Source organism: Tachysurus vachellii, chromosome 25 (genome assembly GCF_030014155.1).
Source record: "Tachysurus vachellii isolate PV-2020 chromosome 25, HZAU_Pvac_v1, whole genome shotgun sequence".
NCBI classification, from domain to species: domain Eukaryota; kingdom Metazoa; phylum Chordata; class Actinopteri; order Siluriformes; family Bagridae; genus Tachysurus; species Tachysurus vachellii.
In genome coordinates, this window is record NC_083484.1 from 5089715 (window position 1) to 5233893 (window position 144179).

The 144179-nt window shown below is 36.3% G+C and overlaps 1 protein-coding gene across 8 annotated transcripts; it reads right to left on the reverse strand.

The window, feature by feature from the left end:
* Positions 1-42308: 42308 nt before the first annotated feature.
* On the reverse strand, positions 42309-91977 carry eya1 (EYA transcriptional coactivator and phosphatase 1). 8 transcript variants are annotated; one of them, XM_060861973.1, is made up of 18 exons: positions 91661-91977; positions 84486-84613; positions 83496-83561; positions 81362-81439; positions 79273-79339; positions 78103-78242; positions 76180-76293; positions 72204-72286; positions 70323-70509; positions 68761-68903; positions 68242-68325; positions 62260-62349; positions 49310-49368; positions 48963-49123; positions 48651-48765; positions 48333-48454; positions 47554-47654; positions 42309-44396 (listed from the first exon to the last, which is right to left on the reverse strand). In XM_060861973.1, exons 2-18 carry the CDS (start codon positions 84607-84609, stop codon positions 44316-44318), a joined length of 1815 nt encoding a protein of 604 aa, XP_060717956.1. In that variant the 5' UTR covers positions 84610-84613; positions 91661-91977; the 3' UTR covers positions 42309-44315. The 8 variants fall into 8 exon arrangements, with proteins under 8 accessions (XP_060717956.1, XP_060717963.1, XP_060717955.1 ...); XM_060861980.1 differs by having other exon boundaries at positions 78103-78239; positions 91661-91810; XM_060861972.1 differs by lacking the exon at positions 91661-91977 and adding an exon at positions 85722-85937.
* Positions 91978-144179: the final 52202 nt, after the last annotated feature.

Consider the following 144179-nt stretch of genomic DNA (forward strand, 5'->3'; position numbering starts at 1 on the left):
AAGCACGAGCATGAAAATATACAAAACAAACCAAAGCGTACTGTTGTTTTAGTGCATTTAAATGGCAAACAAACGCCTCACAGACCTGCTGTGGGATTGGGGAGAGTTTAATACGCACACGCACATACAAGCACACACACACACACACACACACAATCTCTATACTTTCACCTCCTGCGACAGTTACACTCATTATCAGGAAATCTTTTTTGTGCTTTCATCAGTTGACTTTGTTATAAAATATACATTGCACATATCCTATATATCCATCTTTAAAAGGCATTTTATACACATTTCCTCTATTACTAGGTGTTACAGTTCATGTAAAAATTGCAATGTGTTGTATTTTTCATCATGATATTGTTAAATAAGAATCAGTGTGAGAGTAAAGACTCATGACCTATGAAAGTAAGAAAGTAAAACTCATGACCTATGACCTTTCTGCTATCTTTGTCAACTTTTTAGGCCATTTTAGTGACTTAATATCAAAATAAGGGAATCAAATCAAGTGAGTTTCTGAGCAGATGTTAACAACTGTCTTTTAGAGATCATATACCAAGGCAGTGTTCCCAACTACCAAACTCTGAGCATAATTGTTCCTAAAAAACAATCATCTATCAACACTGTTTCTAACAACCAATCACTAATCAGCATTGTTCCTAACAACCAATCACTGATCAGCATTGTTCCTTATAATGAGTCACTGATCAGAATTCCAGAATTCTGAACAACAGTAATAAAAGTGAGTTACCTCTATAACAAACTATTCACTATGACAGCTTCAAGCTTTATAAAAATTATAGCATTTTATACCATTTTCTGGAGCATTAATATCTAAATAATTTGTGGTGCCACAATTGAAAAAGTAATTTCCGTAATGAATATAATACATTTCTATTCTCATTAAATTCCATTCTTAAGTGGCTTCAGATGACCTTCCTTTGTCTGTAAAACAATTTGTTATTCAAAAAGACCATGACGAATCACTGAATATGCAAATGAGTCTGTGATGTCATCTGCTGATGTTGAGCATGTATTAGTTAGTTAGGGGTAATATGAAGTATGTGGAATAACTATTGTGATTTATTCACTAATGTAAAAGCGATAAACTATTAGGTTCATCAACAAACGAATAATATTTTGTTAAAAGTTAAAAATTGAATGAAGAAAAATCTCATGTGCTGTATGCCAGCAGCCTATCATTAGCCGAGTGAGTGAACAAGCATTAATTGATGCAGACGTGTAAACGCAGCTACACATGGAAGCACTTACAGCATTAGAGACCTCCTGGCTGCTGCATCCATGTGTACATGTGTGTGTGTGTGTGTGTGTGTGTCTGTGATTGAAATGGAGTCTGTCTTTTATCAGTCCCCATTTAAATGGACAGCATTTGTGCTGCTCCTGTTAATTTGTGTGAGTGTAGGGCAGCAGGTGGGACTTGCTGTCTCGTCTTAATCACATGACAACAGAGTTTCCACACCTGGACATTGGACATACACACACACACACACACACACACACACACACACACTGATGACATCTGTTGCTTTTCTGCTTTTGGTCCTGTCCAGCACACATATTTGTTCAGTCTTGTGTTCAGTCATTTGCCATTAAATTCTAAAATCAGACTGGCCAAAAGTCTAGATGTTGATCTAATTTAATCTCTACCTGATTTAATCTGTTATCACTGCACAGTCATTAAACAATAAAATAAACATACAAAAAAACATCTCACAGTGTGACTGAATGCTCTAATGGATTAGTAGATGTGTATTGTTGTCATACGTGGTGAGGTGCTGTTTGGACAAATTCATTTAACATTTTAAGGAAGGAATCTTAGCTGTCTGTGCTTTGTAAGAGTTTATCAGAACAGGAAAGTCTTTAGGACAGAAGAGATTACAGTTTTCTGGTTTCTCAGCATAATGAGAGAGAGAGAGAGAGAGAGAGAGAGAGAGAGAGAGAGAGAGAGAGAGAGAGAGAGAAGAACAAGGTTGTTGAAGGAATGTCTGTTTATTGTGGCTGTAATATTTGTGAGAACAGGAAGTAATGTCTCTCATATGTTCCACAGCATTAAATCTAAAACTATAAACTGTTAAAATTCACAACCTTTCATATGTTAATAAATTAAACATTATAATCATTGGCAAATCTCTGTGATATTAGTGGAATAACACACTCCAGACCATGTTGTTTTATGAAAAAAATACACTTCAGGGGGTAATATCATTCTGTTTAAGTGTTGCCTCATTACGCCTCTCCAGTGTGCATTATTTTGGTATAACTGCAAGCATTTTTTTGGATGTTTGTTACTCGTTATATAATAGTCATTTTATTTTACTTTTATGGAAGGTCAGATGTTTTCTGACAATAAAGAGTTGGATGGTGAGGTAATGAATGTTCATAGCTGCTATAATGTACTTTTAGATGTTCCATAGCATTAAAACTAATAATAAACTGACACAAAATGTGTAATTGCTGGCAAATTGATCTGATATGAGAAGAATGGAACACCTCAGGACATGATGTTACAGATTATCCTAAGAACTTCATGTCACAGTGTGTTATATTTCTTACAATCTTGACAATCGAGTCAATCGTGTCCTCAGTAAAGTCTAAGCTGGTGGTTGTTTCTAGTGATATACCATAGTTATATCACTGAGCTCTAACTGTACTGATGTAAAATACAAAAAGCCCTAGCCTGGGGTAATTGCTAAGTAGTGAACACTACAGGAGGCCTAAATGAAATCCAATTTGAGGCTGTTAAAAAGTGCCTTGTCTTTCCATCTTTGTCTCGTCTGGCTGAACAGACAGTTGATTTGTGCTCGACTGGATGGAGGCTCACAGGAAAAACACAGAATCCCACAATCTTTAGGGGTCAGTGACACAGAGGCCCCACAATTATTTACATAATTATTTAGGGTTTCAGATGTCAAGAAAGGCAGAGTGACACTGTGTACTGTAGGAGAGAGAGAGAAAGAAAGGAGAGAAATAGAGACAGGAAGAAAGAGTTAGAGACAGAAATATATTTATAGAAAGGGATAAAGTGTTGGAGATGGTGGAAGATACAGGAAGAGAGAAAGAAATATCTAGAAAAGAGATGTAGAGAGAGAGAGAGAGAGAGAGAGAGAGAGAGAGAGAGGAAAATGAAGGTAGACTGAGAGACTGAGATTGACAGACAGAGTAAAAGGGAAACGAGATGGCTGGAGAGAGACAGAAGAGTGCAGTGTGTGTGTGTGTGTGTGTGTGTGTGTGTGTGTGTGTGTGTGTGTGCTTTGCACTGTATGAGCACTCTCTCTTTCTGAGGCACCGTCATCTACCTAACGATTTCTTTATTTTTGCAGGAAAAGCGAATCATCAGGGGAACAGCTCCGCTTCCTCTGCAGACCCGTCGCCCTGCCGTCTGCACCTCCACCTTCAGGGAGCGCGGCTCTCCTTTCATCCCTCCACCCTTTCATCCTCCACGCCATCAATATCATTCCTGCAGACCCTTGAGACCTCAGAGGCCTTACGGAGAAAAACAAACCACACCGCATTTCTGCTCGGACTTGCACACCACACACGCAACACACATTATGACTTTCAGCTACATGTGCATGAGATATGAAATTACACCAAGATGCTTACATGTTTGTGTGTGTGTGTGTTTTCTGGACTTAATATTTGTGTTTCATACTAAACAACATTGAACTACAACTGCTGTGTTCTTTCATTTACATCTTTTTCCTTTTTCTTCTTGTCATTTCCTAATATAACTAGTATACTTTATAACAGTTCATGTAGTATACATTACTATACCATACTATTCTATAGTATACCATACTGTTAGTGTTCACAGTTCATACAGTACAGTATAGTAGCAGACGTAGTGAAAATGAAGCATAGTACAAAGTTTTCACAGAACCATGTCATTACTACTACATGATCATGTCACAATGTACTATACTATACTATTCTATATCATTCTATACTAAAGAATATTTTAGAGAATCAGAGAATTTTAGAGATGATTTCAGACAAAGGTTCTTCATTATATACTGCACTACACAGCATATATAATCATATACTAAACATGTCTGTTGTATGTACTGTACTATACTGTACTCTACTATACTTTAAGAATAATTGGTCAAGTGTTTTGTCTGTAAATATTACATGAGCTATAATAAGTCATACAATACACATATACTATACTATACTATACTATACTATACTATACTATACTATACTATACTATGTATAGTAGCAGATGCAGGGCTACTAAAAGCATAGTGCACAACACTTCCATAGAAATAGAATGACAAAAGGAGAAAACTGCCTTCACCAGCTGTGTTTCTCTTATTTAGATATTGGGCTTCTGAGGGGTTGAAATCTATATACTAAGTATAGTATCTGGACTTTTCTTGTTATTTCATATCGTTCTTTGGCTCCTGCTTGCATTCAGATGCACTTTTAGTTTCTATTGTCTTTCAACAGCAGGAACAATCTGTGTGCATCATTACTGGTGATATTACATTAGTTGTAAAAACCGTTTGCATGCAATAGTGGAGAGAGGAAAAGCAGTAAAAGCCCAACATTCCCCTCTTTAACTGAACACAGTCCATCTCTGAAACCATAAAATGCCACTATTCTCACAGAGACTCCATTAATGTCTCGTTCTAAATTGACTGTTAAGCTTATAAATAGTACTCATCTGCAATTTAGAAAATGTATGGAAAATATGTAGGTTTGCTTCTTTGATGCCCAAAGTTATCACACGCAATACACGATTATCCATATTTGCTGTTTAGCGCACTCCATGCATGAATGCATAATAGATTTAGACACATTTTGCTGGAGGGCATGTGTGAACAGTCTCAGCTGGCACATTCAGTACGTGTGTGTGTATATGTGTGTGTGTGTGTGTGTGTGTGTGTGTGTGTGTGTGTGTGTGTGTGTGTGTGTAAGATGTTGAAATGACACTGAAAAATTGGAGAATTTTGAGGGGTAGCACAGCAACAAGGCCATAGAGCAAAGCAAAATGTGATTTTTTTTTCCCTCCCTGAGCAGCACATAATCAGAAACAGCCTCCAATCATGAAACACAAGTTGAGCTCAACCTACATCAATCTGTTTTTTTTTTTTTTTTTTTTTGCCCCTTTTCTTCTTTCTGAGTGCAACTGATTGTTCCAGATGGAAATTATGATCATATACATACAAATATTGCAGGACTCAATCTCTCAATCAATCTCTCAGGTGAACTCAAAAGTGTACAGTACACTGAGCTACCAGTTTATTACTTACAGCCATCTAGGACCTACTTCTACAGTACTTCAAGTTATTTCAGTTATTTCAAATAACTTCAAATAGTTATAAAGCACAGATTTTGTTTAGACCCTCGATTTTTATTACTTCTGTTAATCTACACTTCTAGATTAATCAGACAAAATATGCCCAATATATTCACCACTTTGAGAAAGATAGCTAGCTAGATAGATAGATTGACTCTAGACAGCCTAGATTTCCTAGATATATAGATTCTTTAGAGAAACACAATAGGTATATTAAGCCATCTCATCATATTCTGACCAGGGATACTGGATCTCTCTCTTCAAGAAATCACAACACTTTTTAGACCTTTAGATTTCATAGACATCCAGACTACCTAGACACCCAGATTGACCATGGAATGCTTAGACTAACTAGCAGACTTCATTCACTAGACACCTAATGTCTTAGATAGCTTATCTACATCACTTTCGGTACGCCTACTGTAGATTTCCATCAGCTACTGCAATTTCAGGCTCTCCACACACCATATGATTCATAGACCCTTAGCCTCTCTAAAGCTTTCATAGATTACTTTCAGAAAGCCAACATTTCCTATGCCTCTAGACTTTCATACTTTCCATGAAGTTTGTATTTTACAGAACTCTAGTTTCCCAAGAATACATACAGTAGATTCCTAAAAACCTCCCAAACCCGATTATCCACCACTTCCAGAATGATAAGACTTTCTAGTTGTCCAGATTCCTCAGACATCTTCAGTCCTGCCTTAGCCATCCATATTTTTTTTCACTTCCAAGAAGCTTTCTTTTTTGGCTATCTTGACTTTTACCATGTTCATAAAGTCCAACATTTAGATTTCCATTAGGCCAAGAAACCCTAGATTTCCTATACTGTATATCATGATATTCTAGACCATCACTTGCAGGAAAGCTATATTTTCCAACCTCTTTATATCCCTAACCCCTTGAGCCTTTTGATATATTTCCTGTACTTTAATATTCCTAATTTTCCTGGAACCTAGAATCTAGTTATCCAGCACTTTCTGAATGCAGAAATTTTCTAATCACCCAGAATCCTGAGACCTTTGGATTCTATAGATTCCCAGATTTTTAGCACTTTCAGAAAGACTAGTTTTGTTGGCCCTATATATGATTTCAATAGTGTTATATTTTAGTGGTCTAGATCATATGTAACACCATTACATACTGTATTTACACCATTACACCATTAGAGGTTTTCCAACAAAACTAAACCCTCATGTTGTTGCTGGAGTATTTTATAAAATTTAACGTCATCTTTTTTGAAAATGAGAAGCTGTAAACAGATATAGTGATGCAGCAAATTTCACCATAGGGGGCTGGACAATTATCATTAAAACTAAATAAAATTAACCAAGTATTTATAGAAGATGATTGGAAAAATAACTTTGGAAGCGAACCTTGACCCCAGGGCTCCCTGTCTAAACAATAAAACCTTGAGTGTGATTGGTTTAGGAGCTGGTCTTTTTGATTGTGCGTAGTTTGCAGAGCACGTTTGGCCACAGAGCTACAAGTGTTCTGGCTAAAATCATCCAGAAATCACCGCTCTGTTCTGACACTCGAAAGCTTTTTCCTTTGTCTGATTACTGCAATATGACACAAACCATCGTTGTAATCATCGTAAATCTCAACAAACCTCGTTCAGACGACTCAGACATGGTGCATGGCAGCTCTGACGTTTAGCGTTAGCTCAGGATGGGGCTGCCTGTGTCTGGGTGTGTAATCTAAACATGAAAAGATACATTTTATACATGGTAATCATGCTGAAACAAGAAATGAGAGAAATTATATTTAAAGAAAAGCGTCTGATGCCTTAATGCTAATCACAGGGTTGGAGCCTTTCATGCGACATCAGTAAAGCTGCTGATTGTCCTTCTTTCAAGGTGCTCTGTAATTTCCTATATGAGTCTCAAATTAAGATGAAAGGATGTTTAAATCCATTGCATGTCATTTGTCAAAGAGTTTAGAGAAGGGAGTTTAGAGTGAAATCTTTGTCGACGTTGGTGTTAAAATCCTATTCAGTTCACTTTGATCAGCAATTTGGATCACTTCTATTTATTTGTATGAATGTCATACAAATACTGCAGCTATAATAGCACAGCAACCTTACATTATTATGTTATTGAATTAGCAACAAGTTAATATGTTTGTCTGATGATTTAGCTAAACCAAATGCTAAGTCTAGTTAATTCACTTAAAGTAAAAGTTGCTACTTTCTGTTTTTTTTTGTCAACCTTTTTATGCAAGCAAGTCATTATGCAGTGTTTGAGGTTTAGTTAATTGTATGATAAAATTGTCTTCACTTGGAAACATATACTACTTACTATCTCCTTATGTGCATTCCATCCATTTACCTTATGTACAGTACTCTCTGGTACATTATACAGGTACAGAATCGAATACAGTAGGCACTGAATCAATTGCAATAGTTAATGAATTGAATGCAACAGGAATTGAATCAAATTAATGATGTGCCGAATCAAATGCAGAAGACACTGAATCAGGTGCTGATTGAAATGTAGGATGTACTCAGTCGAATACAGGAGGTACTGAATCAAATGCAGTAGGTACTGAATCAAATGCAATAGTAGTGAATCAAGTGTAGTACACTTTGAGTCGACTGCATTTGATGCAGTAGGTATTGAATTAAATGCAGTAGGTAGTGAATCAAGTGTAGTACACTCTGAGTCGACTGCAGAAGATACTGTATCTAAGGCAGAAGGTTTTGGCACTGTATGTTTTAAGGACGCAGCCCATGCGTCCTGTAAATTTGGTTATGGTCAATTAAAAGAAGCCACTCCCATCAGAATAGAACTGTTTCATCATAGAATAAATATGATAAGTTAGGAGAGCTTGATTCTTGAGTTTTTGTAAAAATGTTATAAATCTGTTTCTTGCAGTTTCCTTCACTGAGTAACTGACCTTTCCACCACGGCTGCTGTGTTCTACACCATTTAACGTCGTCCTTTTGAAATGCTGTAAACAGTCACTATGGCGAACAGAAAACTGCCATATTGGATTTTATTGTGAAATACTGTTACACACAACAGTTAAACATATAAATTTCATATAAGGTTGTATTGGCAGGTGGGAGGTGGCTCTGATTTAATCCGGGCTTTATTTCATCTGGGCCAGCCGTGTTATTGTTACGGGATTCCCCGAGTCCCTTGTCTCCGGATTCTCTGTCACATTCTGTCATGCCAGGCTGCAGTGCCAGCTGGAGTGGTGTGTGTGTGTTTTTATGTGTGTGTGTGTGTGTGTGTGTGTGTGTGTGTGTGTGTGTGTGTGTGTGTGTGTGTGTAGAATAAAGGCTACACTCCAGATGAGCTCCCACAGCAAGACTCTTATTATCCAAGCAGCTCCACAGTTAATTTAAAGGATTAGGGACATTATGAATCACCTGTTGATTTTATGCATCTATCTATCTATCTATCTATCTATCTATCTATCTATCTATCTATCTATCTATCTATCTATCTATCTATCTACCTATCTATCTATTCAATTAATTATTATTACTATTATGATGCTGAGAAACAGAGATAGTTTACTGTATTTTGTTTCCCTTTTTTGTTTGCCATATGGGAACAGTGTTAATTGGAATGAGGAAGGTCGAGCAAGGCTTCTGTGTTCTGTGTGTGTGTGTGTGTGTGTGTGTGCGTGTGTGTGTGTGTGGACATGCACTGTTGGTTTCTGCAGCACTTAAGTGTGTGTGAACAGAAAATTCCCACCTGTGCTTATTTAGAGGCAAGTGGGAGCTGCTAGAAGAGTTATAACCCATTTCAGTGTTATATAAAAAGAAAAGAATAGCTACAAATTTCTACAAGCAATTACTGACTCTAAGAATTTTTATAGAAAGAGTCATGCAATTCTTGTAATTATTAAACACAGTCAGAATGTATAAAACAATGTTATGTGAATGAGCCAGCTTTGTGGTTTGTGTCAGAGATGCTCCTATTTGGTCAATCATCTTGAACTGTCTGTCCTGTCTCTATAATGTATATGAGCAACTATATTTAATAATAATAATAATAATAATAATAATAATAATAATAATAATAATAATAATAATACATATTCATGCTGGAGGATCAAACATGGGGAGGAGTACAATGCAATTCTTTAACATATCACTTGTCTAATATCCCTCAGAGAAGCTGGGAAATTTATCCACATAACTATATTTTTCCCTGTTGATCTACCATTCCAGCTAATTTACTCACCATCTAATTTAAATTATCATTATCCTTTATGAATTTATATCTTTATGTGTTAAATGTGTTGGTTTTGACTATTTTTTGCTTTTCGACAGAATATTCCAGGTGGCATCCTAAATAAATATAGCTAATTAACGTTAAATACATACTTCTCTAATGCTAGCTAAATCAAAGATGCACTAATAGATTTGATTTCTTGTTAAGGAACTCTTTAGTTACCATGACAGAAAGTGACAGTGTCATATCCAGGGTCTTTTAGTTAATACTCTGGAGTCAGATTTACATATTAATTGGCTTATCTGATATTTTTAATCAGCAGATAGTTTTGAGTGATAACAGATACTAGCATACTGCAATTTTAACTAAAACACAAAATGTTTCAGGTTTGACTGTACATTTTAGGAGTTGATTCATAGCAAACACTCATTCTTATGTGTGTAGATATGTTAGAAATAATCCTTGGTTAAAATGCCAAGGCTCAACTGAAATCTTGCTTATTAGCGAGGTAGAAACATTGTTAGCTATGTGACTCGGTAAACAGTTGTGTTCTGTAAGTCACTCACTCATTTTCTACCGCTTATCCGAACTAGTATCAGGTCACGAGGAGCCTGTGCCTATCTCAGGCATCATCGGGCATCAAGGCAGGATACACCCTGGACGGAGTGCCAACCCATCGCAGGGCACACACACACTCTCATTCACTCACGCAATCACACACTACGGACAATTTTCCAGAGATGCCAATCAACCTGCCATGCATGTCTTTGGACCGGGGGGAAACCAGAGTACCCGGAGGAAACCCCCGAGGCACGGGGAGAACATGCAAACTCCACACACACAAGGCGGAGGTGGGAATCGAACCCCCAACCCTGGAGGTGTGAGGAAAACGTGCTAACCACTAAGCCACCGTGCCCCCCCTTGTTCTGTAAGTAAAGAGTAGAAGTTACGATTAGTTGAAAATTGCTTTTCTTGAATGGACAAGGACTTCTAAAGGATGCTGCTACTTAGACCAGATAACAGTCAATCATAAAGTGAGTGATATAAACTTTTCCAATGATTATGATATTTGAATCGTTTCCAATTTCCTGATTAGGCAACACGGCCATAGCAATATGTCACCACTGTCCTAATTAGGCTATTTTTTATTTCTAAATTGTTTTTCCACTGAACAGTAATGCTTATATGCTAGTTGAAATGCTAAATATGTCCAAAAGTCATTTTGATTGTGCCAGATTTGATGTAGTCTGTAATTATAAACTGAAGTTAAACTTGTTTTCAAATACCTTCGGGTAATATACAGAGCGAATCAGCGCTGATGAGTATTTATTTATGTGCAAAAACCACTGTAGCCATGAGTCAAGAAAAATGCCTTCCATAAAATCTGTAACTGGCAGACGAAAGTATACACAATGTGAAATACAGAGAGAGAGAGAGAGAGAGAGAGAGAGAGAGAGAGAGAGAGAGAGAGAAACTAAATAACTCTCTAATAAACTTCCAGTATGCAGACTAAGAAATGAAGTACTTCTGTCTGCAAGAAAAGCTCAAGTAAGGAAAAAAAATTAATGGTTATTTGTTCAGTCGTTTTTAAGATCCGGAGACGGAGAACATGAAGAGGACATGGCTTTTATGCGAGCTGACTTGGACTGCTCGAGGCTTTTTGAAGTGACGCCAGCGTGTTTTTGGAAAAAGAGAGAGAGCGAGGGAATGATGAATGTGTTCAGGGAATTCCTGCGTCTCGCCAGGTCTGCTTGTCTCCCGCTGAACCGCATCATTTCTTGTGGCCTTGTTACTGAAGCCGTGGTGTGAAGAAAGAGAGAGAGAGAGAGAGAGAGAGAGAGAGAGAGAGAGAAGAAAATGAATAGATTTAACTCTTAGTTTTTCTTTTTTTGGCTCACGTTTGTGAAATTTTTATGTCCCTGGCTCTGTTTTTCAAACAAAATCATTTTTTAAAAATCATATTTATATTTATGACTTTGCAATATGACAATTTGATACTGATATCACAAAGAAAGGAATTTTTATGTAAGTATTACTTTTTTTAATCCATATTAGATCATAGGCTCTTAGGTTCTAACCCCGATCACATGCTTTTTTCACTTTCTTCACTTTCTTCATGGTTTTTTTTTAAATATTTTTTAAAAATTAAAATTTCAATGTTGTGTTGTTAAAATTGTGTGATTTTAAAAGTGCCTTCTAATACTGTGACCTGCTACCTTTCTATTACTCTACTACATTCTTCAGAAGCTCTGACAATAAACATCAGCTGCGAGGCAAATCTTAGGTTTGGGTTTATTCGCTCAATTCTATAATAACAGGAAATATAACTTCAAGCGAGAGAAAAAATAGAGCTTAGTAAAGGAAATGTATAATGCCGCTATGTATAACGTAACAGGACATAACTATAATAAGAATAGAATAAAGGGATAAAAATATGAGGATATTGTATAGATAAATAAATAAATAAATAAATAAATAAATAAATAAAGTAATTGTTGGAGGTTTGCTGTGGTGTAAGAGGAATAAAAGTCAGACCATAGCATCATTGATTGTTTTCCTGTAGCAGCATGCTCCATTATGTTTTATTCCTTACTTATTCTCCATGAATATTTACATTAGAGATATTTTTTGAGTGTGAAATAAAGTTTTAGTTTAAAAAAAAATAAGAAATGTAATTAAACTTAAATTACCTTTAAGTAACCTTAACTTTAGTAGTGTCTTTCCATTCCTTTCATCTATTGTTCATCTAGCCCCACTTGTACACACACACACACACACACACACACCTGTCATTACTGAGACAAATGTGATTTTAAAATCAATGTTACATTCGCAATTCTGTAAAACACAAAAAGAAGACCTGGGGCAATGGGACAGAACCTTGCTAAGTAGTGAACACTGCAGCAAGGTTAAAATCAAGAGAAAGAGAAAATAACCATAAACCATTTTCCATCCCTCAGAGTGTGTGTGGGGAGTTTGTGGGGAAAAAAAACAAGCATGCTGCGCTGAAACAACACTTATTCCGAGCCATGCATGCCAAAACACACAGCAGAGGCCCGAAACGTGCACAAGGGAGGCTCGCTAATCTCAACACACCCGCCAATCACCAAACATAACAACCATCTGCCATAAAAATCATTGTGCTATCACTGTCTCTGGAGAAAATACTTCATATTTTAAAACTGTAGCATTTGATTTGTGCCATTTAAATTGTATTTATGAGGCGATGTATTTCTTCTTTACCTGAGAGCTTTGTTAGTAGCTAGCTAGTTAGAAACCAGATGATATATGTACACTGATGAAAGAAGAGAAAATGAAACAATAAAAGTTAGACTGTGTTTAAAAGTTGTTTTTATTTAAGTTTTTTTTTTTACTTTTCATAGTTTGATACTCAGCCAATAATAAAGTATAAACTTAAACAAGTTTCTAATTAGTAGAATGAATTAGGTAGAGCGAGCGTGATCGATTCTTACAGTGTTCATTTAAAATCATTACATTATCAAATATTGTGAGGCTGTTGGTCCTGATGAGAACTAGTTTTTTAAAATGAATGCAATTGAAACGTGTGTTAGAAACAGTGCAGTGTTAATGTGACTGTTGCTGAATACCAGCAACCTGGGCTTGTTCCTAAATTTGAGAGAATGTGTGGAGTTATAATGGAGTTATAAAACACATGATCAAGTTAGGTTGGATGTACAGAAAAATAGATAGATAGATAGATAGATAGATAGATAGATAGATAGATAGATAGATAGATAGATATTACAAGGATATTGGGACCTGTTGAGTAGGCAACAGTGTGAATAGTATATATATTATCTCTCGCTCACTTCACTCATGTGGCACAAATGTACAAATTTAGATTAGAACAATTTAACAAGCTTTATTTTTTTTCAGTGTTGCTATAAAATGAACAAATTTAAAATGAAATAATTAATGAAGTACTTCATATTTCAGAAACATATTTGGTACACTGTGCTGAAGATTAATATTAGTTTAATATAGACACTTTTTTCATCTGTACTGTACATGACAACAGACCAACTACCAGTAATCACGTAGCTAGCGGACAAGTTGATGTGTAGCTGTGTAGTCAGTTCACTCTGCAGCCATCTTGGCAACACAATACAGAAGAAAATGCTCCAATTAACTTGAGTAGGAAAATAATATAAATCTGACAAAAACAATTATGTAAATAATTGCACATGCTGCACATTTAGGAACATGATTTTTACGTAATGATAACAAGATGATTGGCTTTTTTTTTAACTCTCCCAATATTGTTTTAACAGATTTGGTCATTTTTCCATTTTCCAACCAACAGCTGTAATTCTGGGTCAGTGTAAACCACATACTTCGTCCAAGACATACTTCGTCCACATACTTCGTTCCTAAGTCAAAATGTTTTCTGTGTTTGGCCAGTTAGCAGGACATCAAGCCCCTTGGTCAGTATGTATAATTTGGAGAAAATTAGGGTCTGTTTCTTTTAATAGCCATATGTTTCAGTTGGTTGAATCTGAATGTGATTAGAGGAAATAATTGGCCTTACAGTGAAGCTGTATTTTTAGCACAATTGGTGGTGGAAGTTCTCAGATAATTATCGAGAGTTTCGAAATTTTTGCGACTTTTTGACTTTTGACAGTATTGTGTCTCACAACACAGTCACATTACAGAAAAGCCTTTCTTTTATTTCTCTTTCTGCGCTGCTAGACTCATCAGTTATCTTCTCCAGTCTCCAGAGCGTCTACTCTACCTTTCACTGTTTATTTAAACCAAGAAAAAACTCACACATAAAAATACATCTTTCATCTCCAAATAAATCTGACGAGTTAAAAAAAATGCTATATGAGCTGCCACCGTATGCTTCTCCGTGAGCTGAATGGCAATAACATTTAATCCAATTGCAAGAAAACCTTCTTAGCAGATGTACGATGTAATATGAAAGTTATCTGCCCACTCACCATGGCTCAGTCCATTATTTTCCCACCTCCTGCTATTCTTTATGGCTTCAACAGGTATTAAAGGAGGAGAGAAGCTATTTTCTTTTCATTACTTATTTCCCTTGGGGAGATGAGTGACTTCTGTCCAACAAATTCTGCACAGGCCAAGATTTTTTTTTTTCAATTAAAGATCCATCCGAGCAGCTGGATCTGGCATTAGCTGAGTTCACGGCGATCACACAGCCGCTTCGAACAATATATGGTTGTGTATTTGTCTGACGAAGCCATTCTTTAAAGAAGTCTCTAAAAAATGCAGAATATTTCAGGTTCATGTGTATCCATCATGAAGCATGGAGACGGAAGGACACAAAACATAAATAGTTAGTAGTTATATGAAAATGACTGGGAAATTTTAGTGTTATATGGAGCCATCTTATAATGTAAGAATGGAAATATTCATTGGGGAAAACATGTGTGTTGCCTCACATCTCATGCCTTGAGTGTGCATGTTCTCCTCATGCAGTAGGGGCTTCCTCAGGGTTCTCCAGCTTCCTCCCCAGTCCAAAGACATGCATTGTAGGATGATTGGCAATGAGTGTGTAATTGTGCTCTGCGATGGACTCGCACCCAATCCAGGATGTTCCTCTCCTTGTGCCCTGGGATAGACACCAGGTTCCCTATGACTCTGTCGATATAGGATAAGTGCAACAGAAGATGGATGGATGGATGGATGGATGGATGAATAAATAAATGTATGGATGGATTTTTGAGATTTCAGGACCTCCAGGCTTAAGACATTCCATAACATGGCATCAATGAGTAGATTATATTAAAATCATTGCACAATTAACTGTTTTATTCCTTATAATGCACATCAACTGCAAACATTTAACACACATTTTATCCTTTTATACTCTATTTACAATTATTGTTGTGGAGCATCTGTGAAACAAATTAGTTTTGTATAACACAGTATAGCAGCAATAAACAGTCTTTTACTCAGTAGTCACTGACACTGCATAAAGCCAAATCCTCTGTCCTGATTTTCTGATGCATGAAAATATTGCTAATGTGAAAGCTATCATATAATAATGTGTAAGCAACTTGACCTGTATTGTGAAAGCAAATGTGTGTGTTTAAGCAAAAAACACTTTAGATTAAAAATTCTACATTTTTCTTTTTTAAATAATAGCAAACGTATCAAAACTTTTCTAGTATTCCCAAGGTTGGCAAGGTCACCATTTCTCACCCAAAATTGGGATTACTTTAGAACAAGGTTTCAATTTGGAGAAAATGAATACATGGTTATTTTTTCATTCATTCATTTTCTACCGCTTATCCGAACTACCTCGGGTCACGGGGAGCCTGTGCCTATCTCAGGCGTCATCGGGCATCAAGGCAGGATACACCCTGGACGGAGTGCCAACCCATCGCAGGGCACACACACACTCTCACTCACTCATGCAATCACACACTACGGACAATTTTCCAGAGATGCCAATCAACCTACCATGCATGTCTTTGGACCGGGGGAGGAAACCGGAGTACCCGGAGGAAACCCCCGAGGCACGGGGAGAACATGCAAACTCCACACACACAAGGCGGAGGTGGGAATCGAACCCCCAACCCTGGAGGTGTGAGGCGAACGTGCTAACCACTAAGCCACCGTGCACCCTTACATGGTTATTTATTTAGGTTATATCCAGTCCACCGATGCAAGGATCTTGCTTATATTCTATTCTATGAATAGAATAAGATTCTATGAATTCTAGACTTAAAGTAGTAGAAATGCAAACAGGACTATGGAGGAAATAACGGCTGCACCAGATGTTGATTAAGAAAAACAAAAAACTATTGTGGATATGCATACACACAACAGTGACTTCATTTTCCATGCAAGGACTGAGAAAAAGAAGAAATACTTATCGCTTCATTTCCAATGGCTTATATCTTTTTGGACAAGTTTCAGGTGCAGATTTTGAAATGTTGTCAAGCTGGAAATTTTGTTGAGACAAGGCAACCCGTATTTATCCTGATTAGTAGCTGGCTAGCTAACCCACTGATGCTTAGCTCATGTTCGGTGTTTGTCTGAAACATACGTTTTACTTTTTCACCCTAAACAGACCATCAGAAAATTAGATAATTTTTGAAAAACAAAAACTTTTTTTACATTAAAAATTGACATTCATTCAATCATCAAGATGGACCAGAGATTAGGTTTGCATTTTTAGTCATTTGTTAGGTCCATGCGATCTGTGACACTTTAAGGAAATTCTAATGAAACACACCTACACAGCCTACAAACATGGCCGCTTCAGACTACGCACCCCAAAATCTACCTGCATTAACCTGACTACTGAACGCACACCAGTTCACACGTATTCTCCTTCACAGAACGTTTGAGAAGTAAATATTTAGCTTGATGCAGTTTGCATCTGACTTTACCAAGCCTTGGGCACAGTGTTATATCTTCTGTTGTTATTTATTTATTCATTTTTCCAGCCTGTTTTTTTGACTGCTGTGTTTAGCGTTTTTTAATTTACCCTGTTTGACCTTTACCTGTGTTTTTAAAGTTACTCTGCTTCACGTTTTGGAATCGTCTGCTTCGTCAAGCTGAACTGCAACCGGATCTGTCTCAGCCTTCATTTCCAGGCACCAATGAGTTTAGTACTAGTGCGAATAACTTCAGTACTCTAGTACATTAGAGTCACATTATTTACTTCCTACAAGCCTTTCATTATCATATAATTATTACAACTGTTTATATAAAACCTCTAGCAGCTATAACCACTTTTAAATAACAATTACCACAGCATTAATCACTGAATTGATAGCATCGCTGCAGATATCTTGTTCATATATTCTAAAGTGAAATTCTCAAGATTTGAGTCCTTGAAGATTCTTGTAGGTGGCAAATAGACCATGTGACACTGTGATGTCATTTTCAAGATGATAAAGTGCACATATATAGATATATAGGTTTGGAAAATGGCCTGTGGAGGAACAGATCAATTAAAAGGATTGTGGGTTTGTAAAAGGAGAGGCTAGGGGTGGGGGTGGATTTGTAAAATGGATGTCCTCCAAGAAAGCGTGAATAATTTATCCCGAAACTCTATCACTGAGATGTGTATCAGTTTTCATCATAAAGCTTGGTGACAGGGGGAGGAAAAAAGAATACATCAGTTTGTGTGTGTGTGTGTGTGTGTGTGTGTGTGTGTGTGTATGGGTGTGTGTATGGGTGTGAGTATGGGTGTGTGTGTGTGTGTAACAAGCCTGAAAAGGAGACAAGCACACACACACACACACACACACACACACACACACAAGAAAATAGATAAATTAATTCAGCGTCAAGGCTGAAAGAGTCTGAGGAATGACAGCATATGGCTGGTCACCTCTGTCCAGGGAACAGACGGTGCACACACACACACACACACACACACACACACACACACACACACACACACACACACACACACACACACACACAGGGTTTTCCCTTCAACAGTGTTCTTGTAAATGCAGCTCTACCAATAAAATATCCTCACAATGTCAGAACTTTTCAGGTTTTATTATTATTGGACCGTTTTATGTCCTCTCATAGGAAAATAAAACCAAATCCACAAACACACCACCATATGCACAATTTACACAAACACACTTCTAGCTCTATTGGAGATTTACTTGAACTCATCAGTAAATCTGTTCTGTAGCCCTTTCTGTGATTTTCCAGTAAAATGTCCCTCAAGGGTCAGAATGGTCTTTTTTTCCCCCTGAAAATATCAACCACACGTTACTAATTCTATCTTTGTGGGATATTTCCAGGAACTTGTTTTACTGTAGCTAAAAATGAGGTGAGATGCTCACACCTGTCTCGACCCCTAACCTTAACCTCAGTAAGCAAAAAAAGGGCCTGGAGTCATTTTCTTTCTTTTTTTAAGTAGTTTTCCTCATGGGAACCAGGCGAATGTCCGCACAAGGTCAAAATGTCAGACTTCCTTATCATTATGGGGTCATTTGGTCCTCATAAAGAGATAAAAACTGTCTCTCTCTCTCACACACACACACACACACACACACAAGCCCATGTATCACAGTACTCTCTGTACAATATGTTGTGCCTTTCTAAATTTCCCCACAATCTCAGATACTCACAGAGACTAAATCCAAGTAAACACACATTAATCAAGAGAAACATACACATGCACATCATTCACAGCGATCTTCATTTAATTATGTAGCAAAATACTACTGCGGCTATACAATGACCCAACAATGTCACACCTTTTCAGGTGTCCGGGTAGTAGGAACACTTTATGTCAAGGGATAAGAAAATAAAATGCTCACTTACACACACACACACACACACACACACACACAAACACTGGGATTTTAATAATGTATCAGTATGCCGATATGTTACAATTTTGTAATTAAAAAGTACCACTAATTTTTAAATCCTAACACAATAAAGTAAACAAGTAAATAGTGTATTAATGAAAGTAATAAACTGCATGCATAAATTTTATTTTAAGTTTAATGGCTTTTCCTCATGAGGACCGACTCAAACTATCAATATTATCATGTATATCTGTCATCACAGGAACATTTGGTCCCCAAAAAATGTTAAACATACACACACACACACACACACAGTATCACTGTCCTGTCTGGGCCTCCTCCGAGAGGCAGCAGGAGAGAAAAGAGGAGTGGGCGGTTGTAGAGTTTCATTCTCGTGCTGGCACAGCGTCACGCGCCATTTTAAACAAAATATCGTTTCGGAGTTGAGAGAGAATCCGCTGTGAAGCAGCGTCTGAGCCTGTAATGCTCTTTACAGGTTCTGATCGTCCATGAAGCAGAAATGTAACAACTGTAGACCTGTACAGAGGCATTATTTACTTTGTTTTGTTGTATTTTTTTTGGGGAAATCTGATCAGGAAGAGACAGATGTATAGAATAACGCTGAATGTTAAGGCACAACAAATAAAAATGGAAAAGTTTCATTTCCTATCCTGAGCGATGGTGTTCTTGAGCATTGAAATACTTTCTTTTTGTTTATTTTCTATTCAGTACAAGTACATGAATTTGTTCAGTACAATTATCTTAAGGTCTTTATCAGCAATCATTTGAAGACTTTAACAGGAAGGAGTTAGTGTTGGGTCCATGGTGAACATGAGCTTGTGCTGACCCATTAGATCCTTAGGAGCTCTCAGTGGCACTATTATAAACTGATGTAATGAATTAAATTTGAATTTGAATTTGAATATATCATTATATTTGTAATAAAATACAAATATTTTATTAGACAGAAGATTTTCAGTCTATATGGTGCTGTTCAGATGCACTTATACAAAGGAAACATTCCTGATCAGAGATCATTAATAATTTATGATTTATCATTTAGTTTTTATCATTTCAAACTTGAAATGTTGAATGAAGTAAAGCACAGTTGGTGTGCGGTTTTATATTGTTTATATCGACACTGTATACATTTCTAGAGAATAAAATAAAGTGCTGAATAAAATGTGTCCAAATAGGCGAGTCCAAACTTTTGAACTTTGCTGTGTATATAAAACATATATAATTTTTTCTGTGAGCAAGCCCAGGCATATTATGTGTGTTTGTGTGTGTGTGTGTGTGTGTGTGTGTGTGTGTGTGTGTGTGTGTGTGTGTGTGCCTCCAGACGTTCTCCTCTGATTTTTTAAGAGAGTTGTTGAGATTTTGAACATGAAGTCTTCCATCTGTTGGTGTCTAATTGTTTCTGAGTTCAGTTTGCAGCCAAAATCACGACAACCATCATTTCCATCTGTTGGCGGAGTGAACTTCGCTCCTGTGCACTTCCTCCCTCTTGCCTCTCTCCCTCTCTCTCTCTCTCTCTCTCTCTCTCTCTCTCTTTCTCTACCTTTTGAACTTGCTGCCAAAGAGCAGTGCTCCCAACGGAAGGTGAGATTTTTTTTTTCCGTTTAGACTGAATGTCTCATTTGAGGCCCAGAATTAAAAATACCAGCTTGTTTGCATCCAGCAGGAGATTTTAGAGGAAGTTATTCAATCCCTGCCTGACTCAGTTCAAGTTTAGACAAGAGCACGATACGTCTTTATGGAGATTTTCATTGGTTTTAATAGCCCTGCTTTTTGTTATTTATGCTAAGCACAGTGAAAATGAACGCTGCTCCACATTTCTGAAGTAAAGTCCTTGTTTCATAAATTTTACATTTCTTTGCTGCAGAGTTATGAAAGAGTTATGCAAGTGCAGGAGCTGCCTTACAGGCTCCCCATTGTACAATGTAGAAAAGAAATCTAAAGATACTTCATTTTCTTACAGATAGTTCATACCAAAGTTCCTGTGATCACTTACATTATTGCAGCTGTACACAGTCATTCCATCGCTTCACTCTTTTCTTTCTCTCTTTCTAGACGTTAATAAGACAACATTATGGCTAGTGACAAACCACAAAGCACAAAGCTGTCTGTCTTATTGTACATTTAATTTATGCGAGCATCTGCTACAGTCCCTGTTACTATAGAAACAATAGACATACAATAAACAATAAATATAAACCAAGCACATTGGTATTAAATCTGCAATTTGAGAATTCAACATCGCTGTGCTATTAACAAGCAAGGGTTTTTTCAAGCAAAATGATTACGGTGTAATTAAAGTCATCATTTTACAACCTAAGTAAAATAAAATATAAAGAATAAATAAAATAAAAAAATACCATCACATAAGCAGCTTTGCGAATGGCTGATTAAATTGAACTTAAGCCCCACCCAAGCTGACCCCAGGATGCCTGTCGCTCAGCACAATGAGGACGTGCATAAACACACCGAGCCTCTCGTTTTCATCCCGGAACTTAGACATTAAAAAAAAAAAAGACAAAGTTCAGACCACCTGACTCAGGCTTGCCCTCACCTTTACCTTTATTAAAGATGCAAGAAATGTTCCAACTATCAGAGCCTCGGGGGCTAAAGAGTGAATGCTGTGTCTGAGAAACCACAAAAATGCCAGGCTTATTTCCGAAATGTGCCACCTTCACCTCATGAGGAAAATTTGATAACTTGTAGAGCTTTGGCTCAGTTTGTGTAGCCCGGAGTCACAAGGCCATTGTTCCCTTTCTTCTTTTGAAGCCTGGGAAGAAGAGAAGAATATCAAAGTGTTGGAGGCTGACAAAGCTTTGAACACGTAGGTGCTGGCCTGAAGACAAAGAGAGCAAGACAGAGAGAGAGAGAGAGAGAGAGAGAGAGAGAGAGAGAGATAGGGAGAGAAAGTGTATGTGGGTTTTTCCTGCGTCATGCCGGCCCTCAGCATTTCTCCAGTTTCAGGCCCGGGCTTGTTTTTTTTTTTTTGCAGGTTGTGTGAACGCTGTGCTCTTAAAAATGAAAAGAAGAAAAAGAAGAAAAAAACACACAACCCGCAACAGGACAAGAAGTTTGACAAGTAAGCCTCCATTTACACTCCGTCAGGAAGTGAATGAAATGACGCGAGTCGAAGTTTCTGGCTCGTTGCAGCACGATGCTTTGACTGAAATCGCACTTTTTCACTTTCTCTCACTTTGCATCATTTCTAATCTGTGTCTCATATTTACATGATACATCAACAGAATATTCAGGTTTCTCTCTTTCACTTCTGGAAAGTCTAAATCTGAATCACTGAAGAATATTACAGAAAGAACCCACAGTTATAATCACTGATGGGCCCCAGTACACAAACTTTCCAGAGAAACAGAAAGCCCAGAATAAACATATTAAATATATACTTTATTTTTCACTACTCTTTTATGTTATGTCCTTTTTCTGCTGTGTTACAAACAAGCACACAATATCACAACCCTACACATCCTTTATCAGCATCTTGTGTTCTATAATTTCTTGCCTGTGTTTCAAATATACACAATACTCAGCATCCTCACAAACATACACATATACAGTATGTATAAGAAACTGCTTTTGATAAAAAGGAGTCAGTCAGACATGACCACAATTAAGCTGCGTTCACACTGCAGGTCTTAATGCTCAATTCGGATATTTTGTTCAGATCTGATTTTTTTGTTTGGCTGTTCACATTACCTTTTAAAATGTGGCCTATATCAGATACCAGTGTGAACTGTTTGCTGTTTCGAACTGACCCGCATGCGCAAACAAACGATAACAATGACGTCACATGCAGCACGCCGTTGCGCTAAAGTTGGCGAGGTTATGGAGGAAGTAAGCGTTTTCGCTTTTCTTTCTAAATGTTTGTGTAATGGCAGCACAGGGACGCAGTGTTTTGCAAATTTTCGGATGTCGAGGGCAACTTTTGATTATTTGATCCATTTTGCAGGCATAGTCACGTTTGTGTGCTTACTCCCCGGAGCATAATTGTGACGAATGTCGATGTAGATTGACATAAAAGTCGCATCAAATGAAAACTGCGGCCACATTGGAAAAAATCAGATTTGGGTCTGATTCAGGCCCGCATATGGAAGTGGTCTGAATCTGATTTGAAAAAATCAGATCTGGGCTAGATTTGAGTGTTCACACTACTCCTGAAAAAGTCTGACCTGGTCACTTGACCCCAAAAAAATCAGATTTGGGCCACTTTTACCTGCAGTGTGAATGTGGCCTAATAGTATTTTATCAATCGGATAGCAGACATGGCTACTAGATAGATAGATAGATAGATAGATAGATAGATAGATAGATAGATAGATAGATAGATAGATAGATAGATAGTCTCCCAGGCCACTTTAATAGAAACACATGTACCCTTTGTTCACGCATGCATTTATCCAATCATGTACTGTAGATGGCCTGACAGGATTTTCCCTTTTATCTTGATGCTCCCCGGATTTTTTTTGACTGTTATATGTGAAAATACCAAGAGATAAAAATACATCTGTTTCTGAAATACTCAAACTAACCCGTCTGGCATCAATTATTAAACTATAGTTAAACTCAAAGGATCCATGAATGAGCAGAGTTACAGGTGTTTCTATTAAAGTGGCTAGAGAGTGTAGCACGATAGAAGAATACATTAGATAGATAGATAGATAGATAGATAGATAGATAGATAGATAGATAGATAGATAGATAGATAGGTTAGGATTAGGTTTTTTATGACTTTGTTCATATTGTTTGGATAAACAGACAAAGAGACTGAGAGACAGATATACAGACATACAGACAAAGAGACAGGCAGACAGTGAGACAGACAGTGAATGCTCTTCAGTTTTTGTATCCGGAGGAAATGTAAAACCCTTAAAGAAGTCTTTAGAAGAAACCTTACCCACACTAAGATCTCCATGTAGCTCGATTGATGGACAGAAAGACAGATTTATGTTTTATTACTGTACAATTGAGATGAGGTAATGAACCTAAATTAAAGGATTGGAGTAACCTTGTAGGATTAAAACTGTAATAATAGTAACATAGAAAATATAGAAGATATAAAGACTCGATGTTCAGAAAGCAATGCTCTATCAGAATAAACTAAAACTCCATTCCCTTCTCGCCAGAGCTGTTCACTCTTATAGCCTGAGGCCTTTTCAAGTCAGAGAGAAAGGTGAGAGGAAGTGTGTGTGTGTGTGTGTGTGTGTGTGTGTGTGTGTGTGTGTGTTCAGGCTCCATGACAACAGCAGCCAGGTCCCATCCTCTTTCTCTAATTGTCTTTGACCTCGTAACTTGATCTGCACTCTCGAGGCAGGAGGCTTTTCTTCTCACACAGCAATCACTCCTGAATTTGTCCCCTACATCTCCTCTAAAAAAAAAAAAAAAGAAAAGAAAGAAAAAAAAGAAATCAACCGCCTCTGTGACTAAGCCTTACATGACAAAGTAGTAAAGAAATTTAATTTTCTTAAATAAATATAACAAAAATAATATCAATTTCAAAATCACAGGAAGTTCAGATCAAGCTGAGGTTGATGTTAAAATTGTGTGTGACTTTCTGTATAATCTACAGCTATACGATCTTTCACTTGCCACTTCACTCACTATTCCTTTGGAGTGTTTAGCTGGAGCTTCTTCATTATCATTTCCACTCCAATCTTTTCTGTTATATTTTGCAATCCATGGTTACTATTGTGTGATAGAATCCTAACAATTACCTACAAAATGGACTTCATATATTAAATTCATTTAACTGCCATAAGATCATTTTTTCAGTTTGTAAGCTGCACATTTATATGCTCAGGCTCTGCTAGCAAAGCCATTAGAAAGCTAGTTTAACTAGCTAGATTTTCCTGTAGCAAGAGGCCAGCATTGCTCATTTTTAATTAAAGCGACCTGTAGTTAGCTGACTGACTAGCTGCTATGATATACAGTTTTAGTTTTAGTTTATTTATATATATATATATATATATATATATATATATATATATATATATATATATATATATATATATATATATATATATTATTTTAGCTTAGTTCCTTAGTTGAAAACCAGCTAAATGATTGTGTGTAATGAGATAAGTACAAACTGTTTACAGGAATAAATGTTTGCATAACTAACATAGATCATGGCTAAGGCTAAATTTACATTTAAATTTAAGCTACAGTTCTGTCTGTTTTAGATTTAGTTTAGATTTCAAACACTATTGTGGAATTCACTCAAACAAATCCCTGTTCTCCCTTCCTGACTTATACGGGAACATATGGAATCAAATCCCAGCATTTCATAGGCAGTTACCAGGTTTAGCTTATTACATTTTAAACATAGCCTTTAATACATTGCACACGAAAAGCAGGACATATTTTGTACTTATGGTTAGTTATAACTCTAAAATATAGTGTCAGGTGACATGTTTTAATCACTGGAATGTTCTAGAACAGCTAAAAATATATTCACCCCAATATGAATACAATTTTAAAATGAAACAAATAAATAGTAGGGGTTTGTGTTTTTTGGAGATTTTTTAAGTTTCTACTTGAATCTAGACGTTTGGGACGAATAAGATATTTTTCCTGTCATACTTTAATACGATTATGAAGTTTGTGAGACAAAGCCAGTGTAAACCTCAGCTAGTAGGTTGTGGATCAAAATGTTGCTTAACTGAGATCCAGATATTTCTGCCCAACGCAATCCGTACACTGTGCTGGGGTTCCCAAAAAATGAAATAAAATTTTGCCATTTTTTAAAAGATCATGTTTCATTATTGTCATTATTATTATTATTATTATTATTATTATTATTATTATTATTATTATTATTATTATTATTAAAGAAAATCTGCTTTGAGAAAAATAAGAAATGCAGATTGAAGGGTTTTGATCCAGAATTAAAACATATTGTCTTTTGACCCAGCTTCCTAATCCCGATTGCGTGTCTAGTGAACTTTTCTGATCTTTCTGGAATGTTACAAACCAAAGAATAAAATCTGATAACATGTTATTAGATGGCTATTGCTGTCAAGTGTAAACAACAGTTCCTTGATTGTGGAAAAAAGATCTCTAAAGATCTCCAGCTTGCTCAGTGAGATTAGATGGAAAGCTTTCCAGAATGTTCCACATCTGGTTGAAATGAATTATGAACTCGAGTGATGTAGCTGAGGAACTGTAGAAATTCAGAAGTTATAACGTTTATTATTGCAGAACATAATAGTTATAACGGACATACGGTGTAAGTCACGCCCACTTCCTGTTGAAAACTGTATAGAGATATAAATATTAGTATCTTAAGCGTGAAACATATACAAATTCAATCACATAATCACATTTTGTCTGAAATAAGTGCTTATTAAAAATAGCTGGTGTTTGTTTATGTCAATTAGAATGGCGATGTTAGAAATCAGAAAAGCCAGCTAGTGCGATAGGATAAAATCTTGCTAAGCAGAGAACGCTACAGGACAGTTAATCTGACAGGGTGAGGAATTTTTCACAGTGTTTAGAAGGGTAAAATTAAATCCTCATCACAATCTTTCTCTCTCTTTTCTCCCACCACCCTCTCCCTTTCTTTCTCTCTCCTCCCCTCTCTTTCACTCCAGCATGTACCTACCCATTGAGAGTAATTACAGTGTTGGCTAGAAAACAAAAAGAGCTTTGATGGATGACATGGCAGGTGGAATGGGATTAACATTTTTTAAATCTCATTCCTCAGTGCTTCTAGTTGATTTATTTATTTATTCATTCATCCATTTCATTTTTTTCTTGTTTGGGGTGGTCACTTCATGCTAAAAATCAGAGGCTGTAGAGTCAGAAGTCAATCGGTCGAGTTCATAAGCAATGCGGCTTGTATTTGAGCTAAATTATTATTAGCAAGACTTTTGAAAAACAACAATTTTATTGTGTTATTAATTCATCATGTGTTACTTTGACACACCACTGTTTAGCTCTTTGTAGGAATCAGACTCTCATTTTTTATTTATTTCTAAAAAAAGTGTAATTTGGGTAACTCTACAGCAACATGAACACTAATAATCAATAAAACTTCTTTAAAAAGAAATTTAATTCTTTGAAATGACCAACAACGGTGTTGGTGGTTCCAAAACAACGAACAAACAAAAAAAGTTAAAAATTAAGTCAGTACTAATAAGAGTTTTTTTTTTTTCTAAATGCTGCAAATGTTAATGAAATATAAATGAAATCTCTGACTTCCATGACCCACAAAATAAAACACATTTGTTAAAGCTCCTTACCAAAACATCACTATGCATGTGCTTTGTGTGTGAAATTTTCACGTGTAGTTTTCGGACACTTTATATGTACTGCTTTATAAGTATTGTATGCTTTTTTTTATTATTTTGTGTGATTTTTCCTAATTTGATTTGTTTATTTATTTATTTATTTTTATTTTTTTTTCTATGATTCATATATATATATATATATATATATATATATATATATATATATATATATATATATATATATATATATATATATATATATAATGTGTGTTTTTATTTTATCACATGAAAAATGAATCAGGCGAGAAAAACAACACTATATATAAATAAAAAAACATGAGCCTTTTTCATTGATATTGAGTCTTTTTCAAGCCCATATTATTTTTGTGTTGTTCCTGCTTTCAGAACATAACAGTTAACATAGGATTATTCTGTAAAAGCTGTATTTACCCTCCCATAACTCGAGTATTTAAATTATTTCTCAAGCCACTAATTATTTTACTTTTTGGTCCTAGGACTTGAGTTTACAATAATAGCAGTAGCACATGAATACAGTAGATTTGATGCTCTACTCTTTAGACTGCTCCTATTGTTTTGACTCATGTTTTGAAGAGTAAATATGAGAATGCTGAAATCTTCTTGTATTAGTGGTTTATTAATGATGAAACAGTTGCAGTGGATTAGCCTTCTGTTGACATCTTTGTTCCTCTGCTTTAAGGCATTTTTAATGCTTCCTGTCACACAGGGATATTAAGGCTGAATCTCTTTTCTCTCTAAAGGCAACAGCAGCTGCTTCACTCCTGAATAATTTGATTTTGTGTTTTATGGCTGAAGAGAAAAGCCTCCTTTTTGTCTGCGAGCTGGGCTTTCGGGCGCTGCGCTGAGAGACTTTACATGACATTAACACATTTTTAGAAAGCATTACCATTCGGCAGAGATTTGTCTAGACAAAGGCATGGTTTATTTGGATTTAAGGCTTCATTTCCTCTACCTCCCTGTCTCTCCATCTTTTCTCATTGTCCATCCGTTTATCCACCCACCCAGGCAGTGAAACTCCACAATAGCTGGCTGGCTGACAGGTAAGAGGATTTCAATTAGTTTACACACCCGGGGAAGAAGAAAAAAAAAATGTGATAAACGAGTGCAATTAGTCTCTGTCATGTCTTCCCTCTCCGTTCACTAAATCACAGCTACGTTCTTTTCTCTGACGCCGAGAGCACATTACATCACTCCGTCTTTACGAGGTTTTATGAGATTGAGGCCTCTTTGGAAAAGAGTTAAAAGCTAGAAAAACGGATTGAAGACTCCAAAATTCTCTTCCATTATGTGGCAGAAGCCATTACGAGGTTAAAATACAGCGTTAAAATGCAAAAGCCGGCTTCTTAGAAACTATGATTTAATGCTTTAAAGTGTTTTTGCAACTTCATAAGAACTTTGCCTCACACGCATACATAAACACTGATTAGCTTTTAGAGGTTTTAGAAATGACTCAGTCCTCTCTTTTGACATGCGAGACATTAGAGTCTTATGAAGGAAATAATGTGTGTACATAAATAGGGGACACAGTGCTTAGTGTCTCTCACCTCCAGGGTTGGGGATTAATTCCTGTTCTCTCTCAGGGATTTTCAGGGGTTTCCTCTGGGGTCACTGTTTCCTCCCCAGTCCAAAAACATGCATTGTAGAATGATTGTCCATAGTGTGTGTGTGTGTGTGTGTGTGTGTGTGTGTGTGTGTGTGTGTGTGTCTGTACTGCATGGTTATTAACTTAACCTTCTTAACTGTACCAACTAATAGCACATTTTCACACACCTATTCACACACTAGAGACAATTTAGAGATGCCAATCAGAATACAATGCATGTCTTTGGACTGGGAAGGAAACAGGAGAACCCTGAGGAAACCTCTGCAACACTGTGTGTATACCATGGTGCTGAGGATGGAATCAAACCCCCTTCATTGGAGATGCAAGTTAAGCCAATAATCCGCCATGCTTTATATGATTATGATTCACTGAAAAGGATTCATGCAATTCAGTCTATATATCACAATTATAAGCTCAAGCACAAAAATAATATCAGGTTTGGCAAAAAGTAGATTCTGTGCTAGATACACTGACATGTAGTGATGGAGCAGGTCATGTATTCAATACACTTGCATCAATAACTGGATTGTATTTATTGCTAATAAAGACATGTATCAGACTCACTAAATAGACTGAAGCTAAAAAAAAGCATGTTTCCAGGTCATGCTGGAGTTATACACTGTAATTTAATTAGTGTGTGTGAGTATGTGAGTGTGTGGTGAATGTTTTCAATATAGGCATGTTTGATTCTTTGCCAGGGTGTAAAACAACGTGTTTGTTGTCAGACTTTTAAAACAGCAGGGAGCCACAAATGTACCCTGATTACTCCACCATACACACACACACACACACACACACAGCACAAGTGCATATGTTCCTGGCTGGTGTTTTGAAATAGCTCGGGATTTACAGTGACATTACTCAAACACAAAGTGTGTGAAAGTCCAAACAACCAAGAACACAAAAAGCCTAAAAGTACTGTGTTTTCTGGTCAAGAAAAATGCTGTTGCCAGAGAGATAAATACAAATCACATGTTGCAAAATACAAATCTGTGTCAGATTGTAGCACAGTGATGTTGAATTCTTGAATCTGATTGGTCAAATGGTGGGGATTAGGTTTCTGTTACAAGACAAATCCCAGGTTTAGAGGTACTTATGGATTAATAGTAATTACCATTACCATTAATAGTAATTTATCATTTTATTTTATTGTCATAGGCCTGAATACTAGTAAGAGATGTCCCAAAATAAAGGCTTTTTTTCACACAAATGTTTCTAACTTCAAAGTACATGGAGATATCAAACCCGTTTCTGCTCTCTGAGACGCCTCTGAAGCCGTCTTCTTCAACCACTAAAATTCTGTTTAAGGTTATCCCAACAGAGAAACAGTACAAACACGTCTCAAACTTAAAGCTAGCAGTGTCCCCACTTATTTTATAACAAACTTGCGGCCAGAAAACAATCAATTTGTTTATACTGATCGAAAATGTCTGATTAGCAGATTTCAAGTCTCTATCAATGAAGATATTGATACTGGGAGGAAATTTAGCAAGAAAAGCACACAGACAATGTATTTATGATCAGTGTCAGCACAGAAAGATGGACAATTTATGCAGAGACATTTTATGGGTCATTTAATTAATCTGATAGCTCAGGTGAAGTTTGTTAGATGACCTATTGATAAGTAACCTATACAGATGTATGGAAACTTACCCAGAAATCAATACAATTTGATAGTTTGGTCTTTTGATTTCAGAAACAAACATGGTGGACAGTGCTGTGTGTAAATTTGTAAGCAACCTGAGCAATAAAACGATAAAAGACTTTGAAAGAATTTCAAAATATATAATTTAATTCGCTACTTTCAAACTACAAATTTACTGTCCTAGCTACTTCACAAGCTATATTTTTATTGGGTATCTACTGTATGTTTACATTTAAATCAAATTTTTAAGGTAATACAGAGACACACATTCAAAAAAAAACTAATATTTCTATAAATAAACAATTTGCTTCGTGCACGTTTTAACTTCCAATAAGAGTAGTGAAACAGTACACTTGTGAACACGGTGCTTTTAAATATAACATTAGCATTGCACTAGCTAGGAGTTAGCATGGACTCCATGGCCCCCAACAGAAAGCACAGTTTAGAAAAAAAAAAAAAGAAAATATTATACACCAGCAAATATCACTGGCATGTTAAGACAGGGTAATAAGTTTTACTTCCTTTTCTGTTTGTGTGTGAAGAGGTGAGTGGAGGAGATGATGATGCATAGTTTGGTGTGATCCTATTTCTTAATTTCCTGCATTGGCTCTCTCTCTCTCTCTCTCTCTCTCTCTCTCTCTCTCTCTCTCTCTCTCTCTGTCTCTCTACTTGTCAACTTGTCAGATGTTGGATGGCAGCTAGACACACTCATTTTATGTGGAAATGGAAAGATGGGGATTTTTGGCATCATGCTCTTACAACGTGCTGTAAAGAGAGTGACAGACAGACAATCTCTCTCTCTCTCTCTCTCTCTCTCTCTCTCTCTCTCTCTCTCTCTCTCTCTCTTTCTCTTGTGACATGGTGCACTATCATACCATTAGAAGATGGATAAATTCTGCACATGGTCAGCCACAATACTCATATTTATTGTGCCATTCAGCCATAATTAATTGGTTGATACTAACAGCCTAAAGTGTACCAAGAATACAATCCCCACACCATTACACCACCTCCACCAGTCTGCACTGTTACCATACGGCAGGTTGGTTCAACGGATTCATACTGTAGCATCAAAAACTCTATACACTGTTGTGTGTCTATAAAATCTCAGAAGATCAGCAGTTACAGAAGCAGAACTTTTTGGACCATCCCATCTGACACCAACAATCATGCTACAATTCTGACGAAACTTCATGTCCCGTATTTGCATGTTCTTATACATTTCACTGCAGCCAAATGTTTGGCTGATTAGAGAATTACATGAATGAGTAGATGTATACAGCTGTTCTTAATAAAGAGCTCAGTTACTGTGTGTTGCTCATATTTATAATCATATCTTTCTTTGAAAACAGCCTGTAGAATAGCATACTTGTACTTCCAGGTCGACTCTGTTCAAGCTGAAACATACTGCAGTAGGCATAGGTTTATATTTGAAAAAAAATTAATGTACCAAAAAAAGACTGCATTTTTAGTTTTAGTGTGTACCAAGAAAATCAAAAAGTAAATAAAAAAGAATGAAAACTCATAAAATTTATAATACACATTCTGTTTCATTTTTTTTTCTCTGAGACTTTTAGCACTCACAACTTATTAAACTTACAATTATTTGTATCCCTTTCATGTTGATGTAAAATTAAACAATCGGTGTAAGGAAAATGACTAGCTCCACGTCTCCTGTGTATTTGGGCATAACCGGAGATAAATCACTAACAATAAATAAAAATAATATTTACCATTACCTCTAACTGTCTCAAGTGGAAAATAACTGTATCAATTAATAAGTCATTAGACTGCCATAAAGCGTCAAGGGTAGGTTATAGCATTTCAAACTAATGACTGGTATGAATTATAGACTGACATTGCACACGTCGCACACTCCCCGTAGCCTAAAGTGATTAAAAATGCATGGCTGCTATTCTGTGTCCCTTGTCCCCTGTGACCTCTGACCTGGCGTTGACTCTCGCCAGCTTCCTGTTCTTCTTAACCAGGCTAAGTGCACCATGCCAGACTGTATACAATGTATTTCAAGGCTTTCAGGAGAAGGATGGAGAAACAGAGGGAGGAAGGGTAAAGAGAAGAGGAGGGAGAAGTCGGATTGTGGTTTCCGGCTTCGTTTCATTCCCAGCTCCTGTCCGAGGGCAGGTACACAAAGCCTCTGTTCACGTCGTTCAGGCAGCCGAGGCTAGATGAAACGAGTCGGCTGATGGCTAACAGATCTGCCGTCCAGCACTGCCGCTCGTACCCCCCCCCCCCCCCCTTACCTTTTTCACATCACAACACAGCGTTTGTTTACACTCTATCGAAGTCTTTTTAGCGTTTTTGGCAGCTCTCCACACTGCTGAATGCTATATTCCCAGACCAGAAATGTCACTTACCACCTTTCTTTTCTCCATCCGCTAGTTTAAAGCCTTTGTAATCCCTTGGCTGGGGGAAGGGGGTAGGTGGGGGTGGGAGAGCTCAAATACTTTTTTTTTTTTTTGGAAGACCATTTCCACTTCCATCCAACTGGAACGGGACATTAACATTCCAACAAAAAGAGAGGCAGACTGAGAGACAGACACAGAGAGAGAATTCTTATGAAAATAAACTCACGAGTCTATGGACTCTGACAGCATGGCTGATTTTGGAGATAATAACTCGGCGAAGTGGGACAGGTGTGCTTCACCCGCTCCTTCTGCAAGGGCATGGGAAACATATCATCCTATTGAAGTGTGCACTACTTTAGAGTGAGTAAGGGGAGTCTATCAACTGGCTGTCCGGTCTGACTACATCCTTCCCAGACGTATCAGACGACATGATCTGGCCAGCTCCCATAATGCTAGTCTTGATGTATAACAATACTCAAAGTGAAAGAGTCAGTGGAATAAAAGAAAAAGGTGATGGAAAAGAATAAGGACAGGGGAAATGTCCCGATAAGAAGGGTGAGAAAAAAGAAGCAGAAGTGAGAAAGAAAAGAAAAAGTCTTGACTTATTGAGTAGAAACAAGCCGAGGTGGACTCGAGCGATGTTTTATTAACCGGACGACGTCAAGTTTATTAAACTGGTGGAGAAGCAGGAACCGGGGCCAGCTGAGCAAAGCCTTAACGAGTCATAACGGGAGAAATTCAGACCAATTAACACCAGGCAGGGAGGTCCGAACTCAAATTAAGTCCCACGAGGAGCAGAAAATCACGTCTCATAAGCTCAGAGCTGCCAAAAAAACGAGCCCTGGACGACTATATAACATATAACTCACTGCCACTCACTGCTCAGGACTCTTGTCGAGTGCGTCGTGTGACCACAGACGCAGGTGGAGGTTTTGCGGGAACAGAAAAAAAAACATGGAAAGGCGATCCAGTTGGCCCTCTCTGACTTTTGAGTAATAACTGACATCATAACGACGTCGGCTCTTGAGCTCCTGTTGTAAAATTCTCATTTTATATTTACACAGCAAAAGGGTTTGGAAATAACGTCCCCAAAAAAGAGGGTCACTTGGGCTCTGTATACTGGGTTTCCTCTCAGGATTGTAAAGCCGTTCAAACCTAGAGGTGTGATAATGTGATAAATTACCGATTTGATAAACGGCCAACACAGATTTTAGTGCATTGCTCCCCGTTCCCATAGTCGAGGTGAAATGCCTTCAAATTGAGCCACAGCAAATAAAAGTTTAGTGATTCAGTGAGGGAAACTTTTAGAACATTGTTTAAAAGAAGCTCATTAAATTTCAATTTATTTGTATAGCGCTTTTAACAATTGACATTTTCTAAGAGCAGCTTTACAGAATATAAACATAAAAGAAAAGGTGTCCGATGAGAGAGAGAGAGAGAGAGAGAGAGAGAGAGAGAGAGAGAGAGAGTCAAAAATGGACTACAAGGCTACTCCAAAAAGCTACTCAATGCTAATATGCTTGTCAGAGATGTATCACTCTGGGGGGAAAAAGGGATAGCTAAAAGATAGTTAAAGAAATAACAATAATCTCATAATCTTTTGTAATCATAATCTAACAGAGAGAAAGATTAAACAACTTCAAATAAAGTTTCAACAATGAAGCTACTGTAAGAAGCTAAATGTTGTAGAGGAAATTGGCTAGCTAACTAAGTAGTTGTTTGAGTAACCTTCAAGTGGAAATACAGGAATACACAAGATGGGATGCCAGTACTTCGAAGGGCATCTCACACACAAACACACACACACACACACACACACACACAGAGAGAGAGAGAGAGCGATCCCATTCATCTCGGTTCACTACTTGGCATAAACACGCGTCCTTTGTGATCAGGTAACAAGCGCTCAGCTCTGAGTGAAGGTGTGAAAGGACAAATGTGTCTCGATGTGTCCTGGACAACAACAAAGCAAGTGCTTTTTTGGAAAATTGTGCTAATCATTAACACACCTTGCCACTAGGCTAATACATAAAGGTCACTGTCAGATCATATGATCAACACTTAAACAGTGCATGATATCATACATGCACATGAAATTCATGCAGATGCGGTCATAATGTCATATGTGAAATCTGTGCGTCTTGACATCTGATCACCTGGGACACGTGATTACAAAGTACTGTATGAACAAAGTCACGTTCACTCCTACATAGTTCCTCCAAGATTTAACGATTTTAGATATAGAAAGTAACTGCGTTTGTGTCTTTATTACTAGGAATTTTAAAAAAATAATTGCTATATGACCAATTCACAAAGTGTTCTGGCAAAAAAAAAGCACCAAAAATGACCCAAGTTGCATGGCAAAAAAAGATACCCTGTAAGAAACCCAATGGACCCTGGGACAGACACTGAAACCCTTATTAACATTCAACCATGAAAGACATTGAAATTTGCGTTATCTGAGAAAAATATAGCACCTTAGCGTGTTTATTCTGTAAGTTCCATCTAATTTAGAAATGTTTCCATTGCATCCTCGCTTCACATCTCGGTGTATTGACTCTATCAGCTTCCCAGCTGTCTAATATGAAACTCTTACAGCTGTGTATGAAGAAGACAGAGCTAGATCCTCACACCTTCAGCCCAGACCAGTTCCAGTTCCAGTTCAATACATTTGCCAGATAACCATTCCACGGTTTCACGCCTTTAACAGGTTTAACACAGACGTCATAAATTCACATCATAAACTCCATGTAGTCCTGAAGATGTATGTGGTATAATATGATATATTAATGGACCAGAGTTAGAATCATCACAGGCTGTAAATAGAGAAGTTAAACTGCAGGCGTCTCCTTCAGTCTCTCGACCGGTGTGAGTGTTAAATTCTCATGATCTTGACATAACAGCGTCCATTAAGCCTTCTGTTCTGTTCTGCTTAAACGATTATACCTGTACGCTGGTGGAACGTTAATCGACTTATCAGACATTTTCTATCATTATAAACAAATGAATGATTTTATCAGTGCAAGTCTGATATAAAATGTGTCAGGACACTTTGGTCTTTCAGTGTGAGAAGTTTTTACTTCACAGAAGTTTAGTGGTTGAAGATAACGCCTTCTAATCTTACATGCTAATGATTAAGAAACACTTGAGGCTTCTCAGAGAGCAGAAACTTTGTGCAGTGTCTACTTTTATATGAGCTTCATATTAATGACCACTGTAGAGTGGGACATGAGAGACATTCACTGCTGTACATGGACACAACCAAACAGTTCTCAGGGGAAAAGACAAAGTTAAGTGAAACATGGCATGAAATAATAATAATAATTTAATTATTATTATTATCATCATTTAACTGGGGGCACGGTGGCTTAGTGGTTAGCACGTTCGCCTCACACCTCCAGGGTTTGGGGGTTCGATTCCCGCCTCCGCCTTGTGTGTGTGGAGTTTACATGTTCTCCCCGTGCCTCAGGGGTTTCCTCCGGGTACTCCGGTTTCCTCCCCCGGTCCAAAGACATGCATGGTAGGTTGATTGGCATCTCTGGAAAAATTGTCCGTAGTGTGTGATTGCGTGAGTGAATGAGAATGTGTGTGTGCCCTGCGATGGGTTGGCACTCCGTCCAGGGTGTATCCTGCCTTGATGCCCGATGACGCCTGAGATAGACACAGGCTCCCCGTGACCCCGTGGTAGTTCGGATAAGCGGTAGAAAATGAGAGAGAGAGACTTTGTTTATGCAGTATCTTCTTACAAAAGGGAATATTATCTAACATTAGCTAACTAGCATTGTTTGTGGATCCTAGCTAGCTTTGGACTATCTTTTTTGAGAATCTTCTTATTCTTATTCTTATTCTTAATCTTCTATATATCTTCCTAGTTCGGATAAGCGGTAGAAAATGAATGAATGAATGAATATTATCATTTAGATTTTTTTTTTAATTCACTCAAAGCTGAATGAAAGAGTAAATATAATCTGACGTATTTGGGTTTGTTTATTTATTTATTTATTTATTAGGAGCCATATTTTTAAATAGGTTGAAAACCAAACCTACACCATGAGTGGGTGAAAACGTCTTGTGCCAAAGATGGTCAAACTGGTTCAAACTGGAGACAGGACACCTGTGGTAGCTCAAGTCACCACTCTTTTCAAGCATGTTCAGCTGAAAAGCATGTCAGAATGCATAACTTTCAGGCCGGATCTGCACATGCAATGATTTTCCAAAACTTGACCTTCCCATTTTCTGTGAAATCAATCAGAACTACTACAACATCACTTACATGACATTTATCCAGAAATCTTATCCTACCTGAATAATGCTATTGCCATTTACTTCCCATAGAGAAGGTAGTGTTATTAGTTTAGAGCATTCAGGAAGGAAAACTCCTATTAATAGCCACTGTTCATGTAAAGTAACTCAGGCAGGTCATGGACTTTGTGATATGTGTGTAATATAATCTTCACTGCTGCACAAATCCGCATGAAATCGCTGTCTGGACCCGAACAGTAAATCATCAAGCCGGTTCTTTTTTATTTTGCAATTCTCTTTCATGGGCCACAGACAGAGACTGAGCGTATGGCATGTTGATCAAACCCACAGACAGACAGGGTTAATACAAGCAAATCCATAATCACAGTCCAAACAGAGCAGCAAAGGTCAAAAAACCTGGACAGCTGAAGAGTGGGAGAACATGAGTCACAGGAATACATGTGAGGATGTAATCACAGCACTGAGGACACTAATAATTATATTATTATGCTATTATAATAATTATATTATAACCACCATCACCTCCAGGTTGCTCATTAGGGGAAATTGTTATATAATTGTTATATATAGTAAACTTTTAAACATTTTTTAACATTGTCCATACTTGTAAATCTGCTTTGAGGCTATGACAATTGTGAAAAGCTCTATACAAATAAATTAAATGGAATTGAATTGAATTAATAATCACACCTCCTTGTATGAAGATGTCAGTAAACAAGACTAGGATGCAGTGAGTACTGCTAAAAGATGATATATAAGTAATAAAGATGAGTAACTGACCACCATTGTACTTGATAAATCAAATGCGTCGACTGAAGTCCCAATGAACAGAGCGTTTTTCTTTTATTAGCCATTACATACAGAAAACTAAAATGCCACTAAAAAAGAAACTTAGAACATTTAAGACCCACAGGGTTCTGCCTTCATTCAAAGCTCAAGCTTACTACAACAATGCAGTAACACTGGTTTTACCAAACCAAATTACTGTATTTTAGCAATGTGAGAGAATAAGGCTGCTAACAAAAAAATTTTTATCTAGATTTGTTGAAGCTTAAACATTATAAACTACAGCTTTTCAAGATCAGGCTCCTCCAAGTCAACCAAGATTTCCTCTATCAATGCTAAGAGTTTAGGCATTCCGTTTAAGCTTCCAGTCATCTAATCACCTGTTCTTTTAACTACTGTAGCTACCGTTAGCTATTCCCTAAATCACTACATTTAATATTAATAATTTTGATAATCTCACAGATTCTGTTTAACCTCTATGTTTAAGAATTATTTCAAGACTCATTTAAAATGTGCTCAGGTAATTAAAAAGAGGTTAGGACAATGCTGCGGAAAATTATGTTATTACCTAAAGTAGCTCATATGAAATCAAGTAGCATGATATCATGTTAGGCATATTTTAATATGTCTCTGTGTTTTTAATCATTAGCGTTTATATTTTAACAAAGAAAATATTTCTTGTTTGAAGTTTTAGGAAATTTCTATATTTATTTATTATTATTTACATATACATTACAGGGAGGCAAAATACTTTTCTTCACATATCCCAACCTTGGAGATTGGGGTCAGAGCACAGGGTCAGGCATGATACAGTGCCCTTGGACCAGTGAAGGTTAAGGGCCTTGCTCAGCGGCCCAACAGTGGTAGCTTGGCAATGCTGGGGCTTGAACTCCCATCAACAACCCAGATGATTAACCACTCAAGCCAACACTGCCCCATAATCTGTCTATGTACAGAATGTATAGCGGGTACACAACTTTACAACCATTTTAGAAAAGAAAGTGTATCAGCCCTACATGTTATCTATATGTTATATTTATACTGTTTTGACTGTATTTCATAAAAAAATATGATGTAATTGTGAAGCAAACAAATTTTATTTGGACAAATTTTGTTTGCCGCTTCATATGACGTACATGCTACTTAATTAAACCTGCAATCCTTCTTTACAAGCCCAATTCAATCTAACTCATTCCAAACTATTTGACTTTTAAGAGCAGCAATCTTCTTCTGCTAATTATGGCAACTCATGAAATTTTAATAGCACCACCTGCAGTACTGGAGGTACAACACTGTGTACCAGTACAATGGAGCTCCAGTCAGCCAGCAGAAAGTTAATGGACATACATGACGTTCACACCCAGTAAACAAATTTCTAACCTTTAAGTTTGTTTTGTCTTTAGGTAGCGATTACAGACGTTGTCTCCGCATTACCTACACCGATGTCCACTCTCGAACTCTACAATAATGTCAACATATAACATTCATCCAATCAGCTTCACTGAGGTAACAGTCAAGCAAAGGAAAGTGTAAGAGGATGTGTTGAAAACGTTTGTCTTTTAGCTATTCGGAAGTGGGAAAGTACATCGTAAGGTCTTTCTTCTGTTCAATTCCAACCATAACAGTCTGAGCGGCTTCTCCTGGCAGACTAAATCTGAAAATATAATTGATGTTATTAAAGAATGAAAAGGTCAAAACAAAATTCCACTGCTACAGAAAAAACCCTTTCTTCCTTAGCCAGTCTACTCCATGACCGCCTCATAAAATAAATACAATCAGGCTCATAAATAATTCTTGTGTGTTATTTAAACGAACGCGGGCAAAGTGGGGTTTTAGCATTTTTAGAAATACACAAGAAGCTCAGGGGTCTGTACTGAAAAACTTGGCCACAGCGTAAAGAGAAATTTCAATTAGCAGCATAGTTGGCTTTCAAACCTCCCTAAAAATAACAAAAAATTCCAAACCGGCGTCCGGAAAAAGAGAGCACTGCTAATGGGAGGCGCCATTTTCGACATCAAAACATATCAAATTTAATGTGACAATTTATGAACCAATTTTTCATCATTCACATAAACTTAAACTAATAGAAGGGGCTAATCTGGACCTGTGCGTAGGTTCATGTAGTATGTATATTTCTGTCTTTTTATTGTATATAGTGTTTTTGAGGTGTTTATTTTAACGGATTTTATCAGTTCAGCCAAAAATTATTCCTTTTTTCTTCACTTCTAACGCAATCAGTCAGACAAAACATTGCTGTCGAAGGTTTGCTTCTTTAGTTGTATCTAAAATTATTAGGGGAAACTAAAAAAACTAAGAAAAGCTTGTTATTTATTTACTGTAGATAAAGGACACTGAATCTTTGTCGTTGCTTATCAGCCCTAAAATGTCACAAGAAGTAATCACTCCATTTGCACCAATTTAAATTTGTTGTTATAATGTTCATACAGTCTTGCTCATAGTCTTTGCCTTGTGTCCATAGTTTATGGCTTATTTTTGGTCATTTGTTTGCACTTAAAAATTGCAATAGAATAAATAATCTACACTTACATACACATTGGCCTACTGTACATTAGGTGTGAGAATAAAAAACAATAATTGAAAGAAATTAAATAAAGAAAGACAAATTTGGAAGCATTTTCTTATTTTATGTAATAAAGAACCTTGTACTATTATGGAAAAAAAACAATAACTGGCAATGTAGATGAACAAACCGACTACAAGCAAACGATTTTGAGATCTTTCCAGAGACTGAATCTTGAGGTCAGAAAAGCATACAAAAGATATTATCTGTGTGAAGGACGAGTTATTAAAGATGTAACAAAAGTAATATACATTTGGTTTAACGTAAAAAAAATAATAAAACTAAACATGGATGTGGTAGCCTAGTGGTTACGGTGTTGGGCTACCAAGAAGCTTCCTCTGAGCAAGGCCCTTAACCTTCATTAGCTCAGTTTTATAAAATCAGATAAATTTTAAGTTGCTCTGAATAAGGGAATCAGCCAAAAGTTTACTGTGTTTTGGTTTGATGTTTAATTCATGCTGAACAATTTGTTTTAGATTCACAAAAATAAATAAGTAAGTAAATAAATAAATAAATAAATAAATCACTGGCGCTTTTTGTGCATAAAATGAAAATTTAAGAACAAAAATAAAACAAGCGATAGTGAAGCTGCTTGTGCACTATGACTGTAGCAGTGATTGCTCCAAAAGAAAAAAAAAAGTTGTTTTTTCTTACTCTGGCAAAGAACTATTTTTCAACATGCCATAAATCTCCTCATATTGGCTCACTAGCAAGACTAATTTTTCACTGCCACTCCGTCCTCCGTGTTGGTTTTTCTCGCTTGCCGCCCAGCTTGTGACCTGATTGGCACTTGGCCTCTCTGTGCATTTCTGAAAAGTTCTTTTTCTGACCAAATCTTAACCCGCAGCAGCACTTTTAAAAAGAGGAAATGTGTGAAAACAGCCTGAGTGACAATGCTGATTGTTCAGCTATTATAACAAGCTTTAGACCATCATCAGCTGGAGCTGGAGCTTCTCTCAGAAATTTTATCAGAGTGTTTCAGTGATTATTATATTATAATATTATATACGATTATATTAATTAACTCATACTACTGAAACACAACTACTAAAATAGTTTAGTATTGTTCCTAGAGGAGCAGCTTACACAAAGATGTATGGTGAACAACAGCACATACATTTAAAAAGCGATAAAAAAAAAAATCCTTTCTGTAAGAATTTTTGGAAAGAATTTCCAGTGTCAGGAGTGACTCAAAGCAAGATTAAACCGCTAACGTGAGTTCAGTTTTGTCTTAATTTCAAATCTGAAAGAAAGAAAGAAAGAAAGAAAGAAAGAAAGAAAGAAAGAAAGAAAGAAAGAATGAAAGAAAGACAGGCTGGTGTGGGAACAGCTGTTTATATCTCCTATAGCATAAGTGATAACAGAAATGAAAATTTTCTTTGAATTTGACGTGTTATTTATTTTACACTGTTTTTTCTGAAAATGTGCCACAGGTTATTTTTTTAAACATTATCTCTATTTAAACTTAATCTCTATTCAGGATTTTTTTAATTATTTACATCACACATTTCATTAGATTCACCCTTGTTTATTTTTCTATGAATGCAAACCACAATGTTTTATTCATAACTTATTAAAATTATTAAAAGATACTTAAAGAACAATGCAGAATGTGCTTTAGGGAAAAAAGAGCCATCAGGGGACTCAGGGAACAAGGTGGGGGACATTAGGGACAGGGTGCTAACACATCAATGGACACGATCACGCAGGACAATTTAGAGATTTCAATCTGCCTACAATGCATGCCTTTGGACTAGAGGAGGAAACTGGAGAACCCAGAGGAAAGCATGGAAACACACACACACACACACACACACACAGTGTAGTCAGGACTCAGACGTCTGAGGCAGACGTTCTTACCAATAAGCCATCATGTTGTAATCAACCGTCCAATATATAAAGCGTTATCTCTGTACACCAGAACAGAATCGATCCCTCACACGAGAAATAAATGCTCACACAGGACGGTGTGTGTGTACCAGTTCACAAATCAATGTTTTTATTAATTTAAACACAATCAAATAATAATGTCAAAAAAAAAACTTCTGTACATATCTCTTTTTTTTTCAGACACAACAAATGTTTGCGTGTTCACGACGAGGCCCACGTCAATGTTTTTCCAGTTTGCATTATGATTGCAATATTTATTATTTTTAAAAAAGCTTACTGTATAAAACATCTCCCATCTAACATGACCATGAACTAGCAGCAATATGTGTTACCCTGGGGGAAGGGAGGAAGGAAGGAGCATAGTGAATGGGCAGATTTGATGTAGGAGATGGGGCAGGAAATGAAGGGGGCTGGGTTAAGTCAGTGTTGGTGGTGTTAAAGGCAAGGTGGAGTTATGGGGTAGAATAAACGGGCCGATTTTATATAAGGGATGAATTTGGGTATTATGGGAAAAGTAGCATATATTAGATTAGGAGCATGGTTAGAGGGGTAGGAATGGGGTAATAAGGGCAGTAGAACACTTCACCTGCAGGAATGAAGCAACACTGACGATGGAGAAGAAACCCGGTCAGAAACTCACACAGATTCAATTCCTGCTAAGGAAATTCACAGTCGGTAGCGCATGTGTGTTCTTGACCCCCATTTGCGTCTTTGTGTGTGTGTCTTTGTGTGTGTGTGTGTGTGTGTGTGTGTGTGTGTGTGTGTAGTGGCTTTCATACAGTCCTTAGAGCTTTAAAGTTTCCCAAGTCCACAGTCTTATTTATCTTAGCACTATGAAGATTTTCTACAGCGACATTTCCAAAAAAAAAAACGAAAAAAATGAAAAAGACTACTTCATACAAAAATTACACATAATGTACAAGAGTTTCTGCTTTTAGTGCCAGTACAAAAGATAACAAAACCTTGAAATATTGTGGAGTTTGAGGTCTATCTGCTTTTTAAACTTTAAACAGAAAGGAGTCAGTGGTGAGCGTACAGGCGCTCGACTCTTAAACTTGACATTCGTTTCGATTATTACTTTGTTTAATCCCATAAATACATTTTTTTAACAAAATGCTACAGAAGTTCTGTAAATTAATACAGAAGCTTTGACTAGCAAGGGAGGAAAAGTGAAATAAGATCATCAATAAATCCGTAAACAAAATACGAAATCATTGACACTTGACATCCATGCTTTTGGTCATGATGAAAATTCTCAAGAAATCGATCAAATCTACACTTTAAACCATTAAGCAACACTTGTAGGCCCCTGCACACGTTTTTTTTGTGCACACCTGCCTTAGTGTACTTCCATGAAAAAAGCACTGAATAGCATGAATGAAAGCAAAACAGGAAGGAATAGTCCAGTGATTAAAAATATACACACACACAAAAACCACCGTATTCTGTACACGTTTGATTGTCTGAGCAAATTCAGATAAAGTTTTTTTTTTTTCTTTTCCTTAAATTATTAGAAAATCCGCTTGATTCTTTCTCCATAAACGTCTTCTTGGAGTCAGAGTACTTTTCATGGTGAGAATTGGCGACACTAAAACAGAAAGGCAACAAGTGTCTCGCAGGGCAGCAGCGGAAGCGCTCAACAAAGTCTCTGATTATAAATTAGTGTAGGACATCCGGCGCAGTGGTTTCAAGCAAACCAGAGAAATGAGTAGAAGGGAAATCACGCTGGATCTCAGTGGGATCGGAGTCTCGCTAAGAGCCAAAAGCGACGTCGATAGCTCTGGTTTCCTCACAGGTGTGAACCCTTGCAGTTTTTTTGTAGGAAAAAAAATCCATAACACATTCGGCCGGCTTTTTCAGAAACAAGCCAAGTCAATTCACAGTAACCTGCAGCTGCAGAGCTGAAAAAACTCGCAGTCCTCCGTTCGACCGCTCCACCGAGGCCCGAGGTTTAGGGTTAAGACGAGGCGCGGGGCAGATTTGCGCTTTAACCTGTGTGTTAACATGTGTTTCACACCATTAATTGTGTTAACGGTCTGTTGTCGGTCCGTGCTGAGTAGAAATGGAGAGTTGAGGATGTCACAGTGCTACAAATACTCCAAATCCAGCGCATGATGAAGAGCCATGAGGTCCGAATGACTGGAGATCCTCCAGTAGGGCATGTTGTGCTGGAGAGAGAGAGAGAGAGAGAGAGAGAGAAAGAGAGAGAGAGAGAGAGCACTAATGAGTACATTTTACATTCTGTTAAATATCATCCAGTGCTGAGATTTCATCCAACTCTGATTGTCAGTTTTGACAATCATCAATAATGTGCTTGTTAGAAACTGTTACCATAGTAACAACTTAGAGACTGGGATTTCACCATTGAAATAAAGCTTGTTGAATTGATTGAAATCAGATTGTACGTCGGTTCCAGGTGATTGAATTGGGGGAACATTAACATTAATTTTCTTACATGCAACATGAAGTCCTGAATAAAATCAAACGCTGAACTCACACCTGAGCTGAGAAACAAACCCGAATCAAACACTGGTGTTTTATAACTGACACTGACACCCCTGTTCTACCTTGTATGATTGAGTCACCTAAATTTAAAAACTATAGTTGGATTTGCACACAACTTTACAAAAGTATAAGAAATTCTGTGTTTAAATGTGTGCATGTGAATATTTAGTAAATGTAGGAATGTAGCAGTGGGGGCACGGTGGCTTAGTGGTTAGCACGTTCGCCTCACACCTCCAGGGTTGGGGGTTCGATTCCCGCCTCCGCCTTGTGTGTGTGGAGTTTGCATGTTCTCACCGTGCCTCGGAGGTTTCCTCCGGGTACTCCGGTTTCCTCCCCCGGCCCAAAGACATGCATGGTAGGTTGATTGGCATCTCTGGAAAAATTGTCCGTAGTGTGTGAGGGTGTGAGTGAATGAGAGTGTGTGTGTGCCCTGCGATGGGTTGGCACTCCGTCCAGGGTGTATCCTGCCTTGATGCCCGATGACGCCTGAGATAGGCACAGGCTCCCCGTGACCCGAAATAGTTCGGATAAGCGGTAGAAAATGAGTGAGTGAGTGAGTAATGTAGCAAAATTATATGCATGTGGAGTATTGGTGGCTCAAGTGGTTAAGTGTATTGGAGGATCAGGGTTCAAGCCCCAGCACTGCAAATCTGCCACTGTTGGGCCCTTGAGCAAGGCCCTTAATGCTCTTTGCTCCAGGGTGCTGTATCATGGCTGACCCTGTGCTCTGACACCAACCTCCAAAGTTGCGATATGTAAAGAAAGAATTTCACTGTGCTGTAATGTATATGTGGTAAAATAAAGGCTTCTGTTTGAAAGGAATACTCTTACATCTTACTGCTGCATGTTAAACTCTTTTATTTCATACAATAAACTAACTATTATAATAACTTTATTCACTTTAATAAAGTAAATAAAGGTTTGTAGTGCACCGGAATAGAGAAACCATTTCTAGAACTTTCTTATTGCTTCAAGAAATGTTCTAGCTAGCAATAATTAGCACAAACTTTTCCAAAATGTCTTTCCCATTTTTTTCACCACATAAAAGTGTTGGCATTTAATTACTTGACATTTTTACGTCCATTAAATGGGTGAAGTTAGTAAATAATAGTTCATTAGAAAGCTAGGAATACTTAGCAAACATCGAATAATGGAAAAGATCACTTTTTGTTAGGCTGGCTCTATTTTTTCAGCAACTAGCATTTTGTTTTTCTCAGTAGGAGCTACGGAAAAACATTGTTGTGATGTTAATAGTTTGAATAATATAGCAACTATGAAAAATGTAAAAGTTTACAGATTGAAAAAAAATAAGCATTATTTAACCAAGTATTTCAAATGTTGAGCTTCACTCAAACAGACAGATTTGATGTTTGAATTTGAAAAGTTATGGTGCAACAAAAAAATAATAATAAATATATAAATAAATAAATGTCTTTTTTGCGCTCTTACACTTATGTGCATTCCCTTTCAAAAACTTTAATCACCTTATTAGTAAAGTTACAAAGAGACCACATTTGGTGCTCTCTCTCTCTCTCTCTCTCTCTCTCTCTCTCTCATTCTTTTTTTTTTTTTTTTTTAAAAAAAGCTCTACTGGGAAAATAAGTATGAATGCACTGTAAGGCCCAAACTTCCCTGAACACAACATTGCGAATGAGGCTTTGTTCTCTGGGAGACTCTGGGAGAAATATGAGTCTGCGAGAATGAAAGAAGCTTGTCAGGAGTCTTCTGTGCTTCCATTACTCCCTCTTATCAACGCTACAGCTTCTCTCAGGCATATGTTCCGCTTAGAGGAGCTTGCGCTGACCCTTAAAAGACTCTTTTTCTTTTCTTTTTTTCTTTCCCTTTTTTTGTTTCGTAAATTGTCTTCTGCTTTTAAGTTTTAAAAGCTATAGATGTTATCTGTTCTTCACCTCATTGGAATATTAACCAGATGGGGGATTGTTTTTGTGGACTCTTTAAGGGATAAAAGAGGAGAGAAATAAGGTCAAAACTGTCTTGTCTGTTATCTAAAACAATGGCAAATGAAGAGCGAATCATTGGCAGTGTTTAACCACAGGTGTACAGGTTGGTCATTAAACTCTTATGAGAGATGCCGTGTCAACATCCACGTTCTTCGCATCTCGAATTGACAACATGCAACAAAATACTTTCCAGGATATAATACAGAAGTGTGTCACGTCCTGGATCTGTTTCGTATCTGTCAGGGAAATGTGTTTGTTCCCTCAGGTAATAAATTAGCTAATGAATATCTTCATCTTTTGCGGTCGATGGTTAGAGCATTGAGTTTACATGGAAAAAGTTGGCAGAAGCTCAGCACACAAAGGGCTTTTAGACAGTCAGCAGGTAACATAAATCCTTCAAATCCTCCTTTGAACAGCGCAGATGAGAGCAACTACAAGACCCGGCTGCTACTGCGCCGTGTCGTACAACACATCAAAAGGCTTTGGCAGCCAAGCCGTTCCCTCATCTTCAACCCACAGAAGAAAAACATCCCACATTTCATCAAACAAAGATGTAAGCTTCTTAAACGCGTGCTCTGTTTATGCGCAGCTCTCTCGATCATGCCTGAAAGGACTTGTCTAGCGTTACATGCATTCATGCTGCTTCGGCTCAGCTCAGCAATGTATAATTATGCCATCTCGCCCCCTTTTTACACTTGAGCTGTCAGTGCTGATTCAATTGTGGAAGCTATTTTCTCATTGCGCCAATGGGCTTTTTGGGAATAAATGGACAAAAGTGAAGGGGGGGTGGGGGTTGTGCAGGGGAGTGGGATGAGATGAGATGAGTCAGGCAGGGTCGAGGGAAGGGTTTCTCATTTACCTTTTTGGAGCTCTGCTCCTCTTCTACTCCGTCTCCCACCACCACGTAAACAACTTTCCTCCCGAATCTCTGAATTACTCGCTCGAAGCAGCTCTCTTTGCCTGCGGAGAACAGAAACAGGTTTAGTGCTTCCAAACGCGTCCAAGAGCCAGCCTTTTGTGAGAGCTCTCTAAATACGCAATAAGTTACACAAAATTACCCAGTGTAAACACTTAGCCGTAGCTTGGGGGATTCGATAAGATCAATGCCCAGATAAAAGCGGCCTGAAAAGCATTAAGTGTGTCTTTCTCCTCCCTAAACCTGGGACAAATGGAGTTTAACGAGCTAAATCAGCCTCACATGCTAATGCCAGAGTTTTAGGGAGGCATGCAGCCCGCAACCAGAACCGTCTCTGTGTGTGCAGTGATGGCCTGAAAAAGCCATGGACTCCATGCTTAGAGTTTATTTTGCATTTGAAGAAGCGGAGGCAGGAGTGGAGGGGGCGAGGGGGCAAAAATGTTCGTGTGGAATGACATAAATTTGCCGAAGTGGTTTCATATGCAGGCCTGAAAAAAAAAAAAAAAAAAAGAGAGGCCCAGCTCAGGCCCAGCTCCAAGAAAATGATCCTAGCCTGATTAGGCCTTTTCCTTAGAAACCAACATCAAACCTCTTGTGTGTCCGCCCCCTTCTGCAGCCTAAACCAATCATGTGCAATGCGTCTCCTGATGTCTACACATAACAACATAATATCCTGATTGTTCTGCCCACAGGAAGCCGCAGGTAGAGGAGCTATCACTCACCTATTTTTGTAGCGCTATAAATATTCTCGATTGGAAAAACTATTCCCAGTCCGTAGAGCAGCACTTTCGCGAGGGCAGGGATGAGCTGTGTTGTGGTCACTAAGATGTTCACACAATTTGACCTGGAATTGCAGTAAAAAGAACAGATAGAATGATTTTTTTTGGACTTTGTTTGAAACGACTTGTTAATCTCGTCACCATGATTGACTCTTTAAAATATGTGCCAAATTCCCAAGTTTTGGAACATACAATATAGACTCCAGGACTATTCTGTAATTTTTAGATTCATGGATCTGCTCTCTAAATAATTTTCCTTACCTTGAGTGGATTAATGTTAGTGCTTTCAGTGCCAGTGTTAACCAGGAATCTGTCAAAGCTTCAATTTCTGCTCGCAGTTGCAGCCAGGCCTCCCTTTTGGCTGGACCCAACAGTCCTGAAAACCAACAGAAAGACTTGTTTGAGTTGGCTCGTTTTTGCAAACAACTCCAGAAATTTCAAAATTTAGCCCCAACCCAAGTTGTAGGCTTGGTGGAAAAACCTCAGAGTGTTTTTGTTGACACACATTTCCATTCCCCTTTTCCCTCCTTCCAACCCAGCAATTTGCCTGAGCGTTTTTTATTGCGGAATTACCTCCGACGTTGTTTTTGTAGGTGGTGTAAATTTCTTTTACTCGTCTGTAGCGGAAGGCCAGCTTTCTCATCCAGTCCACTCCTCCTCTCACACCGGTCGCCAAACACAGGTTGGCACTGGTGGCGGCGGCATGGAAGCCGTCCGTGCTGAAGTTATATGTGCTAAAAAACAGCGAACGAGAAAGAGATTAGATTCAGACTGTAGTGGTAACTTTCCAACTTGCACCAAATGTACTTGATGAGTCTTGGTGTATGAAGTGTCAAGTACTAAAGAATTGGATGTGTATGAACAAGATTTTCAAGGACAAGCTATATAAATGTCGTATTTGAACACCATGCTAGCTTTACCTCAAATCCTGTCCGTTGTCGTCAGAGGAAACGTCGTCAATGTGGACTTGATCACACTCCTGTAGATAAAAAAAAAAACAGAGGACAATCCGAATTAAAGTAGGCCGATTTGATTAATGGCTTACACGTGTGAAACTGGGTGCGATTTGGCAGCTCGGATCCATGTGAAGTGAGTAATGTCAACAACTGTGGAATTCCCATTTTTGAAACCTAGAGCTCAGGGCGGAAAGCAGAAATCATGGCCTGAAACCACTTCCAGGCTCGAACAGGCCCCCACCTGGTCGATCTTAATAAAAATAAACACAATCAACAGGGGACCGAGGGTGTAGCCACTTGGGCACTAGTACTAGAGGGAAGAGCTTAATGCTTTTTCATCTATTGCTAGATAAACATCAGCTGGGTTGAGATCGCTGATGCTTCAAAAACACTTAGAGATTTGTTTGTTTGCCATATATCTGTTTGTAGAATTCTTTTTGGCTGGCTGAGTTAACAAGCTTTAAAAAGCAGTCATATATAAGTTACTCAGGATTTTGAGGTTCTTAATTAACTTTAATGATGCAATGGGGTGTCTTTTCATTTCTGATAAAAAGGATCCTGCATAATTTATGAAATTATACAAAAAAAAACTGTGTTGAGACTTCATTAGAAATTAATCAATTTATTCAATCTATTTAATAATAAAAAAAGCTTTGCGGATTTTCTAAAACTTTTTAATATGCATGGCCTCCTTTGAAAAACAGTCATGCCTTTAAAAAATCACTAATTCAGCAACATGATCTAAGCTAACCAGCTTCCTAGAGGATTAACAACAGACTAAATAGGGAAAATAGTGGTTTGTGACATGGGCACATGATTAAGTTGATGTTAAATGAGCAAATTAAACTGAAAATATTCAAAATATTAAGTTATAAAACCAAGCTGCATCTTTTTTTATTTTAGTAATAAACATTTAACATGTCTGGTTATTTTTCAGTCCCTTTATTGTCCGCAGCAAAAACGCTTGCTTCGTTGAAGGCCAATGCCTAAATGAAGAGGTATCTTGCAGGATAACGAGCGCATCCGTGCTCCTTTCGTTTTCTTGGAGAGGCCGGCAAGTTCCTCAGCTCCAAAATGACACTAACGCAAACCAGACTTTCTGTTAAATGTAACATACTAGAAAAATTGAACCTGATGCTAACCGCCAATGAAATTATGACCTCTGATTGCTGCCGAGCCACACACCAGCATGGCCCAAGGCGTGTTTCTGCAGAGTGCAGACTGAAAATCTGTTATTAGTTTTCCATTTATAGGCGTCCCCAAACCCCCTGCTCAACCCCACCACCTCCACCACCACCAACCCACCCAACTCCTCGACTCTTCCACTTGGAAGAGTTGTGAATGTTTGGGAGTTCTGCCTTTAAGTTAGCATCCAACATATTTTAGATGGGTTGGAACAACCGGATTGCAACATTCAGATGCATTAGAGGATGAAAACAGAGACGCTAAAATAAATCCAAGAGCTAAATTGAGGCCAGGCTAACTTTTATATTCTTGTTCAATGTTTGATAATTACCTCTTTGAGTGATCAGCTGAATGTGAAGAACAGTTTTTTGCTGTTTGGTTGGAGATTTGTAAATTTCTTTTTTCTTTTTTTTTGAAAACATTCCTTTCAGATGTTCAATTAAGTTGCATCTGTTAAGACACCAAAGAACACATGAACAAAAGGACTTCCTTGTTTTAACTCGATCCAAACCTGGCCAAATGCTGACGTTACTGCATTCCTGACTAATGCTAGAGCAGTCTAAGGGTAAAAGGGGCTTTAGACCGTAAACCTTTTTTATTTTACTGGTTCCCCTCTGAACAAATTTTTCATCTCCCTGGATTTGTGGGGGGGCGATGTGTGGAGAAACTCGAACCAGCTGTTCTTTAACAGAATTAAAATCTTGACCCCGAGAACCTTTGCTCTAATGCAGCCCTTCTCTCCCGGCGAGGCTCCAGATCCAAAGAGGAAAAGACTTTGACCCAGTGGCCTTCTGCTCCTCTCTAGGGTTCTGTGGACTCAGATAAGGGGAGGAGGCATGGTAGATGGAGGGAGCGAGGTAGTGACAGAGGGAGGGGTGACCTCACATGGAGATTTTAATGCATTATGGGTGCAGAAGATGGACTGCCTAGGAGAGCTGCTCAAGCTCTTTGTGTAATCTGTTTTAGAAAGGGATCCTTAATACTCACAAAGTACCAATTTGTCACTGGGAGAAACAGCAGTGTTGGACAGGCTAAAATCATTACAAGGATAAAAAGAAAAAAGTATAGTCCTTGGTTACATGTAGCAAAAAAGTGCTAGAATATCCAAGTAGCATGATGGTAGGTTGAAATCAGGATTCATCTCATGATAAAACTAGCAATTGTGTTAATACAAAGTCGACTAGTCGATATCCGAAATGCCAGCTAGCTCAAACACAATCTTATTTTGATAACATTCACTTCCACTGAGCAATCTGAACGAGTGTCAATAAAATACATTTCATCTATCAGCCGATGTCACTGCAGGCTTACACAGCCTGAGTTTATTTATTTTGCCTCTACCACAATTAAATGTTGCATTGCCGACTGCCAGACCTCCACGAAAAGAAAAAAGAAGGGGAGGAAAATAAAAAAGCAAAGAACGCTGCAACCTCCGACAATCACCACACACAGCAGGATTTCCCATAAACTACTTGACTGCTGAGCGTCTTACAGAAACTCACGAGACTCATTATTGGTCCTTCTTAAGCACTCGTAAACACTGTTAAGCCTAAATGAGCAGGAATGGATGAGCGGTAAGTGCTTTAACAGGCCGTGGTGCACATTTAGTACTGAAGCAGAGGCACAGGAATTCTGGACACACACACATACACACACATACACACACACACACACACACACACACTTGTTAACATTTTAATAATACTTCAGAGCATAGCCAGTTGTCGGGGGATGTACACTTGGATCATTCCTGTGATACTGTCATGTGATAAACAAGAAAAATAAAACTATGGCTATAACTGAAAAAATAAATAAATAAATAAATAATCTTCCTGTCTTTTAAGCAATTGCATAACAGTCTTGAAATATTTCTGTCAATAATATAACAAATTACCTTCTATCACATTTGTAGCTAGCTGTTTAGCATAGCCATTAAATTGGAACTGGCTTCTGCCAAGACTAGCATGTTATTCTTTTATTTTATTCTGTATTTTGGAATTTGTTCAAAAAATAAGAGTCATTGAGTTTAAAGCTACAGAATGATATATATATATATATATATATATATATATATATATATATATATATATATATATATATATATATATATACAAGATACTAGATATTCACTTCTTACTCAAGGAATATATGAAGCTAACTTTGAAGCTAGCTAGCTAGTTAGATACTGAGGTGATTTGTTGGGTTTGGGTTGTTATTTACCACAGTTTTTTGTCTATTTGTTTACACAGTTGTTATTTACAAGATGCATAGTGATTTGTATAAGGTAAAAAAAATATTTACTTTCAATCTACTTTAGTAACGATATATCTAATTTGAAAGAGTGTTGTTAATTTTTCTAATACAGGTTCAGCAGGAAGTTCAATTACCCACAAAATATATCTATACACTTAGCTGAGATTATGATTCATTATATATGGTTCTATTAAAAATAGCAAGCTTGTAAGAAAATAGGAAATCCTGTAAATAGTTACTTTGCTACACTGTGTGAACATGAATACCCTCACTGGTTTCTTTATATTGCACACCAGCTAACTCTAAACAGCTAATCATGCTGTAACAGCTTTGTGATGCCTAAAACCACGCAGATGCAGATCAAGAGTTATTAAGACATTAAGATGATTATTAGCTTATTATTCATGTTTAAACAGAATGGTACAAAAAACATCTAACGAGCAGCAGCTCGGTTGTTAATCAGAGAGGTAAGATAGTAAAGTTAGCATCAAAGAACCGTGCATGCTGAGATACTAGAATTCCTGTCCTTCCTCCTGCGAGCTGACAGGAAAGTTAACATGGAAGTACTGTGCATTCTGAGATGCTTCTCTGCTCACCGTGTTTGTAAAGAGTGATTATTTGAGAAATAAATTTTGAGTTAGTTGGTGTTAGGTATAGGTTTAATTATGCTCCAGAATTAAATCTAAAGAGCTTTGTGTCAGTTATAAATTCTACCATGCTGCCCCTGTGTCTCATTTTATGTCTTTAGCCACCAAAAGAGAAGACATTTTAGAGTAAACCGCACGTATGTAGAAAAATCTAAAAATCTCATCAAGATGGTGAGATAGCAAAGGCAATAAAAGTGCAAATTGAATCGCTGCTCTTGCTGTGTCCTCGACTCTTCCTTTGCTGAGCAGCAATCTTCACATACCCTACAATCACCCCTAACTCACTCCACATGTTCCTACTGTAGACTGTACAGAGATCCTCGTCTACGCTCCATACATAATTACTTCCTAAGCAAACAATTTGTCTTACTGTTTAATTCATCACATTTTCCCCTCATCTTGTTAATTTTCAAGCGTCCATCTGACAAGGCCTTGTCCTAACAGCCAGAGATGACAGAATGAAAAATCGCACACTTTAAACACAGGACCTCAAACAAAACTAAAACATAAGCACCTAAAAAAATCACCTCCTCACTGTTTCTCACCCAGAGAGTGTTTTTTTTTTCTTCTTCTTCTTTCAGTTCACTGTCTGAAAAAGCTTTTTTACTTTCAGAGTGGCTATCAGAGGCTCCTTTGTTCCTCTGTCGTCTGTCATTAAGCAATCAGGCCGATTCTTCCTGTTGGCCAGAGGAAGGACTTTTGCTACTGACGGCTCAGTGGAGAGCTGCAGTATGTCAAAAAAGAAGAAAATGATTATTTCAAACTACAAAAACCTGGCTTTTCCCTCTCGTCCTAGAAACATCCGTATTGCATTACTCTAGCTGGCTTGCCTCCATTTTTCCTTGTTTTTTTCTTCCCCACACAGGAGGAAAAGGACCCAAACCAGACGAGAGTCTTAGTCGAGGACGATGATGCTTATGCCTTATATAAACACAACGGCACATGCCACTCGTGACACGTATCTTTATTTCTTTAATTGTACATTTAGGTTGTTTTTCCTTATCTGATGGGAATTTAGTTTGGCTCAGAGCACCAAGAGATATTTAGTTATTCGGTTTACAATGATGATGAATTGGAATCTGATTCAATGATTCTCTAGATTCAGATTCACCTCTATCAAAAAGATACAGCAGGTGTGCTTAATCTATTTTTACTGTATCTATATATTTTTGTTTGTATTCATATATATGTGTGTGTGTGTGTGTGTGTGTGTGTGTGTGTGCCCATGCGTGTGTGTGTTATGTGTATTTTCTGCAGATTATGTCTATATTTCTTCCTCTGACTGGGATTTATGTTTGCACTCTTTACCTGAAGAGTCAAGTTTCCGGTTCTGTGATTCATTTCAGTGACATGAGTCAGGAAATCATATCGTGTTCCCTGTATTTATAAAGATTCTGATTCTGAATCCAATATGCTTTATATTTCTAGTTTCTAATTATAACTGTTGAAATCCTTACTGGATTTTCCCTGCATAACTGGGATTCATAATGAGAGCATGAAGAAGTATTTCAATATGTTATATACTGATTCTGATTCAAAATCACTGATGCAGAATGCCTCATTTTATTTGTATTTGATTGACATGATTTTTTTTAATTGTGCTCCAAATTAATTCCAAACTTTTTTTTTGTCTTTATTTACTCCTGACTCAAATGATTCACAACTGAACTTGATTCTTTTACCGATTCAGAATTTAATCTTGATTCAGATCCTGATATATTCCTCTTGTAACTCATTATGACAGACTCAATTTCACAGTTATGATTCTGGTTGTCTCTACAATGTATTGTGTACGTATTTGTTACACAAATTTCGATTTCTATTTAGTCTGAATTTCTAAAGTTTGATTCTGATTCCTCTTCAAATTCTATCTGTTCTCTCAGACTCAGGTGAGCGAGCTAAGTAACAAAAGCACAGTGTGAGCGATTACGGCCATCATCACGGCATTCCTCTGAGTCTACAAGCTCGGCCCATGTGAAAAAGCCCGAGCCACGGTTCGCAGGTTCTCAATGCCGCTACTCCATTCGCAAAGTCTGTCATCTCTAAGGGGGGGTCGTGACCCCGAAATTTAGCTTTAGCAACCCATCACCCCACCTACCCTGACTGCTGATGGGGCAAGATGAGAGAGAAAAAGAAAGAGAGAGAGAGAGAGAGAGAGAGAGAGAGCTTACCTGTGGGTCAGATAGAGGATATAAAGAACAAAGGAAGTTCTTCAGACCCACTTCATTCCAATCCACAATTCATGCTTGAATAGTCACGGAATTTAAACACACACCAGCACAAATACACAAAACAACTCAGTGGAAACGCAGGTATCATGATATTGACTGTTTTTTGCACGTTAAATATGGAGGAAAAACCCTCAGTCAGGACAAAGTGGAAACGCAGAAATTTATCATAGAGTTGGTTATAAAAGAATTTTGCTAAGAGTAGCAAGAGAACATGCTGTAAAAGAAGGAGTAAAAAAACACGACCTTGAAATAAACATGAACAACTCTCCTCTAAATCCAATATTAGAGCTTTTATTAACTTTTTAAATTACTTCCACAATAAGAACATATTAATTATTATATCATTTCTTGCAAATAAGCTGTCCTTTCTTATTGCCATCATTTGGCATGGAGTTGTTAGTAATGCTATGTTTTCCTGTCAACCCTGTAGTGTTATCCATCTGTGATGATGTGGTACGGGTAGTGTGTGTGTGTCTCTGTGTGTGTGTGTGTGTGTGTGTGTGTGTGTGTGGAGGAGGGGGACATGTTGAGAGAAGATAGACAGGGCTGCCTTTTGAAGGCTCTACTTTCTCTCTTTAGTTCTTCCAACAGACCCATGAGGGCTGCCGTGTCTAGACACAAAAAAACACACATTAAAATCCGCAGAGTCAAATCCAGCGCCTAAACACACACACACACACACACACACACACATCCACACACACACACACACACACACACACACGCACACGCACACACACACGCACACACACTCTGAGTGCAGGGAAAGTTATGATAATGACTTATTTCACTTTCAAAAGAGTTGCTCCTCTATTTTGATAAGCTTGGAGGAGTTTGTGGAATTATAGGGGAACGTTAGGATGCAGAGCAGGTCATGAAGAGGTTCGGCAAAACCATAGAAATGCATTTACCGGTTCAGACGCTCAGAAGCTTGACCCACAAAATAGAGAGAAGCACTTCAAAAATGTAAAAAGAAACTAAATAATTCATAATTATCAATATGGAAATAATAATAAGCATTCTTAGCATTAAATAATAAACCAAAAATCCAAAAAAGTGTCTGTTTTTAACAATGTGTGAGAAATACCTCAGAGGAATGTGTTCAGTTAAATAATAATAATAATAATAATAATAATAATAATAATAATAATAATAATAATAAAGCAAGAATCAAATAATAAACCTTTTTAACACCTTTTATTGATGTTGATAAGTTGCCTGTATTCAGTTTTAATCCATTAAACTAATGAATGTAAGTAACCCAAGTGAAAGTAATAATAATAATAATAATAATAATAACAATAATAATAATAATAATAATAATAATAATAATAATAATAATAATAATAAAGTGCTTCATTTCTACTACAGTAACAATCAACCCATTTGAAATGTTCTTTATCTGAACTGCTGTGTTAAGCTAAAAAAGTCATAGCTTTGCCATGTCATCACGCTCTTCCCTAGTGTGTGTGTGTGTGTGTGTGTGTGTGTGTGTGTGTGTGTGTGTGTGTGTGTGTGTGTGTGTGTGTGTGTTTAATTTAAACCCTGCCCAGCTCAGGCAGGGAACTCTGTTCTACAGGCGGTCTCAGAGAGCAAGAAAGGCAAAATAGATGCAGACTAAACTCAAAACCACACACACAAACACACACGCACACACACACAAGGAGACACGCAGACACCCAAAGTGGAATGCTTTTATCTCAGCACACACTCACTTCACTCTCGGTAGACCACGGGACACGTTATGAAGAAGCAAGATTGCGTTAGAAAAATGCACAGGTTTGTGTAAGTATCTAAAAGGTGATCGATGATCGATACTCCAGAAAACACACAAATATGCAACTCAGTTTGTAACTCATTGTTTCACAGGTTTCTTTCTTGTAAATTATATTATTGTCTAATTGTTTAAATATCCCAGTTTTAGGCACAGTTTTTAATTACACCTCCTGACCTTATATTACTTTTAAATAACTCTTTCAGCAGTTTTAAAATAATTATTAGACCACAATGACTCCTGTAGTGTTGTTCATGTATTTGTCGGGTTTGGTCTTGATATATCTATTTCCTCCAAACATCTTTCTTCAAGAATAAAATACAGAATATTGTACATCCAATCAATAAACAGATCACGTTGCTGATGAGTGTTTTATGGATTCATCCTGTCTTTGTAAAATATTAATAATTAAGTGGCCAAAAAAAGGATCCATTTCTCTGCACACTTTATTATCTTATGGCTTATAGAGTGACATCAATATGCTGAGGGATTATGTTGATTCAGTGACCTGTGTGAGTGTGTGTGTGTGTGTGTGTGTGTGTGTGTGTGTGTGTGTGTGTGTGTGTAACTGATACACACTGACCAGCTCGGTATGCTCTCTTTCTTTTTATTTCTTTTCTCTGCATCTTTACTTTAGCAATAGATAGACATATAAATACACACAGACACACACTTTTGTAAGGAAGTCTCACACACTCACACGCATAGAGGCAACCGTCAACAGTCTATCTATCTTTCTATCTGTCTATCTGTCAGACTATCTCCCTTTATTTTTACGGAGTGTCTCTGCATTTCACCAAACCAGGCAAGCTTAAAAGAGCTTTCCAAAAAAGTGTCATATTAGCAAAGAAAGACTACCCGCTTATGTCTCCATACAACATTGTACAATTTCTCATTTATTCCTCGTATTTATTTCCGTTACAGCTAACCTTTTGCACTTTTATACAAAACTTGTCTCACCCATAACGATCCATAACTATTATAGATAATACACAGATTATAATATTCACTGATTTAATCTATAATGTCAGTAAAACTATTCTAAAAGCTATTCTGCTCCTGAAATCATGACTTAAATTTTTACTGAAGGGTCGACATTTTGTTCGTATCAAAATAATTTATACCAGAAACTATTTCCACCACTCAGTGTTAACAAAACATACTGCAACTTCTTAAAAGTCATAAAAGTCCATTAGTTCTGGAATATTATATTCCTCTGCAGCATATCCTTAATGCTTTGGGTATTCTGAGTAATACACACTTTTGTGTGTGTGTGCGCGTGTGTGTGAGTACAGTATGTGTGTGTGTGTGTGTGGTAGCAGTGGGGTTTCCCTTTATGGCTCTGACTAAATTAGATATAGCATACGCATTTGGACAGAGCCATAAATACAGACCTGCTGTGGTGTTGTTTACACTAAAGGAGTGTGTTCACTTGTGTTTAGTCGAAGCCTGTAAATATGGAACCGACCCACCAAAGACATGCAGTGCTCACCGCAAAAGAACATCGTCATTCAAATAGGGTCGAATTTTATTTATTAATTTTATTTTTTTTAGAAAATATCACTCATTTTACTCTGTTTTGGAGAAACTGCCCTCATGCTGTTCTAGTTTTTAAGAGAACCATCCTTGGCTTTAGACCTGTCAGAATGAGCTGTAATAATTCCCTCGTTGAGATAAAGCAGAGCGACGGAACTATGCGACATTCGAACCCATTTTTTATACGAGGCTCCATTGCTCGAGCTGCCAATTCATCCGCGGGCACATGAAACAGAAATCACAATACGGGACAGATGTTAAAGCCACATTGAAGCTTTTTGTCACAGCCTCATTTTCGTACTTCTCAGAAAACGGCACGGCCGTGTCTATTAAACTAAAGCGCAGTTTGCTCGATCCGATGTGGCCGAACATGCTGGAATATTTAACAGCCAATTGCTGCCCATTAACTTTGATCGCACGACTGTGACTCGGCTGTCTCGGGCAGCACAAACATTTTCTTTCTGTCCGCTCGTTTTTTTTTCCCTCCTCGTCCGAAAAGGTCGGTGACTAATGAAACTTGGCAGCTCACTTCACACTTAAGTATCAAACAAAACATTTCCTCTCTTGCAGGGTCAGACGCGAGCAGGACGTGAAGGAAAAGCTTGTGGGTCAGCGGTGTTGGATTAGAGAGAGAGAGAGAGAGAGAGAGAGAGAGCTGGGCTTTGGTTAGGTTGGGTTTGTGCAAGTCTTGAATGAGAAATAAGAAATGACATTTTGAATAAGAAGTGGCCATTGTGTGATGTGTTAATAGTCGCTTTAATTATGTGCTAAAGGCCAACCAGAAAGAACAGGGGTAACAAATTTCAAAATTTCCTGGTTCCTCCAATTCCTAAGAGTACATCATTTAACATTAAATAAACTTAAATTTTATTGTTGTAGTTAAATTTGTAATACACTGTTCACATGTTGGGGGGCACGGTGGCTTAGTGGTTAGCACGTTTGCCTCACACCTCCAGGGTTGGGGGTTCGATTCCCGCCTCTGCCTTGTGTGTGTGGAGTTTGCATGTTTTCCCCGTGCCTCGGGGGTTTCCTCCGGGTACTCCGGTTTCCTCCCCCGGTCCAAAGACATGCATGGTAGGTTGATTGGCATCTCTGAAAAATTGTCCGTAGTGTTTGATTGTGTGAGTGAATGAGAGTGTGTGTGTGTGTGTGTGTGCCCTGCGATGGGATGGCACTCCGTCCAGGGTGTATCCTGCCTTGATGCCCAATGACGCCTGAGATAGGCACAGGCTCCCCGTGACCCAAGATCACTTTTGTTAATGTTTAAAAAATGTTTATATTTATGTTAATACTTTTTTATTTTTTACCATTTTATTCAACATAAAGGACTGACATTTAGTTTTGCTGTACCCTGTGCATTAACAATAAAGAATCTATCATTAGCTAGCTAGCTAACATAATGCTACATCCCAACACAGTCATATGTCCAGCTTGTTTGTTTTCGAGGTATTCACAACTTTATTTGGTTGGGAAGGTTTTAAATTATTATATATTTACATAATAAACACAACATGGCTGGTTGTCCACTTTGTATAGCAATCATTGCTAAGTATATTGACTGCAATTTTAGTCATACAGAATATTTTCTTAGTAATCAAGTAAGAACTCATTGAAAACATGATAATTTTTGCAGATTTGTCTTGTTTATGTGGTCACTGTGCCCTTTCATTGTCCAAACAGTTGTATCTCATTAGTCTTAGTCATTGTCTTCATTACTTATAGCTTATAATCAGTGTCCAAATTTCCAAGTTGCCTAGAAACAATCGTATTGTGTCTTGAACAACCTGAACGACAAGACGTTGGTTTAGCTTTCCATGTTGAAGCACCAAAAAAATCCCTCACTAGCAGTGTCTAATATGCCTGCTACGTAGCTTAAGTTATCTAAGTGTTTCTGTGAGAGTCTGACTGACTCGAAGGACAAATTTTGAAGTTTTTGTAGCTTAAAAAAAATGATGTAATCGCTAAAAAAGTCTAAAAATACCTAGACGTAAGCTAACACTCTTACCATGCAACCAATTGAAGGCAAATTTGACCCAGCCAGTCGAGGTTTTACCCCTCACTGGGTAAAGCAGACAGACACCCGTGCAGTAATTGCCCCTGGGGGCAGATTTTACACTGATCTGCATGAACCAGAAGAATGGGGGTCGCCCCAAACCATGACCAAGAGGAGTGAATAGCATCACAGCATGACACATAGACACTCCGAGTACATAGAGAAACACTAGACACTGACAAATTGCCCTGGGTGGAGGGGGGAGGGGCAAAAAGGGGCAAAAGTGGTCTTGGTGTGGATTGAACAGAGAGACTGACAGGACATGTAAAATTCATCATGTCCCTCGGGCTCTGAGGTCATACATCACGGCTGTGGAACTTTTCTGCCATTAAACGCTTGTTGCTGCTAAGCTTCATAATGGAACTTGAACACTATGTTGTGACTTATCTCGTATGTGTGTTCATAATGAGTCGTACCCTTAATGTAACATATACAGTCTGTTGTGACTTATCTTCAATCTCGGGATTGAGCTTTACATGTTATGATAAGCAAAGTACGCTAAGATTAGCGCAGAATTAGGGGGAGTTTTGAGAGGCAGGAAACACAAGCTGCCATTTTACTCTCCCTGGACTGAACTCACTCATAAAGTGACATACACATAGGTTTGCCAGGGTTTACACCAAACTGAGCGAGCTTTGGAACAAGGTTGTGGTAGACAAGATCTTCTTTTAAAGTAAAAAGCCTAAGCTAAACAACATAAAACTATATTTACACTCTTCTGTTAGAGACTGGCAGTAGTTTTATGCTATTTAGCCACAGGTCCTTTTAGCACTGGGCAACAAGAGTCACCCGTTTTCCCTTGAAATTAAGTCAAATGAGTTGCTTTAGACTAACACTAAGTCATAATATAACAACTTTTACTTCCAGACTAGGCATCAAGAAAACATGCTGAGGGAATGTTTTGCTTAGAAGGCAACAACATTTACTTTCTCTCACAGAAAGTCAGCGTAGGTGGTTCTGTTCTATTATTTCTTTTACCAAGTTAAAGCAAATTTCATCTAAACAAGCTAAAAGAATATCCAAACACAACTACATTTCCTTCAAAAGGAGCCAGAAAAGGTTCTCTGGATCCACACCTTGACTTTCACTACTCAAGACAGGCCTGTTTAAAATGTTCTCATTACAGGTCCAAACACATTCTTAACATCAAATTTAAATTAAAATAAGGATGAATGCCAGACAAATTATTGATTTCAAAAGAAACCAGCTCAAAAAAAACTTGCTTGAGCACTTACTTCTAAGTCATTGAAGAATAAATGCGTGTCTGCTAAATTGAAGATCATCTCCTCCATTCTGAGTCCCAATGACACAGACGTTGGTGGATCCTGGAAAACATGAAACATTGAATGATTAGTTAAATAACAAAATAAAATTGATGAAACATTATGCAAACAATTATACAGGATTCACCTGCAAATCTCAGCGAACACAAAATTCCATATATGGAAATGTAGGCGTTATAGTAAGTCCATATATGGAAATATAGGCATTATAGTGACTCCATATATGGAAATATAGGCATTATAGTGAGTCCATATATGAAAATGTAGGTGTTACATAGATCTTTTCACACTGCACTTAACCCTGGGTTGCCATCATTCTTAACACTGTTTGTAATGGTATTGGAACATTTCGCACTTGTAATTTAAAAGCAGGATTAGCATTGCTTTTTACCAGGAGTTATGAAACTTTGCTCAGATGCAGGGTTAGAATAGCTTTTTCAATGTCAACCTCGCATTGTGGTGCCAAACATATACAGTGTGAAACAATGCGGAGTAACAATGTTTTGACTAGATGCTTAGCAACAGTCATCCAACATAAGAAACACAAAAACGTCTCAGGTTTGAATGTGTGAAAATCCTTACTGAGTACTTATATGGAAATGTAGGCATCTTATTAATTACATAGAGTATATAGAACTGTCGGTGTCAAAATAAGTCCATATATGGAAACGGATGTGTCATATTTTGTCCATATGTCAAAATGTAGATGTCACAATAAGTCCATAGATGAAAATGCAGATGTCAAAATGATGTCCATATACGGAGTTGTAGATGATCCATCAAGTCCATTTTTGGAAATGTATTTGTGGCATCAGGTCTGTTTTAAGGAACTTTGTATTGCATCGATCACATCAATGGAAATAGAAGAGGCCTTGAAATTTTTAAGCCCAAGTCTTTAACATATTTTCTTATCTACCTAACTGGCATAAACTAAATTTTTGATGTCACAAATTCAGGATCTGCTCCAGGAATGCTCCATGCTAATACTAGACATTTCACAAAAAAACTCAGATTTACACCCATTCATGGATTTAACTAGCTCAGACTGTAAGCCCATTCAGGTGAACTGAAGCCCATTCTGCTATCATAAACACATAATTCCTCACATGCTTTAGTTTCTGCATCATTATTATCTCATTATTAAGCCATAAAAACTCCATTTACAATCTTCCCTGGACAGGACTCCGGTTTAATCTACACTTGAATGCATTTGGAGATTCTCAGACACAACAGAGTTGAGAAAAAAAATGGAAAAAGTGACACACACACCCCCCCATGTTGAAGCTTTAACTTAATATCCCTAATATTATCAAGAGGCAAAATGCCAAAGGAAATGTTTCTCTTATTTATTTATTTATTTATTTTATTTTATTTAAACATCGATGGATGGATGGATAAACATCAGACTTCAAGATATCCCTTCAGTTAACATTGATTAACAGAATTAAAGTGAACAGCGTGCGTCTGTCTCATAAAACAGACAGCAATAGAATAATATAATTGATCCCCAGTTCATCTGCTTTATATCTGTATCTGTGTCGGTTCTTCCTAAATGTTTCATTTGTTTTAAGTGTGGTAATTGAATTTGGGAATTGAATTTTGAGCTTTGAAGTCGTTGCAATTCTTATTAAATGCGGATTCAGACAATGAATAAATCAATTCCTTTTAAATGTTTTTCTTATTATTGTTGTTGTCATCGTAGTTCACACTGGGCTTCATGTTCCTAATCTCTGAGCTCTTTATTAAAAGAGAGGGAGTGAGAGGAGAGCAGGTGAAGGAGAGGATTTGTTCCTCTGTGTGTGTGTGTGTGTGTGTGTGTGTGAGAGAGAGAGAGAGAGAGAGAGAGAGAGAGAGTCTGTGTTCAGCAGTGGGGATTAAACGTAAAGCTACCTGAAGAATCACCTGAGCTTTTCTCCTGATTGCGTGTCACACTCAACAATAAAAATGATTTAAGTGCAGAAAAACCACACACAGAGTCAGTTCCGCATTTCATCTTCATTAATTAACCTATTATTGAGCCTCTTGCTCAAATTAAAAAGAATATATCTCAAAAACTACAAGGTGTATTTGAAGAATTCTAGTTAGAATGTCAGAAGGTCTGAATAAGAGAGGATTGAACACAGCAAAAAAAAAATTAAACATTAATAAATGGTATTTAATAAAAGTGTTTTTTACTTATGGTTCTATGAGTCTTGGTCACAAGAGTGCTCATCCTTATATCGTTGAAATCTACAGAATCTAGTTTTGTTTGTAACGTGTAATGGCTGATTGCTTGGGTCAATTTTGTTGCGTGTGCAATGTTTATGCATTTTTTTCTGTCTGTTAGTTTAGCCGCTTGGAAATGGTCTTTGTAGACTTATAGCTTCTTCCCGAACTTCTGCTATACTGCATGTGTAGATACATTCAGGCTTTGTATGCTTAAAAAAGGATTTATACGTTCTGTCCTGGTTTTTGTCTATTTTCTGGCTTATTTTTCAGAAAAAGAAACTAACCAAAAGTTCTATGAATTATGAAGTTTTCTTCATTAAATAAATAAATGAATAAGAAACAACAAAAAACTTCCTCCTTTTTTTTTTCTAAAGCCACGAGTATTCTTTCTAGAGTCATGAGACTTTCTCTGATGTCAGTGTCCATACGTTTTCCAACAGATTTGTCTGAATTTTCATATTTTCTATGTCTGCTGTACCGTGATCCTCATAAGAACCACGTTAATAAGGCTAATTTAGAAAAAAGGTCGGATTAATGTTTGATTGAATAAAACTAGTTCTTGTATTTAACCAGTGTAAGAGTTTTGAGGTGTGATGCAAAGAAAGAGTAAACTTGTTACACAGTTTATCTGCCATCTGTCCATCGCAAAAATGAACCAAAAGCAGAAATAAAAATGAAAGCAAACAAACCCTACTGTAACACAATAAGCCTTCTTATTGTTTGTGTCTGGAAAATTGAATTGTCTTGAAACGTCTATAAAAGGAAAGTCTTTATAGCTCACTTTAAACCACGGTGACGGTTGTGTGCTCAGACACTAATATACATGTACACACACATACGGTATAATATTTGAATACATTTGGATACGTCCATGTTGCTATAATATCTATTTATGAGCCCGCTACTCATCGCCTTCGTGAATCCCGTCTGCGTTTTGCATCCGACAGTTAATAAAAACGAGTTTGGTGCTGAGAGGAATGTAAAGTGCATTTCTGCGGCGCGGTGAATCCCCTCCAATTAAATCGAGACAATCATTCAACAGAAGGAGTTAAGAATACAAGGAGGCCAAAAGGTCAAAAGGCTCTGCTTCTGTCAGTGCTCCACCTGTTTTTAGCCATCAGCCATCATCAGCAGGGCGCCAAATAACCACCCTCCCCCCACCCCCAACACCACCGCACAGCCTCACACACACACACACACACACACACACACACACACATAGAGGCACACCCTAAAATCCTGATGGTCACACAGCTGGTCTCAGCCATCAGCTTTATGGAAGTGAGCTGCCTTTATGCCAATTAGGATAACTGATAACCACAGCAGTGCACTTTTCCAATACAGCTCTATTTATAGTGTGCCTTCAGCAGGGGGAAAAAAAACACACTTTCTTTACCTCTTTGCTTCCATTGTAGCTCTGTTCCAGCTCTGTTAACTTAAATTCCATCCATCTCCATCGTTCTATAATATAATCAATATTTCCAATACGACACCCGTTTCTCATAGGCATTCATCGCCGAGAGAAACGTTTCTGTTCGACGTCTTTTCTCATCTCATCTGTATTTCATAGCATGATTTATTTAAACGACTGGAAATATTTAGAGAACTTGACTGTTGGAAAGCTGCAGCACTTTTTCTGCAGTGCAGTTAGAAAGGGGCTTATGACTTAAACCTGGAGGTTTCTTTTAGGTTCTTTTGCTTCTTCTGTTCTTACGAAACATTGTAGATTAACCAAAATATTCATCTCATAATTAGTAATATTAGATATATTTAAAAAGCAAAAAAAAAACAATTCTGTTTATTCTTTCTATTATGAATACATTAACACAAAAATCCAACACATTCAATGGCTCTCAGATTTCTTCTGGTTTTTTTATCATCAATAACACAGACTTCAGTGTGTGTAATCATTACACTGTAAAGCAAGTCATTATTTTATTTTATTTTAGTACTATTTGAGTGACATTGAGGTTTTGTAAGATTACTGGTAGTGGGTTAATACCGTTAGAATGTTTGTGAGAATTGTGATGTTTACACTAAAGACGTGATATGTGTAATTTGTTTAAGTTTGTGTCATGAGACTTTGTGAGAGCAATGCAGTGTGTGCAGAATGTTTGAAAGTGTACGAGAGAGAGAGAGAGAGAGAGAGAGAGAGAGAGAGAGAGAGCGAGAGAGAGCCTAGACTGCTGAGGCCCTTTCAGCTCCATGTACAAGGCAATACAGCATCTTTAAATGGTATATTGGTATGGTCATGGTAATAAACCTACTTTCAACTGCAGAAAGAGAGGACTGTGTGTGTGTATGTGTGTGTAGTGTGTTTGAAGCCCAGAGGCTCACTTTTTTCCCAGCATGCACAGCAAAGACAAAGTAAATAAACAGAGTTAAGGGTCGAGGGGCAAAGCTCTCTAGGCTCTAAAACAAAACACTGCAGCCATCAAACACCCCGCAGCAGGAACAAAGAGAGCAAAACGACTCCATCAACACACACACATATATATATACGCACACGCACATACACACAGCTACACAACACCATCATTAGAACCAACTCTATTCCTCTCAATCTGCAGAAAGTCAGTCCAAGTCAAATAAACTCAGGCGATCATCAGTAAGCCTTGAGAATCAGTCCAAATAATCCAAACTCCAGCATTTTATTCACAATACTTCTATTAAATATTAAATATTAAACCATGATGTCAGCCCAGGCTGTTTTATAAGGTACCAGAAACAGCTCTCTGGCTGACACAACTCTATGTTTATTAGCATCTGGAACGTCCGTCCAACATTATTCTTCAGCTCCATGATGTTTCTACCTTTACACAGTCTCATGACCATAACACAACTCTGCTCCATGTAGCCATCTGTCTATTTCACAATCCCGGAAAGTACCAGGCTAATCTCGCTAAGAGCGGAAGGTTTGGAAAGCACTTCATTAAACTAACAATGAAGTATTTTTGAAGGACAGGAAAGCGAAAGAAAAAAAACGCTTAAGAAGTGTGAAGTGACATTCTCAGTGCAACTGTTTTGCGGTCACATATTTCAGACAGCTGCAGGCCAAATCGCATTCCTCTCAGGCCTCGTCGGGCCGATTAAAAAAGGAAACAATTAGTCAAACTGGTCTTGGAACGATGCAACAAATTCACTAAATATGATGGGATTCATGGCTTCAGTGTATCTTTTTTTGAAGAGGATGGTATTTACTATTGGGTAGCATTAGAGCAGCTTGTTCAATGAAGGAAACTTCTGGAATTTTGTTTTAAGTTCTCTTCAGTATTTTATCAAAACAATGTAGAAACAGTTGTTTTTTCTAATCTCTACAAAATGCCATAAAAATAAAACTATGCAGATTTCAATCCTGACCATTTTCGTGACATCTCAAGTACTTGCTTGTGATTAACTGTCAAAAATGAAACTCACAGCTAGAAATGAAGCTTTATAGCAGATTTCAATCATCTGACATTTTGTGACGCACCAGTACTTGCTTCTGATTGGTGGATCAAGTCAAACAATGTAATCAAATAAATCAGACTGCAACTTTGCAACAGGTTTCGAATAACTGTCCAGTTTTGTGACATCACAAGTACACAAGTTTCTGTTTGGTGTATTAAGGCATGAGTGTAACAAAGCTTGAAATGAACATTTATAGCAGATTTCAATCATGTAAAATTTGGTGACATCACAATTACTTGATTTTTTTAACCTTACATTCATTTTCGAATCACTCACCCGTCCGTATCTGTTGGCGTAAGACCCCGTGAGCAAGGAATGGAAAATGATAATCGTTTCGTCCAAATCCCAAATGAACACGCGCTGGAAGTGAACGGAGAAGGAGAACATTAAATCAATGACGTGTGCAAACTGAGACGCTTGTCAATAAAGAGGGCACTGGGGTTTAAGGGCCAAGGGAGAAGGTGGCATGGGTGGAAATGGAAAAAAATGTAACCTCTTAGTTCCTGCATTAACACGATCGATAATGTCCAACTAATTAAGCAAGATATGTTAACATTCTGGGGGATATGAAATCAATAATGTGATGCACCTTTAAATTTTATGTTAAATATATAAATATACAAAGTTTAGAAAATACACAGCATTAACAATAATGCTACAATTTCTATAATTAACAAAAACATTGTTTTCTTGTCGATTTTTTTAATTATTACTCATGCATGACATTTTTGTGAACGATTTGAGTTAATTCCTGGGTGAAATTTACTGGAAGCAGAAAGTATGTTTGCACAGTACCTCAAGGTCAGAGTCCGGCGGTGGAGACGGATTATTGTTCCTTCTTCCTCTACCACGTGACTTTCCATCCGAGGCTCGACGCAATCGATCCGAATCTGAATCTTTAATGGGGGTTGATGGACTGTGGATTGTACTGTACTCTCCTGCAGGAAGACACAAAAAAGTGTATTAAAAGAAGAAGAAAAAAGGCTTTCACCTTCAAAACCCGAACAACATGCAGCTGAATCCGTTTATCTGATCCTCTTACACCCCTGATACCGTTTATTCAACACTAATGGTTTCAAAGTCTGGATGAAGGTCTGGAGTGTCCTGCTTCGGCCTGAATGTTCTGATCATGGCAATATTACTTGTTTAAACTTTTTACTGAAAGTGGAATTATAGAAAACTAATTAATGTGAATCATGTTATGTATATATACAGTAACATGTTTTATTCTTTAGGTGAGATAATATAGTTTTATGATGAAAATCTTCTGGAGATAGACCTGTGACTAACAGTGTACTTTGTCACTTACTATTAAAATGTACTATGTTCTGCTTGTGTCAGCAAGAGCTTAAAATGGAGTCATGTAAACAGAATCCTTTAACAGTGATAGCTTAAGTTAATAACCATAATGACGTCTTTCTGTTCGTTAGCATGTTTCGTTTACATATCAACATTGAACCAAGTGTATTTGGAGCTGTATCATCAATTTTTGACTTTTATACACTTCGGTAGCTAGTACTTACTGCTATTAGATTGTATTCATTCTAGATTCTACGAATGATCTCAAATAGCTCCTAATTTAGCTTAAAATCTTCTAACTAGGAATCTTATCGCAACTCTGAACAAGGAAAATACAACAACCTTTATCTTAGAGAGGAGGCGGGGCTGAACCCAATGATAAGGTACGACTGTGATTGGTTGTCCAATAAAAAAAATAGAAGCTCTTTTAAAATCTGGTCTTCACTTTGTCTCTATGTTAAGATATTCAAGACTATATCGTATAGGGATTACGTTCGTGACTGATCATATTAGAGATGCACTAACATCTGTATGTTATAAATGTAATAAATTTAATGTAAATGTAAATGTAAACATCTCCGACACAGCACAGAAATGCCATAGCGCCAAATTATATCATTTTTGCTGCTATGGAATTTCGACTCTGTTTTGAAGATGTTAACATATATTTAAATGTCACAATAGGTATATATATATATTGGGGGTGACTTTTAGTTGTAACAGTGGTCACACTTTGAGGTTGAAACAAAATGTCTGCCAGAAATTTAACGCCTTAACCTTTAACACATGACCAAAGAATTCTTTTATGATGTGACATTGGTACCTGAGGAAACAAAATCAAGATAGCAGTATAACAATGAAAAAAGCATAAGAACTATATCAATAGTCATTATTTAATGACTATCTGGGGCAAATAGTCAATAGTAACTTTTAAAAGAAATGCTTTTTCTAATTGGAATTTATCTTCTCCAGTCCTTTGTTTGATGCACATCCTATGAATACCATAGCTGAAACTCATGAGCTTATTTATTAGCAGCCAGTTGATGCTAGCATGTCACCTGCTGGTTGGTCGTTCAGAGCCTGGCTGGTGATGGCGGACGGTGGCTCCTGCAGCGTGTATGTGGCCGTGGTGGACGGCGTTGTAGGACTCGTGTTGTTGCTGGTCATGTAGGGCAATGTGTACGGGCTGCTGTTGTAATACTGCGTGTACTGACTCTGGCCAAATGCAGGGTATGATGGGTAATCCTACACACACAAACACATCAAGTCTGTGTAAACTTGTGTACTGTGTCATTTTATAACAGAATATTTAACAATGCCAGTATTATAATGTAACTAGTTTATTCACTTAAGATATCCGGAATAATATATAGAATATTGATATTAATATTGAATCCAGGTATTAGCTACAGTTACTGTTAGCTTCTGTAAGTGGTAGCTACTACTATTGTAAGCTTTATTAAGTGTTAACTACTATTAGTGTTAGTTATTGTAAGTGTTAGCTACTATTACTAATAGCTACTCTAAGTGTTGTCATCTACTACTTATACTTACTGTAATTTGGAAGTGTTAGCTACTACTACTGTTATCTATGGTAAGTACTAGCTGCTATTACTGTAAGCTACTGTAAGTGCTAGCTACTATTACTGTTAGAAAATATAAGTTCTAAGTGTTAGCTCCTTTTATTGTTAGTTACTCTATTCTATAAGGTTTAGCTACAATTACAGTTTGCTCATTTGAAGTATGTGTTAGCAACTATTATATTTCAGCTAATCTAAGTTATAAGTCTTAACCTCAATAGTAGCTAGTATAACAGATATAATAAGTCAACATAAGTGCTATTAATGCTAGCTACAGTTCTAAGTGTTAGTCAATGTTATTATGTCTTAGTTATTATTAACTGCTTTCAGCTACAGGGATTTGCTTGTTTGTGTGTGTGTTTGTGTGTAAAAGGTTATGCTAACATTTCTACACAGAAAATCATCTAATGTCTACTCCACAATCCACAGAAATATGAACTCTATTCATATACCAATGTACTTTATATTTATAGCAGACACACACTTGCTGGATGGCTGTAATGCGATACATGATTGAAGCACTCTACAAACACAGCTACTTCCTCACATTATATGTAAACGTGAACACATGTCTGTCATGTGCTACATCTGGGAAGCGATCTGTCTTTTGTCTTGTCTTTTGCCCTCGTGGTGTAAGGCATATGTGAGAATATCACAGAGGTAATCCTTTCTCTGCAGCAGGCTAGACATTTTGGAGCAATTCCTATCATGTGGATGAAATTTAAGGACACACATGTTTCAGTAACGTTCCAAAAATACGGTTTGCACATGCTGTCGGGTAACAACCGATGCTAACCTAACCTTTAAAGAAGATACGCTATCATTTCGCTGTTTATGACGGAAAAAAATAAGGTTAAAGCTGTTTGGTATCGGTGTTGTGTAGCCTTCTGGTGTGCTCATATATTAGGAAGAACATGAGATTTTTTTTTCACGTTAGAAATGTTAGCCGTATAGCTGCAGCACAAAGGGTAAATCTTTTAATACCTGTGTTTTGTGCATTCTAGCTGGCATGAGTATAAATCTATTAGGGCTGACTTGAGTCTTGTAAAAAGCTTGTAAGTATACAGATGGTTTATAAAAGTTTCCAGCAATCCAATTTGGGTTAAGTTAGATTCACTGGCTGAGTCTAAAAGATAAAGGAAATCTGTTTACATCAGTGAAAGTAGTAAAAAATTCGACCTTAGCTACCCGGCGCGATGTGCACTGTCGGGTTCATATCATGTGAATAATATGCAAGCGTACATGTGTTTTGTAAAGGCTTCCATATGCAGACATGCAGTGGCTTTGTATAGGCTAAGCTAAGTGCTAAAGGACATACATTTATAACAGTTGAGGCAAGGGAAAGTGGATTATAGCTACCTGTTGTGTGTTGTTAAATCCAGTCGAGTTTGTGAGGGAATTGCTTCCTGCGTACAGTCCTGATGTCGTTGTAAAACTGCCTCCTGGAAGAGCAGGACACATAACCGTGACTTTGTGCTTGTGCATGCATGTGTTTTACACATTTATAGTCAACATGGATTTTGGCGAAGCATCAACTAAAGAAAAAGTTTCATTTTTTATATAATATTATATTCCAAAACTAAACCTTCATGATGCCGTCCCTTGAATCTTTTAAAACTGCGGTCAGTGTTTTTGACAGCTCTTAGCTTTAAATCAGATATATAACCCTTTCCCCCAGTGCTTTCCACTAAGCCATGCCCCAAAAACCTGGCAACCTACAACACCAGAATGATAACATCTGTATCTTTTTCTCTATCTGTTTAATGCTCCAAATATCCGGCTCTGTATTTGGAGTGAAGTCTGAAGCGGATGTGGCCTAAACCTGTCACTCTAAACCTGTTGTACTCTTATTCTCAATCATTTTCCATTTAAGTATTTACTTGATCTAAATAAGGTATTTGTAATAACATATCTCTAAGAGACAGGTTACATGAATGCAATCCCAGACAAATAGTCCAGAATGGATGGATTTTGGTGACACATTTGTTTTTCTATAAGTTTAAGAACTTAGACTGTCACAGAAACCACATTTAGTAAGTTGATATCTAATCTGAGGAAATGTGAGGAAATCCTGTATATTGTAAGTGTATTTTTTAACTAAAAAAAAAAAATTAATTTGTCGTGTGTTAATTTATCTGTCCTTCACATCCTACAAGCAAATAAATTCCCTGATGATAAGGTCACATGACCAGATATTAACACTGAGCATGTGAGTCACTTTTTGGTTAAAATTCCACATCCGTTACACTACAACTGTACAAGCAACAGATAAACTGCTAATTTAAATCAAAGACTGAAATGATTAAATGTCTGATTTCCGATTCAAGATGTTAAAATAGCCGAAAAGAATGTGTGATTTTTTTTATAAATATTGCACTTAAATGATGTAAGCTGATAAGCATTCAAAGTTTCCAATGATGCTTGCAATCTGAAAAGCGAAAATAAAACAAGAGGAAACGATTCCTTGCCGAAAGATGTGATAGCATCTTGCACACGAAAACAAAACTTTTATGCGTGAAAGCCGCATTGCTTCAGGCTAAAAGTAAAGCGTGAAGCATGTGATGGTTGTGTGAATCGAGGGAGATGACTAACAGTGTCTTTTTGTCTTTTCTTTGGCTTATCAGTGATTTCATCTTGGCTGCAGATTGAAAAGGAAGGAGGGTTGAATGGGAGGATGGGTTTGCTTTTTCTTTTTTTTCTTTTTTAATCAATTATCACCTTCACAATGGCGGAAACAGTCCCAGTGTTATGTGTAAACGACTGGAAGACTGATGAATACACAAATCTGTCTTCACTTCACTTGGATCAGGAAGCCCTTAATTAAAGTCGCTCTGTATAGAAGTTTACACATAATAAAGTTTATACATTTGAAATAGGTGTGTGGATTCTTACACTTTCTAGTATACCAGACATGAGTGTTATATTAAACATCTAGAGAGAGACACACTCAGAAAGTAAGAGATAGTTTTTAATGAGATGCTCTCTCTACCATCTAACCATAATCTTTTTTATTTTGTCGAAATGCTCTATAGAAACTCAGCCCTTAATATAGTGAATGTTGTCTAACATTCTAATATTCACATTTAATTGACATCCATCTAACATTCACTCATGTTGAAATACAAATGTGGAAATGTCCGAAGTTATTCGGGTTATGATCCTATAGTTTAGATGAGATTTCTTTTTTAATACATACTTATTCTTATATCCTAAATGCCATTAGAGTGTGAACATGCGAGAGCGAGAGTAAACTGTGCTACAGTACATGCCTCTCGAACACTCTCTCTGACACCGTGTCACGGTGAAAATATTTTCCCAGGAAGTTGGTTCCCATTGTGGCCGGTTTAACTAATATCAACAGGCTCTAAGCTAATGAACAGCTGTTCCTCCCTCTCTCTCTCTCTCTCTCTCTCTCTCTCTCTCTCTCTCTCTCTCTCTCTTTCTCTCAATCTGCCATGCATACTTATTTGCTGTTTTTTTCTGTAGCAATTTAACTGCAATTTTCTTGAAGAAACAACACATTCTTTTGTATTGTGGTCAACAGAAAAGTCCGCTTTACTTGTAAAGCACAACAAAATGTACTGCAGAATAATGTACAGGACTTCAGCATGGTCACTTTCACTTCAAAAGGAAACGTTAACTGGCTAACTGTATGCAAAGAACACCATCAATTCATCCCAAACCATGACGACTATTGTACACTATTCTATTGCATTTTTTGTTGTAAAAGAGTTTACACTGCAAATTCAAAATGCAAGAAGAATCAAAAGCAATGTGTGGAATGTTACACACAATGCAGTCGACACTCACAGCTTTGCTCACGTAGAGGAAGAGAGGCGGGGCTACCAGGTAGATGAAGATAAATTTTCAAGATGGCCGACAACATTCCGTTGGACAAGAGATCTTACAGATATCTTTTAAATCAGTCCACACACACTGTGACAAATTTATTTTTCAACTTTATTCTGCTAAATATAGTGGAGTCACATTACACACATATTGTGTGATTAGCCACTGACTAGGAAATGGCTTATAGCTCCAGTTAGTTAAAAACGAGACGTTACAACCCTTCTAAAATCCATACAATAAACTTTTCAGTACACAGCTTCTGATCAATCTGCTGCCGCAAAGGACATTCCAAAGTCATAAGTCAGCAGTTGGAATTTAAATAGATGGAATTCAAATTTCTTTCGAGGATTTAAATGGAAAATATCTTCCTGAAAATCATATTCAAATTACTGACAAAACAGAGTATGAACTGAATTCGTACATTCAGTGCTTCTGTGTCGGGTGTAATTCAAGTCTGGGGTTTAATAATTTTAATCGCCTTCAATCATTTATGGGGATTTTAGCAGAGATCTCAAACCAGGTTGGAAACATTTCTTGATCAGCAGCACAGCTTGGATTTCTACCTAGATGCTAGATGTCTCAATGCAAGTGTGTCAAAGTGTTTGTCTTCATTATTCTTTCTCCCTTTTGTTAATGTGGTGGGGTGAGATCGCTGTGTTGGTGGGGTTGCTGGAAGAGCCCAACTGTGACCTTTCTCCTCAGACTCCCATTGCACAGTAAATTAGCAAAACCTACAGGTCAAAAAATCATAAAAGGGACACACGTTGACTGTGGATGGAGTGCCGAGCCACATGAAAGGCTGTTTTAAACTCCCTCCTGTCCATGAAGAATTGCCTCATGCTGGGGAAAAGGGCCTGGTCACACAACACCACACCCTCCCTGGAGCAAAAACCTCACAAACCCCCACTCCCAATCCCTCTTTCCTTCTTTCCTAACTCCACACTTTCCTTAATATCTCTCTCAAGTGGAGACAGGGACTTTTCAATTGCTGCTTCTTTTCCTCTTTCATGCAGCACAGGCTTTGTTTTCTTGTCGCCGGAGCGTGCGATGGAGTCCAGATGGACTTTATTTTCAACAAAATTAACCTCACATTGTGTAGGAATATGGAGGAAAGACCAGATTACTGAAACAGTTATCATCTGGATGAATGCGTGTCATTAAAGAGTGCTACTTTCTTTCCACTGCTTGGAAAAAGACAGACATCACATGGATAAAATGACTTTAGTCTTGAAAGTGATGATAAAAATGTAGCTAAGGATGATAAATGAAACCAGTCAGAAATAAAAATAAAGGGAAAATTTGCAGTTTGGGTCTGTGTGAATATGTTTCAGTCTGCATGTATTTGTTCAAGTGATGTCGTTTATTAGAGTAATGGACACATTTGGATTGAACAGAGAAACCACAGCTGTTTTCTACTGAGGCAGAAGCCGGAGCAGAAGAATAAGGAGAAGAAGAAGAAGAAGAAGAAGAAGAAGAAGACTCCAACCTTGCATTTGGTAGCTGTAGGGCGCTTGGCCCGTCTGCGGTGTTGAGAAGCTGGAGCTGTAACTGAGGAAGCTGCTCTGTCCTGGAGACTGAGCTTGGCTTTCCGTCTTGATTCCTGCCACAATGGACGTAAATCAGTTAGTGGCACCACAATAGTGGCTCGTAGTAATTAATTTCACAATTTCACATTCAAACAATATAAATATCTGTATGTTTGTTGGGCCAGGGTTCAGAGTCATGATGTAGAAACAGTTAGTGGGTCTCTACAGGTTTTAAAAGCAATACAATAACCAAATTTTCATTTAAAATTCCTTTTTAGTTTTATCAAAGGAACGATCGGAATAAATTATACCACAATCTGATTGGTGAGAAGTTCAGGATTCATTTTCTATAACAAGAGCTTTCAAGGATAGCAAATAAAAGTATTATACAGCACTCTCGTGGATTATATTCCTATAATAGCATTAATAATTCAAGATAAAACAGAGTCTATGCTTCTACAATTTTACCCCCAAAAAACCCAAAACAGTTTCACCTTTAGAAAGGGTTCTAAGAAGAACCTCCAAGTGAAGAAGTCAAGTCAATAAGCTTTATTGCCATTTCAACCATATATAGCTGACACAGTACATAGTGAAATTAAACAGCATTTCTCCAGGACCTGCTACTACTGATTACTACCATCAATTAACCTAAAAAAAAACACTAAAAGAACCCTCATTACCCAGAACCCCACATGGGATATATACAGTACACATTGCCACAGAGGATACTACTGTTATCTTGTTTGGAACAAAGGCAACTGTTCTGTAAAGGCAAGTGTTGAAAAACATGCGAAACACAATTGTAGATTTTCCAATAAACTTTCATGATAATATCCTGTAAACTGGGATGATTTCAGTTACTGCAATGTGAAAATTTACTTCAAATATCTGAAAATATGCTTAAACTGTTTGTTTATTTATTTATTTATTTTTGGATGTTTTATTTTTCTAAATTCTATCATGATGCCAATGCCTATTTGATTTCCCCAATAGCAAGAACAAATGAAAAACGTTTCTTGCATCAAGAGTCTAAATTGTTTTGTTTTTGGTCTCTGTTTGTCTAATCTCTCATATCTGTCTATCTAGCATAAAACGAAACGGTTTAGAAATAACTGCACAGGCTAGCAAGTATTTAGTAAAAAAAAAAAAAAAAATACAGTCATAGGCACAAATTTTATCTCAGTGATCATTTGAGAGCTTGGTGTACTGCTGCTGCATCTGTGGGGGATTTTTTAAAATAAATGTTCTAGTTATATTACCATGAAATGTGAAGAGACAGCTTTTTCTGTGCGATAGAGCTCTAGTAAGTGCACACTTCAGAAGGATTGAAATGCAAATAACTTTTCATTATGTCAAATCCAAGCCTGTGGTTCAGAAGGGGTTGTAGTTGTGATGTCATGACATGGTGATTTGTTGAAAATCTATCATTTTATCACATATATCAGGTATCTGGCGAGTTACTTGGTGCAAACAATTTCTTGTTTTAATTCCAGCACTATGACAACTTAAGCTGCGTTGCTTTTCATAGCTTAATTTGTTTTGTAAAAGGGATAGTTTCAGTTCCGAATCCTGATTGGCTGAGTCACGTTTGAAGTCACACAGAACTGTGACTCAGCAACAAAGATTTAATTATTTATGAACGTGCCAAGTTTCAACCTAATAAAATTTTTGCACCACAGCCATTGTTCTGTCCATGACCTCTTTGTCTGTTATGTTGCCTAGCCACCAACGCTTACCCAAATGTTAGCAGACTACGTTGCATTGAGGAACAATTGTACAAAAAACAGTGGAAAAAATAATTCATTAAAAATGACATTAAAACTCAGGGCCAGTATAATGAACAAAAAGAAACAAGATGATTACATTGTTGTCGTTGTGCTTACCGTAAGCCGGGATGCCGTAAGGTTGGCCTGGTTGAGGATAAGTGGCATAGGTCTGCTGCATTCCTGTGCTGTACTGTGTCTGTCCATACGCTGCCATGTTTTGTGAAGAAGGAGTGGGAAGAATATGCGGATAAGATCTGCTATAGGAGAGAGGAGAAAAAAGAAGAAGAAGGAAACATGATACACATTCATTCACACATCTATATTTACAATGGTTCACAAATTATACTCACTTCCATGTAAATTAAAAACGTGCTTTGTTTTTCATATATCAGTGCTTTTCAAACACAAAGATTTTTTTATTTGGTCAATAATGACATACTTTTTATCTGTTTATCATTGTGCTGTTGGGTCGTGGTAGCCTATTGTTTAAAGTGTTGGACTACTAATAGGAAGGTTGTGAGTTTAAATCCCAGGGCCACCAAGCTGCCAGTGCTGGACCCCTGAGCTAGGCCCTTAACCCTTAATTGCTCAGCTGTGTAAAGCAGATGAATGTAAGTTGCACTGGAGAAGGGTGTCTGCCAAATGTCCACCGTAAATGTTGTGGAACATCTGTGAACAAGCTTATGCTATAGAAAAACTAGCTTTTTTCTTTTCTCAAAACATAAATACAGCATGTTATGTCTGGGTGTCAAAAGATTTCCTTCTGACACTGGAGAATCCTTCCAAAAATGCTAAATAAACCTCTTCACAGAAAACTGCATCATATCAATAAGTATAATTTTCTACATTAGAAACTAGAGTGCATTAATTGAAACCTGTGATTTCACCTTTGCTGCCATAACAGCTGCCTAATGTCTACCATGCTGTCATATAATATTACATGACATGTAGTAAATATTGTATAAATAAGCTTTAATGGAAGAAAAATAAAAATCCCTGTATACATAATCGTAACCATCATCATAATTATATATGATAATAAATGATTACAGTGTGAAAAAATGAGATTGAACAGATAAGGATCATATATTTGTAACATAACCTAACATTTGCACTCCTTTAAAGTGTGTTTGATTCGATTGCGTAGCCCTAAAGCTCAATACAGGTTGCGACAAAATGCTTGAGTGACCGGGTGTACAGTATTTATATATAAACAAGACTGCAAAAGATAAATAAATAAATAACAGTACTGCTAGTTTTATAGAGTGAAAATAAAAGTCCACTTACTTGGAAGGGTAGATCTGTGGAGAGAACTGGTGAGTTTGTCTTGGGCTGAAGCCACTGCTTCCAATAGCTACGGAAAACATGCAAGCACATAGTTTTAAGCATTATAGAATAAAAATCTTTTAAGTAAATATAACTGTGTGCCAGAAAAATTCATGGAATCTATAGGAAAATGTCATTACGCTGGATTTATGTCACTTAAAGCTGAATTACGAAGGGTAGTAATGAGGGAAACTAATCAGGACGCTTTCTACTGACTGTGCAGATCTCTTAGTGGGAGGGCAGAGTGGCCACACACACACACACACACACACACACACACACACACACACACACACACACACACACACACACGGAGCAGTCTACGATCTGTTGATATGCTGATACAGTATTTTTCTCATCTTACTATGTTAGCAATGTCATGCTAGCAAAACGACTTACAAAATATTATTTCCTTAACCCATAGATCAGATTACATATTTTATACATATTAATTAAAGAATACGGTGCAATATTTGCTATAATATCTCATTTATTATTACTGTTATTATAGAGAGATAGTATTATTAATACTCAATGTGCTAGCATTATTATGTTACTGAGGTAATTATGCTACCAAACAATAGCAATATTCCATTGCTGCCATCCCCCCCTCTCTAACACACACACTCACACACACACAAACACACACACAAACACACACACAGACACTAATTAGTCATACTATAACGTTTTTTATTGTCTCAGAAGTAGCAGTTTCTTGCTAAATTACTGAGGTAATTTTGCTAGCATATAGCATAGGTAGCATAACATAGCTGCCAGACTCAGACTTTTAACTCTCTCTCTCTCTCTCTCTCTCTCTCTCTCTCTCTCTCTCTCTCTCTCTGACACACACACATACACACACACACACACAAAGTCAAACTATGTTTCAGAAATGCAAGTCAAACATGTTTGTTATTACCAGAAGTAACAGCATTTTATGGACTGCCATTTTAGAAAGCACATACATACAAACTGATCTAAACAAGATATTGTGTTTTTTCTCAATCCTCTTTTCTGTGTGTGTGTGTGTGTGTGTGTGTGTGTGTGTCTGGGTTTCATTACACAGTTATCATGTAGCAACAGCCATTTCTGCCATAACAAACACTGTTGTTTGCCTGTTTGGGCTGAAAAGTTTATTTATGCTCAGTGATATCATATTTTTGGGTTCAGTTTGTGTGTTTTTGTGTTTGTGTGTGTGTGTGTGTGTGTGTGAGAGAGAGAGAGAGAGAGAGAGAGAGAGAATGTGTATAATTGGTTGTGGCATGTGAAGTAAAATGAGTTGAGGAGCCGAGACGCTTTATTAACACCGGACACATTTCCTTTCGGCTCCCCTGAGTTCTCCGGACTTTAAAACACCTAAATTTCATTAATATCACAGAGACAGGAGCCATAACTGTGATTTATGTGAGTATCAAGTGTTCAGTCAAATAGGGATGGAAATAAGACAAATTAGCAGCAATGCTATACTTCACAGTGAGTAGGGAATATGTAACATTTATCCAAATATGTTTGCTTAAGTATGAAATTAATATGCACTGAGACTCTGAAGTGAGATCGAATTTACATTTTGTTTTGGGTTACAACCAGATACGCAGTCAAAACAGTCTAAAGTGACTAAGAGGAAACTAATTCATATCAATTAGTTTCCTCTATTTATACACATTAGCTTTAATCTTTGGTTTGGTTTGGGTTTGTGGTTGAAGGAAGTGATGTAAACGGGTTGTGATGATGTTTTGTACTATACCATGATACAGAAAAACAGCTATATTGCTAGTACAAATAAGATAACTAGCTAACATTTTAGGATGTTTCTTTGCTAATATTCAATAGTTTAAATGCTTTATTTTCTCAAATTTTCTTTCAATAAGTAAAAACATACATAACATAAACCACATGATTTTGCTGAAGAAGGAAGTGACGTGTTACAACATGATAAAGAAATTCTGTAGGTTTATATGGTTACTGTTTTGCTCTATAGAAACATAACGATCTTATGAAAAATGAAGGTATTAAAGTGTGTGTGTGTGTGTGTGTGTGTGTGTGTTACCTGATCCTGAGAAGCTGTCTAGCGAGCCGTCTGCTACAGACGTGGTGATGTCACTGCTGCTCATTGGCTCTGTTTTAACTGTAAAACAGAAGCAAAAATAGTAATAACAGAAAAAAATTAAAATAATTTAGGAGAGATAACAAAACAATGAAGGTTAATTACATTTAATTAATTACATCTGACTAAATATTATGTAATATACTGTTTCTTATATTAGAAAATGACTTAATAATGATTCCACAAATGAGTGAGAAACATCTTTTATAATAATAAAAAAAAATATATATATATATATATATATATATATATATATATATATATATATATATATATATATATATATATATATATAAAATAAAATATGTATTTATTAAGGATCAAAACCATTTGCATAATAATAATAATAATAATAATAATAATAATAATAATAATAATAAAGGTCATAAGGCATGTGCCAATAATCAGTTCTACAATATACCCTGATATTCAAAACAATATTTTTAACATGGCCACTACAAAAATAAGTGACTTTTTGCTTTTCATGTATTTTCATATTACATTATCATCTAACGATAAAGTTACTGCCACTCATTTTAATACGGTCCAGAAGTTTTGCGATCATTCTGGGTTAGTGATGTAGCAAAATAATTGGAATAAGTATTTTGTTTTAATTGAAGCGTTTTTGTAAATTATGCACATTAGTATATTATGATAGTAAAAAGAATTTCAATAAGTATACCGTCTAACTATAAGGCTACTCCTGATGCGTAGAAATTAATCTTTTTTTTTTTTTTTTAAAAAAAACTTCAATTAGCTGGTTAATATTGAGTTAATATTTTGTCAGTGCTGAGAGGCTACCACTTCGCTCTTTCTGCTTCTCCTACAGTGAAGTAGCTTCTTGCCGATCATGTCTAACATGTCAGAAACACCCACACCACTGAGAAACGTTGACCCTTTGTGGTTTTGCTACACCACTAGGTGAATATCGTAAACTGTGACCGAACGATACACATTTCTAGTAAAATGTAATATTGGCACATGTCTTTATTCCTGGAGTCACAGATTCAGCTGCTATGGACAGAATTGTATGATTTTTTTTTTTAATCAAATCCTCAATCAATGTCAGTTCACATCATTGATTTATCAGTCATCGTGTTTCTTACCGCAGGTTTTTATGTGGCATAAAAAGAGGAAAATAAGCATAAAGAGTGGGAATAAAAGGCCAAAGAGCCTGGTGCTGCGCTGTGGAATGCATGAACGTGCAGGATAAATTGAGACGTCAAAAAGCGAATAAAACAGTTATGAGCTTGACCCGGGCAGAAAAAGAGATGATTTCACAGCACGGTTCAGACTTCAGACTTCAGACAGACCCGTATCTGTGAAACACATCTATCTATCTGTTTTAGAAAGAGAGATCGAGAGAGAGAGAGAGAGAGAGAGAGAGAGAGAGAGAGAGAGAGAGAGAGAGAGAGAGAGGAAAGGGAGGGAGAAAGAGCTAGCAAACGGATGACAGAGAGAAAGAATGAGAGAGAAGGAGAGACAGAGAGAGAGAGAGAAAGAGAGAAGGGAATGGTTGAAGCAAGAGATAGAGGAGAGAGAGAAGGAGAACTGAAAAGAAAGAATAAAGTGCTGGCGAACAAGAGAGAAAGAAAAAGAATGAAAGACTTTTTTCTTTTTTTTTTTGAGTAAACTAAATCCACCATGTGGGTATAAAGTCATGCCCAGTGAAATCCCTCATGCTCGACATGGCGAACATGATTCCTCTCAAGACAAACCAGCATTTTCCCTCCTTTTTTTTATTAAAAAAAGAAGCAGGGAATACTAGCATGCACAAAAAAAACTAGCACACTAAATACTCATTGCAAAACTGCATAAACATGATCATTTTTTTTGCACTAGTTCATAAATTCAACCATGCTTTCAATCCAACACAACACAACACACGACCCTAATGAAAGGTACAATAGTTGAATGATTCCACAGACTTGTTAATTTAATTAGAAAAAACAAAACAAAAAAACAAACAGAACTGTAGATTTGAGAGATTACAGATTGCCAAATTAATTTGTTCTCTGTTATAAAACACCAAGTATTGTCCTTTCATTGTTCAGTGCTCGCTCGCTTCTGCACAAACCTGCAGTGGATTGTGAATTAGAACTTAATAACCAGTCGGCTGTCGTAAGCATAGTGATGTTATCACCTACAGGGAGAGAGAGTGGCACAGAAAGGGGCAGATGACCAAAAACGGGCACTCGACTCAGCACAAGCGGGACAGAAACCACATTATGTAAACTGAGAATGCGTAAAAAAAGAGATTAAGATTCCCAACAGACTGAAATACGATCGTCAGAGAACAGAGCAGTCGCATTTTAAGATTCTTCAAAACCACCCCCTTTTTTTAATGATAATCACAATGGCCTCATTTCACTTTAGACATTATTTCAAAAACATTACGCTAATTCTTATTTATTTCTTATATAAAATATTCTACACATTTTACTAATCAATAAAACCATAAGAAAAAAAATCACAAAAAATATTATACATTTTTATTTTAGATTTATATTATTATTAATTTTATTCATTAAGCTAAAAGCATGCCCAAACAATAGGATCTATTTATTTATTTATAAATAATCGACCATATCTAGAGGCAAATCTAGAGTCCACAACTATTCAAATTTAATATAATACACTTTTACACAAGATTTGTTCTCCTATCAGATATCTATACAGAGAGAATGTCTTAGCATAGATAAAAAATATATAAAACTACGTTTTCAGAATAGTGATTTGTGAAGAGTTTGTTCATATAGCTAAGTCAAAATAGTGTTTTTTTAATAAATAAATAAATAAATAAATAAATAACAATAAAATCGGTAAAATCAAATTTAATTTATACCCAATCTATCAATCTAAAAAAAATGTAAAAATGAGATCGCTAAACATAAAGATTTAAATCTGAAGCCAAATATAAACAAGATTTCAACTAGAGAAAAGTAACACACTCTGTAGCAGCTTCTCCATGCACTGATCATGACCACAAGAAATCATCTATAATATCAATTCCATAAAATAGATCAGAAGTTAATAGTAAATAGTAGCAAATAAGAACTGATCTTACCTTCAGTGCCATTTGGTGTCATGGAATTGTTGTTAATGTGCGAGTTATCAAGGTTTGGGCCGTTCGGAGATTCACTGCTACCACTGACTCGGCTGTGCGGACTGGCTAGATCCTGCATTTCCATAGACCTGTGAGTAAAATGAACATTAAATATCATCACATCATAACTATCAAATCCACAGAAACTTCCTCCTGTATTCCATCTGATACACACACTAAAAGACACACTTTTTTTAAAAGCCCCTAGACGTCACAATTAAAGCACATTATTAAGACAAAATTCAAATTATTTTTAATAGATTTCAATTATTCTGACTAATAAAATCCCTGGTGGTTATTTAACATATTCCTATTTATTTTTACATTTTCACATTATCACTGACACCCACACACACATACACGGTATTTAAACACATTGCGTCGTCTCCTGAGATGAAAACACTTAACGTCCCTCAAGGCACGCGAATGACATTTGACACAAATTGAACAATTAATGAGACGCCTGACGATTGACTGAGCCTGCTCATTTTAATAGTTAATAATTCACACCATTCACGGATGACGCCATTTTCATACACTCACACACTTTTTTTTCACGGGAAGGTTTGGTGCAGTTCACTGCTAATGAGTTCAGGAAACAAGAAATGAAGGTTTGAGATTAAAAACATTTTTCTTTTCTGAAATCTGTGCCATTAAAAACATTGTTCTATCATCTGCATGGCTTTATTATGCATGGCAAATGAAGGCCAGTGTGTGTGTGTGTCTGTGTGTGTGGGTGTGTGTAGAGAGAGAGACAGTGAGAGAGAGAGAGAGAGAGAGAGAGAGAGAGAGAGAGCAGCCGCAAAACTCAAACACATGTTCATCTGTGTTTGTCTTTGCTAAAAGCATTATTGTTCTAACGACATTAAGGAACAATTACAGCGATCGGCCAATCGGCTAACTCGATCTGACGCTAAACACCCGGGCTATCAGAAACATTCAGCCTTAATAATAATAATAATAATATCATCATCATCATGATCATCATCACAAAACAATAATGCTGCACATATTATCAACGGAAAGAGATTATTCAACTTCCTGTTTAGAAACAAACAGTAAAAACAAACAGCATTAACAGGAAGTTACAGCAAACAACAAAGTTTTAATATAATTATCTCAGAAACTAATCAATGTCTCTAGATTTTTTCTTTTTCTTCACGTCCTGTGTCATCTCCTGTCATGTTTCTATCTTACCTGAAACTTGATGATTCTCAACTAGGCTTTTCCCCCTTTTTTGAGTTTGAGCCTTTTTCTTTTTTTATTTCTCTTTTTCTCGCCCACCTGCGGTGAAACAACGTCCCTCTTTGTTATTCTAGCTCGGTGTCACTGTCCGGATCCGTCCGTGACACAATAGACGTTGTCTGAGAAAACATTATTGTTATTCCCAAGCAGACGGATAGACAGAGAGAAAGAAAGAGAGAGAGATAGAGAGAAAGAGAAAGAGAGAGAGGAGGAACAGAGAGGCACATTGTCTACGTTTTTCCTCCTCCAGGTCCTCCCTCCTTCCTCCCGAGAACGAAAGAGCGGGCCCGAAATGAAGGGAAAGGTGATTCATCATTGGACTACGACAGCTGCAAACTGGATTAGTCCTCCCCCAATCAACATGCAAAAGCGGCTTAGCCAAGGTAAGCAGGAAGGAGGGAGGGAGGGAGGGAGGGAGGGAGGGAGGGAGGAAGGGAGGTAAAGACAGAGGGACAGACAGAGAGAGAGATGGGAACTTGTTGAACAGAAGCAAGTGGAGCGCGACACCCCTAGCATCTTCACCGTATCTTTCATCTGCAATTGATGCTATCTGAAATTTATCTCCCTGCACGGTGACAGTTCCTAATGACTCTGCCTCAGGCGACATAGAGGAAAGCATCGGGTGGGGGGAGAAAGGAACAAAAAAACGAGAGAGGAAAAAGAGATGGTGAGAGCACTTTAGAGCCCCTAAAACTGCAGTCCATCTCTGGCGACGAGGTCAAATTGGAAATGGAGAATGCGGAGAACATATGGAGCCACATATGGTTCTTATGACACTACAAAATGCCCCCATTACCCCTGTGAGTCGGTGCTCTTGCCACTTTCACCCGCGGACTTTAGAGTTTTAACCTCGGCCCACAAAAAAAGTCCACAAAAGCCAGAACATTAATGCATCCATCAAAAAAATAAATAATAATCAAGCATCTGTTTCTAAACAGTGACCGTTTACCTGAACCTGGACAAGCCAAACATTTAAGCACAATTTTTATTCATGGAAAAGTTCTTAAGCGCTAGTTAGATGCTAACTAATGGCTAATGGCTAAATCACCAAAGATTCTAGATGCCGGTCTTGTGTCAAGTTAGCTACAATACAGACTTAAAGAAGAAGCTTCTGTTTGCGTCTGAATTTATAACCGTGCTTCATATCAAAATAAAGGACATGTAATGATAAGAAAAAAAGAAACATCAAAAAACGATAATTGGTTGAAATTTAAAGTCAGAACTTGACCTTCCAAAAATATATAATTTAGAATTGCATTAAATTTACAATATCGATGAGTTTCAGTGGTACTGGCAACCATCTTTCTGCTGTGTAAAAGGTCTCTAAAAGAGGTTTGAAAAGAGATTTTGTTTCTTTCTTTCTAATTTATTATTTATTTATTTATTTATTTATTTATTTATCTGCTTATTTGTTTTTCTTTTTTTTCCCTTGCAATGTTGTTTTAATGGAATCAAATTTAATGTTAATCCGAAACCAGCATAAAATTATTCTTAGACAAGACAACATATCATAATTCACACTATTCTTCTTTCTTTCAAGTGTTTATCTTTCACTACATCAATCCAGTTTAGATATAATATATACTCAAAAAAACAAATAAAATAAACAGCCACAACATCAAGAATAAAAGTAAAATGCTTTCAGTTAAATCTCAACAGTCTGAGCGAAGAGAAATCAGATAGAAATGATATTTCACAACCAAATTACGAGATTCTAGACTCTAGCTCTGGACCGACGGCTCTGAGCGAGTGACCCTGTTACTGCAGGTGAGTCTGTGCAGGTGACGCACAAACAGACGCACAAACCTAACAAGTAAAGACAGTCGCTTCAGCAGAGAAAGAAGAAGTGCACACTTTGATGTTCACGTTTCAATTCAGCCTGCATCGAGCGCCGCCTTTACAGGAACAAAGCACCGTGTCATCAAAAAAAATAAATAAAGGCCAAGCGCACGTCACTCATGACTGTTTGCGCTGGGTTTTTTTTGGTCATGCTTCAGTTGTTTCCACAAGCAAACACACACACACACGCGCGCACACACGGACGCACACACAAGGTGCGGAACATTGTCCCAATAGCAGGTGACACAACATACAGTGTTACTGATATTTAACATAATATTCTTATTATAGAATAATAAAAATAATAATGAAATAATAACAATAACAATAATAATAATAATAATAATAATAATAATAATAATAATAATGTAATAACAGTGTTATAATATTGTTATTATACATTTCTAGGTTAAATTTGTCCTGGAATATTTTTATACTTTTATATATATATTCCCATATATTTATAAATTTTATTTCTGTTGGATTTTCACTGTATGTTTTGAGCTTTTGAGGAGATGCCTAAGCTGTAATTTTAATTTTTTTTTTTTTATGGCATGCATGTAAACACATGCTAGTGTTTTTAAAAATAAGTAAAACTAAAATGATTATATCATTCTGACAGAAGTAAAATATGACATGTTATTAATGATCATTTAAATACGTGCTTATACTGTATATGAACTATACATAGTGATATATGTGGCTTTCTCTATGTGGCAAAACAATCAGATTTTACATCTTGCTTTTAATTCAAAGTATTTTGTTTTATTTGATCCACCATAGAGTTTATATTCCGTTTTAAATGTATACATCATACAGCAAACCATATGTACTATAAAAAAAAAACACACAACGCTTTAATCAAAATAACTTTCAACCATCTAATCCCTGCATAAGCCGCTCAGCTGAACCCACACACTGGGCCAAAAACAACAAATCGACATGCAAAGAATGTCGATGTGGACAAAAATTGGACGCAGATGTGAGACGAAACTGCAGCGCAGCACTTGTCTGTGTGAGCCACTGAGACACGGTGAGAAGACTAGCTTAGATTAGCATTTAAAAATGACAACAGCATCGAGAAAAGTTATACACAGTGAGGTGAAGCCTAATTACTCCCCACACATGAACACACAGACACACACACATACATACACACATACAAATGCAAAATGCTTTTTAAAACATCACCAGATTGTATAGTCAAGAAATGACAAAATATGTAAAGTATATACTGTAAATTGAAATGAAATTGATAGAACAATCCCTGATATATGACCTCGGAGACACAAACACACAGTAACTGCGATTCTATTATAATGAACGCTGTGTGTAAGGTGGAACTGTTACGTGTGTATGCTCATCTAACAGATTTAAAAAAGAGTTATAAATAAATGTATCAGTGGCGATCGCTTAGACATGGGAACCCCGACTTAAAGCAACAATTAGAAAAAGATATAGAATTTTTTTTTATATAGATCTAAATACAGCCAACACACACACATAGAAACACACACACAGACATGCATCTTAGATAAAAATAAATGTTTAATCAATTAATACAAAAATAGCTAAATAAAATTTACTAGAAAATGTTTAATACAGAACTAAAATAAAATATTTCATTTTTTAAGAGGATTTAATTGATATTTTTAAAAATGTGCTTGACTATAAAGTCCAACAAGATGACAAAAATAAAATCAAATATATTAAGTAATACTGATATTTCTTTAAAAATAAAAAATAAAAATAAATAAATAAAAAAAATCTAACAAAAGTGGCCACTGTTAATAAGCAGGGAGTGTGCACGTGTTGTGTGTTAATGTACAGTACATGTGTTGTTGTGATTATTACATTGTACTGTGTTATTAATAGTGCACTTGGTGTAACGTCAGTAGAGCTGTGTGTGTGACTGTGTGTGACCGTGTGTGTGAGAAGTTGTGTGCGTCTGCATGTGTGACTGTGTGTGCGATTTGGTGTAACAGGTGATTAAAATGTTAATTCCTGTCAGATGTCGGTTGACGTGCAATTTGTCTCCCTCGTTTTTGTCCAATGTGACGTGCAGTTCACGTTAAATCCGTTAATAACGCTCACTTTGGGCCTCCAAATCACTTCCAGAAGGGTCGCTTCATAAAGTGCGCACTTCATCCCTCGCTCCCTACCGCAGTGCGACAAAAAAAACCCAAAACATACCCAAACGTCTCCCAGAGCATCTGAAAATATTCCTTTACAAAATCAATATGGAAACAATAATAAATGACAATTAAAAGTCACTCATAAAAATGTTTTCAAATAAACGAGTAGTTTGCTAAATGAATTGTTAGTTAATTGTTGATAGGGTTCATCTGGAATCAAAAAAGCGATCGGGATCGTCAAACAGACCAGTAATTAATGCTCGTCATTATGCAAAGAAGCTCACTGATTAGTGGGCAAGAGGCAAAAATAATTTGCATAAATCATGAATAATTAATCAGCTTCTTAACTAAATAACACACTGCTGTATTTACACAATACTGCAGTGCATTTGTTATAAAAAGCATCAATTAATGCTGCGTTTCCTCAACACACACACACACACACACACACACAGACACACACTTCGGTAAACAGTAGTCGCTGATCTCGCTTCAGTGCTTATGAAAGAGAGCATCGTTTTCACAATTGTGAGCATTATTAAAAACAAACACAGCAAGTCAATACTCTAAAACAAGCTCAAGGGTGAGGGGGAGCATTAGAATAATTTTTGAAAATAGCACAAATAAAATCTCATAGGAGAGAGAGAGAGAGAGAGAGAGAGAGAGAGAGAGAGGACCATTTACACTGTTTCAAATATTCAAATATAAAATTAACTATTTATTACAAATTTAAGCGAAGAAAAATTACAATTTTAATTTTTTTTTAAGTAAACAATTGTTACTATAATTTAGAAATATTTTCTGAGTTAAGATAATAAAAATGAAAAATGATACGAATGTTACGAGTTCAAAATTTTACACGGATATTTCATTCAAAATATATTTATTTATATTTATTGGATTTGTTTGTTTTGCATGTGCTGACAGCACTATGTTTTTGGAAATTGTAAAATGAGCTCTCAAATTTTATTATGATTAACTTTTTCTTGAAAATAAGGAAGAAAAAAAATCCTACTGTGAAAAACATAAAACAATGATACTGAATTTTATTCCATCTACAGATGCAGAGACACCAGAAATTATATATTATATTATTTTTAGACATCTTTTAAACTCATGTTAAATGTTATCTTTATTCTGCTTCGCTTTATATGCTGGATATAAATATGACATCTTGAATAAAACATGGAAAACATGTGAAAATCTATTTATTAGTATTAGTGTAATTTATTTCTTGTTAAAACATCTTTCTGTGTGAGATAAAAATGCTTCTGCGCTGAGAAAGTGTAAAAGTGTGTGTTCAGGTGAATTTTACTTTTAATTTTTAAAACCATAAATTGTAAATTATTTAATAGATCATGTAGAATTCAGTAGAATATAGAGGTATTCAGGCATGAGGTTGAATTTAATTTATTGTTTTGATATTTAGTTATTTTATTATTTTCTTCTACCCTTGATTGATTTTGTAAATTTTTACATTTTTAGACTTAAAATATTAGAGACAATAGAGATAAAATATTTTTGTGTGATTTTTGCAACATTTTCTTTTTTCAATTATTTGGATTTGTTCAAGCAAGACAGTCAGTATTTGTTTCTATTTGTTTGATAGGGTTTTTTTTTGCATTTAAAAATATTTTATGCAAATTACAATGACTAGACACAATACACACTCAGGATCTCACTATAGATGATATAGAAGTCTTTTTAGTACCATATTTAAAATATTTAATCAATTATTTTGTTTCTAAACCCTACAACCGTTCGAGTGCCAAATCAGTTTAGAAAAGTCAGTAAGTTCTCCTACATCTCTGTTTAATATTGAGTCTAACAGAGAAAGGCTTTTCTTTATATAACATAAATCATTTAAATGAAATTTCTGTGTAGAAATTATGCTGATTTAACAGAAAAGGTACTCACTGCAGTTCTGGATGAATCCTTGCACTTTTATCCCTCTTTCCGTTCCACTTTCTTCTTCCACCCGTCTGATTTTTTGTGTCCCCCGAACAAATGAAGTGGAGTTGCAGAATCTCAGATTTCAAAACTCGACAACAGAAAAAAAAATCTGCGACGTTTCAATGACGAGATGCAACTTTTTCTTTTTCATTTTAAGCCTGAAAAAGCCATGAAGTCCCCGTGTATAGCTCTCAAGAGACTGAGTGACTCTGTGTGTGAGTGTGTGTGCGTGTGTGTGTGTTTGTGTGTGTATGTGAGGGTTAGGGTAAGTGTGTGCCTAAGTGTGTGTGTGAGAGGAGAAGAGTGTGTCAGAGTCCACTGATGACTGCTGGAGGCAGTGGCTAGCTGGAGTCTGAGTGTGTGTGTGTGTGTGTGTGTGAGAGAGAGAGAGAGAGAGAGAGAGAGAGAGAGAGAGAGAGAGAGAGAGAGGGAGTGGGAGTGGTGAAGGGAGGGAGGGTTTTAAAAAAACAGAAAGTTGCCCTAACACACATATACACACATACACACACACACACACACACACACACACACACACACACACACACACACACACAGGAAGGCTTTAGGACAGAGGAGGAGGTGGAGGAGGCACTGGGGATTTTTCTTCACACCAGCCCTCCATATGTCATTCACTCGCTCCTTTAAGCCGTATTTCTCTCCTGTAGATTTTATCACTCCTCCTAAAACAATTCCTCATCCCTCGCTCCCCTTAGGCTGACACTTTTCCCTCCTGGTTTTAGTAAGTTTTCTCTTTTTTCCTCATGTTCACAGTGACACCCATTTCCCTGATCACCTTTTACATCTTTAATCATTGCTAGTTAATAATCAGGGATGATGTGACGATGTCTGGACCGTGTGATTATTATTTTTTACAGCTGAAATTGTTAGCTTCATGCTGTAACTGGTGTAACTGCTGAGAGAAGAAGACCAGAAGTTTCACTCACTGAAAACCTCACGTGTTATTTAGGAAATTGGATGCCATGGTTTCAGTGAATAGGAAGCTGGAAGCGGATACCGCGATGCACTGAATACAAGATCGAATCGTTACACACCCGGTATAAAGAAGCTCAATGGCAGGGTGGCGTTTAATACGATACAGCTAGGGTTTAGGGAAAATTATGAAAAAATACCCTCTGAAGCAAACTCTAAAGTCTAAATGTTCAACAGGCTACACTGGGACTACTTTTTATTTATTATTAAAATTTTTTTTTTAAATAAAAAAAACTTTTTACATTATTTATTTATTTATTTATTTATTTATTTATTTTCCTATTCACATCCAAACTCCTCAAAATCCTTAAAAACAGCATGAAACATAACATTACATCAAAACCTCTGACTCATATACTATGAATTATGTAAATAAATAAAACCTTATTTTAAAGATAAACACAGAAAAACGATTTTTAAAACGTCTCCTTTTTTTGCTCCCTTTTTTCAGTTTGATTTTACAACTAGATTTTAGAAATCAAATTTGGATCTCGTGAAGTTAAAACACTTCTCTTTGTAACACAGGCCACTAAATGCAATTAAATTCTTGTCAAACATTTCAAAACCGTTTACAATCACTTTTGAGTGCAAAACCAATTGGATTCGGACACTGTGACACTGTTCGTTAGAAATGATACATGATCCTATTGGATAAAATGGATGTGAATGAATATTCACGTAGACACATCGTAAATATAGAAACCTACATGAAGCTTGAATATATGACTGCAATCTTATACTGTATGTGCCACAATCAACATACGATCATACCATTACCACACACACACACACACACACACACACAGTGAGTTTTCCTTGTGGGGACCAGACCAATGTGGGGACCGGCCAAAATTGTCAGATATTCTTGTCCTTATAGGGATGTATAATTGGTCACAACCAAGTTATAAAAACATGCACACACACACTCACACACACACACACACACACACACACACACACACACACAAACTTGTCTATTCTGAGGACCTTTCACTGACAGATTTATTAATACAGATTATACTAGAATTGAACCAGTTTTAAAACTTTTCAGGGTTTTTCTTTTTCTATACATGCACATCTACCCTATACTTTCTATACTTTAATAAATTTAAGCACAGATCACACACACACACACACACACACACACATACACACACACACACAAATTGCTTTATTCTTCTGAAGACCTTCTACTGACAGAATGATTAATACATAATAGTTAATTCTGGATTATTATATTGAACGAAAACCTTAATCTCAGTGAAGCAACGTTTTAGAACTTAGAATTTAGAATTTAGTTTTTTTTTTTTTTTTTGCAAACACATATGCACACAGAGACACAGACACAAGCACACACACACACACACACACACACCCCAGAAGACATTATTATACTTCAATGGAAGTAAAGATAGATCTCACACACACACACACACACACACACACACACACACACACACACACACACAGACATTATTAAGCAAACACAGACAGGTTAATGATAACACACCCACACATACACACACACCAACTTATATTCACATACGTCATTGAAAGCAAACACAGTTTATCACTAATAGAATTACACACACACACACACACACACACACACACACACATGCACACACACTTTATAACAACACTGTTGGGATAGAAAAGGGTTCTGAGCTACTGAATAAAAAGATGTGAGTTCAAATCGCAGAACCATCAGAGAAACGTCTGACCCTCAACTGCTGCTCAAATGCTCACATGTCATCCTGTCTCATCCTTTGGGTGTCACCTTACACACATACAAACACACACGCACATTTAAGTTATTTAGAAAGGTGGAACTTTTCATACACTCATATGCATGTTACCATTAATGTAGTGCACTGGGTGGTCATAGAGCAACAGCAGGTTCAGTAGAAAGAGACAGTGTGTGCTTTTATTGTAAACATGCTGGACTGTGTGCCTGCAGGTGAGCACGCTGTTTCTCATTTCAGCCCTGCAAAATTAATCTAACGTATTTTCTTTATAACTCAATCGTCTAATAAATGCTGCAGAACTCTCAAGTATCTGTTCACCATGGCTGTGGGCTAAGAAGTGGCCAATCGAGTTACGATGCACACACACACACACACACACACACACACACACACACACACACACACACACACAATGAGCAGCTGTATGAAATTTACTTTCAATGTCATTTTGCAAGTGAGTTATTTTCAGAGTGTAATTACCATGAGTTGTTTATCTTCCATCCAAACACACTCATAGTTTTCATCCCTATCTTGTGAGCTAGTGAGCGATAAGACTCAAATGTAGTTAATGTAGTCAAAAGAATTTATGAATATTTGATTTTCAGTTAAACACAAATCGGTGGCTTCAACACTACAACAGTATAATTAAAGGAGGGCAAGAATCTAATTTAAATAAATTACATAAAATGCTAGAAAGGTGTATAATAAATTATATATAATAATGTCATTAATACCTTATCTTGGTGTATCTGTCTATATCCATGTGTGTGTACAGTATATTATAAAATTATATAACAATGACTATATAACAAGAAAATTATTAAATTATAGTAATATAATATAATGTAATATAATATAATATAATTTTCTGTTTTTTTTATCTTGATTTTGTCTAAAATTGACCTGAATAACAATAAGATGTTGATAAGTGATAAACTAATTGATATAAAAAATCCATATGGATTCATTGTAAGATGAGAATACACAACTACTTGGAACATAAAGAGTTAATATAATGGGGGCCACAGGTTTTAGTGGTTAGCACATTTCTTTGTCCTCTGGGATAGATTCCATGTTTCTTGTGACCCTGTGAAACATAAGCACTACAGAAAGTAGATGGATGGATTGATGGGTGGATGGATAATAGGATGGATGGATGGATGGATGTATGGATGGATGGGTAAATGAATGGTACGATGGATGGGTAGATGGAAGGATAAGTGGGTGGACGGATGCATGGACGGATGAATGTATGGACGGATAGCTGGATGGATGGACAGATGGATGAAGGGATGGATGGATGGATGGATGGATGAATGGATGGATGGATGGATGGATGGAAGGATGGATGGATGGATGGATGGATAACTGAATTATAAGGAATAATTTCTCTTAATCCTCAATGGATTGTCATGATATCACACTAAAATGGATTTTTCTCCTATAACAGCAAACAGTCTCACACTATTGCTGTAGTATGAGAGTCCCCTCATACTACAGCAATAAAAAATATATAATTCATTAATAAGCAACACACTAGCTTTTATTATTTTTACTACCAATTATTTTTCATTCAGTCAGGAAACATCATCAAGATGTCTTCAGGTCTTCACATCACATCACACACACAGACACACACACACACACACACACACACACACACCTCTCTTTTCTCTCTTATATCTAAGCACACAGCTGTATATTCTACTATGTCAGGAAACTTGACTTATCAGGTTTTATAAAGCCCTGACCCTGGAGACTCCTTCAAATAATCTTACAAAAGAATGAAAGAAAGAAAGAAAGAAAGAAAGAAAGAAAGAAAGAAAGAAAGAAAGAAAGAAAGAAAGAAAGAAAGAGTGTAAAAGTGTAGGAGGAGAATCCAGGTCATATTCCTATCTGTAATATATGAAAACTTCAAGCATCTCTCGCAACTTCCAGCATGAAACTCACCCATCATTTGTCATGTGTGGCTGTGTGTTTGGGCAATTTCCTCAGTAGCTATAAACATTTAAATAGTGAACATACAGAAAGTTTTAACATTCTAAACTTCTACGTGGTCATTGTCCTGGTCTTAACAAAGCTGCGTTGATGCTCTGAGCCTGACTTCAGCTCTAAATCACGACTTTGCCAAGAACTATATCAAGTGAGAAACCTGAGAAGTGCACTAAGATTAAAAGTGAATCCGTTCTTTATTAAGGATCATCTCTTACCAGGAGGCTGCAGACTGCAATTTAGATTGAATGCGTGGAGTTGATTAAGAAAATTATGTCACAAATGTGCAATTATGCAATGATTCATGCTTTGCCTACAGCTGAGCTGCCAAAGCTGCTGCCTACTCGCACCTCGTTAAAGGGATTCGGCTTTAAATAGCGTCTGATTGAGGTGAAAAAAACATCCAACGTCCACTGGGTAATTTCATTATTTACATTTTATAGAGTTCTTTTTGCTCAAGGTGTTAAAATAATACTCCCAGGTTTGTGCTATAGCTGCAAATTTAACTTCTGTACCAAGGGACCCATAATGGGCTACTACATATAACAGCGCTGTAAGTCAATCATTACAGCAATAACACACCAGGGTTTATCCTTTTATCTGTGTGCGCTGATAAAATCATAAAGTCATGCTACAGTACTAGACAGAGCTAGCTTTCAAACGAAAAAGTTGCGTATTACTAAATGATTATTTTTTTGTGCTCTTGGTGGAGTTTCATTAAATGGAAATTATTATTTATAAATGATTATTATTCATAAAAAAATTTGTTGGTCCAGACATGAAAATACCATGTGAAGCTCTTGCTTACTCTAGCTAATCTCTTGTCTGTGTTTTCATTAACTAAACACTCCAGTGCTTTGCTAATAAGTCGTAGCCTAATGGTTAGAGAGTTTGACTCCTAACCCTAAGGTTGTGGGCCGGCAATACCACGACTGAGGTGCCCTTGAGCAAAGCACCGAACCCCCCCAACAGCATAAATGGCTGCCCACTGCTTCGGGTGTGTGTTCACGGTGTGTGTGTGTGTTCACTGCTGTGTGTGTGCACTTTGGATGGGTTAAATGAAGAGAACGAATTCTGAGTATGGGTCACCGTACTTAGCTGTACTGTATGTCACGTCACTTTAGCCTTTAGCCTTTAGCTTAATACAACAGACTAGTAAAATCAGACTACCTAAATCTTACAAAAGTTTGACACAAAATGATTGTTTACCTTAAACAGGTAAATCAATTTAGAATTTATCTGGCAACAACTAACGTTCCAAATCAATACTTATGCACTATTCTACACCATTTTGTAGTACGGAAGAAGAAGTGCACTAAGTACCTCGATGATGTATTTATACAACCGTAATGTTGGACAGTTCATGCACACAATGGCCAAATCTTACTTAGCAGAAGGGGGTGGGGCTACCGTCTGGTGACGCTACATAAGAAGAAACTTTAAGATGGCGTACAAGACTCTTGGACAAGATATCTTACAAAATCTTTAAAATGTCCACACACATTGTGATTTATTCTTCAACATTTTAAAAAATTCTGAATATTCTGCTAAAGCCTGCAATTTTACTTTACATGCATTTGATGTCATTAGCTATTGACCGGGAAACAAATTATACTTTATATAATTATATAATTATACTTATATAATTACTGTGATAGTAAATAAAGTAAAATTCCATTTATGATTATATTAACCTTAAATTTCATACACTGGACAGTGTAGAATAGAGTACATAGTGCATAATGTAAGTGTAAAGTGTGTAATATGTCTTTTGGGATGCTACCTAGCTAGCAGAGTACAGTAACTTCTCTAATATATCAGAAATCCAAACACAATCAGAAGAATGTTATAGTTGTAAGTTTTTTATGTATTTTAAAAATTTTAGTTCTCTATTTACACTCATATACAGCTTCGCAACACACTTTTATATCTTTCCAGTTTGAATAAATCACTTTTAGGTTTGATGTTGATGATGAAGCACTTCTGTAAATCACTCTGGGTAACAGCTTCTGCCAAATGCCATAAATGTAAATGTAAATGATGATGATGCTGACAAGCTGCCACCACAAAAAAATAAAAGATCGAACAGTGTAGAAAGATGTCTAAAGTAAATTAGTAGCAAGTAACATGCTTTCATGTGGTGAAGAAAGTTCAAGCAGAGCCGCAGTTTTCTTTAAACAAACATTAGGTCTGTCTGTAGGCGGGGGTATTGGAAAAATATGCAAACCTCCTTGCCTCCACGCACAAACACAACTCTCTGAGCATTTAGACACACAACAGAGTTGTACAGAACATATGCTTTAGCAGAGAATTTGCATTAAAGCCAACATGCTGTTGGATTCATGAATTTGATTAGTCAGAAGGTGTTCACAAGGTTCCAGTTTTGAGATAATCCTGCTATCATGAATCTATGTCTTTATGATAGCAAAACACCTGGAGAATTTCAGCCAAGGCTCATAATCCTTCAGACGACACTTTACAGCTCTTTAGGGAAGAAAAGACTGAAACAAGCACACTGAGACTCATTACTCTAGTTGACATTAGGCAATAAAACATAAGTAGCACGGGTAGATGGAGGCATGGATGGATAGATGGATGGATGGATTGGTGGATGGATGGATGGATGGATAGATAGAATGAAGGCAATACAATCATACAATCAGAAAGGATAAAATGTCAGACAATACAACAGAAATGTGAACGTGGAAATATTTACAAAGCAAAATAAAGAAACCAATCAGTAAAAGAAACAATGCTTCAACTTAACTCCACCCATCAACATAACCATACCTGTTAACCCCGCCCTTCTACATAAGCCCACCCAATCTAACCCCATCCTCAACCTTACCACACCACTAAACACAACCCCACCTCTTAACCCCACCCTTCAACACAAACATACCCAGAAACACTATCCCATCCATCAATTATATTCCACCCCTCAACATAACCCTATTTTCAACTTAACCCCACCCCGCAACATAATTCCACCCCTCAAAATACCACTACCTCTGAACTTAACCACTTCCCTTAAATTAACCACACCCTCAACTTAACTCCACCCTTCAACATTACCCACGGCTTAAATCCACCCCTCTAAATAACCCCGCACAACTTAACTCCTCCCTTCAACTTAACCTCACCCTTAAAATAACCCCATTTTTAATTTATCCTGACCCCTCAGAATAACCCCACCCTCATCATTATACCACCTCTGAACAAAACCCCATTTTCAACTTAACACCAGCCCACAACATAAGTCCACCCCCCAAAATAACACCACCCCTCTACTTAACCACTCCACTTAACTTAACCACACCCTCAACTTAACTCCAACCTTCAATATAACCCCACCAGTCTACATTACAGGCAATTTAACTTCACAATCAACTTAACCACACTATCAACATAACCCCATCACTTAACATAAACCTATTTATTTTCCTGACAGCTCAACATAACTATCGCCCTCATCTTTATCCCACCTCCGAACATAACTTCGTTTTCAGCTTAACCCCATCCCACAATCCACCCCTCCACAAAACCACTCCCCTCACCTTAACCACTCCCCTCACCTTAACCACACCCCTCAACTTAACCCCACCCTTCAACATAACCTCGGTTATTAGTTGTTAGTGTGTGTTAGATAAAGAAATGTACTACACAGTATTAGTGTGTGTTAGATAAAGAAGTGTACTACACTGTATTAGTGTGTGTTAGATAAAGAAATGTACTACACTGAATTAGTGTGTGTTAGATAAAAAAGTGTACTACACTGTATTAGTGTGTGTTAGATAAAGAAATGTACTACACTGTAGTAGTGTGTGTTAGATAAAAAAGTGTACTACACTGTATTAGTGTGTGTTAGATAAAGAAGTGTACTACACAGTATTAGTGTGTGTTAGGTAAAGAAGTGTACTACACAGTATTAGTGTGTGTTAGATAAAGAAGTGTACTACACAGTATTAGTGTGTGTTAGGTAAAGAAGTTTACTACACAGTATTAGTGTGTGTTAGATAAAGAAGTGTACTACACAGTGTTAGTGTGTGTGTTAGATAAAAAGTGTACCACACTGTGTTAGTGTGTGTTAGATAAAGAAATGTATGTTGAACGGTGTGTTAAAGTATTTACTGTAGTGAATGTTAGAATATGGTTAATGTGTGTTATGATAGTGTGCTAGTGTGTGTTAGGGTGTAGTATTTTGGTGTGTTAAATTACATGACTGTTTTAGTGTGTGTTATAATGTCTAGTTCTATATCCATTCTATATGAGTATTAAAATAAAATTAGTATTTATATTAAGTAAATAAATCAAGCATTTTTATGATATTTCATTTTATAGTAAGTGAAGATGCAGTGAATTTAAGGAACAGATAATCTTTATAAACATTTTTAGATCCAAAATATGCCTTAAAACATGTACGTGTTTGTAGCACAGCCATCAAAGTGGATAATTTGTTGTCGCTTTTCGACCCTGGCTGCTTTTTAAGGCTCCTCTGCTGGAAGCTGGAATTCCTAAACGAGAAAGAGTGCGTTTAGAGCGCACTAAATTCGAATCAGCTGCACCCTAAAATACCAATATGTTTGGTAATAAATTTCCTGGCCCACTTTGCTAATGACTCTAAAGAACATTTGCTGTTCACGGGCCGAAACTGTGGCATTTGCAGCTGCCTCGACCACTCGGGGCGTTTCGGGCTCTGTCTCATTCACAGGACACTCAGACACTCCGGCGTTTGGATTAGTTTAAGCCTGAATTCCCATTGGAGGGGGGAGGGCAAGGGTTAGGAGCCATGTAACAAAAACACATTAGGCAAATGTCTGATTAACCCTTTATGCTCTGAAGCATAAAGTTTAAATATTTAGTGGAAGATAAAAAAATCTAATTTCCAAAAAAAAAAATTTTAACAAATCCACTTTTATCTGAAAGATTTTAACAAGTCAATTAATACGTTAAACATAGCAATTCCCATGTATAAGACTTTTAGAAGATTGTTGTAGGACACATTTGCAGAGATTTTTACTCCTACCGAGAAAGCAGAATAGTGGAGATTAGAAATTCCACAAAAACATTACTCTAGATCTGAGAGGAGCTCAAACCAAAAAGGGGGAAGTCGTCCTCTTTTGGTTCGCAACGGATAGTGGGCTTAAAGTAGGAAGAGTCCAGAGAACAGAGGACATCATCTCATGCTGAGAGTAAAGATCCCTGAGTACTGTCAGGAAAAAACGATTTGACATGTACAACCCAGATCCTTTAGTTATAAGGATTTAATATTAAGAACAAGCACTTACTTTTATATAAAATCTATATGAAGTTTCTTACCTCCTCGAAGTTGATTATTTTCTAACCAATAAAATAACATACTGAAGTATTTTACTCCTCTTATACTACAGCATTCTTCAGATTACTATTTTTGTATTTATTTGAGGCAAGACACTACCTCATATTCTTTATCTATTTCTAGTTACACTCAATCCTGTATGTTCCTGTATTCTCTTGCATTATAACAACTACAGTCTAAACCCTCATTCCTTCACTAGCTTCCTTTTTTATTCAGAAAGTCAGAATGTTACAAAGCAGAAACCCCTCTGTCGTAATGTCCTGAAGACTTTCCCATGGAGGAAAACCTACTGACTGTTAAACAAAATTATACAACTGACACAAATGTAAATTTTTATCAGGCTTGCGTCATTTTTAGAAACTGTATCAAGACCTTCTGTCCAATCAGAGTTGAGAATGCAATACAATTTATAAGCAAAGTTATTATTATTTGGAAACAAACACTCAACATTGTGATTTTTTTCTTGTTAGTAAAGTTAGAAAGATATTATGCGATTATGATTGTTTTGCCCTTCTTACTGACTGACAAACCCGGATCAGTGTGTTGAGGTATTATTTCTGCACTGCAGCGGATATTATTACTGTAAATAACGCAGCATTCCAGCACTTCATATTTAGAGCTGATTATGTTTCCTATTTCCTATTTGAACTCAACTGTTATTTATGGCAGAAACATATAAAGCTTCCTACTTACCAGGGGCTATTGTTGTAAGATAAGATAAGATAAGATAAGATATATTGTATGTAAGATCATTAAACTCAGAACTACTTTACTTGCAGTGAACAAAAGGGCACTGTTGCTTCCAAACTGTAGAACATTTTCCACAAATTTTTTTCATTTATTTTTGTTCAGTATTTTGCCCAATTTGCTAATACTATGTTATTTTAATTATTTATTTTATTACTCAAATTATTATTTACAAATTGTCTTATTCAATTATTATAATATAATAAAATAAAAAATATATAATAATAATAATAATAATAATAATAATAATAATAATAATAAATGTGGACTGTGTGCTTCCCAAACAATACACACTAGAGACACTAATGGTCCCTGAAAATGGGACCATTAGTAAATGATGATCTATTAAACTATACAAACTGTACATCAAATCTATATCAAAATAATGTGAAAAGAAGAAGGAACACAGTCTCGTTATCATTTATGCTCTTTTGTAGAAGCAGACTATCCAAATAGAGTTTCAAAAATCATCTTATGAGAGCTTGTGGATGAAATTCTTTTAAAAAAAAAAAAGGTTAAATAATGATTGACATCATAAGCCCTAGATGAGTAAATTTAAATGGGGTCCTGGAATTATTTCCTATGTTACACATGCTCCTCCGTGACTTTATTTCCGTTCGGGTTGGCCATGTCAATGTTTTTCTCAGACTTTCTCTCAGAGAAAATTGCAGGACGAATTATCTACACAGCTCTAGCACTCATCTGATCATTTTGGTCCTGTCTGGATACTCAGTGATCTTCTACACAGATGTCACCTCATGTCGGAAAAAATATGTTTGACTTCTGCTACTTGCCAGATTAACTCCTGTAGCATGCATCAGTGACATGCCCACGGTTTTTAAACACTTCAAGGCATGAACCAAAAAACGGATGCTTTTCATATACTTTGTAATTATTGTTTGTTTTATTGTATTTTTGCTTCGATCGTTGACAAACTGAAATAATAGCCAGCACCTCGACGTCCCCTTGAGCGCAATGTTGTGAATGGAGCGCGATTATATGCTCATGTGATGCAAACATCCTGGTTTGTAGAAAATAAAATCCACAGAAAGTTCTCCTGTGGACATTTTATTGCCATCCAGATGTGAGATTTCCGAACAGTGATGTAGACTATCATCATTCAGTCATCTTCAGTAACCACTTTAATCTGGATGCAGAAAAACTCTTTGCATTAAAAACCAGTGCATCATAGTGCACCATGTACGATCATTCACACACTTATGTATGCCCTGAGGTGGGAGGAAACCTGAGAACCCTGAGGAAACTCACAAAAACACAGACACAGGAACGAAACACTGTCACTGAGTTTGGGTCAGGATCAAGTTCAGGATACTGGAGCTATGAGACAGCAACTGTACACCATGCATAAATATAACAGTATACATTATAAAATCATGATAATTGATTAAACTTATTGGCTTACTTGCTTTTTGTCTGTCTCCTAGAGAAGACAGCGTGTAGGTGATGAGACACCATCAAGGTTTAACCAAGACTTTTCTGTGACAATTCCATAATTCTAGGATTCTATAGGTGTGGATTTAAACATTGGCCAAATAGAAGTGTATAATAGAAATAGAACTATCAGTACAGTGGGAAAGGGAATAAATAAATAAATAAATAAATAAATAAATAAATAAATAAAATTATGGCAGAACAGTTTAACAATTAGATTTAATAAGACATAACATTTTAAACTTTATTTACCATGTTCATTTAATGCATCTCCATTTATGGCAAAATAATTATTAATAATTAATCATTGATTCTTTATTAATCACTATTAATTATTAATAGCGTTCCACGATTTGGGATCAAATAGAGTTTTGTCCAGAACAGACAGGGTTAACAGAACGAAAAGTAAGGACACATCATTTATTAATTCCTAAACTCTGTTCGTCAGAAACAATCCATCTGACACTGTAATTTATTCCAAATCTGAAACAAAATGGCTATTTTTTCCCCCTCACTGTTACATTCCTTTAAAATCTAAAGGCTCAGCCACTGCTAAAGAGAGCACACTGGAGCAGGGGTAAATCAGGCCAGAGCTGTTTATTGCTGGTTATTTCCTCTCATCACTAAATTAGTGTGGCTGTTGCTACAGGCTTCCTTCCTCTTCTGCTCACTCCAGAATTAAGGGGACAAGACGAGGCAGGAGGCTAGCTATTTGGAAAGCAGCCCAAACTACTTAAGGATGGTGACGTTTTGCAGAAACAGGTGGTGCGAGTGACATAATATTGGCTCCAGTATGAAACACTGACATATTACTGCGTACCAGGCTGCCAGGAAAAGTAATTACGCTGTCAATATGAACAAGTACTCAATATATACGACTGGAGTGTTTCCTAATAAATGGTTTTGAAATCAAATTTTTATTGGATTAGTCTTGATTTTGATGCCACTTTTTTTGTCACTGAGTCCAAACTTGTCCCATTTGGTCAACGGCGTAGGATGAGGAAGCTATTTATGTTCATACACTCTTAACTTCTGGCCCGGAATGCTGTTGGAGCGGAATGCCATTCAGAATGCAGAAAATATATTTAGTTCTCACCAACAGACGGCGAAAGGCACCAGCGTGTCTGGCTCAGCAGGGCAACAGCTACTTTTGTCACGGTGTGAACTTTCTTTTGCGCTAATCTGCTGCTCAGCTTCTTCAGCCCAATTAAAGACTTGCATCCAAATGTTCCAAGTCATACATGAAGAAGGTAAGAAACGGTGACATTGTCACAGGAAATTTGGAACGGATACGTTAAACAGTGTGTACATGGTTTTCTGATAGCGCCTTGATTTCTTCAAGGTTCAAGATTCTATTCTTGTCTCTGCATGAAACATTTGTAACTGTGTAAATAAAGTCATCTTCATTCGATATAAAGGTAGCATAAACTTGCAAATGACCAGATTATGATGCGATTTGCTTCCTGCTCGATTCCTCATACACAAAGTAAATCTGAAAACCAATCATGTGTCAGTGACGTCATATGTCAGCGACAGTAATGACAGTGACATAACCATGTCATAAACCCCTGAAGTCTAATGCTCTCATAAGTCATCGTAACAATTGTTGTCCAATATTTAAAATGATTTTGTGTTACATTTATTTGTAAATATCATGTCACCTGTCAGGAGAAATAATGTGCTTATTGTGTGCTTAGCTCTAGTTCATATGTGCCATAGGAAGCTCTTTTTTTAACACAGTGACAGATATATCTGTCAGATATAATAATGACATTGTTGTATGGAGCAAATAGTAATACCTGTAATTACCCTGACACTATAATGACACAATAATGATCTGTAAAGTAAAGCTGCCACATTTAAACCATCTCACACACTAACCCAATTTTACAAACAACACAATGACGACTGTTGTCTATAGCTAAAGGAAGCAAGACTGATTTTAACTATTTTTCCACTCTACTATAGACCTATGACACAATAACCATATTTTTTTCTTTAGCTTAAGTAAAGGGGTCCATTTGAACTCTCTTACCTGCTGGATTATAGTAACATGACGCAATAATGACATTTGTTTCTATAGCTAATTTAACATAACCTAATAACAGTCTAATGACAAACACAGGATATTACTGTATGATGCGATTTTGTTATGCATAAATAAAGCAAAGTTTTGAACTATTTTTCTCTATAGCTAATGAAAAAACAGCTCATTTTACCTATAGGAACACTGCAATGACAATCACAGGACACTAAAATGTCCTTTTGTGACTGTCAGACACGACGAAATATTTACATATATTTTAATTGTTATATATTATAGTAATTTTGATCAATAAAAATATCAGAAAGTAAAAAAGTCTTAATAACACAAAGTGTATAAATACTATCACTGAACTATATTATCACAAATGTCAATCACAGGACACTATAAAGACTGTAGCTAAAGTAAAGCAGGCCCTTTAAGCTATATTAACACTCTATAACTGACTCGTGGCCAGTGGCGTCTCAGACAGTTAAGGCTCTGCGTAGCTGATCATAAGGTCAAGGGTTCAAGCACCAGCACTTCCAAGCTGCCACTGTTAGGCCTTTGAGCAAGGCCCTTAACCCTTTCTGCTCCAGGGTGCTGTATCATAGCTGACCCCGTTCTCTGACCTTAGCTTCCTAATCTGGGATATAAGAACAAAAGCATTTCTCTGTGCTGTAATGTATATGTGACAAATAAAGGCTTCTTCTAAGATGATGTTTATTAAATCTTTTCTAGTAAGTCGGACTAGAAAGAAAAGTGACACTGTGGCTTAGTGGTTAGCCGCATACCTCAGGGGTGTTGCTGGATGGTTCCTGCCCCTGTGTTAGTGAAGTTTATATATTTGCTCCATACTTCAGGTTTCCTCCAGGTACACCAGTTTCCAAATACTATATATGGTAGGCTGATTGGCATCTCTAAACTGTCCGTAGCGTCTTAATGTGTGTGTGATTGTCACTTGCAATGGGTGGGCACCCTGTATAAGATGTCCAGGTGTATAAAAAGGGATCCTAACTGAAGTATCTTCAGATGTTCATTGAGAACATTTAACCCCAGGCACAGCTCTTTCTGCATACTGAGTAGTTTTGCTATGACCGCTCTCTTAGTCATACGCACATTAAATAATTAATAAACAATAATAATAAAATATCTCTGTGTAAATTGTGTTGCTGTATGGCTGAAAGGAGCTTGGCTCGATACGAGAGCAGCTGCACTCACCCACATGTCTTCAAGCAGTTAAAACAGGACCCAGTAAGAACAATAACTGCGTTGGCTGAATGGTGGAACCACATGCAAGTGTTTACTTGCAGCTACTAAGCAACTGATGTCTCACTGTTTGTCCTGAGCAATGTTTAAAGCTGTTTAGCAAAACCCTGTTTGTCTGGCTAGATCAGTGTACAATTGTTGGATGTATGTGTTGTCTGTTCATTTCAATTGCAAGACCGGTTCCTTGTAGGCATTTGTAATTGTAGTAGCAATAATAAAAATAATAATAATAAAAATAAGTAATAGAACAAAATGTGTGTATGTTGACTTATGTCAATTTGTTTTAATGCTAAAATAACAGGAATGAATGAAAAAGCAAAGGCCTGAAATATACAAGCTGTATGGAAAGCAAGCTGCAGCCAGGAACCAGGAGTCCTGAGATTAAAAATATAGACGTATAAATAAAAGTATTCACTAGAGTTAAGATTCCTCTCCACTAAGCTAAAGCACTTTCCGTCTGATTTATTTTATTTTTAATCATCTTGGAAGCTCGTCCTTATTAGAGCTCCATTGAGATAATAAAGCACTTACCCTGCAGGCAGGCATCTTTTTTCCTCTGACAGTAATTTACATATGATTTATTTAGAGAACAAGAGGCTCGGCTAATTTTATTTGGAGATTTTCCTTTGTTTTAGGAGTCATTAGCAGCTTAGCCTAATCCGATTTGGACAATTTCATCAAGGCCATTTTGGAAAACCTCTCAGAGCTCATCAGAAAGATGCATTTATTGCTAAGTGTGCTCTATTGCATTAACGCACAATAAAGCGACCAGGGACTCCTACAGACGTTTGAGCGGAATCCAGTTAACACTCTGCCAATTCGTTTTTTATTGGGACGCAATCAATTTTTATTCATTTTAAAACCGAAAGGCTTTCTTTCATTGTGTGCCATCTCAGGCTTATTATCAGGATAAACAAATTACTCACATTGTTTGCGCAAAATGCTAATGTTTATGGTGGTGACTTCCTATTTTAAAAAGGGCGGTCGTGTCTGCATATGCTTTATACGCTTAATGGGATTCACAGGCCCTTTCATATTCAGCTGAAGGAAGTGGGCAAGTTCCTGGACGTAGACTGAACTGTGCTCGTGTATAATGTATCACCTTAAAGCCTGCTTCCTTTCTCTATTTCACAGCAATGAATACTATTTTGCACACTGTAATATAATGTCATTAATTTGTTCACATCTTTCACCAGTGTTCTTTGACCTACCAGTCTCATAGTATTTTTTTTTTTCAATTAAAGCTAATTCTGTTATTTTTACGAACACAGTAAGATACACTGTACTGTATTACTAGCTAACGCAATATGCTCATGTTTTGAACAATGTTATGTAACATTTCAATTGAAGCCTGTATTATCTTAACTTAAACCACAGCGCTGTTAAATCTTGACTCTGATTGGTCAGAAGGTCCTTATTAATTTTCTATTATATGTTATTATATTAGGGCCATATATCAGTAATAGGGACTTTTGTAGATGCTCCAGTGACATGATAATCACTTAAAGAACTAGAACAATTGAGAGGCTGATATTAAAGTGTGGCTCCTACAACACAAGCATTAATAAGAACTAACTTGCACATGAAATTGATCTACTAATGGTTAAAAAGTATAAACTTTCCACTACTAATAAAACATCGTAGAATGTGCTGTTATTCAAAAATAATCAACTTCAGCTGGCAACAGTAACTCTAGTAAATTACGTTTTTTCTTCTGTTTCCTCACGCAGAACTTTAGTGCTAGAAGAAAACACCGTCAAATTTTAAATACTTATAAACAAGCATATGGGGCATCTCAAAAAGCAGAAACGGCATCAATTACTTTTAAGATAAAAACATTTGTGTTTAAAAATAACTAACCGTTTTTGGGGTATTTTTACTTCATTCTGAACATTGTGCTTCTAGTATTCTAGGGAAAAACAGAAATGTTTATGAAACGCTACAATTTTTTAAAGCACTGAGTGTCTCCTTTCATATGAGCTTCATATTAACCACCACTGTGGAGTTTGACATGACAAAGACATTCAATGCTGAACAGGGACACAAACAAACAGGCAGAAATTCCATTTCCTGCCTCGCTTAACAAGAGTAAATCTTCCCAGAGCTTTCCGTGTGATTATTTTAATAATGTTAAATATTTATTTGTTTTTTTGCATTAATAATTTAAGAAGTATATACATACTATATTTCTATATTTCAGGCTTAAGCAGTAACAGCCATGTGACCGATTCATACAGATATGTAATATTTTTCACATAGTAATGCTATCTGTTCCAGTTTAATGTTCTCAGACAGTCAAATATTTCTCCAACATTCCTCACTGCGAGTCTTCGTAAACCCACCTGTGTTACGGTATAATCCGGTTACGGTGAGTGTGTGAAGAACCTTTAACACACTCGATATCTGAGTGCCTTCAGAAGCACATTAGATGTGGATCAGAGACTCAAAGGAATACTTAAGTGCTTCTGAAGACAAGACACACAAAAAGGCTCCAGCACAAAGAAAGCTTCCTAATGGCTCCCACAAGGCTGTGATATCATTTCGATTTTTTTCGCATCCGATAGACGAAGTTTTTCTCCTCTGAGATTCTCCTAGAGGAACTTTCAACCTGGGTGCAAAAGTATTCACACAGTATTCCACAGCCAACTACTCTGTACTCTCTGTCTTTCTGTCCTCGTGCGTGATTTTGATTATAAGGAACGCAAGATTGAACCATATAGATTTCCAACACTTCCTGAAAGAAAGATCTCAACAAATTTTCAGAACTTCCAGTAAGTGTTGCTTTCCACTGTACACTTTTCAGCACAATCACAAAAGAATTAATTGGGTGAGAATCACAAACATCATTTAATATCAAGTTTCACCAGTGGCCAGTTTCGTGCTTTAGTGACCAAACAAACGCGATTTCTGTCATAACAAATTTGGACCAAATTGTTGCAGTACGAATGAATCAAAGGTAAAATATTGATCACCATATAATGCGATTTATACAGAGTTTCATTTTCATTTTGAGTACTTGGAATACATTGTGATGAGCTTAGCAGATGATAATTTGAAGCTTTTTTGATGTCTGAAAGTTTTTGTTAAAAGTGACGGCTGCTGCAACACATTTGTACGCTACGGTTAGGAGCACTGGATGACACTCAAGTCATGGAATAGCTACAAGATTCAGTATCGGTAATACTGAAACAGACTGAAGTCTTTTTAATCTCTGGTTAGTTATTAGAAGATCTTTATCTTACAACAATCTGACATGGAGACAATGGTGTCATCGTACAGATCATCATACACACACTACATAGCCACTTTGTCCAGATTCTTGAAACCTAGATTCACTAGTTTACATCTTCAGCGTCCCGCAGTGACAAAGCGGCCAGCGATCATTCATTTTCAATAATAGCTGCTGACTTCCGGTGAGTAGATGTGGGCATGTCCATATCAGCAATGTGACAAAGTTGAGAACAGTTTAACTTTATGCAAATATTGAACAACTCTGTGCAGTGGCCGAGACTAATGAGAGCACAGTAGAGCGCATGTGATCCGTGACAAAGAACACACAATGCTTCTCCTTCATCTCATATATGATGCAGATAAACACCGGGGATGTTTGCATCCAAATGGCAAATCTCCTACTAAAGTGTTTCATTTAAGACAATATTCTAGGTATGGAATAATTTATTACACTGTTATAAATGTATCAACCAAGTACAGTAAATAATAATAATAATAACAACAACAATGATAATTGTTGTTGTTATTATTATTATTATTATTATTATTATTATTATCATTAGTAGTAGTAGTAGCATTATTAGAATTGATTTTTTTTTTTAGAAGTGTTCACTTTTCTTTTCTTTTTTTTTCTTTTCTTATTTTTTCTAAATGCTTTCAGCACATTGGCGAGATGACAAGTGATCATTGATCTGTCTTTACTTAGAAGGAGCCGTATTAAATAATGTATGGCTGCTCGTGCATTAACCTCGGCCTGCGCGTCCTCTCGCTCCATTAGCGTGATCTCTATGGCCTTTGAGATCCTCAGGCTTTCATTTAATTAAATTGTCCCATAATGAAATCTCCCATAACGAGATTAATTTTAATTATTCATCAACGGACGATCTGAGCAAGAAGGGCTCATTAATAATGCACAAGGTCAGATAAACATTTTTCAATTCATTGCCTTCTGCTTTTGTTAAAGGTGCCATTTATTAAGAGGACAGTGATGGAGGTCAGAGATAAAAACACATACCTGTAGGCAAACTAATAACTGACAGGACTCAAATACCCATAATGCATTTCATGCCCTGAATTATAGAAGGAATGCAGGGATTCCAAAAGACTACCAATATTGCAGATGAACCAAGAAATAAACTTAATTCATTTTATTAACCAACAAACCAAAAAAGTTAAGCTAAATTTGGACAGATTTACACAAAGTTAATTGTCATGTCTCAGTGAATAAATGGATTCTGTGTTATGTGTTATTATCCGTACAGCAGTTCATTATCACACATTAGGGCTGAAAGTGAGTCTTAATTGTGTTGTAAAGGCTGAATTTGGATAAATGAATGGCATGAAGTTGAGTGATGCTATGACCAGTGTCAGAAAAACAGGGAACGGGAAGTTAAGTGAAGAAGAATTGGTACTGAACAATGAAAGCACATCTCTTGTAAAATGTGTTGATCGGGTGGCTTTTAAAATTAATAAATAAATACTAAAAAAAATACTTAAAAAAGTAATTAAATAAATAAATCAATTAAGCTTATATTTGTGGAGTCCGGGATATTTTGCGAAGCTGAGTCTCTAGTGCCATACACTGCACTATGCAATTCTGTGATACTGGGCAAAAATAAAACTAGATGATAATCAACATGATAATTCATTAACAATGGTGCACATTGAGTGGCAAACCTAATTATGTTTTATATTAACTCTAGAAAATGTATTGATATATATCCTTATATAATATACTATATGCTTGAATGAGACTGATAGTGTTGGCCAGTGTGGCCACAGATTACTGTTCTTGAATGAAAGATGTGGATCTCACTGGATCCCTTTTTCTGTAGCCTATCTACCTCAAGAATTGATATAATGTGCATTCTGTAATAATTTGTATTGTTTTTTTAATAATTTGTACCCTGCAGCCTCAGATTCAGTTCACGGCTGACAGAGCTGGAACCTGACATGAGGAACCTAATGCTGTTGTCCATAGGGTTTGATGAATAGTGTATTCTGAGATGCTTTTCTGCTTATCGTGACTGTAAAGAGTGGTTCACTGAGTTCCTGTAGACTTTCTGTCTGTTTGAAGCAATCTGGTCATTTTTTACTGGATGATTTTCTGTTGTTTTTTTGGCACACCATCCTGAATAAACTGTGTAGAGGCAGTTGTGTGTGAAAATCCCAGGATATCAGCAGTTTCTGAAACACTTAAACCAGTCTGCCTGTTACCAACATCCATGCCAAGGTCAAAGACACTGAGATCACATTAACTGAAGCTCTTGACCTGTATCTCAATGCTCAATGCCACTGTGTATGTCTAATCACATATTATGTCCATATCATTCAGCTTAAGTGATATGTGATTTGATTCAAATGTACGTTTAATTAACTGTTACACTTTAAATTAGTAGCCACTGTCGTCAGTAATTGCGCAATTTCTGTCACAGTAACATTAACGTATAAAACAGTACAAAGTGTATTTAAAGGTAAGGATGAAACTATACAACTTTAAAAATCTTTGCAACTCTGCTGTATATATAACAAATGTGCTTAATAAAGAGACGAATGTCCATGCAGGCCCCGTCAATAACATATTAATTATTCAAGCCTGTTCAGTGAGATAGAGTTTCCGCTAACACGTAATTTTGGAAATTGCATAGTCATCATGTGATTGGTTCATGATGGTAAATTGGGATGGAGAAAGTTCCAGTATCGTATATCGTGAAGTGAATCAAACTGAGTCCAATTTAGTTATAAGCTTTTTCATCACTACTAATGGATAGTGGGATGTTTTCTTGATGTCACTGTAGAGTAGTGCACTATTTAATGAGTCAAAATGACTGCAGAGGGGTCAGAATGGATTTTTTTAAAGAAATATTGATTTATTATTTGCTATAATACATTATACAAGTTGTTTGTTTACATGTAAGGAAATGCTACACTCCATTAAAGAGAATTCTGTTCATATTTCAGAAAGAAATATAATCTTTGAAAAAGAGGATACCTGTTTTTTACATTTAATGTGTAACTTTAACCTGGAAAAAGCACATATAGTGTATGAAGAAATAATATAGAAATAATAGAAATAATTAGAAATAATAAGACCTGTACAAGCAAATATAAAAATATTTAGATGAATATAGATTGGTGGTAGAACTGTCTGAACATTGTGAATAAAACTGTGCAAACATGCGCAATTTGTGCAATCCTTTCAATATGTACTGTGCAAGAATTCGTCTGAGGTATTAAGTGTGGAAAATTCCAGAAATTTACAAGCTCTAATCCGAAGTACCATTGATTATTTTAAAGATGCACTTTTTTCACATTTTCATATATATACACTGTGTGGGTTTCTATACTGGCTGAAAGGCTGAAGTCAAAGACTGCAAGTGAGTCTTTAAGTTACATTTCAAGACAATTGCTAAAAGAATAGAAAATAAAATACCACTTTCGTAATTGCACTACCTTCTTGTTTTTTTTTCCCCTGTGGAGTCTTTTACATAAAGAAATAAAGAACGGTGAAGGAGTCCACTCAGGATATTATGTGAATGTAACATCTGAACATAAAATGTTTTCAAAAGAACAAATAAATGCTTATTACATGCAGAAATTCCAATGAAAAGCAAAACCGAATGAGTGTGCCATTGTTTTCAGGCCAAACAATCTCAGGTGCTGAGGAATGAATGAACAAAACCATAAATTACCTCATTTGCCCTCTCAAGCTCCCCTCCCCCACCCACTCTCTTCAGGTAAATGGGCTCTAATTGGCCAGACAGGTTTTACCTGTATGACATCCAAAACCTTTGCTGTAGCCATGGCAACGGGAAGTTTTCTGACCTATAAAAAGTTGCAGGTGGTGTAACTGAAACTGGGCTGCGAGTGTTTCCACGCTCCGTTCTATTTATAGACAGGTCAAGCTGTGATAGCAGCTTAAACTGGGTATACTTTCTGCGCTGTTTACATTCTCTACTCAGACCAATCGCAAAGTAAAAATAGATTTCAAAATGAATATATAATGCTTTTACTTAATGAGTTATGATAAATTAGTTTATAAAGAAAAACTGCATTTATTTCTTCAGCTATCGGAAAACTAAACAGCCAACTTGTGTTTCTCAATCGATTAGTGCACAGATAATTATCAAGGAAGCCATACATTTAACATATAATATAGATTTTTTCCACTAGTAAGGTGATCACTAGCAGTCTAGCATATTTAGCCTAATGTCAGTGCTAGAAGTCAATGAATATGTTAGTTTATGTAAGGGTTAAACTGAACATCTTGACATTTCTATGAGTTTTAACAATGTGTTAATCAGTACTAATAATGTATTGTGGTAAACCAGAAGCTCTAAGCTTCCTCTTTTCAATAGCAACATTAGCCTCATAGCAGCATTTCTGGAAAGAGAGACATTGTCTACTAATTTTTAACCAATTTTTTCTAACAGAGCTAAATCTACTGATTTCGTCAGCTCTTAAACTGTCATTGACCCCTTGTTATTTTTAAACTTTGTGCCATGAATCAAGTCATTCTATATGGTACCTTTAACACTTCACACTCATGCTGAGGAAAAAAAACGTTTGCCTCAACGTCTTCACTGTCTCGTAAAATGAATAGCATTCCACACTAGCATAATCCAAGTGCTCCAAGTGCTCTCACTTCATAATCCACACTCTCTCTCCCCCACCCCCCACCCCCCACCCAACACACACACACACACACACACACACACACACACACACATGCACATATATATATATATATATATATATATATATATATATATATATATATATATATATATATATATATATATATATATGTATATATATATATATATATATATATATATATATATATATATATATATATATACATATATGTATATATATATATATATATACACACATATATCACACACAAGGAAATGATAGCAGGGAGGTTCAGCTGTTGTAGATCTAACCTAGTTAAAAAACCTGGCATCTGATAGCAACACACCCTCGCATTATATATGGTAAACAAGAGTGAATTATGTGTCTCAAACAGCCTGGAGGAGAACAAGTGTGTAATATTTTTAGTGCAGATCGTTTCTAGAAGGCTGGTTCAAGTCAGAGTTAGAATCCAGTCTTTTGCAGGAGAGAATCCTTCATGAGTCTGTGTTACTCTCCACTAACAGTTGGCTAATAATGACAATAGTTTTTTATGAGAAGTTATCCGGTTTCATGAGATTTAGTATTACAATCGAAAACACACACAGGAAACAGCAGCTACATACTGACATATTTCTGGATGTATGTCCGTGGACTGTGCTCATGAGTATAGACAGATGCAAAAACACACTATTAAGGAAGTGATGGAATCACAGATGTGATATCTTTTCACTTTTTGTGATGTCTGTCTGTTATACGTAACTGAAGGAGCGGAATAATCTTAGGACACTCATAGTATGGAATTAACAAGTTTATTGTTTAGATCTATTATTTATTTATTTATTTATTTATTATTTGTTTATTGTTTATTTGTTGTCTCCTGGTCAGTATGATTACAAAATCTTTTCTCTGATTTTCTTAGTTTATTGCTGATTAGTCTCAGGTAACCCTTGATTAGCCCTTACAGACCTAGTTCCGATTATTTTTTCCTAGTATCTACTTCCCTTAGTTCCTTATCTCTTAGTTATAGTTTCAGTTGAAACTCAATTAGTTCCACAAAGTTCACGTCTCTAAAATTTTTGATGTTCATTTTTTTATTTTTGTTAACCCATAGTTCCTTTGTTTTCTTTGGTTCCCTTTGTCCACCTGTCTAGATTTTATAATTATGTTAATTATTAACCACAACATCCCATTATGTTCTATATTGCATAGTTTCTCGCTTTCAGTGGTTGGGAACATGTGGGTATTCATATTGTTAATGTTTTTGGTACCTCAAATGCACATCACTACTCATACGTCAGATATAACTATAGGTTTGAATAGGGACTTGCATTATGAGAGTCTTGGAAGGCATTTTACACACAATTTTGTCCTTGAATTTTGGTTGATTTTTCTTTCATCATCTCATCTACAGCAGGGATCTTAATTAAATCCAGCACCACTGTGTTATGTAACAACAATTTGTCAAGCTGAAAAACTTCGGCATGTCAATTGAGGCCAATATTTTTTTTTCACAGCAGACATAGAAGAATTCAGCTTGTTTAATATTGCTTAGTTTGAAAAATAAGTGTAGATAAGTTAACATTATGCGCTACACTTTGCTTAAAGTAAGTTGTAAGCACAGCAGATTTGTGCTTGGTCAGATTATCCTTTACACGAAGGCACACTGAATTACTATATATCCCAGCATTGACATCTTCCTCATCTACTATATACAGTATAATGTGCTGAATCAAGTGCTATTTTATAAGCTGATGAATAACAATGGTAAAAGCCATACTGTTAAATTAAACCAAATTTACATGCTTTAATATAGTATCTACAGCAAGGATTATTCTTTTAACACTGTATGGGTTATAATGTTTTTATTGTGCCCATAGATTCCTGTTCTTGACTAAAAGGTTTTGAACCTGATGTGGTGAACCTAATGTTGTAGCCCATCCACCTCAAGGTTTGGTGTGTTGTGTGTTCTGATTGATGATTCTCTGCTTACCACGGTTGAAAAGTGTAATTATTGATCATAGTCTTCTCTTCTGAGCTCTTTCATAAACATTGTGTTTCTCCTCACAGGACTGATATTCACTGGGTTTTATGTTTCTAAACTAATGAAACCATCATTGTTGGCACAAACAACCATACCACAGTCAGTCACTGAGATCAGTTTTCTTTGTTCTTACAGTTGATGCGAATGTTGAGCTGTATCTGCATGATTTTAGACATTGCACTGCTGCCACATGATTGGCTGATAATTGCATGATTATATATGGTAAAATTGCATGAATAAGCATTCGTACAAACAATGAAAGAAATATTTTAGTTAAATCTGATTGACATTTTATTTAAGGCTGAAAGGGTCAGTATTGAAATGTGTTTAATTTCCTGTTTTTTAGTGTTTTCAGCACTGCAAGCAGCTGCACCTGTCCAAGCACGTTTGACTTTTCTAAGCTCTGGTGTCATTTAGCAAATTCTCATAATCCCTTTCTCCTGCACTTTCTCCCACAGAGTCCAACAGTTCATCCACATGCCTGGGGAACTTCCTGATAGTGAGAATGCAGACATTTCAGTTGCACTTTTTATATTTCTTTTTTACATTTTCACCTCTAAATCTGACTTTTGATCATGATTAGAGAAACTAACCCATAAAGTTTTATATTTAAAAAGTCTATATTGTATCTTTCCACCCATCGTCAACATCTAAAATGGGTCATTTAGACCCAGAAACAGAAAGGTTAATAATTTGTTGCCGCACACACTGCTGTTGATCCATGTGCAGTTGCGTAGGTGGAAAATGACATTTATGATGTTGAGCAAAGCTCCGGTTTTATGAGGAAATTTTAAAGAGAAGCACAGCTGAGTGAGTGTTTGATGAAGTCAGCTCACACACTGAGGGAAAGCGGTGACAGCGGGGATCAGGAGTGTGTAAATTTATTATAGCTTATTCACAGCAGGATGGAGAGTTCTGTAAGTCTGCACAAGAGAAATGATTTTGTGGTCACCTTGGCTTTCTTACTTGATATTTTTATTTGCTTCAACAGATTCCATTAGTGTTGAAAATTAAAATATTGAAAAGATCATTACTTTAGAGAAGTGTAAAGTCTATCTTAAACAGACATACTGTGTGATCGATTTATATATGACATGATGGAGTTTATCATACAATTAGCAATTTTTAAAGGAGTATATGTTGAATGTTGTTGATCTCATGGTTTGATGTTCACTGATTTTCTTGCTCGATTATTGTTTGGTCGAATTTGTTGTCTTTTGGATAGTAGGAACTCAAAAATCCTCTTTCTGATTTCCCTAGTTTATTGCTGCTTACTCTCCCTTGATTAGCCTTTACAGGTTCCCATATATTTTTCCTAGTATCTACTTCCCTTAGCTTCCTTATCTCTAATTATTAGTTCCACAGAATTCATGTCTCTTAATTTCCAATGTTTAATTTCTTAATTTTGTTTGCTCATAGTTCCTTTGATTCCTTAGGTTTCCTTGGTTCAACTGTAAATATAATTATGTTAATTATTAACATATAACATATTAACTATAACATGCATTTCCCATAGTTTCTGGCTTCCCATGATTGGGAGGCTCCTAACTCAGGTGACACATGGGTAATATGAATTTCGATTGTTCCATAAAATATCCTTAGGTTTTTTTTGTTGTTGCTGCTGTTTTTTGGTTGGTTGCTTGGTTGGTTTTCTGTCTTTGTGTTTTTTTGTTTTCTTTTCTTTTGTTTTCTAGTTTCTAGTCCGTCCCCCCTCCAGATTCCTATTCTCCTATTTCTAATTCTCCTAGTTTCCTTAACTACTCATTCTAATTTCTCTAGTTTTCCTACCTCTTATATATAGATCCACCAGCTTCATTGTCTTGTTGCTATTTGTACCATAGAATTTCTCTTAGAGAGAGAAGATTTCTCTTTCAGTTCTCAAGTTTTGTTGGCTCCTAGTTTCGGGTAACCATTGAGTAGCCCTAATAGTCCTAGTTTCTTTTGGTTTCTTTTTTCTAGTTTAAATGATTTAATAGTTTCCTTATCCCTTCCTTTCTGTTCTTATCATCACAAGTTCAACAAAATTTTTATGTCTGTGTTTTTCTCCTAATTTCTAGTTTGGTAGTTGTATTCTATCCAACTAATTTCAAGTAATACTTGAATGACACTAGCAGCCTTAATTCCCATAGATACCCATTTTTATGTGGGTAAGTATATATACTAACTTTTGTTTACTAATTATCAATATTTCTTTCTACTTTTCAATTCTTTTCGATTACATAACTGTAATTTATCATGTTTCACTGTGTATTTCTATTTTTCTTCAATAAAATGAAATTAAACAAAAAACAATTAGCAAAACTAATTGGCATGATAATTGGAGTTGCCAATGTAAATATCTACAATGAAATCATATATTATTTTTAAAGTTAAGACTCACTCACACTAAATGATGAATTTCAATGCTAAAATTAATCAAAGGTTTTACTAGCATATAATGTATGATAATAAATAATAAATGTAAAATAAACTCAAAGGGGGTTGTAGTCGACTAAATAGTTGTTAAAATAAATGTTCCACTAATTTGCAGGTATTGCCAAAAACTTAATCTATCCCATTATGCATCATGTTTTCTGGTATTTGACTGTAAAACAACACATCTATGTAATTAGCTAAATGCTGACATTACAATTCTGTAAAGTACTAAAATAGTCTTGTGATGTAGTTTCTCTTTTCTTTCATTTTGTTGGCTCCCATATGTCACATAGATTTTTGTATGTTTCCAAACTCTTAGGTACACGTTCCTTAGTTTACTTAAGTTTAAATCACTTTTCTCTAGTTTTATTTCCTAATTTTAACTAAGCTCTGTTTTAATGTGTCCTACTTTCTGGATGCCACAGATTTGTCTTCTGCTATTTTCTGTTTCCCGTATTTTCCTGCTCTCCTACAGTGTCCTGCAGGGTCCTACAGTGACATAATCTGTGAATGACCTAAGACTTCAGGGACTTCTTTCCTCCACATTTACTTAACACAGCCGTTTAAAAACAGACACGGGGTTCAACAGGAAGAAGGCTGTAAAACCACGAGTAAAAAAGCAAGAGCGACAATATTTCATAATTAATAGGTAGCTGCAAGGGAAAAGTGGTCCAAGGTGACGTAAAAAGTTCAACAACGCATAAACGTCAGCTATACATCTTTGTAAATAATGCAGGATAATGATGAACTTGGGAGAAATAGAAAATCAATAATGGTGTAAAAGAAGCCCGGGCTTGCTTTAATTACACTGCAGTAGATATTCAAATAACTGAACGTGAATATTTTGGTTCGTCCCTGAGGTCACACCTGTACGCTGTCAAGCATTTAATCACCATCTAGAGGTTTTTTCCTTTCGCTTCCTCAGAGCAGTGATTCCAGCCTGTGGTACAGCATCAGTATTAGCAATTAGCAACCTAATTCACTTAGAAGTGTGTTGTTAAATTAAATCAATATTATTATTATATTTCTATATTATTTATACAGAGAGAAAACAAGAACAGAAAGAACAAAAAAGAAACCTTCATTAACTTCTTGACTTTCCTGACTTTCCTAACTTTCTACGTGACTTAGTTAACTTGTCTCCTCATAACATAATATTACGTAATATTATACATTATATTGTTACAAAACATTTTATATAGTATTTTAAAATGTATTTTATGAAGAGGGAAGGTTAAAAGATCTCATTAAAAGATTCTTTGAAAGATAATAGACGAAAAAACTATAGGAATGAAAATGGAAAGTCATGAGCACAGAGAGAGAGAGAGAGAGAGAGAGAGAGAGAGAGATTACATTTAAAATGTATGAATGTAAAATAAATGCACTTTTACATCCCCAGCATGCAGCAAATATTAATAACAGTATTAATTTCTGGGGTTCAAGCAGAATCTAATTAGAAGGTTTTTATATTTTGATAGAAATGAAATGTTGAGACTTTTAGTCAGTGCACCGGGGATTGTGAGCTATGAATCACACACTCAGTTGGCTTTAATAACAGTGAAAATGTGTGCTATTACATCACTGTTATTAAATGTGCAGGGCAATAATTAACACTGGTGCGGTTTATAAAAGCTGGAGTGAACACAGCGCCTTTGGTAAGAGACCACCTACATCTCCGGCTCGATAAATAATTCAGTGCTCTGTCACACTGCAGCACGCCTGAATCCCCTACTGACACCTTTATAACCCCTGAGTCACTGAGCCACTACACAAACACACACACACACACACACACACACACACACACACACACACACACACACACACACACACACAAATTAGGTCTTGTATATTCTTGGTATTTTCCAGAAAGTTAAAAGAGGAGGGTAAATTTAAGAGGAAATGATAGAAACAAAGCCGCTGAAATAGAGGAAAACAGAAAGAGTGAGTGTAACATGTATCTATGCACGCTTGCACAATGTCCCAAAAAATAGTTTTTAGTTGGAACTTGAGGGTTTGGGACACGGCCTCTGAATCCTGAGAGAGAAAGACAGAGAGAGAGAGAGAGAGAGAGAGATAGAGGGAGAGAGAGAGAGAGAGAGAGAGAGAGAGAGAGAGAGAGAGAGAGAGAGAGAGAGAGGTTGTGTATGGAGAGTGTATAGTAGGAGAGTGTATGGTAGTCCAGATGTATGAGAGAAAGAGAACTAGGGATATAGAGTGTTGGAGAGCCTGATCTCTCTCTCTCTCTCTCTCTCTCTCTCTCTCTCTCTCTCTCTCACACACACACACACACACACACTATATGCATTATTAGTTGCCTCATATCATATTGTTTTATCCTTTTATACTCTGTCATCATCATCATCTTATTATTATTATTATTATTATTATTATTATTATAGATAGATAGATAGATAGATAGATAGATAGATAGATAGATAGATAGATAGATACTGTAGATAGATAGATAGATAGATAGATAGATAGATAGATAGATAGATAGATAGATAGATAGATGCTAGTGATTGTTTCTTTTCTAAACCTAATTAATTAAAATCTGTATTGATCCTATTATGAATACTGTTTAATAAAACACATCCATCCGTCCTCATGTTTGTTTTTAATTGGACATAATGTGCCACCTAGAGGTTACTGTACAACACTCGAGTACCACAAAACACATTTAATCTGATCTCCCTTTCCAAATGCCACGAGCGACAACAGCTGTGATTCAACAGCATCAGGTCACATCACCTCACTATAGAGTTTATCATTACTTACTGAGAACTTTACTGACACTCAGCATGAGCTTAAATGATGTAAGTACAGAAACAGTATGAACTCACCAGTATCACTAAACTTCTGTATCATTTGCTAACACTTTTGAAGTGTTATTAATTTCTTTGAAGTCTTTCTTCATAGTGCTTTCACAACATCCATAAGCATTGTATTAATCATTTCTAAAGCAATACACAATGATTTAAAAAAGGATTCTGTCAAAAAAGAAGACCGCAACATTGTACACATGGTTTCAATAATTGTATATTATTATTTGGAATATATACAGTATATATACTCAATAATTGCAGAAGGATGATAAACATGGAAACTAAGGAAAATATGGGGGACCTTTTGTTCTTTGCCAAGATTATCTGTTTTATATATATTTCTACATTAAAAAAAAGAAGAAGACCACTCGTTACATTATTTTAGAGCAGTTTAGGACTGTTATTTTTTCAGCCTGATGTTGAAAGTTATTAATAGCACATGAACATGTATTGAAGCATCCACCTGACATTTATTTTTAAACTAGGCTAAAATTGTTTTTTTGTTTTTGTTTGTTTGGATTCAACAGTATACAAAATAAAACACTATACAAAACAAAACATTATACAATATGAAACAGTATACAATATAAAACACTATACAATATAAAACACTATTCAAAATAAAGCACTATACAAAATGAAATACTATATAAAATGAAACACTATTAAAAAAATCACTTTACAAAATAAAACACTGTACAATATTAAACACTATACAAAATAAAACACTATACAATATAAAACACCATACAAAGTAAAACACTATACAATCTAAAACAATATTCAAAATAAAACAATATTCAATGTAACACAATATACAATATGAAACACAATACAATATAAAACACTATAAAGTATACAACACTTTACAAAATAAAACACTATACAATATATAACACAATACAATATAAAACAATATTCAAAATAAATCACTACACAAAATAAAACAGAATACAATAAGAAACACTATGCAATATAAAACATTATTTAAAAAAACACTATACAAAATAAAGCACTACACAATATAAAACACTATACAAAATAAAGCACTACACAATATAAAACACTATTAAAAAACTATACAATATAATACAATATACAACATAAAACACTATACAATACAAAACACAATACAAAATAAAGGACTATACATTATAAAACACTATACAATATAAACCACTATACAAAATAAAACACATTTTCATTTCACCTTCACTTATTTACTAAATCGCTTACTAACTAAAGGATGTGTTTTAATGTCCTCAAACTAAAATTAGCATTTATGACACAATGTAGAACTTGTACAATATGACCTGAATGTGTTTTTATTAAAAAACAAACTAACAAACTGGAGGATGAGTTTCTTTCAATTTCTTTCCTTTTTTATCAGTTTGTTTCAATTGGCCATCAATGGTTTCATATTATTAATTTTAAACAGTTTGTAATGAAGTGCCAGAATTTTGTGTGTCCATAAATCAATCTGTAAATGACCAGACGTTATTGATCAGCTTCTGTAAACTCTTATACTGTTCACCCAAGTGGAAGATGACATTACTTCCTCCTGTTCTGCATTCTGAGGTAATTATTACAGAAGCCATTATTATTAGAAAGTAATACAGATTTTACCTCTTTATACTGAACATACTTTCTCTAACACAGGTCAAGGAGAGAAAGAGAGAGAGAGAGAGAGAGAGAGAGAGAGAGAGAAAATATATATATGTACGTGGGTGTGTGGGTGTGTGCACGTATGCGTATGCATGTGTGTGTTTTATCACGTTGATGCACCGGTGGGAAAGAAGACGCCGCTCTTAGTTCTTCGTCTCTTCATGCTCCATCTGTTTAAAATGATAAAGTGCTGCTATAATGGAACACAACGAGATTAGATTAATTAAGTTTAGGCATTACACTCCACACATGATTGCAATTTTCTCAGGGAGGGCCATTACCGCCAGAGTTGATGCAATTAACATGGACTTAATGTAAACGTAACAATACAAATAACACTCTGGCTTTCTGTGTAACCGTCAAGCTAAAGTCCGAAAGAAGAGCGGGTTAATTTTTTAACTTCAAACAAACCAGCAGGCGATTTGATTAGTGCGGACTGTCTGTGATCGATAGCGCTGTTATTGATGTGATCGATGGACATGTTTTCGTCGTGTTGGAAATGTTCAGGGATCCGGTTACTGACGTTAAGATGAACAATCCAACTATATACATATAGATAGATAGATAGATAGATAGATAGATAGATAGATAGATAGATAGATAGATAGATAGAGCGATAGAGCGATAAGAGATGCATAAGTGTATGTCAGTGTAATGATAAGTGAGCTTATGGGGTTTGTAAAAAAAAAAGCTGTAATGCTTAAATGCAAATCACATTTGCCCACATTTCTCTCAGTAATGCCTGGTGCCCCGCTTAAGGGTCAGTCTAAACCTTTTTGCTTTAAAAATGTAACTCAAAATTGTGAGAAAATCTGACTTCATCCTGTATTGTAAAATCCCTGTGTGGTTTGGGACACATCCATAATGGACTGGTGATGTGTTTGTTATAATGCTCAAGTAGCCTTTATACTGAAGAGGTTGTGTGGTTTGGAGAACCTCCACAGAGGACATGATAATGGTATTTACACTCGCTGGTCACTTTATTTGGAATACTTGTACGCCTGCATGTACAGGCAGTGGTTTAATCTGTAGCCCAATGCTGATTAGATACACAAGCAGATACAAGTTAATACAAGAGCTTCAGTTGTTATTCGCATAAAATATCATAATAGGAAAAAATGTTTTTGCATTGACTCCAGACGGGCTGATTTGAGTATTTCAGACATTCCTGCAATTTTCAATGTTTAAGGATAAAGAGGTCAGAGATGAATGAACAAAATAAGCTGAATATCAACTCAAATGATCAATCTTTACAATCATGGTAAGCAGAAAAGCATCTCAACACACTACACAATGAACCACAACTGTCCCATTCTTGTTAACTTTGCCAATATCTTATTCATGTAGCCTATATTATGTTAAGGTTCGGTGGTTGGGTGACTGAAAAAAATATTTCAATGGCCGATATTGTAAAAAAGTGGTCTTGTGATTTGGAACCTCCCCAGCACACGGATGAGAGTGAAACCTCTGTAATGTTATTTTTGATGCCTACGTAGTGAACAGGGTGTATACTGTGACATTAGGAACATGTCCAAAGTGAACTGGTGATGTGATTTTTTGTAGTGTACACAGCAAATTCTGGCCTTTGGAATAAACTCTCTGTGAGTTTATTTCAACTGCATTTGAGTGTTCATGCGTGACCGTTGATTATACTCTAGCACAAAGTTTATTTGTCTTAAAAAATCTAGCACACTAAAATGGGTTCAGGTGAAAACAGTTACAAATAAATTTTAAGGGCCTTGCTCAGAGGCCCAGGAGAAGCAGCTTGGTGGATCTGGGTTTCAAACTCCCAACCAACAGCTACAGTAAGTTACTACTTCCAAACAAGATCCAAAGTGTCTGAAAATCCTTCACAGAATAAAAATAGTTTAATAAAGTAAAATGGCACTTTTACTTTCCTCACAACAAAGTCCAAGATAATGCAGTTGTATATTATACAAAAGATAAAGATTCATATTAGACTTATATTTAAATGTGCTTGTATTTATCCCCAATGATCAAGTGACTGAGGTGACTGTGGTGAGGAAAAACTCCTTTAGAAGGAAGAGGAAGAAACCTTGAGAGGAACCAGACTCAAAAGCGAACCTCATCCTCATTTGGGTGAGGATGAGGTGACACAATCAGGATGAGGTGTCATTTGGGTGACACAATTATAGGTGTGTTTGTGTGTGTGTTTGTGTGTGTGTGTGTGAATATAATGTGTCGTGTGGTGCTAGGAACACTTTTAAAGAGTGATATTGTATTTATTTGTTTCATATGGTGAATTGGAGGTGTCATCTGGGACAAGTCTACATTAGAGTGATGATGATGAGGCATTTATTGTTTTTGGGACACATCTACAGTGTGTAATAGTACCCATATGGTCTGTTTACTTCATTTGATGTACCTTTAATGTATATAGACTGTACCTACTGCAGATACAATGTACACTGTGTGTGTATTTTCTGATTTTCTTTACTTTAGGTCTGTAACTTCTCTATTTTGCCTTGGCCCCTACAGAACACATCTGCATTTTGTGGTTTCGATCTGGATTTGCTGTACAGTCTCCATAGCTATTGTAGTTAAGAAGTGAGATTACCATAACCAATCAGACAATAAACTTTTTTTTTTTAATTTCCAAACCAGCTGTTCTGCGTTAGTGTCTGATCGTATTACAGCCAACATAAAATAGCATGCACCTGGACAAAGAACCTTAATATTTTCTTTAAGCACACAACAAGAAGGAGGGAAAATTTGCTGGACTTTAACACATTTTTTGGTGTTGTCCTTGTCTTTTCTACTTTTTTTGCCCTTCCCTTGTTTTCTTTTCTCCACACTGAAAAGTTTATCACACCTGGATTCTTGCCAAGATAATACACCGACGTGGGAATGTGAGCATGCACACAAGTTAATGTTCAAAGCAGGACCAAAAGCAGAAAATATACAGAGAGAGATTTTTAGGTGTTTGTGTATAATAATCATTGAACATCGATAATAGAAAAAAGTTAATGAACAAAATTATGATAAATGGAAGTAAAAGAACTAACCATTCCTTTTTTTTTATTACTACAGAACTTTATTATTAAGCGTGCTTAATATGTGAGATTTTGCCTTATTTAAAGTGCTCATGAAATGGTCAGAGAGCCGAGATTAGATTCCCGGGATAAATTACCCTCCTGCCAAATCTAACATACTCAACAGTGCCTTAGCAAAGTGACTAAAAAACATAGCCAAGAGTTTAAACCTGTGATTGTTCTCAGCTGTGTAGGATTTCTCAATACCAATTTGCCAATTGAGACATGGTCAGTATCCTAGAACAGAGATTTCCAACTGAAAAACCCAATATTCCTGTTACACTATATCCTAAACTATAAATAAATATTTAGCTTTGGTGTTCTTACATCAATAGACATTCATTCATTCATTCATTCATCTTCTACCGCTTATCCGAACTACCTCGGGTCACGGGGAGCCTGTGCCTATCTCAGGCGTCATCGGGCATCAAGGCACTCACACACTACGTACAATTTTCCAGAGATGCCAATCAACCTACCATGCATGTCTTTGGACCGGGGGAGGAAACCGGAGTACCCGGAGGAAAGCCCCGAGGCACAGGGAGAACATGCAAACTCCACACACACAAGGTGGAGGCGGGAATCGAACCCCGACCCTGGAGGTGTGAGGCGAACGTGCTAACCACTAAGCCACCATGCCCCCCACCAATAGACATGACCTTATTTAATATGGTAATTAGGCCCAAGCAACGAACCACACTCCATCTCTCCACCACTCCTTTTAATTACAGCACAGTCTTTATGATCATCACTACACATCATAGAAAATTAAATACCAATAGAATACTAAACGTTCTGTAAATTGTAAAAATGCTCTGTGTTACAGTAATCATACAAAAGGAAGTTCTGTCTTTTGCATAAAATGTAGTCTTGTAGACAACGTGACATATGAAACCTTAAGAAAAAATCATTAATGTTATTGATTGTCATAGATTGCTTTTATTAGCTATGTTTATGGTCTCAGTCTAATTGATAGAAATAAATCAATAATCTCCGAATAACACAAGTGAGTCTGTAACTCTAAACACTCCCTTGAATGTCTTAACAATCCAAATGAAAAATAAAACATAAAATGTACTTTTGTCAGTATTCACTCATATATAGGACATTTCCCTGCTTTTCTTTTTTATTGAGTTGTATTGGTCTTGTAATCAAAAACCAAAGACGATTTTATCAGACATGCTGTATTAATCTGCCATTAGCTTTCTAAATCGCCTTTTGGCTTCTTTAAAATTGCCTTTAGAGTAAATGCTTATATCACTTACATTTTATGCCATAGACATAGTTAAACTATACGACATGAAAAAATGAAGGTATTATATATAGAAAATGGCAAAGTGCTGCTATATATTTTACATATTTATGTCAGACCATAATAACTTCAGTAAAACTTGCACTCCTTAACATAACAAAACACATCTGTAATATTTATCAAAAACAGAGATTTATATCTAAAGAAAGTGCTTGACCTAGACTTTTAAAAGTATATATCAGCATTAGTATAAGGATACAAAGATTTACTTCAGCTAAAAGTTAAAGGAAGTGGTTGCGAGTGAACAAGCATGTAGTGTATGGAAATATTTTCAGTTTGTGAAAAAGTAAATGAAAAAAAAGATGAGGAGAGAAACAGTAGTTCTTACTCAATCCATATGTGAACTTACAGACAGGAAATACTGAACATTCACAGTAATCAGGCCAAAGGCTGAGCCATCACACACCACACGCTGGAGCTAATTAAACCCTGAATATACCTACAAATCTGCTTTTATGTAATTAAACAAATCATCCTACTAACCAGCTCAAATCAAGGGCTGTCATTCTGCAACATCTAATCACAGGATGACAAAAAGGGATTTCCGAATTCTCTCTGTTTGTGGTCGACTGATACCAGTGGATAATGATTCAGATATTTAGAGAGCAGAGAGCAGATGACTAAAAAAGTACAGGTCATTTGTTGCAATTGAATGCTTTTTATTTATTTGGATCCAAGGCATAGGACTGAAAATGTCAAAGTTAAATAAGCAAAATCAAGTAAAACATAAATCTTTAAACCTTCTAAAAAAAAAACAGTAACTCGCAATAAACACAATATAAAGCAGAAACTTAGTTCTGTACAATCAGAATATAAAGCATAAAGTGTAATATTTTGGTATTTATTTATATAACATATTCATATCATCTAAAGCTCTATGTAAATTTATTAATTTTCTTCTGGGGAAAATAAAACTGAGTTGTTTACAAGAATAAATCTGCACTTTTAAAATTATTAATAAAATTTAGGATTAAAATTAATAAAAAAAAACCTTTCTCTTCTCTCAAGCTTCATTTTTTTATTTTATTTAATATTTCTTACATTTTTATTTACATTTTATTTCTTAATTGTTGAAAGAAATATAGTAACCTGCGGTTTAATTAAGGGGAGCAAGCATCAAACTAGATGCTTATCATTTAATTATTTTGTATGTAAATGCATTTATGAGGATTTTCATTTGGAATTAATTAGTTTATTTATTCATTTATTCATTCATTCATGAATTCATTATTTTGGTCATGGTTGTAGTAGATCCTGGGTTCATCCTGGGAACACAGCATGCAATGGTCTACTGAAAAAAGTCCATCAAAGGATATCAACACACTCACTTATATCTAAGGGGAAAATTTAGTGTACCCAATTGGGCATGTATTTGAAACCAGAGTGCTTGGAGTAAAGTCACATGATCACAAGGAAAACATGTGAAAAGGACCTTGGAAATAAATCCTTCTTCACGATTTGGCTTCCTCACACACTCATTACAGATTAAATACAAACAGCACAGATTTTAAAACAGAGATGACTGAGTGAGCTGACTCACACAGCTGGCTAACTACCTAACTAATTCTAGCTTGCAATTTAAATCATAGAGTCCAACTCTGTGTTGTGTTTCTTATGTGCTATGTGATTTGGTTTTGCTTCTTCTCTACTCAATCCCTAACCAGATATTGGTTTGTTATCTGATTGTGTCCACCTGTTTTGTGCTAGTTAGTTTAGTTAATTAATGAGAGTTGAGGTGTAAAGTCTTGTCAATTGAATCATACAGTTCTGAGCTTAGTGTTATTGTGTTTCTTTCTTCCTGGTAAGTTAGTGCTTTTATGCTTGCTTTTCTGTTTTTTGAAAATGGATTAGCCTTGTTTGACTTTTTTGCATGTGTTCTGACCCTTAGTATGGACACTGAATATGATAATTCGATTAGCCCAAAGCACTCAATCTTGTCTCTTACCATATTTCACCACGTTATTTCACACATCCGTTGTGTGACGCTATATGATCAAAAGTATATGGACACCTGATCATCACATCTGTTTGTGCTTTTTGAACATCCCATAATAACCTTGAATTTTCTGGGAAGGCTTTTCAATAGATGGTTAGTGTCTGGCTTGTTGATTCTGTTACAAGAGCATTAGTGAGCTTAGGAAATAATGTTGGGTGAGGAGGACTGGGATGCCTCTCAAACTTGAGTTCTTCCACTACAACTTTGGCAAACCATGTCTTCATGGAGCTTGATTTGTGCACAGAAGCATTATCATGCTGGAACAGGTTTGAGACTCTTAGTTCCAGTATTTATGCTACAGCAAACCAAGACACATACAATCGTATGATTCTAATGTTGTGAAACCTGTATGGGAAGAACCACATACAGCTGTGATGGTCAGGTGTCCACAAATTTTACAGTAAAGACAAACACAACTATCTGACCTAGAGCATTGTTGTATAATGAAAAACCTATACAGTGTTATGCATTACTTGGGGCAGTAGGAAACTGTGTTGAACTTACAAAAAAAGTTTCCGCTTCATACACTTCCACCCTAGAAAGTGAATATACACGGACGGCTAGTCTAAAAGGCTTTGATTTGTAGTTCTGTCTCCATGAAAATCCCACCAGCCCTCCATACAACTCCCACACACAAATCCCAAAACAATGAAATAGTACAAAACGATGTTGGTCTACTGTGACCGCATCTGGTTATTCACTCATGCTGTTCTCACCACCAAGAAAAGGTAGTACTATTATTTCATTTTTTATCAAACACTCAAACAAATTTTTTTTAACACAAGATACTTTCAAAAGCATTTCACTGCATGTTATACTGTGTAGGGTTGTATGACTGACCAATAGAATTTGAATCTGGATTTGAATTTGAATTATCTATTGATTAACCTTAGAAAATTTTGAACTGCATAACTTTCTTTTTTCTTCAAAATGCTTTAATACTTTGTCTCTCACTCAGACAGTGGAGCGTTACAAACTACTGAAAAAGCAATGTTTTTTCAGATGTTCAGGGACTAGCAGTTTTCACACAGTAAATTGTACAAAATTAAACTTAATATCTGAAATTTGTTTTTGAGTACAGCATATAAGTGACAAGTCATTTGCCTCAGTCATGATTACATTTTATACCACAGAGTACTGGAAGGCCAGACAGTAATTCCAGAAGTATATCAAATGACGGGTTTATAATTCGAATACTTTTCCCTAATTTTTATCCAATATGATGTCTATATAGTAATAACTCATTGAGAAGCACTGATAGAATGCAGATACAAAACAAATTTATGTTAGCGATCTAATACTGCTAGTATTAGCAGTAGAATTTACAAACATTTAAGCTGTCCTAAAAATCCTTTCTGAAGTCCTGTCAGGTTATATAAGTACATCTAGATACTGTTTGATTGTCAACATTTAGGAGTAGAATACAAAATGGCAACTTAGAAGAGGTATTTAGATTAGTATTAGCAGAGATATTTACAAATTGTATCAACAGTTCTGCCACATTAGCCACCTAAGTTATAAACATCTATGAAATTTCTTTTTAACAATACTTGTTATTGACATAAAAATCCTTTCAGAAATCCTGTCAGGCTAGCTCATGTAAGCTAGTACTCATAAACATTGACACACAGAGACAAAATGTATCATTGATGCAAACTTTAGTTTCTGTGTTCTTTACATGTTTCCTGACTGGAAGTGAGATTCATGTGCTAGTGTGGTGAAGGGGGAAGTTAAAGAGCACACCCTGAGAAGTATTGATCTGCAGAATCACTGAGAGAGAGAGAGAGAGAGAGAGAGAGAGAGGGAGAGAGATTAGACTTTCAACCAGACACTATGCCCTGATGGCCACTCAGCAAGAACGCAAGATCTAATAAGACTTTTCTCTCACTCTGTCTCTCTTTCTCTCTTCCTGTCCATCTCTCTTTCTAAAGAGCTGTATGGATCCAGTGATGCCATTCAGTCTCCTTCTGTGTGTGTGTGTGTGTGTGTGTGTGTGTGTTTGGACTTGTGTGCTACTAAAAAAGTCATGTGGTGCTGTCTTAGTGTGCCCATGAGCAAGTGTGAGGGTTTTGATTTGATTTTTTTATGTGTGTTTTTTCATAAACAAACACTGTGAGACATGGCAATGGGCTTGACTTATTTTCACACTCAGATAAATTGATCAATAACCGCATAACTCTATAACAGGAAAAAACATAAAGACATGAATTCAGTTTGAATGAATTCATTATACAGAGGCATGGTTAAGGGTACTGCTGTGATAGCTAGTCAAAGCCTAACCAGAGTGTGTGCTGAGCAGTGACATTTTTGTTATACATTTTTAATTAAGCAGGCAAATAAAGAGTTAGAATAGGTCATTTTGTTTCAAAGAAAAAAGAAAGAGTTAAAAATTCATCTCTCCTGAGTTCAGACATCTAGATCTCTTTCTTTTCTTTTCTTTTCTTTTCTTTTCTTTTCTTTTCTTTTCTTTTCTTTTCTTTATTTGTTTATGTGTGTTCTTATGAATGATGATTCCCCAAGCAGCTGTTCGTCTGTAATAACTCACTAATGTGGTTGAAATCTGGAGGAGTGATCAAGAAGAAAAAACCATTTTCAAATCATAATTTACTCAGCGAGCGTGTTGTGTTTTCAGTGGTTACGATAACAAATGGGAGAAGAGTCCATAAAAGTCGTCCATGAGATCCTCTGTGTCTACTAATACTGCTTTAACATCCTGTCAACATCAAAGACCGTGTGTGTGTGTGTGTGTGTGTGTGTGTGTGTGTGTGTGTGTGTGTGTGTTACGCACCCTCAGGAGGGGTTAGATGATGTATGACCCAAAAAGAGAGCGGCCGAGAGAAAATATGAGACCCTTTTGTAGGCGTTTCTAAAGCAACAAAACACACACACACACACACACACACACACACACACACACACACACACACACACATTCTAAAAGAATATAAAGAAAATTTTAAGATAACAAAAATGAAATTTAAAAATATGTTCTATATTTGCTATATAAAATATTTTTTTATGTTTATGAGCTTAAGAATAGATTTCTTTAAATGTGTTTGTTTCTTTTTTTTATTTTGTTCATTTTATTCAAATGCACATATTTAAATCCATTTCATTCTATATATATGCCAATTATATTTAGAAGAAGACATGCAGTGGAATAATAATCTAGAATATCAGTCTGCATATTAGCAATAATTACAATTATAATTACATAAATGCTATATTAAATGTTGAATAACCTCTGTGGAAGAATATTGAAAATATTTTCATTTAGTTGTTCTGAAAACCAGTTTCATTTTTAGGTACATAAAATATAGAATATATAATTAAATATAAATATGTCATTAATTAAATGAAATCAAATTCATTAATGAATTAGGTTAGTAACTGAATATAGTTGCTATAAGTAAATATACTCTACATGATGTGTGAATTAATTATATAAAAATAGTGTTTAAAATATAGAATTATTTAACTATAAATAAAATTCTATCTATCCAAATGTGCCAAAACCTAGAACACTCTCTAGTGAGTATTTTGTATATAATAGTGTATATTCTTAATGACTAACATTGATGTTAGTTAAAGATTTAACACAATGACTTATATTGAAATCGATATCTTAGTTAGAAGCAAGAAAATGAAAAAAAAATAATTTCAGCATTATTTGTGTGTTTCATGTCTCAGGGTGGCATCTATAATAAAATGGCTTTCTTGTGATAACTGTAACTTATAAAAAACATTTATTTAATTTAATCTCACCACAGCTAAAAAAGAAGCATCATAATTATTTTGTAGAGAAATTATATGCAAATTATTCATTGTTTTTGAGTGTGAAATTTCTGTTACTGAAATTAACCTAAGCTTTGTTTTTGTTTTGTTTTGTTTTTTTAAATTCAAATTTTATCATTTTGTCAGAAGATTTTTCACTGTTTTTATGTTATAATTAACCAAAGATGCTCTTCACAAATAAAGATCTGAGACAATTTGTTCTTATTAAATTACAACTGTAATAACAATAATATATAAAGCATACTGTAGAGGAATACACTAATTGTCCCCAGTATTAGGTGTCAGTCATTAAAGTAACCAATTAAACCAAACATGAAATGAACGTTTCTCTTTACCCCTAATATACTTGAGTGTTCAAGACATGTTTGATGTGTAATGTGTGTTTGCTGGATTAATATTGCACTGGAATTGCAAAGCTATCTTAGCTAACAAGTTTATAGCCTAAATCTTAGCATTACATGCCTAAGTCATCACATACTCACCTCTTTATACATGCAGCCTGTGGGATAATAAATTAGAAGCTACACGCTTCACGTGTTTGTTATTCTTAAAAAGAAACCTTCAGATATAAAACTTTTGACTGAATAATCGAGGTATGTAGAACATTGTGTAATTTTTAAGATACAGTTAAAATGTCAAACTCTATGTCGTTGAGACAAACTCAACTCAGGTGTGATTTTTATTTTTTTGCAAATGAATATTAAACAATTGTTTTTTTACACAAAAAAAAAAATCCTAATTGTAAGTAAATATTATATCATTTCAATTTTTACCTCAAAATTGTGAGTTACTATTAAATAATTGCAACTTTTTACCTCACAACTTACAAGTTAATAATATACAAGTGCAACCTTTTATCTGTTATATTAGGTTTACAGTATATTAGGTAACTGTGACTTTTTACCTCATGATTGAGTTAATATTACCCAGTTATGACTTTTTCCTCATAATTGTAAGTTAACATTACCCAGTTATGACTTTTTGCCTCATGACTGAGTTAATATTACTATGTGTTAAAATATTACACAAAAGTAACATTACAAAAACATAATAATGCGGAAAAAATCACGATGCTAAGAGAAATCTGTAATATTTAAGAGAAATGTGTAATATTATATGAATGTTTGTTGTTTGGTAAACAGATGTTCAATTTTAAAATCCTTTAATTTATTTAAAATTGATTGTCACATCCATAATCAATAATCAAGTTACTCTACATCACAAAATATACAGCCTTGCATTATGGTTCTTCAGAGGCTCACAGAAATGCTGATGCGGCCCAGTGGCCTTTGCTTTAAGAGAAAAATTAACATTGTGTGTTAAGTGCATATGTGTTAGTTTTCAAATGAAATACAGTTTGATACCAAACAACTTAAAAAAACAAGATCTCTCGCCATTTATAAAACGGATTCTTTAATAATGAGGATCATCTTAGGAGAATGTTGGATCAGCCTTTGATAACTGAGGAACTGAAACAGTTCCTGATAGTGCACTCAGACTTTTGGACTTTACCACAATGGCTTCCCTCTTGTGACCGTGCGGATAAATTCCTTGTTTCCTACAGAAGCCGTTTTGGCAAATTTATGTCAGGCATCCGCTTCCATTATCGGATTTCCGCCTTATCATGCCAGTTCCTCAGTAGTGGGGGCCTTTGCTGAAATTTCAGGTGTTCAGCTACCTGGGGAACAGGTGTGCAGTGTGTTCGTGGTCATGGGAAAGTTCATTTGGCGCAGTTCTACATCAATGGGCACCCAACAGTGAGCCATTGATTTTAGTGAATTTGTCTAAATTGGTTTCCTTAAGTGGAACTATAAGGAGTTGAAGAGGAAGGAGAGTGGGGAATGGGAGTCAGAGGGGGAGGGCTGGTTCTGGGAAGAGCAGTCGCCCATCAGTGAGTTTAGGAAGTGTGTGTTACGTCTAATGACATGTCAGAGTTTGAGGAAAAGCATTTAAGCTGCTTTTTCTGTTCCTGTGGTTTCTGAGGAGCCACCATATTGAGAGACATAAGAAAAAAAGAACATGATCAATTCGTAATTATGATATCAAACGGATATTTTTTAATTTGAGGCCAAAAAATAGAATTGACTTTAACGCAACAAATTAATTCTCTTGTTTATACTAAATAAAAATGTCTGATTTCCATTTCACTGGCATAATGGTAAAAAGGGTTAACTTAACGCAAATAGTATGTGGAAGCTTTTCCAGTCATGGAAATTCTATTCTATGTTCGTTTTATTTGTTTTAATGCACATGTTCCCAAACATCATGCCTATTCCTAACCTTAATTCTCAGCACATTTCTGCATGAATTCACCAATTAACAGTTTAAGCAATGTATGATTTCATTTCAGCTCCTCCCCCTCGGAACTTGGCTTTCGGCGTGGCTCCACCCCCTCAAAACAATAAAGCAATGTTAGAAGTTGTGAAGATGTAAATTAGGACTCTGCTATTATATTAATATCATGTCTATATATGATATATACTGTATGTCTATATGTCTTAATATCATGTACTCATTTATACTCACAATATGTAAACTTTATTTATGCAATACACTTCCATAAACAAATTAATGAAATAAATATTACAGGACGTGCTGTTATAAGAAAATAATCCATGATGAAGTGAAACTGAAACTGAATTGTTTTATATGTGTTATTTTTTCTAATTTATTAAAAAATAACACTTCAGATTTCTCTCAAATTATAGAAACAATTTAGTTCTCTTTATCACTTATTTTTTACAAACAATCCTTCCCTCACCATCCTTTATTGATGAGTTATTAAGACAATACAGCCAATGTATTGGTCTGTTAATAAATGAGGAGCTACTGCTCAGGGACTCGGTGAAGAACAGGGGAAAAAAAGCCCAAAAAAAAACAGAAAAAGTAATAGTGATTTAAGAGCTCATGCTTGCATAACTTTCACAGTGATTAATTTCGTCTAGCAGCACACGCCATGTTTGCATAAGCAGAAAACTTCAAAGCTGTGTGCTGCCAGTGTTAAGAAAATATTGCATTCTGGGTCAGCGCAAATGAATCCACAAGGAGCAGGAACACATTTTTCAGCAACTTTCTCGTCTATATATTATCATTTACACAGAGTCTGGAACAGGGCGGTGCCTGTAACACCAGAAACACCAGCTAACTCCTGCATGACATGAAAATACTTTTTTTTCATGGTTCAGGGGCATGCAGTGAATCTATACAAGGATACACAGGCTGAGTGCTAAAAACAAGACTCCTTTACGTTTAAATCCGAAGCCCAACTACCCAAAGAGCACAAAATAACTTCTTAATTAGGTGCCTTGTTTCCAAGCGCACACCTACTATATGTTAAATCACAGTTGTCTCTTCATTGTTTCTCATCAAGACAGAACGTTTTTGCATCTGAAAGCTCTGACACATGTCAATGTTCACCTCTGAACTTAAAGAGATTGATTCACTGACCTCCATCAATTTCAGGGTGAAATCATAGTGAAGTCTACGTGTCGTCGCCAGCTCCAGTCAGTGTTACGGGGATTATTTGAGTAAATTGATATGTGGAGGAATGAGAAAACAGTTTCTCACATGCAACAATAATGCAGAGATGCTAACCCTCTTAGCAGAAATTAAATCAATAATTTGGTGGCGCAGTGTGAAATACATGTGGAATACATGTGTGGGGGGGGGGGGTTTAATCAGTTTAATTTTGTGGACCATTTGAAAAACAAGTTAGTTACTCTTGTAACTTATGTCATGACAGCTAACACAATAACAAACTCTTTTTTTTTCTTATTAACATTAAAAGATGCTGGTGAGAGTATGATCGTTTACGGAGGTGATAAGAGGAACTAGCGTGTTTCTGTATTGTATAAAAAATGTGGAATTTCAGTATAATGGTAATACTCTTCCTATATCAGAGTTTATTCTACTTCTTACCTACGTTATATAGACACTGACAAATAAAACAAACAAACAGACTTCAGACAGCTGAGGCAGATAAAAAAGTATATCCTCAGTATATCCCTGGTCTTTACATCTGTAATTGCTGCCTTAGTTTCTTTTTCTTCACAGGATTCTGACTTTTACTCTTTATTACGTATAATACCATGATATTGGGTAAACTTCAGTTAAAAAAAAAAATAGTATGCCATGTTAAACCTATCCTGTGGGTTAGAATCTGAACACAGTCTGCTATCAGACACTGACCTTTGAGCATGATAGTATACACACCTCTTACATCTTTACTCACTGCTCATTCATATCCATCACATGCTGCACACACTGCACAAATAAAGGAATAAAACAGAATAATAGTTATAAATAATCAGAGATACGGTTTTATGATGTGGTCTGAAACATAGCAAAGTAATTAATACTCCCCTAAAAGATATTATTTCCTATATTTCACTTTAAAGCATGGTTTAAAACGTGTCAGCAATTACAGTCTGTAAAGAACTGACAGAGTCTTAACAATAAAATGAGACTGATCAATTGACATGACATTTTTTCCTGAACAATCTGCCCTTGCCTTGGTTTTGACTGATCAGGAACTAGTTTCTTTTGGAACACTGGTATGAAGAGAACTGACTTCCCCTTCCGTTCTGTTGGTGTGTTGTAGCTAATGCACACAATGACAGTCCAGTCACATGACACTAAATTTATGCGTAGTGCATTTCCTGTCAGAAACATTTCTACTAATCTTTCAGAATGAAAGGAAATCAGAGAGGGAAAGAGAGAGAAAAAAAGAGAGAGGGAGAAGGAGTAATAAATGAAAATATGAGAAAGAAATAAGAGAGAGGGTTAATAAGAGGGAGATGGAAGATGGAGAGACTGTTCAGGTCCAATCAGAGTGAAGAGGTCGAAGGTTGTTCTTATCGCACCCCCTCACTTTCCTCCCACAATCCCAAGCGACAGAGCGGCCAGATCAAATGAACAGAAAGAGAAACAGTCGGTCCGTCAGTTTTTACTTGGGGCGAAACACTAATTTCATTTCTGCTCTCTTTGTACTAATTGCTCTCTTGTCTTTTATTCTGTCTCTTACACTTTTCTCTCATGTTTTTGTTTTCCTTTATTATACTTTTTCCTCCCCTTCTTTCTTCTTCTTTTGTGTCATTTACGCATCTGTTTCTCTCACAGATATTCTCAGTTTTGCTTTATTTCTTTTCCTCCATATCTATCTACAGTATCTATCTATCTATCTATCTATCTATCTATCTATCTATCTATCTATCTATTCTCTCTCTCCATCACCCACATTTTCCCTCTTTCTCCGACTCTCTGTCATGCGTGTTCTTTCTCCATGTCTCTGTGTTATTCGTCCTTTAGCAGCCTTTTTTCGGAGCAGTTTGTCTCTCTCTGCTCTGTCGCTCATGTAAACAGACTCCCCTTCGCTCCACTCATTCATTCGCACACCACCTTTGATCTGTCCATCCCTCGAGGGTCGCGGTCAGAGAAGAGGTCATACACACACGCACTCACATTACAGCTACTGTTAACACACACACTCTTACCACATTCGCAAGCAAAAACAGCTTTAGTTTCATAATTTATTAAATGCTTATACTTTTATCACATATATCAAACTAGCACTTTATCACTAAAATTAGTTGTTTATGTCAGTATTTGATAGAAATTGCCAGCTCATGAGTTTCTTGACTTCAAAATCAAAAAAGTTCCATGACACTCGTGGCATTTTATCATTTTTTATATGACAGAATTAATGCTAAACCAAGTTAGAGGTTAATGCTAAGTGTAATAACAGTATTTTGCAGTCAAATTAAGCCTTTTCCTAGGACTTTATTAACACATCTGAGGTAAAGGCATGTGGACATTCCTGACAGTTTGTGTTTAATGTCACTCGTGCCTTGCGTTGTCTGTAAAACAGAAGAAAAAAAACAGCTCTGTAGTAGTTATAACTTCCACTAATTTGATTGGAAGAACTTTTTTCCAAAAGTGCTTATATTTTGAATAAGGGTACTGTGACACTTTTCACTGTATGGAACAGGGGTTACTGAAACCGTTACTATAGAAGAGTTAGCAATGTCACCAGTGCACTTCACATGCAAAGACAATTTAACAGGTGTGAAGAAATCTCTCTGGGTCCAATAGGCAGCAAACTAGCCAGCTAACAGGCTACCAATGAGTGTAGCTTTTTTTGATATATTTTTCAATGAATAATAAATGAATTTGATATATTTCCACGAAAAATGTCTCCTTTTACCTCAAATATAATCAGTTAAGACATATTTGGGGTCTGAAGTTAACACATATAGAATTTCCTGCATAAGAATAGTCATTGTTCATAATGCATTGGTTAAATAAAGAATTTTGTGACTTTTTAATAAATTATTTCCCTGTTTTCAAAAAGTTTAAGTTTAGCTTAACATTGACTTGTGAGTTGTGGGTGAGTTTCGCCTTAGGACGTGAATTATTTGTCCATTCATCACTAAACTTTACTGGCTGACAAGAGAGATAATACAAAGATGATGTTTTTTTGACCCATCTCCCACACACACACACACACACACACACACAGAGAGAGAGAGGTCAGTGTGTGGCTTCAGGCAGGGTTCATTCCATAGGAATTAGCTACTCATGGTGGCCATATTTCTTTCAAGGCTAAAATGCATGCACACACACACACACACACACACAAACACAAACACACAAAATAATTTTAAATTAGCTTTTCTTGTTAAAAATATTTTTTCCAACTAACTTCCCGTCACTTTCTCTTTCAGATTTTCTTTCCTTTCTTTCTTTCACTTATCCATCTTCATTCTTTCTTTCCCCTACTATCTACTTAAATATTTCTCCTTTTCTCGTTTCTTTCTTCCTCTGACTTTCTGCCTTCCTTCATCTTCTTCTCCCTCCATCTTAGGTTTTACTTCTCATCCTTCCCTGTCTATTTGCTTTCTCTCACGTCTTTGTTGTTCTCTCTTTCTTCCTTTCTGCATTTCCACTTCTCCATCATTTGTTCTTCATTTTCTTATCTCTCACACTCTACCTCTTTCTCATTTTTAAACTGTCTCTCTTTCTTTCCGTTCCTTTCTCCTTCACTTACGAATTGTTCAATCTTTTCTCTATCCTTCTCCATTCTGCTTTTACCTTGTTTCACACTTGGTCCTGCTCGCTTTTCCTTCCCTGCCCTCTCTCCACTCACACTTTTTCCCTCAATCTCTTCTTCCCGTACACATACACACACACGGACACAGGTTAGAGTGTAGCTCTAGGCAGGGTACACTCCATACGGATTAGCTATTCACAGCGGCCATATTGGTCTCGAGGCCAAAACTGAGATCTTTCACTCTGTCTTCTTCATTATGAGATCTTTAGAGAAGCTAACAAAAGAGTGACACACCTGTGACTCGTGATCCAACCTCAAAAAGTCCTAGCCTTCGGCGGAGTCCACCACATCAAACAGGCAGGGCTCAGAGCATTTAAACTCCCACTGACACCAGAGTTACTCACAATCAGAGCTATTAAACAAGTGTAATTTTATTATGTCATTCACTTCCCAGGTATTTAAAGAAAGTAATACTTTTTGTAACTGATTTCTTAATTTATGTTTACATTGGGCATTTGAGTGTGAAAAGTCATTGCAAAATTGCAAATAACATTTATAAGATTATTTAACATTATTTAACTATCATGTCTCTGGTCTCTTCCAGGATGACACCACCCTCAACTGCAAGCCACAGGGGCTTAATAAATGGTTTTTTGAGTTTAGGATTCGATGTCACAAGATAACAATCCAACTGAATAACTATAGGACATTTTAGGCTGCCATACTAAGCAGACATGCTATAACATGTAATGGCATGTCATAACGCGCTATTAAATGCTATTACAGGTTATAACATGCTATGACCTGCTTGACATGCTATCAAATGCTTTGCATGCTATAACATGTAATGACATGCCATAACATGCCTGACATGCTGCAATATGCTATTACATGCTATGACAGGCTTTAACATCCTTGACATGTTATAACATTCTATTACATTCTGTGATATGCCTGACATGCTATAAAATGCTTGCAATGCTATACCATAACACATTAATAACATGCTTGACATGATTTAACATGCTATTACATGCTATGTCATGCTATGACATGATTTTTGGGCAATGGTGGCTCAAGCGGTTAAGGCTCTGGGTTGTTGATCAAAGGATTGGGTTCAAGCCCCAGCACTGCCAAGCTGCCAATGTTGGGCCCTAAACCCTCTCTGCTCCAGTGGTTCTGTATCATGGCTTACCCTGTGCTCTGTCCCCATCTTCCAAAGTCGGGATATGCAAAGAAAGAATTTCACTGTGCTGTAATGTATATGTTACAAAATAAAGGCTTTTTCTTCTTAACATTCTTGACATGTTATTACATGCTATGACGTGCTTGACGTGTTATAACATGTTATGACATGCTAAGACTTTTATCTCATTATACAACTGTGCAGTTGTGGGTTAAGGGTCTTGCTTAAGGGCCTGGGATTTGATCTCACAACCTTCCAGGCATTGTGGTTACACCTTAATCACTAAGCTCCCTTCTTTCATGAACAGAAATGTTTTTCACAGTTAAGATAATAAAGATAATTAAAGGTTCATTAGCAAATCATCTTATGTATTGCCCCTGCTGAATTTCTAGCTGTCATTATGTTGTTCTCCTATTGGTGGATCGTAATAAAAAAAAATCTTACACTGCCAGAACTTTATCGCTGACTGGCTTTGGTCACAATGGCACAAAACTGGCTGCAGATGAATTTCAATTCTCGTCCAAAATTTATTTGACAATGTCAACAAACTGAGGGAATATCTTTCAAAAATATGTGTGTTTCTCCTTTTGCACACTTCCAGACACTTGTACTATCAGTGCTAATGTGCATTGAAGCTGTTCTGGAAGCTCGAACTTTAGACACCTCTGTATATAGTACTGTGATGAAAAGGAAAAAGATTTCAAAGAAGCCCATAAGCCTTGAACATGTTTAGCAGCATTCTTTGCGTAATTTTGTTTATCATCCTTGCAAGTAAATTTATCCTAAGACCAAAAACAAATGTTCTGGTCATTTCTAAGCTAATCATCAGACTTATTTTGACAAGTAAGATATGAACTTTGACCTGAAAATCTGGCAAGATGTCTGATGGATCTGTCTAAGCATGTACTACACTAATTCACTAATTCCACCCTGATGCTTTTCTTACCTCGTGAACTTTTACTGACCGCATTAGAATGATTTCATGGATGTCGAGTAAAATGAGTAAAAAAAAAGTCTAGGCATGCATTCATGGTAATTAATCATTATTTCTTCTCTCCTTTTTTTAAGAATCTTTATAGAAAAGAGTAAAATGAGTGCTTGTATTTGTATTAGCCATGACTCCCTTGAAACTTTCTATCATCTTACAGATCCATTTTCAAAGAAGACAGCATTAAAATGCCATATAAGAAGAACAAATTAGAACAATGTTCACACAAAGTTAACCTGAAATTTGTTTTGAACACTAAAATATTTGATTTTTCTTCTTCTTTATTGAATTATAATTTGGTTTATATTTGGATTTCTGTTTTGTGTTTATGTTGCTATACTTTTAGTATGATCCACATTTGCATACTGAAACATGACAGGTATAAACAGTATAAACATTATATAACTTTATTTCATGAGACTGCACATCCAAAGTTTAAAAGATTTAAAGGGGCAGTTTATAATATTTTACTACCTGAGAGGTGATTTTACAAACTGTATATCTCTGTTTAACTAGGTAAGACTTGTGGGTTGCATTTGAAAAAAAAAAAAGGAGGAGAGACAGGAAGTTCCAGCTGCAGCTGAAGCTTATTTCTGGGCCAGAAAAAATGTAAACAGTAGGCTGAAATGAAGCAACTAATAAGATCCAGTGAAATGTAATAATCAAATGAAATTTTATTTTTATATACACAACCATTTAACTTATGCAATTTAAATATTGCAAACCAC

Bases quoted from the DNA above. Each gene is read 5' to 3' on its own strand.
- eya1 (XM_060861973.1), bottom strand. From the start codon at position 84,609: ATGGAAATGCAGGATCTAGCCAGTCCGCACAGCCGAGTCAGTGGTAGC. The intron at 83,562-84,485 runs GTAAGATCAGTT...CTCTCCCTGTAG, and splicing joins GACACCAAATGGCACTGAAG to GTGATAACATCACTATGCTT. The intron at 81,440-83,495 runs GTTTGTGCAGAA...TCTGTTTTACAG, and splicing joins TAATTCACAATCCACTGCAG to TTAAAACAGAGCCAATGAGC.